Source organism: Rhinichthys klamathensis, unplaced genomic scaffold (assembly GCF_029890125.1).
Source record: "Rhinichthys klamathensis goyatoka isolate OS25496 unplaced genomic scaffold, OSU_Roscu_1.1 h1tg000330l_1, whole genome shotgun sequence".
Classification (NCBI taxonomy): Eukaryota; Metazoa; Chordata; class Actinopteri; order Cypriniformes; family Leuciscidae; genus Rhinichthys; species Rhinichthys klamathensis.
The window spans coordinates 698,765-815,000 of NW_026606845.1; the positions used below are offsets into that span (position 1 = coordinate 698,765).

The window sequence follows — 116,236 nt, forward strand, 5'->3', positions numbered from 1 at the left end:
CAGACTGTGTGAAAGACTCATTGATTATTATCTGACTTTTGAAAGCACTCTTTTGCACGTGTAGTTTTGATATTTCTCTTACCGTGAGTGTGTCGTAGAGGTCATGTGATCTAGTCCTGAGGCCAAGAGCTGCATATGAGACACTGGGATCATCGTTCTACAGGGAAACGGAGAGAAGGAATTTACAGCACAAAAAAAGAAGAGATTTTAAACGTTGTGAGTTCATGTCTCTAACAGAGTTTGTCAGTTTGTCACGAGATGTTTGAGCAGTCTGATCATTTCCCAACTTATGATATAATCTGACTTGATCACAAGTGAGACCAGCCATAAAAAACAACATCTCTAAATATTCAAAATAGCAAAATTTTTTCCTTTAATGATATTATTCTTAGATTCTTTGATTATCTCACCTCATTTATAGCAGATCTTCTGTTTATCCTTTTCTTCTGACTGTCAAAAACACAAACAAGTAATTTAATCGTTTCATATACAATTAATAATCAAAAATCTTTATGAATTAGTTTGAAAATATATTTATGTACTCTTTATTGATAGATTTTTATTTACATTACAAAAAATAATAATATGATGATGATGATGATGAAGAATAATCCTCCAGATGCCGCTGCGATCACAATCACATTCCTACCAGCAACATGATGAACTGAAAGAGGAAGATCATCATGATTAACTCTCCAAACTGATGAATGATGTGAAGATACAGGAGTGTGTTAATAAAAGCTTCACCTGTGACAGTTACAGCGTCTGATCTCTGAGATCCATGTTGATTGTGAGCCTGACAGTAGAAGCGTCCACTCTGTAGTGCACTGAAACTCTGTCCAGATCCCACAGCTGAGGTTTCATTCTCCTTAAACCAGCTGAAGTTCAGAGCAGGAGGGTTTGAGTCACTGATGCAGTTCAGAGTCACTGAATCTCCCTCCACTATTACACCAGATCCACTCATCAACACTGAGACGCTCCTGGGTGGGTCTAAAACAGACAAAAGAAAGTGTATATTCATGTTTTGTGAATGTTAATCCACTAATTTGTTTGTTACAACAGTTACTGAACCATCATTTACTCACACATGACGTTTAAAGTCACATTATCAGAGTATTTCTCTCCATGTTCATTGATGGACTTGCACTTGTATTCTCCACTGTCATCAGAGCTGATCTTTGAGATGCTGTAGATTCTTCCAGATCCTACAATCGTTCCTCCTTTAAACCAGCGGATTTCTGCAGGAGGGTTTGAGTCACTGATGCAGTTCAGAGTCACTGAATCTCCCTCCACTATTACACCAGATGGACTGATGGACACTGAGACGCTAAAAGGAGGGACTAAAACAGAGAAAAATGGAGATTCACTATAGATGTTAGAAAATTATGAATTTAGATGTGACCAGTGTGTTTTTTGGTCGTCGCCACCGCCGCTGCTTTCCCATGTACAAGTACATTCCTGCAATAAATATGTTGCATTAATCACTTACCCTCTTTAACCAGCAACAGAATCTCTGAATAGACATCAGTAATAATCTTCTCCACAACACACCAGTATCGGCCTTCATCCTCTGTTCTCAGATCAGTGATGGTGACGGTGAAAACTCTGGCCGTCGTGTCGTCAGTCAGAGAGAATCTCTCGTCTTTAGCAGGAGATCCTGATTTAACCATGATGTTTCTAGATCCATAGATACACTCCCCTTTACAAAAATACTTTGAATCTGATTCATATTCAGATTCATATGAGCATCTGATGTCAACTCTCTCTCCTCTGTATCCAGTAATTGTCTGTGAAGCTCCACCAACAACAGCTGAAAACACAAATATCATTATATAGAGCTGTTATGTGTGAGAAAGCGACATAAGCAGGCCAGAATAATAACTTACAAATATCCTCCATATGAGTCTGATGATCATGTGATAAAGAGGAAAAACAAGAGAAGAAGTCAAACTCTGTGTAAAAGAGCTGAGAGTCTGAAACTCACCTGTACAGATGCTGGAAAAGAGCAGCAGGACGTCCAACATCATGACATTTGACAAGCGTTTCGCTGAAATAAAAGAACAAATTCTGTGACAAACGTTACTGTCGTTCTCTTCCGTACTGAGAGAATAATGTGTGTCAGCAACTAATATTAACATTTCCTTCCCCTTTCTGTATCTCTAACCACATCAAGCTCTACAGGATCTTAAAAGAGCTCATATGTGATGTTTCATACAGTAGTTATAGGTCAGTCTCACTACAATCACCTCAAATATGGATTTAAAAATACATGCATTATTTTTCTCAACACTTGATAAAACTGCATGCACTAAATAAAATATTTGTAGATCTCTTTTGGTCGAATGTATCTTACATTCACTTACCTCTGCTCAGCCATGAACTGGTCGAAAGCTGATGACGTAATGCAGGTATGGCCCTCAAGTGATACTGATTGGTCGATTGATAAGCTTAAATCTGATTGGCTAAAGAGTACGACTGCTCTGTGTTATGAGTAAAGCGCTGCCAGGAAAGTCTCGAAAACACACACACACACACACACACACATGCAGGGCGATTCGTACGTGAATGACGATTTGCACATTCAAATTCAAGGACACACTCGTAGTGATGGGCAGATCGAGGCTTCGTGAAGCAATGAAACAGTTGAATCAAATGGTAGGGATGGCTGCCGCGAAACAGTCGTTCCGAAGCTTTGCGAGATCCCGAAGCGCAGATGTTTCGAAACACTGATTCGAAGCGTGATTCAAAACACCCATGTCACGTGACTATGGCCAAACGAAGCCTCGAAGTGTTTCACTAAGTGTTTCATCAGGTGTGATCCGCCGAATCAGCGTTTGATTGACACGGTCGGGAACAACAGACCACACAATCGCACATCTGTATAAAAGTGAAATCAACGCATATTGACCTCGTGGGTTTTTGTGAGAGGAGTTTGATTTTGAGATAGCGGATTTTTGGTGATAGTGACATTTATAGTGCGATTTGTTTAGTTATATTTAGGCTTAAATGTACACAACACATTGACTGATAGGCTAGAGACACAGAGTATAGTGACACATTAATAGATACATATAAATATATATAGACAGCTAGATTAATAGATAGATAGATACAGATAGATTAAAGATAGGCTACATAATATAAATACATTGATAGATTATAGATACATATTATACATATCTAATTACATAGATAGATTAGAGATACATATCTAGATAGATTTGGATAGATAGATAAAATGGAGGCTTCCCAGAAGAGATGCCGTACATCTGTGGTGTGGGAGCATTTCCATTTAGAAACCCCAAATAAAGTGAGATGTGTGTGATCGGCAGCTCGCCTGCAACAATACATCATCCAGTAGAAACACAGGACAGTTTATGGGAACTTTTTGATACTCGTATCATCAAACCCAGATGATACACAATGCTACAGCTGATGCCACAGTGGAAGTGAAAAAATACATCAACGATGCGTATTTGCCCACAACTCATGATCCACTAACTTACTGGAAAGAGAGAGCAGTAATCTTTCCTCGTTTGTATGTATTAGCTAAAAAATATCTTTGCATGCCAGCAACAAGTGTCCCTTGTGAGAGGATTTTTTCAAAGGCTGGAGAAATTATCTGTAAAAAAAGAAGTAGGCTAAGTAAATAAAAATATGTAAAAAAGTGAGACATTGTGGCTTGATTTATTTTATTAATATTCATTTTGCAGGACCAAAATAACATTATGCACAATGAGGAGCCTATAGGTTACAAGATTCACATATTAGAAAAGTAAAAAAAAAAAAAAAAAAAAAATCAAGGTTGTCATCAAACCAAACTATTATTTTCAATAAATCATCAACATCTTAACCTCTGTTAATTCCCAATAAGAACTTCTGTAGACGTCTACCATTATACCGATTCATATGCTGATTCTTGATGTCTGTGTGCGAGTAAAAATGGCAAAAGTACAACATGTGAAAATGATGTTTTAAAATTCATTTGATGTTCTGATAAAAATGTGTTGGATCTCTTGCTGTAGAATCACAAAAATAAAATGAATAACATATCACCCGTATAAAACTCACACACAATATTAGTGAGTTAAGCCACTACATGATGATTAGATTATTATCATCAATCAGCTTATAACATCTGATTGCATTTTCTCTTGCTGTTAACATAACAACATTTGTTCAGATGCTCAACATAACAATCAGATACAGCTGCCAGAGAAAAACTAATTTTAAAAAGTCAAGAGCCCGACTAAAGCAAACGCTGGTCACCATAATGGTGACATCAAACCAAACTATTATTTTCAATAAATCATCAACATCTTAACCTCTGTTAATTCCCAATAAGAAATTCTGTAGACGTCTACCAGAAATAAAGTCAACCTGGTTAGTAATAAGTGAAGCTGGTAATGCTGTTTGTGGAGTTGTTTAATCAGATCTTGAGAGATTTCGTGTATTTTATCTTCAGTTGATTTCATCTAAGGCTGTGGCTGGAAGTAGTTATTGTGTTTCTCTTTCCTTCAGTGATTCTGCTTGTTAACAATAATGCTCAATCATTATTTAATCAATTAATTATCTCATTAACTCCAACACTGATATGTGTTACATTTAACGGCCTGTAGTGTGCACACTGAGCAGTGTTCATTTCATCTGGGCAAACCCATGTGGGGCCTACATGGAAACCGTGGACAAAACTGTCTGGGTCCCAGTTAGATAGCCCAGGTCAAACCCATGTGGGCCCCACATGGCTGTGCTTGCTGGGGCTACACATCGCTACGCTTCAGCCGCCATTATGCGTCGATGCGTAGCCAAATGTGTCATCCTAGTTTTTGATACGCGACGCGCCGATGCACGCAATACTATGCGTTGTCGGTGGGGGCGACATTGCAAGTAATGTACATAAAAAGGTATATTATTATGTTTACAGAAGAAGAAGATTTGAATACAATGGCGGGCGAAGAGGAAAAGTTATGCGAGCTTGTTCGTATACATCCTTTGTTGCCGCCGATGTAAAATCAGCAATATGCACTAGGGCTGCAACAACTAATCGATAAAATCGATTATAATCGATTATGAAAATCGTTGTCAACGAATGTCATTATCGATTAGTTGGTCTGCTTACGTCACGGGGAGCGTTTACTGGTACGCACACACGCAAGGTCTCTCTCCCTCAGGCGCTCTACCGAGCGCGCGCGCTACACGGTTTGGAGCAGTCTCTTCTGTCTCGCATGCGCGCTCTTGCTTGCGCGCTCTAGATTTCGGGAGTTTGAACTAATTTGCGGGGATCAGGGAGCCGCAATCAATATGCGGGAGACTCCCGGGACTTCCGGGATCTTGGGATGTCTGTATTTTGTTTCGAGCATCAGGTTGCGCAATCAGTTCGCTCGCAACGTAAGTGATGGATTAAAATAGCGCTACCACAGAAATAGGTTAAATTAAAACGGTGTTTACAAAGTGAAGCACTAAATACAAAGGCAGTTAATAACAGCAGCAGTAAAAGATTGTTTTTTAGTCACTGTATTCAGTGGTTTTCAGCGAATGCTTGTGCACTAATGCATAATTTCTCCTGTCCTTTACTCAAGCCTGTTAGCTTGCTGGGTAACGTTACCTCCATTCCGTTCTCTTTTTATAGCATTTGTCTAAGTTTTAATTGTTTTTCAAACGCGATCTACTGCGGCTCTACGTTCACACAATTGTTTTCAGTCTTTCTATATTTATTTAATCAATTTATCCTTATATTATATTCTTTTATATATAATATATATTATATTCTTTATCCTTATATTCCTTATATATAATTAATTTTAAATAAAAAATAAATGAATTATATATTTTAGATGTTTTTAGTTTGTTTTTAGTTCAGATATTCACATCTGAACAACATGTCTGTGTAAATTTGTTTTAACAAAAATTGTGTTAAAACATAATATGTTGGATATCATTTTTTTAACAATAATCATGTTTGTCAACTTGCCATCAGCAATTATCATTTAAAACAATGCAAATATTGATATTAGTAAAACTCAATGTGTGGCTTTTGCACTTTTTATAGTACACTTTTACACATAAATACCCTGATTTACGGTTTTATTAAGTTATAATAAAAAAAATTCTAATTTAATTTCTATCCGATTAATCGATTAACCGAAAAAATAATCGTCCGATTAATCGATTATCAAAATAATCGTTAGTTGCAGCCCTAATATGCACTCCTCTTCAGTTGCCATTTTGATCTGAATATACGTGACCCGACTCTAGACTCTACTACCCCCTGCTGCGCGATCGGTGTATTGCATTTCACGCATCGCCGGTGACGCTTGTGTACTATGAAAAGGAGCGCGTAGCTCGCGTCGCTCGCGTTGCTTGCTCGCGTTGCTCGCGTTGACTATGTAACGGCCCTAAGTGAAGTTGAGTGTCTTTCCCTTTAATTGATGTGATGTCATGAGTCAATATAATTTCCTGTTCTGTCCCCTCCTCTTCCTCTTTGCATTGGTGATGCAGTGAGAGGTGAGGTTATTTTGGGCTCCCCATAATCATCTTTAATCCTAATTTTAATTGTTGCTTTTATGTCTATATTTTCACTCTAATTCCTGTGTATAATATTATTTTACCTATCTGTGTGGCGATTTTTGTAATTTCATCACGATTAAGCGATATTTTTGCTTATGGGCCTAAATGTGAAATGAGAGCACACGTGATAAGTGTACATCACATTTGTTTTATAGAGTTATTTCGAGGGCGACTCTCACACTGAGGCTGATTACATTTGTTTTATATCAGGTATGTTTTCTGTTATATGCATGTTATGTGATTTTATTCCTCTTTGCATTGGTGATGCAGTGAGAGAGTTATTTCGAGGGCGACTCTCACACTGAGGCTGATTACATTTGTTTTATATCAGGCATTAAAGATTTGTGAAGCTGCCGAATGCTGTCCTGTTCTTAAGTCAACAAAAACACAACGCAGACAACAGACCAGTTACACCTGCGTTAGTCCACTAATACTCTTCACTAAAGGAGTGAATGAAAACGAGTGAGCAAATTCGGACAGTCGTTGAGCGTTCCTAAACTGTACACACAAAACTAACATTTTGGCATAATTTGTGTGTGTTATGGTTTGTTCAAGCCCGAAAGTGAACTCGATTCTGACACGCGTCTTTTCTGTGGGGCGTGTGTGTGTGTGTGTGTGTGTGTGTGTAATAGCCAGGACTTAACGGATAGGCTACTGAGTAATTGCGTTAAATATTTAAATTCAGGGATGTCCCGATCAGGTTTTTTGATTTTTTTCGAGTCATTTGATTTTGAGTATCTACCGATACTGAGTCCCGATCCGATACTTATATAATACATAAAAAAAGAATAAAGAAGAGAGAAAAACAGATCCAGGATGTTCCTTATATTTTTATTTAATTCACCTTATTTTAACATTCAACAACTATGTTAACAAACAGAGCACTTCTGTGAGGTAGCTTGAACAATCAAGTAATAAATAACATAAAATCTTCACTTTTGGACTTTAGTGCAACAGTAAATATAGAAAAAGTATAATATAAAAACAAATAGCACCTCAACTTAAAATACAGGCATGTAAACAAAAAATAAAAATGTTTTCAAAGTGAATCAAAAAATAATGAGAATATATATATACATTAGGGGTGTAACAGTTCACAAAATTTGCGGTTTGATACGATACAGCAAAAAGAAAGAAACGCCAGAGAAATGGTCAGGGGGTCTCTGGATAATCCGTATTTGGTTTGTAATTATAAAACGAAAATACCGTTTTTCTGTTTTTTGTTTCAAAACGAAAAACCAAATAACCGTTTTTGGTGTCAGAATAAAAAAACCAATTAAAAACGGCCCATTTTTAGTTTTTGGCTATTATTTTATCGTTATTCCTTTTTGAACAAAGAATGAAGAGAGTCTTTGAACTTCAGTCAATTTGTTTTTCGTTTATAAACCAAAAACAGAAGTCACGTGGTCTATTCTTTTTTTGGAAGCGAAAGTAACCGGTAACACTTTCAAAATAAAAGTAGGCTAACTATAGTTAGCGAGGTGATTGTAGACTAAAACTGAACTAATATAACGTTTTTTAGTACAACTAAAGTAGCACTGGGTGTGAAAAAAACACTTTAGTTAACTGAAATAAAATTTTTAACTAATTAAATAATAACTTTGGCTGTTAGGGAGAATTAAACATTTGTAAGACCATTGGTGACCTGTAACTTCAGATTAAGACAAGTGAACTCATTTTATATGTAGCTTAGGATAGCAGGTAGCCTATTTATTTATACGTTTCTATTATTTAATTCACATTTTAGTTTTGTAACATATTTATAGCCCTTCTTGCTATGTGGAAGCTCAACCAGCAGAGGTCTTTCTACCCCCTTCTGTGCACCGACTCTTTCTGTGGGACAACAGGCAACAAGCGTTTGACCTTTTGACTTGTGTTTATATCAAAGAGAAGGCAAGCACCGCTACCAACAGAAGCTAATCACTGAGTTTGAAGGGTGTGCAGAACTTCACCTGCCTTCCAGCTCCTCTTTCTATGGCACTGTAGCTGCTAAACACTCTCAGCTTCCACCATCTACTGTTACCCCTTCTGTGTCAAAACAAAACTCTTCCAAAACAAATCTATAAAGTTGTATACTTTTTATTTTATTTTGCATTTTTCTCCAGTGTAATATAGCCTACTTATTGTGTTAGTTAAGTAGATGAAATATTTGTTATGCAGCTTGTAGTTCTCAGTTCATAAGTGCTATCTGGGTTGCTCCATCGTTGCCAGAGGTGCCCCAGTCCAGCCAGGGGTGCTATCTGGTGTTGGAGCAGACAGCGGGTTTTTAAACCACCAGTTGAGTCAGCTCTTGTTTCTTCAACAGACGATGACCGCGCTTGCAAACAATGTCATATTAACCCATTAACCCCTGCTGGTAGATATAATATTAACCCCATTAACCCCTACTGGTAGATATAATATTAACCCCATTAACCCCTGCTGGTAGATATAATATTAGCCCCATTAACCCCTGCTGGTAGATGTCATATTAACCCCATTAACCCCTGCTGGTAGATGTCATATTAACCCATTAACCCCTGCTGGTAGATGTCATATTAACCCCATTAACCCCTGCTGGTAGATGTCATATTAACCCATTAACCCCTGCTGGTAGATGTCATATTAACCCATTAACCCCTGCTGGTAGATGTCATATTAACCCCATTAACCCCTGCTGGTAGATGTCATATTAACACCATTAACCCCTGCTGGTAGATATAATATTAGCCCCATTAACCCCTGCTGGTAGATGTCATATTAACCCCATTAACCCCTGCTGGTAGATGTCATATTAACCCCATTAACCTCTGCTGGTAGATGTCATATTAACACCATTAACCCCTGCTGGTAGATGTCATATTAACCCATTAACCCCTGCTGGTAGATGTCATATTAACCCCATTAACCCCTGCTGGTAGATGTCATATTAACCCATTAACCCCTGCTGGTAGATGTCATATTAACCCCATTAACCCCTGCTGGTAGATGTCATATTAACATCATTAACCCCTGCTGGTAGATGTCATATTACATTTCACATTTCACATTTATTCATTTAGCTGACGCTTTTATCCAAAGCGACTTACAATTGCTTTATATGTCAGAGGTCACACGCCTCTGGAGCAACTAGGGGTTAAGTGTCTTGCTCAGGGACACATTGGTGTCTCACAGTGGATTCGAACCCGGGTCTCTCACACCAAAGGCATGTGTCTTATCCACTGCGCCATCATCACCCCGTTATATTAACCCCATTAAAGGAGAACTCTGGCGCAAAATGAACCTTTGGTCTAATTACACATTGTTACCTAGTCAACCGTTATCTGAGATTTGTTTTCATGATTATCGAATGTAAATAGTTTTATCTCTAAAAACAGTTTAGCCTATAAAGCTAGTATAACGCTAGTATATTGGGCATAGTGTAATGACAAATAAAAATCGCTTGTTAATACCACTAACAAGGCTGAAAATAGACCCACACTAACACGGTAGCATAATGAGGGTCCCTACCTTCAAACCGAAGCATTGAGAACTTTGTAAGTGTACAGACAGTTTAATAAGAAGATATTTTAAACATACAGTCAACTTCGCGTATACAGACAGGAGCCATCTTTGAAATACAGCCTTTACCAGTCGATCTACGAACGCCGATCCAAGCCTACTGTTCGCGCTCACCTTATCACAACTTATATAGCTCGTTCACATCTCACCAGCGCACTTGGATCGGCGTTCGTAGATCGACTGGTAAAGGCTGTATTTCAAAGATGGATTCTGCCTGTATACGCGAAGTTGACTGTATGTTTAAAATATCTTCTTATTAAACTGTCTGGACACTTACAAAGTTCTCAATGCTTCGGTTTGAAGGTAGGGACCCTAATTATGCTACCGTGTTAGTGTGGGTCTATTTTCAGCCATGTTAGTGGTATTAACAAGCGATTTTTATTTGTCATTACACTATGCCCAATATACTAGCGTTATACTAGCTTTATAGGCTAAACTGTTTTTAGAGATAAAACTATTTACATTCGATAATCATGAAAACAAATCTCAGATAACGGTTGACTAGGTAACAATGTGTAATTAGACCAAAGGTTCATTTCGCGCCGGAGTTCTCCTTTAACCCCTGCTGGTAGATGTCATATTAACCCATTAACCCCTGCTGGTAGATGTCATATTAACCCATTAACCTCTGCTGGTAGATGTCATATTAACCCATTAACCTCTGCTGGTAGATGTCATATTAACCCATTAACCCCTGCTGGTAGATGTCATATTAACACCATTAACCCCTGCTGGTAGATGTCATATTAACCCATAGGGGTGTAACGGTACATGTATTCGTATTGAACCGTTTCGGTTCGAGGCTTCCGGTTCGGTACGCATACAAACCGAACGATTCCTAGGACCATTTTTCCTGCCGACAAAATCCGCGCTGGCGCGATCACCACAACGTTGCGCAACATCAAATGGCAAGCGTAATGAAAGCGGAACGAAACTGCGCTATTGTGCTTCACGGATCGTTTATCAGTTCGGACCAGCAACATCTGTGCAGCGCGAGCCGAACTCGATCAAGCGACACTGTTACTACACAGCGCTAAGAGATCCAGTGAAGAAAACATTTGAATTCGCCACTGAAGTAATAACATCGCTGCGAGATCTAGTGAGAAGCATTCACATTTCTCCGTTATTAACCGTAGATCTCTATTAGATCAAACAGCGCTGACGTGGACACCAGGAGAAACATTGTGCCGTGAATGAACTAGTAATACTTTACGTCCACAGACCAGCAACATTCACCATGGATTTAATATAGTAACACTAATTGTAACCAGTTTGGCTGGAATAGTGAAATGCTTTCAAGTACTTCACACATCTTTTTTCAGCACTTCAAAACTCAAATATTATATAAATAAATAGCCTATATGAAGAGTTCAGATGCAAAAGCCTCTATAAGTGCCATTTGAAATTTTCTTCTAGAATGATCATTTTTATGAAGCTTGTACATTTAAGTTCAGTAATTTCACTCAAATGACAATTAATAGGCAATCTTCATTGCCATTTAAGTGAAATTACTGAACTTAAATATACAAGCTTGATAAAAATGATCATTCTAGAAAAAAATTTCAAATGGCTTTTGCATCTAAACTCTTCATATATTTAAATGTTATTTTTAATGTGATGATGACCAAAACATTATTTGTTCATCCTTCAAAGATGACACCCATTTATAAACCTGAAAGTTTCAAGATGAAGGAGAACTCACACTTATTTAAAAAATATTTTTTCTTTTAACAAATAGGAAATTTCTCTGGCATTTCTTACTTTTTGCTGTATCGAAAACGTACCGAACCGTGACTTTAAAACCGAGGTACGTACCGAACCGTGATTTTTGTGTACCGTTACACCCCTATTAACCCATTAACCCCTGCTGGTAGATGTCATATTAACACCATTAACCCCTGCTGGTAGATGTCAAATTAACCCCATTAACCCCTGCTGGTAGATGCCATATTAACACCATTAACCTCTGCTGGTAGATGCCATATTAACACCATTAACCCCTGCTGGTAGATGTCATATTAACACCATTAACCCCTGCTGGTAGATGTCATATTAACACCATTAACCCCTGCTGGTAGATGTCATATTAACACCATTAACCCCTGCTGGTAGATGTCATATTAACCCATTAACCTCTGCTGGTAGATGTCATATTAACCCATTAACCCCTGCTGGTAGATGTCATATTAACACCATTAACCCCTGCTGGTAGATGTCATATTAACCCATTAACCCCTGCTGGTAGATGTAATATTAACCCATTAACCTCTGCTGGTAGATGTCATATTAACACCATTAACCCCTGCTGGTAGATGTCATATTAACCCATTAACCTCTGCTGGTAGATGTCATATTAACACCATTAACCCCTGCTGGTAGATGTCATATTAACACCATTAACCCCCGCTGGTAGATGTCATATTAACCCATTAACCCCTGCTGGTAGATGTCATATTAACCCATTAACCCCTGCTGGTAGATGTCATATTAACACCATTAACCCCTGCTGGTATATGTCATATTAACCCCATTAACCCCTGCTGGTAGATGTCATATTAAAGGGTTAGTTCACCCAAAAATGAAAATTAAGTCATTAATTACTCACCCCCATGCTGTACCAACCCCGTAAGACCTTCGTTCATCTTCGGAACACAAATGAAGATATTTTTGATTAAATCTGAGAGCTGGATCACTGCTACATAGGGTTCTAAGGGACTGACACTTGACGGCCCAGAAAGTCATTAAAGAAAATGTTTAAATGTTTCATGTGCCTACAGTGGCTCCACTATAAGTTTATCAAGCGACGAGAATACTTTTTGTGCGGAAAAAAACTAAAATAACGACTTTATTCGACTATTCCATTGCTTCCTTGTGGGCCTGAGACGAGAGTTCAAGAGATTTCCAGGACGCATGCGCGAGAACTGACACTCTTCTTCTACTACTATGTACAGCACGCGCCTTCCTCTGCTTGTAAGACGCGCGCTCTGTAGTAGAAGAAGAGTGTCAGTTCTCGCGCATGCGTCCTGGACATCTCTTGAACTCTCGTCTCAGGCCCACGAGGAAGCAATGGAATAGTCGAATAAAGTCGTTATTTTTTTTTTTTTTTTCCGCACAAAAAGTATTCTCGTCGCTTGATAAACTTATAGTGGAGCCACTGTAGGCACATGAAACATTTAAACATTTTCTTTAATGACTTTCTGGGCCGTCAAGTGTCAGTCCCTTAGAACCCTATGTAGCAGTGATCCAGCTCTCAGATTTAATCAAAAATATCTTTATTTGTGTTCCGAAGATGAACGAAGGTCTTACGGGGTTGGTACAGCATGGGGGTGAGTAATTAATGACTTAATTTTCATTTTTGGGTGAACTAACCCTTTAACACCATTAACCCCTGCTGGTAGATGTCATATTAACACCATTAACCCCCGCTGGTAGATGTCATATTAACCCATTAACCCCTGCTGGTAGATGTCATATTAACCCCATTAACCCCTGCTGGTAGATGTCATATTAACCCATTAACCCCTGCTGGTAGATGTCATATTAACACCATTAACCCCTGCTGGTAGATGTCATATTAACCCATTAACCCCTGCTGGTAGATGTCATATTAACCCATTAACCCCTGCTGGTAGATGTCATATTAACACCATTAACCCCTGCTGGTAGATGTCATATTAACACCATTAACCCCTGCTGGTAGATGTCATATTAACCCATTAACCCCTGCTGGTAGATGTCATATTAACCCATTAACCCCTGCTGGTAGATGTCATATTAACACCATTAACCCCTGCTGGTAGATGTCATATTAACACCATTAACCCCTGCTGGTAGATGTCATATTAACACCATTAACCCCTGCTGGTAGATGTCATATTAACACCATTAACCCCTGCTGGTAGATGTCATATTAACCCCATTAACCCCTGCTTGTAGATGTCTATTAACCCATTAACCCCTGCTGGTAGATGTCATATTAACACCATTAACCCCTGCTGGTAGATGTCATATTAACACCATTAACCCCTGCTGGTAGATGTCATATTAACACCATTAACCCCTGCTGGTAGATGTCATATTAACACCATTAACCCCTACTGGTAGATGTCATATTAACCCCATTAACCCCTGCTGGTAGATGTCATATTAACACCATTAACCCCTGCTGGTAGATGTCATATTAACCCCATTAACCCCTGCTGGTAGATGTCATATTAACCCCATTAACCCCTGCTGGTAGATGTCATATTAACACCATTAACCCCTGCTGGTAGATGTCATATTAACACCATTAACCCCTGCTGGTAGATGTCATATTAACCCCATTAACCCCTGCTGGTAGATGTCATATTAACACCATTAACCCCTGCTGGTAGATGTCATATTAACACCATTAACCCCTGCTGGTAGATGTCATATTATCATATTAACACCATTAACCCCTGCTGGTAGATGTCATATTAACACCATTAACCCCTGCTGGTAGATGTCATATTAACCCCATTAACCCCTGCTGGTAGATGTCATATTAACACCATTAACCCCTGCTGGTAGATGTCATATTAACACCATTAACCCCTGCTGGTAGATGTCATATTATCATATTAACACCATTAACCCCTGCTGGTAGATGTCATATTAACACCATTAACCCCTGCTGGTAGATGTCATATTAACACCATTAACCCCTGCTGGTAGATGTCATATTATCATATTAACACCATTAACCCCTGCTGGTAGATGTCATATTAACACCATTAACCCCTGCTGGTAGATGTCATATTAACACCATTAACCCCTGCTGGTAGATGTCATATTAACACCATTAACCCCTGCTGGTAGATGTCATATTAACCCATTAACCCCTGCTGGTAGATGTCATATTAACACCATTAACCCTGTGAAGGATCTGCCATGTGCACAAGAAAAAAGGTGATCAAGCCTCAGTAGAGAGGAAAAAGGTGGAAACCATTGTAACAGTTAAAAACAAGAAGGTCCAAAAATTGTACTCCATTCAGATTGCATCACAGGAAACATCTAGTAGTCAAAAAGGACATAATCGGGCTTGAACCTCTCAAACTGACAGAGGACAAATTTCAACACCACCTTTCCCAGGGTACAATAGGAACCAACACTCTACACAAAACATACACTGAATTTATAAGAGATGGCCCATACCATGAAAACAAAGAAGAGGAAACATAACCATACACATTTTAACTACATACAGCATACAGTTTGGATTTGCGGTCTGGGCGAGAACTCCCTCCGCATCCATGCATGGATAAGAGCAGCAATAACACCCTTAGGGTAAACAGAACAGAACCAACATGAATGTATGCAGATATCATTAATTCAAGATTTTAAAGTACAACATAATTCGATAATTTATTCTGATTCAAGGGGAATCCGAACGTCATACTGACTGACGACATGAGGAGCTGGGGAGGGAGGAGGGTAATCAGCTCCTGAGAAACGCGACAGCTGCTGATAATACTGGAGGAGCTTAAATATGTATACAGTGATAGGCGTCGTCTCCTATAGGTAGATGTGTATCAGCTGAGAGTCACTGATGCAAGCTTAACTAACGTGACCTGACAGAACTAGCGTCTACAGTAGATGAGCAGAGGATAAACAGGCTAAAAGAAGGGAATTTACCTTTTATTCGCTTTAACTGTAGATGAGGTGTAATAATTACAAAAAAAAATATTATTCACAGAAAAATTCATTTTATTTTCTGTCGGTAGCAGCTTATCTTGTTAGTAAGATGAATGCTAACTTTATTTATACATTATACACTTTATAAACTGTGTTTTTTACAGAAAAGTGTGACAAAAGATTGAATAAATAAAGCAATGTAGATTTTACCAAATTTTGAGAGTCTTTTTCATTTATGGTTGATCACTGAATATATCGGACCCTCGTTTGTTGTGACGTTATGCGGATGCGTTGTGATGTTTTGTGGATGTGTTGCTGTTACGTAGATCAGTTCTGTCCCGCTGTCCTGTGTTGCTTCAGGAGACTTTATACTGGCATAATAATCACCGGCTGTCTCTGTCGTCTGATTGGTCGAGTGGGTGTGAGTGGGGTTTGAATCTGGCTGCTGATTGGTTACTGTGGCGTAAACAGTAGAGACTTCTGTACAGTTGTTGTGGTGTGATACAGGCGTCTGATTGGATGGAGATGCAGGCGTCTGATTGGATGAAGACGTTACCACGGTGACGACTGTGTTTGGAATCTCCTCATACGTGCGATCAGTCTGAAAAACAACACATACGTCAATAATCTACTAGTTAATATAAATAATACTCTCTGTTCATCAATAAACAATCATTTAACATGTATTTCTGATCTTCTACAGGTAAAGATTTGAACACACACCTCTGTATCGCGCTGCATGTTTTGTTGAAATAAAGCTGCATGGAAATAGAGAGTAAGTCAATCTACACACTAAAATAGAAATTAATAATAATAACAATAATAATCACAAACAAACTGTTACCTGTCCCATATTTCCTCTTCCTCTTCTTCAGGATGATGAAGGTTCCAGAACACAGAGTCAGAACCAGCAGAACCGAACCCAGACCGCCAGCAACAGAAGCCAGATCTGAACAACACAACAATACAATGCTGATTCTGATTACACCGTTGAGTGATTATTAATATTCTTGTAATTGATATTTAAATCATTTGTATTATAGTACAATAGAATATTGTAATAGTCTATATTATATTGTGTAACTGAAATGAAACTGCAATGGTAAACCTCAACTCTTCAGAAGGAAACGCTTCTATCTGTGGTCGATGTTAAAGCATGTTAACCACACGAGTACGAGCCTCCACAAATGTTCAAACCAATTTCCTTTCTCCAAAATGAGCTTATTCTATGTGATCAGAGAGTTGCATTATGGGTAGTGTAGTTTGTGTGCTTACTAGTGTTTGTCTGATGGAGTTGAACTGTAGTATTTCCTGTTATTGTTTCAGTTTCTGTGTGATGAGTCGCTGACAGAGAGAAACACCAGTGACTGTGAATGTGTCGCTCATGCAGTGAGAACATGAACATATAAACTCTAAAGCTCTACATTCACACACAAACCATTCACATCACGTGATTATGAACAGAAGATGTATATTCTTTTATTCATAACACTGATTACTCTCAACTGAAAATATTTTAATGTTCATTCTAAAGACTCTTATACAAAGCAACTTGTACAGTTTTAATAAGCGGGAGCAAACATCTGAGGACTGAACCTTCAGTCTTCAACTTTAACACATTTAATCTCAAAGGAATCATCTAACATATGAGTTCAAGTACATTTGGATGCACAATATTCCAGAATATATTCAGACAGAACAGAAGAACTGACCTGATTGTGGACTCAGTTCTGTTGTACTGAAAGATGACGGTGTTTTTGAAGAAGTGCTGATGGTTGAAACCTCAGTGGTCTCATTACCTGAAGGGTCACAGGAAAGATCAACTTAAAACACTGAATTTAATTTTAAATAGGCCTACATACAATCTTATATTTAATCTCTGTTTTAATCACTCTGTTTCTTGTTGTGCCAAAGTTGTCCATCACTGTAACACACAGCCACTATACACTTATTACTGTATTTTACACTCAACACACTGAAGTACAAGCAGACAATCAACCCAATACAACTATATGAGTCAGCTGACAACACCGAATCCAGAAAAGGAAATAAACGGCAATAAAATCAAGAATCTGTGTAACTGAAGGAGAAAGCTGTACATCAGTTCAATGCAGAGATGCCGGTGAGTTCTCGGAGCTCGAGCTCTTCTCAGATGATCTAAAACAGTGGATATGTGGTCAGATCAGTACATGTTTCAGTTTTTGGGAAAAACTGACTTTGCGTTCTCAGTCCCATCCAGACTTTCATCAGTAAAAGGGATTGTTCACCCAAAAATCACGAGTGAGTTCACGTAGTGTAACAGCGCAGCGCTTCTGTGTTGTACGTCACACGTAGGCTCACTATTGGCCGACGCTGGTCATGTGTGTGACACAGAAGCTCTGCACTGTTACACTATGTAAACTCACTCGAGGCCCACAGATTGTATTGCATTTTACAAAATGATCCAACTTTTCTGAATTTGGGGTTTGCACAAGATTAATGACTTGATCTCTCACTCTCAGCTTGTTCCCATGCAGTTCATTTCTGCTATTGACAAATATAATCACTTACCATCTTTAACCAGCAACACAATCTCTGAATAGTCGTCAAAAATAATCCCCTCCACACCACACCAGTATTGGCCTTCATCCTCTGTTCTCAGATCAGTGATGGTGACGGTGAAAACTCTGGCCGTCGTGTCGTCAGTCAGAGAGAATCTCTCGTCTTTAGCTGGAGATCCTGATTCAACCATGATGATTCTAGATCCATAGATACACTCCCCTTTACAAAAAAACTTTGAATTTGATTCATATCCAGATTCATATGAGCATCTGATGTCAACTCTCTCTCCTCTGTATCCAGTAATTGTCTGTGAAGCTCCACCAACAACAGCTGAAAACACAAATATCATTATATAGAGCTGTTATGTGTGAGAAAGAGACATAAGCAGGCCAGAATAATAACTTACAAATATCCTCCATATGAGTCTGATGATCATGTGATAAAGAGGAAAACAAGAGAAGAAGTCAAACTCTGTGTAAAAGAGCTGAGAGTCTGAAACTCACCTGTACAGATGCTGGAAAAGAGCAGCAGGACGTCCAACATCGACATTTGACAAGCGTTTCGCTGAAATAAAAGAACAAATTCTGTGACAAACGTTACTGTCGTTCTCTTCCGTACTGAGAGAAAAATGTGTGTCAGCAACTGAAATATATATATCCTTCCCCTTTCTGTGTCTCTAACCACATCTAGCTCTACACGACATCAGTGATGATTCACCAAACTTTATATATAAGCAGTGTTTTACTCAGTGAGGAAGGGATGATCCACTTCATTATAAGAGGGAAGGAGTACCTGTGACATTTACAGTGTGTAAATATGAGTGTTTTACACAGCAATCCAGTGAACAACTCTTCTAGGACATAATAAATATAAATGATGAGATCAAAATAAAATATTATTGTATTATGGTTGTTGACTGTTATGTGTTTAATGAAGGCGTATTCATGTAAAACACACTGAATTAATGCCATTATTTTAAACATGATTATCCTATTGTTCTTTAGTAACGGTACAACTTCTCAAGTATCAGTTCTCTTCCGGTGTTCATTGTCATAAGAAAGAAGAGTCTTACACTTGTAGTCCAGCCGGCCGTTCACATCACACTGAATCCCTCACAAAAACACAATAGCATTTTCCCCACAGGCTTTTGGATTATCGCAAAAAACAAAAACTCTGTGATCAACAATAGTTTATGATACATACAAGTTCTGTCCTGCAACATAATTATCACATATGAACAACTTGTATGAATCATGAAGCTTAAATGCAGTTGCTAGAACTACACCAGGGTCCCAGGACCAGAGGCAAAGCTAGGGGAGAGCGGGAACAACCTTCTCCGTTTGTGTGAGTCTACTTAGGGTTCAGAGTATTTCTTTTTCCCACATTAATTTCACGTGTCTAGTACAATTATGTGGTTTTGTTTTATTAATACAGTGTATACTTTTGTCTTGATATACCTCGAAAGAATGGAAGTGAAATTATAACATGACCATGTGACAGATTAAAATGTTATCTGATCAAATCAAAAATATATACAATACAAACTAAAATATTTTCTCAATAAAATACAAGTATTAACTTTTTCATATAAAATAATGGCATTTTTTAATAATTAAAAAAATTAAATATTTTTTGAGTTTGACAACAAACACCGGAAAACACAGCTATGCTAGACAACATAGTTAAAAAAATTGTAATAATTAATCATTTCTGAACATTGACTCAGTCTTTATTCACCGTTTTCTGAATAGAATTCATAAAAGTATAGAACAGAATATCATATTTCTAATAGGGGCTCATGCAGTGTGACCACATGCCCCACCTGCACAACTGGGGTTTAAACCCTGCTAGAAACCCTGTTAGCGAAGCATTTAAGAACCATATCAACTGTTAGGTTACGCCTTACATATAGGAGATTAAAATAGAGATGAAAAATTAACATAAGACATTTGTTTTTGCGATGGTTAAATAAATGTTCAGTGAAATCTTCCAAAGAATTTTAGCGCAATTTTTTATCTATATAGTGTTGATATGGCAACTAGTGCGTAAATACACTAAGTTTCGTCACGCTAGCATGTGGAAGTATTTAAGACACGCGTGTTACAACTAGCCCTGCGTTAAGATCGGGCCCCGGGCAACATAACCAAGGCCCTTCTAAAATATATATTTTCATTACCTAGATGTATAATTATACAACACATAAAAAGTTTTCAAAACACATTCAACAGAACATAAGTTGTTTATTTTTTACAACATCAAAGTGTTTTTTATTAACAAAACATCAATCTTTATAATAGAAAATACAATAAAATATTCAAGATACAATCTTCATATTTATAACGGATTGTTCCCTTAAAGACGGTGACAGGAACAAGCAATGCTCCTATAGAAAATTATGGATGGCATCTTGCATTTAATCTTTATTTTAATAGTTTATCAACTAATTATGTCAACTCAACTAACTTAATGCTGAAGAGCTGCATAAACTACTAATGAAATAAATGTCAACTAAGTAAATGTAAAAGAGTAGCAGATTAATCGTTAAACGATCTCGATTCAAACACCCACGCGATCTTATTCATAACTGACCATAATTATGCTGTCTTTTATTCCTGTTTTAAGGTGTTAAGGTTTAATTGACACAGCTTGATATTGGCAGTGATAAATCAGACTGGTTAACTTTCGAAAGTACAATCTTCACTCTGCAATATTTAAATAATCTGTGTTTGCGCTGTCATGTATGAAGCAGCTTCACAAACAAACGGTCTTTCAACCACATATTATCAGTATTTATGCGTTACAAACATTTAAAAAAAGGGATAAAAGTTTATAGTTTGGGTATAAACACGGTGTTGATCAAAATAAGAGTAAATCATCTTTAAAAAAAGTATTTTGACACTTGAATGTATTGTGGGAGAATCACAATTTCCGTTTTACACAAGAAAATCGACGGAGAATCGTGGAGCTTCAAGCGGATCCTCGTCTGGTGTGATGTTTTGTGGATGTGTTGCTGTTAGGTAGTTATAATCACCGGCTGTATCTGTCAGCTGATTGGTCGAGTGGGTGTGAGTGGGGTTTGAATCAAGCTGCTGATTGGTTACTGTGGCATAACCAGTAGATTCATATGTGCAGTTGTTGAGGTGTAATGCAGGCGTCTGATTGGATGAAGATGAAGGCGTCTGATTGGATGAAGACGTTACCATGTTAAAGTCTGTGTTTGGAATCTCCTCAGACATGTGGTCAGTCTGAAAAATAACACATACATCAATTATTTAATAGTTTACATAGATTAAACACTCTATTGTTCAATAAATAATTATTTAACATGTATTTCTGATCTTCTACAGGTAAAGATTTGAACACATACCTCTGTATTGCGCTGCATGTTTTGCTGAAATAAAGCTGCATGAAACCAGAGAAAAGTCAATTTACACACTAAAACAAGAATATAATAATAAAAATACTCAGAAACAAACTGTTACCTGTCCTAGATTTCCTCTTCCTCTTCTTCAGGATGATGAAGGTTCCACAACACAGAGTCAGAACCAGCAGAACCGAACCCAGACCGCCAGCAACAGAAGCCAGATCTGAAGGCGACGCTAAACACATGATATTTACATGATGAAACACACTGCAGATTCTGATTATACTGTTACATAAACAACAGATATTTAATGTACTATTAAAGATATTGTAATATTGTAAATATACAGGTGTTATATTGTGTAACTGAAGTGAAACTGCAATGGTAAACCTCAACTCTTCAGAAGGAAACACTTCTCTTTACGATTGATTTCAAACCAAATTAATCAGAAGCTGATATGTGCATCATTTTAAGTTTATACAGTAGCTAAAATGTGTCTCAAAAATACAAACCAATTTACTTTCAAAGAGTGCTTATGTGATCAATAATGCTGCAGTTGCATTATGGGTAGTGTAGTTTGTGTGTTAGGCTGATAGAGTTGAACTGCAGTATTTCCTGGTGGGTGTTCAACTCTTTACCTGTAGAAGAAAAAACACTGGCTGTAAAATGACGTGTCAAACATTCAGTTGTTGTACATTTAATTCAAGTGTTGAGGAACATCACAACCTCTAAATGTTGTAATTGTGGTTTATTTTTCACAGAAGTTGAAGCTTTGATGAAATTCAGTTTCCAAGATGGTGTAAGTTTGTGTAAGACATTAATTATCTTGTCAGAACGAGCTGGAAACACGTAATTACAGGAATTACATCATGATCATAAACGCAGCATTAGAATAGTGTATAGAGGCTTTGATATCTCTCTATTCAATGCAATCAGACTAACTATTAATATTTTGATGGAAGTTAAGTTCTGAAAAGTTATGTAAACACAATAACTTCACATTAACAATATTTCCATCAAGACATATGAGTACAGATGTCAGCGGGTGCAGTGTGTGTGTGTGTGTGTACCTGTGCTGGTGTGTTCAGTGCTGCTGTTTGTATATGGACTAATGCTGGTTGTTGAGATCTGGACACGTGTTGTTGTCTCTGGAGCTGAGAAATGAAGAAGAGCCGTCAAGCCGTAATACATTCATAAAACAATAACACAGGAGTGATGAAGCAGATTGTTGTTCAGTATTGAAAATCAGGCACCTCTGATCACAATAAGCTCCACTTGTTGGTAGTTTGCATATTCATGTCCAGCTTTACAGCCGTACGGTCCAGCATCGTCCATCTTCAGGTTACTGATGGTCACTGTAAATGATCTGGTCTGACGATTATCCTTCAGTGAGAATCTGCCATTCATCGCAAAAGTCTGTATTCCATCAGATTCTAATATAATGACACGGTCTCTGTAATGTCCTCTGTAGAAGTATTTGTAACTGTAAGCATATAAATATCCTTCTGGATAAGGGCAGGTAATGCTCACTCCTCGTCCCTCTGTTCCACTCACTGTAACGTTCACAGACAGTGAACTGCTCACTGCACACACACACACACACACTGATAACATACACCATAATATTAGATAATAAACACTTTTAGTAGAGATCTTCAGCTCTTACCCGTCAGCAGAAACACACAAACTATCAGTGGAAACTTCATTTCTTCATCAGTTCAGTTCAGAAAATCAGTCTGAAACTCTCAGTAGTTCCTCACACGACTCTCTGAAACTCAAACAGCAATAATACTGCTCTCATCTGTCGGTGGAGAGTAAAATAATACGCTTGTTGCTCATCTCACGTGTCAAACTCTACTGTTTCTTTTCAGTGACTGTAGTTGTGTCCCGATTCAGAGGCTTCATCTTGCTTTACTTTTCTTTCTTTCTTTGTTTTTGTTTGTTTGGACGCGCCCTTCGAAGGATTGCGTCAGCGCTGCGCGACGAAAGCTGTCCCGATGTGAAGCTCTTTCGAATGCGGCCCCTTTCTTCTTTATTTTCTCTTTCTTCCACTTTCTTCTTCGCCGGTCAGCGAAGGATAGAACAAATGAACCTTCTCAGCTTGGCCTGTCCGAATTGCGCGCTGGTGTTGTGAAATATTCGGCGTCTGAGATTTTCTGTGTCGCTGGGCGGAGCTTATATGAACATGCACGAGTTTCATGTGTTGTGTGTTAAATTACCCCCAACTCTCTGCCGTCACCCCTTTTTGATAATGGACGTGGAATGCACTATCCAAACCTAAATGGTTGTAAGTAATTCAAGAATGCTTTGGAACTAAGTTTTTTTTTTTTTTTTTTTTTTTTTTAAGAAGCATTTCCAATCTGTGTAGACAACATGTATTGTGCTATTATAGGTTTGCCAAATTGCACGCGTATAAAAACATGTTATTGAACTTAAATATAGGCAGAGCCAGATTAGTACCCCCAGGGACCCTTGGCACTGAAGCTCATGGGCCCCCCTCCCCTACCTGACAACCACACCCTCTAAACCTCAACCAAATACAGAAATGCTTGAAAATACTCGCAATGCAACCAAATACAGATTTGGTCTCGGCAGGCTATTACCGTCGTAGTTTTATCAAAAATATGGTTAAACGTTGTGCCTGGGGCATTTGTAACACAGATACGCGTGTCCCAGAGAGGTTGGAGGGGGGTGTCCGTTTTTTTCCCTTCCAAAACCGAAGTCAAATCCTGACAAGTGTCGTCTAGCACATGCTGCTAATAAATAACATACAACGTTATACTCGCGTAGTCCGTTTGCTTTGTAATAACGATTATAGAAGTGAATAGAGACCAGCTTTGCATGAACAGTGTTGCTCCGTGATATGGTTAGTCCCACCCTCCGTCTCGATTAGTATATGCGGAGGTTAATTTTTTGACTGTGACCGGTAAGTTATGCTTTTGCCTCTATTTGGATGCCTTGTTGTTCCTTGCGTTTCACCTGTATGTCGTGAATATAGCCTTCGAACGTATATTGCAGCCCCTTTTGCCTACTTCTATCGGACACTTTATTTGCTGCTTTATAAAAGTTTGATAAAATTTCAGCAGGAAGAGCTGTCACAGCATAAGCCATGTTGATACCAGAGCCCAGATGAAGTTTGTTTGTCGGACGTAGCAACAGTAACTAAGGGGGGCGGGGCTTAGCCAAAGGCGAATTTGACACACACTCCCTGATTCAAAACAGAAGGTTGAATGGCTTGTGTACCTTTTTATAATTTAATGTGTTATTTAAAAAGGAATAAAGATAATACCCTTTAATAAACTGCTATACTCGGACATGATTTACTCACACCAGTGCTTTTAAGTCCTTTAATAAAGCAACAGGTCACAGTGGAAACTCATTTATTAATGAACATAAACCATTACTTTCTACAAAAGCTATGAGAAACATCACTTCCCTGCAAAAAAAAAAAACTCGAAAGGTGTGTTCACAGTTTCACACATAAAGTCGCTTATTTTCATTGGTGATGTGGGTGTGTTCAATGAAGCGACACAAGTTGAGTAAAGTTTAACTTTTGTTTCACCATAGCGTGGCGTCTTAGCATGTATTGTTATTGTTAAGGAAGACACATTTACTCAGATCTGCAAACATTTTTTTTTTTTTTAACATGAATATAGACAACACTACTATGGTACAAATAATCTTTCTCACAGATTTATTAAAAATATGATGACTGTTGGTGAGATTGCTCATATAGTATAGATTGAAAAGACTGAATGTAAGGACTGTAAGTATCTGTTGAGTAGTGATGAGAGTTTCTTCTTGAGAAGACTTGAAGTGTTACTGAAGAGACAGATTCTCATATTCAGAAGAGCCCGACTGGTGAACAGCAGGACTGGGATGGACAGACTGTGTGAAAGACTCATTGATTATTATCTGACTTTTGAAAGCACTCTTTTGCACGTGTAGTTTTGATATTTCTCTTACCGTGAGTGTGTCGTAGAGGTCATGTGATCTAGTCCTGAGGCCAAGAGCTGCATATGAGCCTGCACTGGGATCATCGTTCTACAGGGAAACGGAGAGAAGGAATTTACAGCACAAAAAAATGAGAGATTTTAAACGTTGTGAGTTCATGTCTCTAACAGAGTTTGTCAGTTTGTCACGAGATGTTTGAGCAGTCTGATCATTTCCCAAATTATGATATAATCTGACTTGATCACAAGTGAGACCAGCCATAAAAAACAACATCTCTAAATATTCAAAATAGCAAATTTTATTCCTTTAATGATATTATTCTTAGATTATCTCACCTCATTTATAGCAGATCTTCTGTTTATCCTTTTCTTCTGACTGTCAAAAACACAAACAAGTAATTTAATCGTTTCATATACAATTAATAATCAAAAATGATTATGAATTAGTTTGAAAATATATTTATGTACTCTTTATTGATAGATGTTTATTTACATAAAAAAATAAAATAATAATAATATGATGATGATGATGATGATGAAGAATAATCCTCCACATGCCGCTGTGATCACAATCACATTCCTACCAGCAACATGATGAACTGAAAGAGGAAGATCATCATGATTAACTCTCTAAACTGATGAATGATGTGAAGATACAGGAGTGTGTTAATAAAAGCTTCACCTGTGACAGTTACAGCGTCTGATCTCTGAGATCCATGTTGATTGTGAGCCTGACAGTAGAAGCGTCCACTCTGTAGTGCACTGAAACTCTGTCCAGATCCAACAGCTGAGGTTTCATTCTCCTTAAACCAGCTGAAGTTCAGAGCAGGAGGGTTTGAGTCACTGATGCAGTTCATAGTCACTGAATCTCCCTCCACTATTACACCAGATCCACGCATCAACACTGAGACGCTCCTGGGTGGGTCTAAAACAGACAAAATAAACTCTATATTAATTTTTCGCGATTGTTAATCCACTAATTTGTTTGTTACAACAGTTACTGAACCATCATTAACTCACACATGACATTTAAAGTCACAGCATCAGAGTATTTCTCTCCATGTTCATTGATGGACTTGCACTTGTATTCTCCACTGTCATCAGAGCTGATCTTTGAGATGTTGAAGATTCTTCCAGATCCTACAAACGTTCCTCCTTTAAACCAGCGGATTTCTGCAGGAGGGTTTGAGTCACTGATGCAGTTCAGAGTCACTGAATCTCCCTCCACTATTACACCAGATGGACTGATGGACACTGAGATGCTAAAAGGAGGGACTAAAACAGAGAAAATGGAGATTCACTATAGATATTAGAAAATTATTAATTTAGATGTGAACCCCCCCCCCCCCCCCCCCCCTCCCCTCAGAGGTCTTGTCTCATTACTTGACGTTTGAAAGGAAAAATCGTCCTGAATTTGGTTATTATATTTATATATTAGCACACTCATCCGAAAACTGCAAATAACCATGAATTAAGCAGTACATTGATCTTTATATAATAATATGAAGCTGCTTTCCCATGTACATGTTCTGCAATAAATATGTTGCATGAATCACTTACCCAGTTTAACCAGCAACAGAATCTCTGAATAGACATCAGTAATACTCCTCTTCACAGCACACCAGTATTGGCCTTCATCCTCTGTTCTCAGATCAGTGATGGTGACGGTAAAAACTCTGGCCGTCGTGTCGTCAGTCAGAGAGAATCTCTCGTCTTTAGCTGGAGATCCTGATTTAACCATGATGTTTCTATTTTTATAGATACACTCCCCTTTACAAAAATACTTTGAATTTGATTCATATCCAGATTCATATGAGCATCTGATGTCAACTCTCTCTCCTCTGTATCCAGTAATTGTCTGTGAAGCTCCACCAACAACAGCTGAAAACACAAATATCATTATATAGGGCTGTTATGTGTGAGAAAGAGACATAAGCAGGCCAGAATAATAACTTACAAATATCCTCCATATGAGTCTGATGATCATGTGATAAAGAGGAAAAACAAGAGAAGAAGTCAAACTCTGTGTAAAAGAGCTGAGAGTCTGAAACTCACCTGTACAGATGCTGGAAAAGAGCAGCAGGACGTCCAACATCATGACATTTGACAAGCGTTTCGCTGAAATAAAAGAACAAATTCTGTGTGACAAACGTTACTGTCGTTCTCTTCCGTACTGAGAGAACAATGTGTGTCAGCAACTGAAATATATATATCCTTCCCCTTCTGTATCTCTAACCACATCTACCTCTACAGGATCTTAAAAGAGCTCATATGTGATGTTTCATACAGTAGTTATAGGTCAGTCTCACTTTAGTGCATGTATTTTTAAATCCATATTTGAGGTGATTGTATACAATCCCCAAAGTCAAATCTTATAGCATTTATGGATAAGTTTGACTTAGTTGACATCTGGAGAGAAATGTATCAGATATGTAATACAGTACACCTGGAGTAACAAAGATCGTTCAAGGCAGTCCAGAATTGATTATTGGTTGATTTCTAAAACATGAAGTAGCAATAATATCTCTATTAATATTAGTAAGAGCCCACTAACTGACCGTAATGCCATTTACATTTTAGTTAATTTATCGCAAAATATCGCAACTAATGCCTGCAAACCGTCGCTCTGGAAATTAAATAGCTCACTCCTGAAATATGAAAAGGCCAAACAACAGATTATTGAACTAATCCAAATTTACTGGGAAAGGGCTAAATCACAAAAAGCTTATGGACGTAACTGGGAGCTTTTAACCCATTAACCGCTGCTTATAGATGTCATATTAACCCCATTAACCCCTGCTGGTAGATGTCATATTAACCCATTAACCCCTTAATGATTTAAGGGTCAAGAGCCCAACTTAAGCAAACACTGATCTCCATAATGGTGACTTAAAAAATACGTTTTTCTCCTTCAGTGATTCTGCTTGTTAACATCAGGTGTCTTCAATATTGGTAATTAAAAAAAAGAGTTCTTAATTCATATTTGACGTCAGTCTGTTATTCCGATATTTTTGTTTAAAAAAATGTGTAAATTTTACTCATTTTAAATGGTTAACTTTTAAGGAATTAATTTGGTTAATTATTACTCAATCCTAATTTGTTAAATTTAATTAATAATATTGCTTGTAATCTGTTGCCTCATTTTAATTGATTAGATTTAACAAATTCATTCGTTTTAATTTTTACAGTGTGGTTACTGTCACCCACTGACTGACTATACAGTGTGGTTACTGTCATCCAGAGATGGGGGACTCGAGTCACATGACTTGACTCGAGTCAGACTCGAGTCGCAAATTTAAGGACTTGAGACTTGCTTGACTAAATTAAGAAAATGACTCGACTTGACTTTGACTTGAGATCCAATGACTTGAGACTTGACTTGACTTGAACTGTATGACTCGAGAATGACTTGATATACATTTTAATATAAATCATCGCAACATCCATTGATAAACAAAATGAAAGCAACGGAACCATTGACGTCAGTCATCAGATTCTGCGCGATTGCGTGACGCTGCACAAGCCCAGAAATAGCCTACATCGCGGTGAGCGCGCTAAATACAAAAACATCTCCCTGCATCATTTCTTTTTGGATATAAACACTAGAAAATGACCATATTCATGCAAGAAGATTTGTTGTACGCATAATAACTGGCAAGGGATATCGACGACCATCACAACCTCGAACAGTCGAACTTCATTCACTACGTCTAAAAGTAAGCTATGGCTTGTTTAACCTGTTTGTTATACTTAATTTGACTATCTTTAAATCTAGAGAGAATAATATTGGTCAAAACAGCATGCCTCTTTATACACAATTATGTTTTCAAATGTAGCTTAATGTTGTCAATATTCAAATGATAATTATGGTATATGTTTTGTATAACATTTGCCACATATCTTTTTAAATCATGCTTTAAAGCCAAAAATGTTGTTCTTTCCAATGACGAAAAACAATATAGAAAACTGTTAGTTTTGTCGTTTATGTTTCTCTTAATGTTATCAAGGGGTTGGTGGCAAAAAATGCCAGCAGAATTAATATTCACCCAAAATTCAAAATGTGGTGGAAAAATGGCCCTATGAGTTATTTTCATAATTATAACATATATAAAAAAATATTTCCAGATTATTGGCGCGATTGCAAATGTGATGATTTTATAAAACAGTTCAGTAAACAAAGAGTGAATATTGTGATGTGACATTTTAGACATAATATTCCAAATATTTTCTGTTTTTGCTCTATTTCTCCAATGACAATAGTTCCAAACAAGCCACAGAAAGAGTTATGCGTATTTGTGATTCAGTGACCTAGTTGCTTAGTTCCTGAACGAATCTGTCATTTTGAACAAATCAGTTGACTGCTTCTATGACTCGTACATTAAGACGGTGATTTGGCGCCACCTATTGGCGGTTTTAACTTCATAATAGGCTAAATGCCAACGGCTGTTATATAACTTATATAAAGGGGATGCCAGTTTGAAGAATGCCATTTGGTGGCATAGGAACCATTATACTTGAATTGTGAATTGTTTAATACCTTTTAATGGTCTTCTGCAATGTTTGAGGCATATTTTTTTTTTTCATGCTTTAATGTTGGCCTAATTTCAGTTACATTTACATTTTAGGCTATGTAGTTTAAAATTTTATTTTTTTATTATTTATTTTATTATTTTTATTGTAGTAACCACTCAGCTGTATGTGGAAATGCATATTTAAAAAAAATAAATATGTTGCAAATAAAACCATAGTCCACAACTTATGTAGTTTTAACTTATTTTAATATATAAATTCAGTGAAATCATCAAACGTTTGTATGACTTGCCAGTGACTTGTGACCCAAGCTACGACTTGACTTGACTTGCTTGACATAAGGCAGTGACTTGACTTGACTTGCTTGCTTTTATAAAAAATTGACTTGGACTTGCTTGAGACTCGAAGGTTAAGACTTGAGACTTGCTTGTGACTTGCACATGTGTGACTTACTCCCACCTCTGCTGTCACCCACTGACTGACTATACGGTATTAATATTCAAATATTCAAATATTTACACCAGTCATACATTTATTAGACAAGATTACTTAAGACTACTGTCCCATTTTTCAAATTATACAAAACATTAAACAAAAGTGTGAAGCAAAATAAGGGGTTTGGTTGTTTGTTGATGAGGTGTCTGTGTTCAGTCAGTCTGTTTCTTAACAATAGTGTGATATATCGACTCTTCTTTAGCAGATTCAGCTGTAAGACACTGATAAACGTGACTCTGTCTACTGGCGTTCATTTCTGTGTAGATCTGATCTGGACTCAGACTGTTAGTCGCTGCATCAGCAACATTTATATAGAAGAGGTTGGTGTCGGCTGGTTCTGTGTTCGCAGGTCTGTGAATCTCGTTTGCTGCCGAACTATTATCCCTTTGAGCTGTGTTTGAGTTTGGCAGGACAGTCGGGCCCCCTTTATCATATTCATTCTGTACATTGGAGGAAGGAAATGATTGCTTGGTCATTATTGGGCAAGAACATGAACCTTGACTTATACTTGAGAAGAACTATAGTTAATAATGATGGAAATGTTCAAGGAAGATGATTCTAACTCACCTCTTCTACTTTTCTTAATGGCAGATGAAGCCTTGCAGTGAAGAAGGCCAGACCTGTGATAGATGCATGTTATATAAGTTTCAAAACTCCCAGTATCTGAATTCAGTCCTTCATGTTTGCTTGAATCATGACAATGTGTCAATGTCTCATTTCTTTTGTTTAGACAGCAAACCCAAGTTAGACAGGTTTTTTTTTACAAACCCAATTGTTTTAATCTGAATGATTATGTCTGTTTTCATGTAGATTTTCCATCATTAGGGACTATAAGTGTCCACACTGTCTGAATTCACTGGTGTAATGCAAGTTTTATTTATTAATATATCGTTCAAAAATATTACCACAAGTCAGCTTTTTCTTTCGTACGGCCAACACAAACAATACTGCACATATCAGGAGCAAAAACAAAACTCCTGCAATGATGATGCCAATTGAACCTGAGAATAGAAAAACATATAAAATCGCTAAGCATCTGGTTCACAGAATGAAATGAAAGATGATTACATGAGAGAAATATCAGATGAGTTGTTGAGAGGCGTTTACCTGTGTCAGGTGAAGAAGTTTGGGGTAAAGGGGTTTGAGCCAATGCATCTGATGAAAGATGTGTGCTTGTAATTAAAAAACGGGCTGATAGTTAAAACTTCAGTCGTCTTCTTATTTAAAGGGGTAACAATGAAGATGGACTAGAATTCAGTGATTCTACTAATACATGAGCACACTCAATTGAATTCAAAACAGATACAAACATTAATTTAGACTATTGCTATAGTTCAATTAGTAGAAGTGTCATTAATTACTTACCCAGTTTAACCAGCAACAAAATCTCTGAATAGACATCAGTAATAATACTCCTCCCCACAGCACACCAGTATTGGCCTTGATCCTCTGTTCTCAGATCAGTGATGGTGACGGTGAAAACTCTGGCCGTCGTGTCGTCAGTCAGAGAGAATCTCTCGTCTTTAGCTGGAGATCCTGATTTAACCATGATGTTTTTATTTAACAATAAACACTCCCCTTTACAAAAATACTTTGAATTTGATTCATATCCAGATTCATATGAGCATCTGATGTCAACTCTCTCTCCTATGTATCCAGACATTATGCTGTAAGCACCAACAACAGCTGAAAACACAAATATCATTACAAGGATTAGCATGTTTACTGTATTAAGAAAGACTGACTGCTGCAGGAATACAAGACCAGTGAAAATTAGAGACGTTTAAAAGTCACACATTCAAATTTTGAACTCACAGATATGAATGCAGGCCCAGAGAATAAGAATACGGTTCCACATGGTGAAGCTTTACGGCACTTTTTTGACTAAATAAAATCCTTAAACATTGACAAATGTCTCTTTCTTCCGTACTAGCACACGTATGGTGTAAGGCTTAACTTCTCCTTCCCCTTATTTCCACATTTATCACTACACCGGGTCCTATAATATCTTTGTCACATGCCTGTCCTGTCTTGTGCTGCACATGGGTGTTTTGTTATTTTGGGCCATGTGCTCTTGTCGTTGTCTGATCCCTCCCCCTCCTTACCTGATTATTGTTTGAGTTCTTCCACCTGTCCCCTCTTGATTAGTTCCCTTCTTAAGTCTCCTCTTGTTTGCAGTCTTTGTCGGATCGTTGTCAAATGTTTCCTGTTCCCTGTGATACTCAGCACTTTCAGGTTCAGTTATTGTTTTATTTTTACTTCTTGTGTTTTTCCCCCCTCGTGGGTTTTTGCTTTGTGTTTGTTTATTTTTTGTAATAAAGTTAATTTCTCCTGCACTTGAGTACTCACACCGTTTTGCCGTGCACATCCCGTGACAATCTTGGCATTAAAAGCTTACTGTGCATTTCAAAACAGATTTAGTTTATAACAATCTGTTGTGTTATTATGTTGTTATGTGGCCTCAGAGAGTATTAAGACCTGTCACTCGCACTTAAAAATGTCAGAATGACATTGATAAATATCAAACAAACTGGATATTTTCTCCTCGCTAACTTAATTACTTTTGCCCAATTTCATTTAATCAGTTTCATGTTTTAAAAAAAGCCACTTGATTTGACATTTTATTATATAATGCAATGACAATCAATCATTTAAAATTGTGCCTTTTATTTATAATTTTATTATTTTAATTGTATGATCAAGGAACAAATGAGTCACTGGACTGACCTGCATTGATTTAGTTCTCAGGAGAGACTCTTCATTGATGAAGGTGTGCAACAACGTTCAAGTAAACACTTGTTTACTTAACACAGTACATGGAGTCTGTAAATAGTATATAGTGTTTACAACAATAGAAGAGACTTGTCAGATCGACCAAATTTACAGTTTGGATCAGTGATGTGTGATTGGTGTCGAGGTTGAACAGATGAATAAAGTGTTTCATTCAGTTGGGGTTTCTGCTCAACTCCACAGACTGTCTGATAGCGCAGTGACTTTCAGTGTGGTATAATTCAGAGAGTAGGGTTGATGAGGACAGAAATGAGCACACAAATGAAACATTTCCTTCTTTCCAATCTTATTTTCAAGCAGTGCTATATTATCCATTCACCAGACAGTGCTGATCCATACATGGTTTCTGCTGAGGTGTCTGCAGTCGACTGCCTCGTCACCGAGGTTCCCTTCTTCTCTAAAATATATGAATTAATTTTATGAGCCACTGTGGAGTTGTTTGACTATAGGTCTAAATGGTATCCTTGGTTATGGTAAATCTTTTTCTGCGAAACATTTCTCCAGACTGTGCCTCACTGACAAGGTGTTAGCACAGTAAGAATTTAGTGAGGATGATCTGCGGGTGATATTGCGTAACAGAAACCTAAATGATGAACATTATAAGTATCTTGCTGACAACCCTAATGAAAACTCCTGTTATGGTATTAAAAGAAATTCTGTACTCAATACCTTGACTTACTTTAATGTATCAGAGAACTTTGTGCTGGATATTATGCATATTAATATTAATGCAGGGAGTTGCACAGTATGAAGTGAAACTGCTTTTTGAATACATGAGTTGCAATCTAATTTCAGGCCGTTCCATTCCTCAAGGATTGTATGCCTTCAACTATGGCTATTTGGACAAAAATAACCGCCCAACCAGGGTCAACCTTCAACAAGCAGGAAACAGCATAGGACTCAACGCAAGTCAGACATTGTGTCTAATTAGGAACATTCCTCTCATATTTGGAGATGTAGTCCCAGAGGAGGATACACAGCAAAATTCCCAGTGTTAAATTAACACTGAGGGGGCTTTTACACTGGGCTCGTTTGCTGCGGTCCGAGCCCGAGCACGTTTGTTCCCGGCACCCCCCGCAGCGTTGGTCTGGTTTCACACTCAACTTGATTCTATCGAACCCTGGTGCGTTTGCGTGCGTATTACGTCATCGCAAATGTGCACGCCGCATGATAGAAAACAGAACTCAGGTCAATATTTCGTTTTTTATTAATTCGCTGCTATTATGCGTAGTTGAGTGAACAATACAGGTTTTCTCTGCGTGTGTCACATTAGGTGGCCTTCTGCTGCTTGCAAACGGACTCTTTTGAGGAGACAGTGGACTTCCAAATTTGTTGCCCTGATTCCACGCGCAATGCACGAATACACTGCAGGCTCACTCTCGCTCGTATCCAAGGTAAATCATCAACACTATATCATCTCTTACAAGTGTTTTATTTAACTGAATACATCACAATAAGCTAAAACGCATGCGCAGGTTACTTTAGTCCATGTTGATTTCACATTCACGCGAACCGCTGCACGGTTCGGGAACAACCGAACTCAGACCACCTCCTCCAGGTAGTCTCGGGTTCGGTACCCCAGTGCGCACCCGGGTCCGCATGACAGCGTTGATATTAGTGATTTTTCATGCGAACCGTGCCATTCCGAACTAAAATGCCAGTGAAAGCCCCCTAAGAATTATATAAAGTCTGAGCAGAGTGTTAAATGAACACTGAAGCTGTGTTTAAGTTAATGAGATAGTTAAGTGAAGAATTGAGTGATAATTGAGCAATTTAAGTCACCATTATGGCGATCAGTGTTTGTTTTAGTTGGGCTCTTGACCCTTAAATCATTAACTTTAGATTATGTGTGTCTGCTGTACCTGAGTTATAACAGACAGATGAACAAATAGAAAAGGTGATCTGATGCTGTTGGTTGTGTTTTAACATATTCATTATATGACCTGAATCACTGAACTCATTGAGAGCATAATTTCTGAGTTAAGTTTAACTTATGGATTATAGCAGCACTTTTATTGTAGAGCATAGCGTTTGGATCCTTTTCAATGAAATCCAAATGATCAAATCAATTACAAAAAAAAAAAAAAACGTAAAGAAATATTTTATGTAGGCACACACAGACATCAAGAATTGGCGTGTGAATCTCAGCAATGGTGACAAAAAGATAACCTCTGAACATAAGCTCATTATTTATTCATGCAGCAATGCATGATGGGAGCCATGAATTAGTTTTGATTGGTGGCACCCAGAATGCAATACAACATGCTTTATAATTGTCACCATTGTTGAGATTCACAGGCTGATTCTTGATGTCTGTGTACCTAAAAAAAACTGTTTTTGTTTGTATAAGCGAAACTTTTAAGAAATTATTTGGATTACATTGTAATAGTTAAAATCATTATGTTGTACAAGGACAGTGCAGCTATAATTAATAAAGTAAACCTAACTCAGAAATTGGTCTCCACATGAGTTCAGTAATTCAGGTCAAATGATTGTGAAATAATGATTATGTTAAAACACAATAACACCACCATGTAACTCCTCTTACATATTGTTAACATTATATTTTCCCCTTGCATCTCTCAAGGAATGACAATATTTTTTAAGCATCTGACAGTGGAGCATCATCGATTGTTCAATGAGTTGTATCCTTCTAGTAATCTGATTCCAAAGCACCACCTTATGATTCACTACCCTAAATGCACCAGGCAAATTGGCCCATTAATTCATGTATGGACTATGAGGTATGAAGCAAAACATAGGTTTTTTAAGAAAATTTTCAAAAACCTGATCAAATCACTTGCAAAAAAAAACACATCAGTTCGCCATTGACTATCACTGGGAGCACTGTACTATCAAAGGTATTGAGTCTGGCCCTGTTTCAAAAGAATTGTTGTCCGACCTTGAAAACGGTGATTTTATTTCTGAGCAGCTCCACATTGATCTCTCAAGTGAAGTAACGGTCCCACCGTGGGTTAAGTGTCTTCGTACGGAGTATCGTAGTGGTCTTGTTGTGTGTTTAGACTTGGTTAATGATGCACCTGTATTTGGAATTTTTTTTTAAATTTTAAGGACAGAATTTTTTTTGGCATCATGTATGGAATCAGAGTTTGTTGAACATCTTCATGCTTTCAGTGTTGTTGCACAAGAGAACAGCCTTGTACTCAAAAAGCCTGACGAATTGTTTTACCACAAGCCGTTTGATTTACAAATGTCCTATGGCAATGACAGTCTATTTTACGTCGTTTTGGACTGAATTCATGTCATTTTAAAGCACTGGTGTTCTGTGCTGGAATAAAGTTTTGAAAGAGTAATATTGATGTGTTTATTTCAAAGTGAATTTATTATTTTCAGATTAAATAATTGTCAGTTTATTTTACAGTTGATGTTTACAGTTTACAGGTGATGTAGAACCCTAATAAGAAAAAACAGGTAACTCCTTTAGTGTTGTTTTTATTTGTAAAAAGGTGTTCTATCAATTATGGTGTAATATTTGACTCCAATAAGGTTGAGAAGATTGTGATTTCCATTTTTTTTAAGTGTTAGGTCAACACCAGAACAGTGTAGAATTTTAACTCTGCCAGTGTTTGCTACAAATATGCACCCAGCTCTGTAACAGTGTTGTTGTTCTCTGCACTGGTGTTAATATTTTACTCTCTTAGTGTTCATATCGTAACACTGTGTCGGTGTTGCGAGAGGCAACACTTTTGAAAGTGTTGAACTAACACTTTTGTGGGTGGTTCCCATATATACACTTTTAAAGTGTTGAAATTAACTCTATTGGTGTAGATTTCCGGATTTCAAATTTTCTGTGTAAAAAATACACAAGCGTCGCGTTTCCACTATCCACCAGAATGCCATATGACACAAACAGTAAACACAGAAACTTATTAGAAAAGTTCAGCTGATATGAATCCAACAGCTTATAAAACTATTATTACATAACTTATAAATATATTACATATACATATATATATATATATATATATATATATATATATATATATATACAAATGCTGAAAAGACACTAACTTTACACTTTTATAGAAGTTTAAACCTGGGTGAAGTAGGCCTACAGTTTGCCTTCCTCCTTCGTGGTACGATAAAGTATTTACTTCTCTCAATCTGTCTCACCATCCTCGAGACATATGCTGTGATGCAATTGTGACGTATCGAGATTTTTAGTCACACACATTTCTATACAGACACTGAGACTTTTTCTATGGCGATTAGTATCTTCCCCTGGCTAGAAACAGTGGACATTAGATTTACAGTACATGTAATGCGTGAGAGCTCATGAGTCAAAATAATAATTTACAGTCTTACACTATTAGACATTAAAGTTTATTTATTCAATTATTTTTCTTTATATACACACTACCATTCACAAGTTTGGGGTAACATTTCTTACTGAAATTAATACTTTCACAGATTAAACTGATCAAAAGTGATAGTAAAAAAATACCTTTACATTGTTAGAAAAATAAAATCAGCTTTGATCACAGGAATTAATTACGGTTTACAATAGATTCACGTAGAAATATTGCTGTTTTGATTTAATTTTTCATCAAATAAACACAGCCTTTGTGAGAATAAGAGACTTATTGACCCCAACATATAAGAACATATTAAAATTATTAAGGGGAAAAAAGGACAGGCTGCATGTTGTCAGCCAGTAATCTGATCGATACTGTAATAAATCGACTCTTGAGCAAAACCAGGGTTCATTTCTGTGTAGATCTGATCCAGACTCTCTGCTGGAGCAGAATCAATGTAGTTGGCGTCTTTGCTGTGGGTCTGTTGTGTGTTTGTAAGTCTGTGAATATCCTCGACAAAAGAACCTTTCTCCCTTTGAGCCATGGATGAGTTTGAAAGTACGACTGGGCTCATTTTCAGATAATCATCCTGTAAAGAGGACGCTTCATATCAGCAATGAAATCAGTGCACTTTATCAGCATCGGTATGCATGCGGTAATACTCGTGAATGTGATATGATAGATTACTGACTTACAACAATGTGATCTGATGTTGTCCTGGTGTGATAAGACACAGAAACTGGAGAAAAAAAATACATGTATTAATTGCATGATAAATGTTAGTCCCCTTGTGGTGAAAATCAAGCTTTTAATGTTGTTTATATGTCTAGGTGGTGTTTTTAATGCTTTAAACGATGTGTAAATTCATAAGTCGACACCATTGCTGAGTATTTGCTTAAAACTGCAGTGAACCAAATACAGTCTCAAAAACACAGTCATTTTGGTGAACAAAGATGAGTTTTAGGGATAAAAATATTGACTACATGGGGATTTTAAAGAGTGAGTGAGTGAAGATGGTGTACATAAGAGGAAGTCTTCTCAAGCCGACTCACCTGACAGCTTGCAGGTGGCGGCCCATTTAAAAACCTTAAACAGAGCGAATGGACACACAACTAGAAGTGTGCCGACACACACCAGACTCAACGCGGTCACAAACCAGAGGTAAGGTTCTGTAGAAAGAGGAAACGATCTGACACACCTGATAAAAACACCATTCATTTGTGTGAAAGAAAGAAACAGAGAGAGGAAGAGAGAGAGAGAGAGAGAGAGAGAGAGAGAGAGAGAGAGAGAGAGAGAGAGAGAGAGAGAGAGAGAGAGAGAGGGAAACCCTCACAGATTTCTTCAGGACTGGTGATGATATTAGATCTGTTAATGAACACCAAGACACAAGCTGTGTGTTTGAGAGAAGTTGTTTGTGTAATTAAAAGATAAGGATCAGATAGAATGATAAGAATGAACAATAGAACAAACTATACAGATCAGAACACGTGAAATATGGATAGATATAGATAGATAGAACCAACCAGACGGTATGAAAGATAAACAAAACGAATGAGTGAAAGAGTGAACTGTGCAAAGGACAGACAGAATAATATGATACACAGATAGACAGATCACCCTGTTCTCCTGTCTCGGCCCAGTTCTGTGCTGTGATGTTTGCAGGACTGTTTGTGCTGCTGACAACCACTAAAACACAATCATTTGAAGGAAGTTCATTAAAATATTGTATGAATAGGTTTTTTTTGTGTGTAAACAATAAAAATTATTTTCCTGGTTTACTGTCGTACCTCTTGGTAATGATGTTGTGGGTCTCTGTGGTTCACCTGTGCAGAGAAGGAACGTGAACAGGAAAGATTCGCTCCTTCAGTATTCAGTCATCCAAGCTAACAGGGAATGTTCCCAGAACTTTACAGAACTTTCTGGCAAGGTATTCTCAAAGTTATGAACAAACATTCTTCCAGTAACATATAGAATGTCCGCTCAAAATGATATGGTTCTAAGTACTGTTTTTAATGTCAGCACACCGACCTAATCTTATTGAACAAGGTCTAACATTTAAAAATATTACTTGTTTTAGAATGTTCCTTGTTTTAGAATGTTCCTTGTTTTAGAATGTTCCTTGTTTTAGAATGTTCCTTGTTTTAGAATGTTCCTTGTTTTAGAATGTTCCTTGTTTTAGAATGTTCCTTGTTTTAGAATGTTACTTGTTTTAGAATGTTCAGAGAACATTCAAAAGTAACGTTGCTATAATGTTTGCCAAATGTTATGTTCCATTTATGATCACATTACCAAGACATTTTTTAAAAAACATTCTTAAGTGAACACTCAGATATAACGTTCAGCAAAATGTTCTTAGAATATATTTTTGTTACCTGGGATGTGCGTGAAAAATAGAGATTATAGATGTTAAAGGACTCTCACCTTTTCTTCTGACAGTTAGTTGTATTTCAGTATCGGGATCAGGCAGCATTTTAACATCTACGCCGAAGGTGTACACGTCAGAATCCTCTGAGATCAGTCCGAAGATGGTGGCGGTAAGAAAGTGCGCGGATGTGTTGTCAAGAAGAGCGAATCGTCCTTGTCTGGTCCACCTGTTGGATTCAGTGGTCTGAACCAGTTTCTTAAAGAATAATCCATCTGATCTGCCGAAGTACTTGCTTTTTCCCTCGTAGTGCGATGGGTATCCGACGTGAAACGTAAAGTCTTCTCCCTCATATCCAATCTCAGTGACAGTGCAACTAATGTCCAGCAGACAGACTGGAAATTAAATGAAATGACTAGAAATTAAATTGTGATTTCTGTAATACACCGACAGAAATAAGCAGCAGTCCATATGCATATTCCCTGTAGTCCATCAAGTGAAACGACAATTGGCAAGTTTAAGATAGCCGCTGACATTAGACTAGCAATTAGCAACTCATAGCAGTGACGTGAAGAGTATTGTGCTTTCCGAGCAAAAGCTCGTACAATTTTCACAAGTTGTGTCACTACATTAACTGTTTTTTTGTTTTACAACTTCGTACAGATTTACAATAAAGAAAACTATGAAAATCACTTGATTTCAAGCTTGATGTTAAATGAAGCTTCTCTCATTTGAAGCCGTTTGATTCTTTTAAGTGAATTTGTTCAGATTAGACCGTTCAAAACTAGAGCTATTCAACCAAAATGACTGACTGATTCATTTCAGTCGGTGTGCCATTTTACATTTTTTTTAATGAAATATACACGTAATTTTTTTAAATATTATTTAATAGGATTTAAGAGTTAATAATATAGTAGTTAAATACGTTTTATTGTGGTGTTTTACTTGTGGTAGTGATCTATTCAGATGATGTAACCCTTAAGATCCTAATTTTATGAACAAGCAATTATATTAAACAGAGTATTTTATTAGTAGATACAATATATTTTGATTGAACTATAGATTACCAAACTAGAGTTTCAAAGTAGTTTTCCCAATACTAATGCAGACAGAATTTATTCAGAAATTAAGATACTGCTGTTTTATTGTAAAGCGGTCGCTAAAACTCACATGTACAGATGCAGAAACCAAAGACTCTTGCTGTCCACATGCTGAATGGTTTAAACTGTTTTTGATGGTGTGCAGCGTATAAAACTGCATCTGTCTTTCTGTCTGTCTCTCACTTCCTTGTTTTTTATTTGGGTCCAAAACATATAAGACTTTAGTTGTACAAAGGCAGCTCAACTGAGATTTCTCAATATAATCAACTTCCCTAACTTTTCACCAGTATGCAGCCTTCTCTTTTCTGTATAATTGCTTGCACAGGAACAAACATTTAAACACAATTAACAATTATGAAAGTCAATTTTACGCATAATGATGCTCCAATTTTTTTTAAAAGTAGTAAAAATCTTCAGCAAAATTGTAATTTCCACAACGTAATTGTCAGTCTGCACCACTCTGTCTTCATCTGCACTACACTTCCCAGAATCCTTCTTGTCACCTGCACATCCTTCACCATTACCCGCACCTGCCAGCTATCACTCACCGTCTTCAGCTGTTGTCCTCATCATTCCTCTGTGTATTTTAGTTCCTCTCATGTCAGTGTTCAAAGTCGTTTTTATTTGTGTTAATGTGTATGTGTTACTCCCGTGTGTACTATTAAATTCCTTGATTATCTACAAGTCCTTCGTCTACAACCGTTTTCTACAACCCAGAAATGTTACAGAATAACCGACCTTGAAAATAGAACAAAGATGGCTGAAGACAGGCTCCTCACGATCCAGCAGAATGGATGATCTTTTGGAGAAGTAAATTGAAGTGTTCCTGAATGTTTCCCATCTGGTGAGCTGGGGTAATTCTACGATTAATGCCTACTTCCAGATGAGACTGGATGATGATAACTTATTCTGATTCCTCACTCTTGGTGATTTGTTATAGGTCCATACCGGACTTGATTAACTATGTCCTTGATTTACATGGTTCAGGTTTCTTTGTTGATATAGCAGAAGACAATCAAAATCATCATTCAGTCCCTATCCGGAAGCATGTAGACGCCCCAGTTCACCCCGAGCCAGCACCCTCTATACCTCTCCAAGGGTTCCATGTCCTCCTGTTCACCCAAGATGACCACGGAGGAAAAGCCAGCGAGCCCTGCCACCAGATTGGCTCCTAGACTTCCTAGGATGATGGCCAGCATGACCGATCCACCGCTGATATCAGTGCGATCGGCCAGAACGACCGCTGCCACGGCCAATCCAGGGTCTCGTTCTGGTGAGACCACCCTTCAAGAGGATCTTCACGTCACGTCATGTCTGCCGAGCCTGAGCTCCACGTCAGCCCTGCCGAGCCTGAGCTCCACGTCAGCCCTGTCGAGCCTGAGCTCCATGTCAGCCCTGCCGAGCCTGAGCTTCCCGTCAGCCCTGCCGAGCATGAGCCTGCACTTCATGTCAGCCTTGCTGAGCCCGAGCCTGCACTTCACGTCAGTTCCGTCAAACCAGCGCATCACGTCATGCCCACCGAGCCAGAGACTATACACGTCATCCCCACCGAACCAGAGCCTTCGACGCTGGTCCCGTCCAGCCCAGAGCCTTCGCTGCTGGTCCCGTCCAGCCCAGAGCCTTCGCCGCTGGTCCCGTCCAGCCCAGAGCTTTCGCCACTGATCCCGTCCAACTCAAGGATGGTTCCCGAGCCTGTCCCAGAGCCTGTTCCAGACCCTGTCCCAGAGCCTGTCCCAGAGGCTATTCCTGAGTCTGTCACTCCCCCCAAGAATTTTTTTTTTGAGGGGGGGGGGGGGCTATATGTCCTCACTGTCGCCGCCCAAAGGCCCACGCCCAAAGGTCCTCTCTGCTAGGACCGCTTGCACTGCCTGCTCCGCCCTGGCCGCCTGCACTGCCTGCTTCGCCCTGGGCGCCCGACGCTCCATCGCCATCCATCAGGGCTAGTTGATTCGGCAGGTGAGTTGTTACACACTCATTAGCGGATTCCGACTTCCATGTCCACCGTCCTGCTGTCTATATCAACCAACACCTTTTCTGGGGTCTGATGAGCGTTGGTATCGTGCGCCTTAACCCGGCGTTATGTTTAAAACGGCAAGCGTTGGGGTACCCGTCAAACGTCGTCACAGATGCTGACAATAAATCGTACATTCGTGAGTATTTTGAAAAAGAGGCGATATGTCTTGACCCCGAGAAGATTGAGCACAACCCTGCTCAGAGGGCTATCAACAAGTTATTGTTGAATAGCCTCTGGGGGCGGTTCTCAAAGCGAGATGATCATTATAACCATTATGGTGAATGACCCTGAAGAATTCACCAAAATAGTTTTCGGCAAAACCGACACATTGTCACGTTTCAGACAAATACAATGTAGATTGATTACTCAATCAAGATTCGTTGAAGTATTACACGTTTGCACACAATGAATACACAAAAATCTTTTTTCATTAAACCCATACGGACTTAATCTCTGCACAAAGAGCGATACCATTTTATCATTTTTAATATAATCATGACTATACAGGTTCATCACATCGATGAGGGGGGAGTTATCGAAACTGTCGAAAAATCAAACTAGTCCATATTGAGTCGAATAAATAGCGAGCCAGTGTTCACCCGGTAGGTGGGAAGGGTGTGTATTAATGATACACATCGACGGTAAGTTCCTTAAAGATTTTTTAGGTAGTTGATCGCTCAGGAGAACTCAGAGAAAATGAGTGTTGCATGTGATTTTATCCATGATTGCCGTGATTTCAATAGTAATCGACCAGGACATTTCTAGGGTAAGACACTTCAACGATACTGTCAAACACAGCGTAAATTATCAGGTTAATAGTATGCAGCAGCGGTTGTCTGAACCGGGCTTCGAGTCTAATATTCCCGGACTTTATGAGGGATATGTGCTGACCACAGTCTTTATCAGGCTTGGTCAAAGGCGTAAAGCGTGTACCCGTTCAGGAAATCACTCCTGTCAATAGAGAGTGCCTGGTTTTTTAAGATGTCTTCCGGTCATCATTGCAAGCTGATAAAATTCACAAACAGCCAACCCTGCTTCAAAATTCGGTTGTAGAGGTTTGGTAGGGAATTGTTGTCCGTCAACGTAGACCGCTAGGAACTCCAAATCATAATGTTTGAACGCAATGGGTTTTTATCGTAGGCCCCTGTGAAAGCATCGTTATCGACCATGGTCAGGACGATAGATTTTGGTAGCGTTCCTAAAAACAGATTTTCTTAATTTGAAACGCGAATCATACCCCATCTAGACAAACCCGATCTATGGGGTATTTGGCGTTAGTCTAAAGGAATGCCTGAGCATGCCCCAGTCTCACGGGGAGTGAAACAGAGACTTTCTTGATATGCTGACACAAAATTTAATTTGTAGTATTATTTTTTTCTTGAAAGAAAATATCACTGTGAATAGGTGCCAATAGCTCCACCTCCTTACTCTCGCTTGTGTAGCGCGATCGCTTCGTCTACCCCGCGTTACGGCCAACTGGGTCGTTCACATCCATGTAACTGGCTATGTCTTTGTAAAACAGACCTGCTGAGAAAAGTGATTCCAACGCATCTTTACTGTAGTTCATCAGACTCTCAATGATTCACCTGTAAGGATAGGCGCTCACACTCTGGGATATAAGTCGATCGCAGAGGCTCACATCAACTTGTGAAAATATAGTGGCTCCGGGGAAGTGTATTAGAGCTACCCTTGCAGGGTCTGCGATGTCAGCGCCGTTAGGTTTTGTGATTTTAAGTTGTAGATATAAGAACGTATTATTTAGATTGACATAATCTTCACCGTTCCAAGCTATGAAAGTAGAACAGTGGAACCGTAAATAAGTCCAGACTTAATACATTCTCCTGACATGCGGTGCAGTAATGCCATGTTAGAATATTTTTTATGGATCGCTTAACCGTCGCTTTTCGACTCGCAGACTTCTTACGCCTTCTACGTACGACTGAGCGCTTCTTTGGCCCACACTTTGTTTTCTTCTTTATCCGATGACCACGCCTCCTTACACCCGGCGGTTTAGACATTCTCTTATGGGCCATGACCATCAGACCGGATCCGTCTTGAGCTTTAGCATTATTCCTATACGATTTCGACAATGCGTTTGAGATGATGTCTGAGACTATATTTTGGCAGCAGATTTTAGGTGGGGTTTCGCGATGCTAAATCCTCTTTTTAGCAGCGGTATGGCCATCCTAAACAGCCCTCTGAAAATATCTCCTAGCCTGGCCATACATTGGCCATACATAACTCCTCCCCCTGAATATCCTGGTAGACTTCCACCTCCCTGATTTTGGTAATAGTTAACATATTCAGCAGCATTCGTTTTGCAAGGGTTATAATAATAACTAATTTTAAAGAATATAATGTTTTGATGGCTTAAAGTGTAGTTTTACGACGACTTTCCCGTAAGAAAACTTCAATTAAATAGATATTACTCAACCTTTTACTAGCCAAGTTAAAATTACTTATTTTCTTTGTTACTTTCACTTAACTTAGTTAAGTAGGTTACTTAATCCCATATTTGAAATTTACTTAAAAATATGTGTGCAAAAACTTTACTAATTTTTTTTTTTTTTTTTCAGTGTACATGTGCAAAAGAGTTGCATTCAAAAGTCAGATAATAATAAATCAACGTGTTTTCCCCATAGACTGTCCATCCCAGATCTGCTGTTCACCATTCGGGCTCTTCTGAATGAAAGAAAATGTCCTCAGTAGTCAATAGATACTAACCAGTCTTTTTTTTTCTGTTACAAGATGGATTATATAAGTCGTTTCACTGATTATTTGGACCATTTGTAGTGTTGATTTATGTAAATGTGTGTCTTATTTCTGTTGAAGCCACAGCAAGACGCCACAGTAAGATGAAGCACAAGCTAAACTTTACTCAACTTTTGTCCCATCGCTGGACACTTCCACATCACAACTACCAGTGAAAATGAAACGCATCTTAAGAGTTTCCATTTTGCAGAAAGTAATGGATTATATTCATGAGACATGAATAACAGTCCATGTGTAATTAATAAATGAGTTTAGAGTTGTTTCTGTAATATTTCATACATTTTAACTGTGTATTAAAGGGTCCATGTGACAGATTTTTCTCTTTATTCCTTTTCAAATAAAACCTTAAATGATAAAAAGGTATGAATATTCAACATTCTGTCGCGTCACTGCATTAACTGTTTTTGTTCTTCAACTTCGCTTTGCAGCAAAGCAAACTATGAAAATTGCTCGATTTCAAGCTTGATGTGAAATTAAGCTTCTCTCATATGAAGCCGTTTGATTCATTTAAGTGAATTTATTCCCTTCAAAACAAGAGCTTTTCAACCAAAATGACTGACTGATTTTGACTGACCGCCGTTGGCGCTTGCAACGCCAAGGTCATGGGTTTTATTTCAGTCGGTGTGGCATTTTATGTTTTCAATGTAATACATTAATGTTTTATTTTATTTAATAGGATTTAAGGGTTAACAATATAATAATAGTTAAATAAATGTTATTGCGGTGATTTACTAGTGGTGGTGTGAATTGATCTGTTCAGATGCTGTGATCCATTAGATCCTAATTTTATGTGCTATAAATAATATTAAAAAGAGTATTTTATTAGTAGATTAAAAAACTTGTTTAAGCGCTACTTGAACTATAGATTACCAAACTAGAGTTTCAGTGTAGTTTCCCCAAAACTGATGCAGATAGTTTTGAATTTTTTTTCTGAAATTAAGATACTGCTGTTTTATTGTAAAGCGGTCGCTAAAACTCACATGTACAGATGCAGAAACCAAAGACTCTTGCTGTCCACATGCTGAATGGTTTAAACTGCTTTTGATGGTGTGCAGCGTTTAAACCTCATCTGTCTTTCTGTCTGTCTCTCACTTCCTTGTTTCTATTTGGGTCCAAAACATATAAGACTTTAGTTGTACAAAGGCAGCTCAACTGAGATTTCTCAATATAATCAACTTCCCTAACTTTTCACCAGTATGCAGCCTTCTCTTTTCTTTATAATTGCTTGCACAGGAACAAACATTTAAACACAATTAACAATTATGAAAGTCAATTTTACACATAAGGATGCTCCAATTTTTAAAAAAAAGTAGTAAAAATCTTCAGCAAAATTGTAATTTCCATAACGTAATATTGTACTTGCATACGGTTGCATACAGTTTTCCTGTAGCTCAAACAGTAGAGCGTTGGCGCTTGCAACGCCAAGATCATGGGTTTGATTCCCAGGGAAAGCAAAAACTGATAAGAATGTAAATGTGTACCTTGAAATGCAATGTAAGTCGCTTTGGATAAAAGCATCTGCCAAATGTGTAAATGCACTTCTGTTACAGGTCTGCCAGGTTCCTGCACTACACTTCCCATCACTCTCCTCTGCTCCCACCTGCAAGTCATTCCTAATCTCACACACACCTCATCATCACCTTCACCACCACTATAAAGACTCACTCTTCACTTCTGTTCACGGTCTGGTCTCGTTCATTTGAAGAGGACGACTTACCCTGATATTACTAACCTTGATTCTCCAGCGTCTTCAGTGTTCTTCGTACCAGGCATCTGTCTCACCTACGATCTGTAAGAAGAACCATTCCATTCATCGCCTGCACACCGCTCTCCAAAGTATCAATGTCCATATCACTTACCTGCATTCTGGCACTGCTCATTGTTGTCAATAAACTCCTGTTAACTTAATTTACCATCTTTTGAGTCTGCTACCATAAAAACTTCATTGTAAGTCTTGATTATCTGGCTGGGTTTTTTACCGGTTTGATTAAGCACATTACTCTATAACTGTGCAGACTGACACTGCAAAACATTTTCTTCATCACTATGTCTTGTTTTCCAGTAGAATGTTTATTTGAAGCAAAATTGCATAGTCTAATCAAACTTGTTTTCAGAGAAACAATGTATATTTATTGGATGGCAAGACAAAAATAACAGTGCAAAGTGAAGATGATAAACAAAACAGAATATAATAGTACCTTATAATACTGAATTAAGCAGTTACTGCGTCTCAAAACTATACCTGAGACAAATGTGAATGAATTCTGTATTTACTAACATACCATCTCAAGATCCGTTTTTTTTGTGTGTGCATTCTAACGTTTTTCTGCTCCATATTGAAGTCCCCCTGTAGGCAATTTTATCCCCGTGATTTTTTTTACAAACTCATCATTTTAATTTTATAATTTTAGCAAACTCATCTTTAATCACAAAATGACATATTAAAGACACAAAAATAGACAAAACAACATTAAAAACTTGATTTTCACCACAGGGACTTTAACAAAAGACTGTCTCAATTGATTCAGTTAATTTAATATTTTTTATTTTATTTTGTGAAAACAACACAAAAACGTGTGATGTTGACAGAGGTTGTATTATCGCAGCTGTCAGAGGAATCTAGGGGTTTGATGCCGCTGTTGATGAGGATTCAGTGATCAATAGTGTGATAGATCGCCTCTTCTTGAGCAGAATCCGCTGTTAAACTCTGATACACGTGACTCCGTCTACTGGCGTTCAGTTCTGTGTAGATCTGATCTTGTGTTTGTGCTGAAACTACATCTATGTAGTAGGAGTCTGTGTCGACCGCTTCTGTGTTTGTATAATCCAGGTTTATGGGTCTGTAAATTTCCTCTTTATCACTTTGAGCTTTGTATGAGTCTGGAAGCCTTATTCTCTGGTAGGCATCCTATATAAAATACATAAATATAACTTATAAATTATAAGCAGATAACTGCTAATATAAAATATAAACTGCCTGGCCAAAAAAAAAAAGTTGCTGTTTGGATTTAAGTAGGCAAATGCTTAACACCGTGTCCTAGCCAGACACGATGCGATAAGATTCCAGCGCGACGCGACTGCGAGATGCGTCAAAATCATTCAAAACCCACAGCCAATCAGAACAGCGTGTGGGCGGAGTCTCGTGGCAAGTGCACAGCACCAGAGAGTAATCTTGACGGCAATCACAAGAAAATGGATAAGTAGACTACATAATCACATTCACAAATATTACACCATTTAAACATTATTCAAAAACATAGGCTATTGAGTAACTAAAACAATATTTTGTTTGTTCACAGTTGGAATTTTCTTGTTTCCATTTGTTTAATTTCAAGATCAGAGGTGAATAATCCATTGTTGCTTTTACGGCTACAAAGCTGGAGCACTAAATGATATTCAAAGTCACATTACACACTTTTAACATTAAATAAAGCACATAAACAGTGCCTGAGATTGTCATTGCCACACTTTGTGTTTGTTGTAGCAGTGGGATGTCGCAGAAAAATAGAAACCGTTTCTAAAATAGGTTCATCGCGTGTCGCCGTTGCGGCTGGTTAGGACAAAAACTCTGATATCGCGTGTTGCGGCGTCGCCCGCGTGTAGTTAGGACACGGTGTAAGAGTCAACGATTGGAACATTATTGCAGTGATTATTATGTTTCTGGCATGTTACATGTTTGGCAACAGTTCTTCTAACCTTAATTGATGGAGTGTGTGGTTTTCATTTCTTAAGCAATCATGTAGGAAGAACATCATGGCCATGTTCAAGGATTACAATGTCAAGATTCATCAGGCTCTAATTGTGAAAGACGAAGAATCATTTCCACACATGAATCGGCTTCTTTGATTCCAGACCTTAAAGGGGTGGTATAATGCCCTTTTCACAAGATGTAAAATAAGTCTCTGATGTCCCCAGAGTGTGTATGTGAAGTTTGAGCTCAAAATACCCCACAGATATTTTTATATATCATGTTAAAATTGTCTCTTTTTGAGGGTGAGCAAAAACACACCGTTTTTGTGTCTGTCCCTTAAAATGCAAATGAGCTGCTGCTCCCGACACAGGGGGCGGAGCTTCAACAGCTCGTGTCCTTTTACCTCACACACATGCACTGAACATTTCAAAAACGTTTAGCCTTTTATGTTCAAACCGGAGTCAGACAAAGATGGAGAGACTCAAGAAGAAGTGACACCATGTAAAAGCAACAGGACGTTTCTGAATGGTTAGTTGATGAATTTATGTAGCTTATGTATAGTTATCTTCTAGACATTGATTAGCATATTCTGTCATGATAATCTATAAATCGTGTTAAGGGGGCGGGGTTTATGTAAATTCTAGGGTTGGTGATGTCACTATTATTAGCTCGTGTAGTCCCTACCAGCCGTTTGTTGAAGTCCTTATAAAGCAATTTCTTTAAAAGCAAATATCTCCCTTTGCTTTGAACTTTGAGCGTTGTAACTTTGCAGATGTTGCTTATGCTCAAACAGCAACATTACACACTAACTAAAGTTAGAAAAGTGGAATCATAATCAACCACTCATTGAGAGTCTTTGGGATGTGCTGGCGGACACTTTACAGAGTGCTGGACTCTTGCATTGTCAATACAAGATCTTGCCCAAAAACTGATGCACCTCTTGATGGAAATAACATCACAACATTTATTTCCATAAATCTTGACATTGTCATCCTGGAATATGGCCATGATGTGCATAACAATAGTATCTCAATGATTCTAAAATAGCACTTATGTTAAAACAACATTATTAATTATGAATGAGATTTGCTGTCGTCACCTGCACTGGGTTTGATATTGTCCTTCGGTGAGGAGCAGAACCTGATAAGAGCATAACGATTTAATTATGGATTCATTAAACTCAGAACTTCAACGGAAGATGTTTTGAAGAAAAGACATGTTCTGTCAGTGCTGTGGTCTCACCTGAGTTACGGCGACTGCTGTGTTTCAGGACTTGAAACAGACCAAACAGAAACACGAAAAGCAGAGCGCAAACACACATCAAAGCCACCATCATCAACGTGAACCTGGAGTAAGACTCTGTTGATGCAAACCCACAATGAGTTGACTGAAAAAGGAGAACCGTGTGTGTGTGTGTGTGTTTTCGTAACCTCACCGCCAGATTCTTCTGGGAACAGGTCTGTGGTTTGTTCTTGTGGATCCCCTGCACAGAATTAAAAAGCGAAAGGACTAAAGTTCATCATCTATATCGAAACCTCAGCTGGCATTCATTCACCACACATGCCATTGAGATCAGTTCTCACACTGACTCATGATGAGACGTGTAAGAGGAAGACAACTCTGTATCACATCCCATCTGAAACCAATCTGAGTCTCAGTGGCACCTCAAACATCTCTGTGACTGTTGTACGGTCAGTGTTTCTCAGTGCAAATGATGCCGAGCAGATCGGGATCGCATAAATAATCGATCGTGACATGAGTTGTATGACAATTACACAATAAATGGACGTTTCAATTAGGTGTCACAGTATGTGTGACGAATCTGTATATCCCATGTCATCATTGCTCAATTTACATGAGCTCTTAAAAAACGCAGGCACAGTGTAAAAGAGCTTTTTAAAATAGTTGTACATGGAGCTTGAATGTATTTTTTTCCACAACAGTTAAACAATTGATGTTTAGACAAATGAGGATGTTTAAGTCAAGTCAAGTCAAGTTGTCACCTTCATTTATAGCGCTTTTAACAATACAGATTGTTTCAAAGCAGCTTTACAGTGATAATAGGGAATTAAAGTATAACTGAAATTGTTTTGGCCTTACAGCAGCGCTAGAGTAAAGTTATTGTCCAGCTAAAGTTAGTTTTGATTGATTCACTTCCATTGCAAAGATCATTAGTTATTAACACGACACCGTTCCAACAGAAAACCCCATCACATCAACCGCTCGTAAGTATATTCAGTAGGACAGTGAGTCTTCAGCTGTTGTGCATCTCACCTTTGCTGACCGTTATCCAGATCTCAGAGGTAAAATCCGGCAGGAGATCGATATCTACACCACACCAGTACTTCCCCGAGTCTTCTGAAGCCAGTCCAGAGACGAGAGCCGTGAGAACATGAGCGCTGGTGTCGTCCAGAAGAGCCAGTCTCCCTCGTTCAGACCTCGTGCCTCGATGGCTCGTGTGAACACACTGAGGATCTCTCGGAGAAAACCGGCCGCTCATCTGACAGAAGAACTTGCTGTTATTCTCGTATGTTTCAGGGTATCTACAGGAGACTGAGATGTTGCTTCCCACAGATCCAGTGACGGTGAGAGCCAGTGAGTTATTCATCAGCCACAGCGCTGACAGAACAAACACTGCTGACAGAGAACGATTCAGAGTTATTAGAAGAGAAAAAAGTGCAATTCTTACTGATTTAGTGTTATGACAGATATCATACCTGAGAAACTGATGGAGGAGACGGTTCTCATGACTGTCGACTTGAAGATTGACTCCCACTACCTGTTCTCATACTGCAAACTAGATAGAGATTGTGTGTGTGTGTGTGTGTGTGTGTGTGTTTATAGAGTTACACTTCCCTAATGCACATGGATAAACACAAACACAGTGTCAGAAGAATAAACCTCTCCCTCTTCAGGGCAGTGGAGGTAAAGTCTGGCCATCCTCAATGTTACACCAACCATCCATCATATTCTTTCTTTCTTTCATTCATTAATTCATTCATCCATTCAAAAATTCATCAATCCACACATCCATCCCTTCCTCCATCCATCTACACAATCATCCATCCATCCATCCATCCATCCATCCATCCATCCATCCATCCATCCATCCATCCATCCATCCATCCATCCATCCATCCATCCATCCATCCATCCATCCATCTATCCATCCATCCATCCATCCATCATCTTTTTGCCTGATTCTTCTATAAGGGAAGGCATTTGCATGTTCCTGCCTCAAGGAGCTGTAAAATATTACTGAACATGCATAAAAACATACACAGTTTGATCTTATTTTGTAAACCCTGTCTTTAAAAATGAAGAACTACTTGTCTTAAAGAAAGAAAAACACTCTTCAGGAAGCTGAAAAACACCATCTAATCATGGTGACAGGAAGTTTCCCTTCACACTGAAAGTTTCATTTGATATCTGTAAGATCTGTTGCCATGCATTTAGAGAGAGTGTTTTATTTTTTTTCTATTTGCAAGTGGTTTCATGTGGGTTGTTGCTGTCTCAGCGTTGGGCCGGTTGCTTAAAAAGTCTTTAAAAAGAGGAAGGGAAAAAAACTGTAAAATAGCAGAAGAAAGTTTTCAGCTTGCATTTGCAGTTCACTCTCCTGGAGTGTGTTTACAGCGGCTGAAACTACAAAACGGTAAGAGTTACACTTGTTAATATTGTCTAACTAATGAATCTCCACACAAGAAAATTAAAGTGAGAAACATTTTCTTTCATTATAACCTCTGAACATCCAGAGCCCATGTGTTCCTAACGCTGTCTTTAAATGAGTTTCAATCGTGGAAATCTATACGAACAGTAAAGATTTGAAAGTATTTTCAATCATTTTTGCACTGTTTATAATATAATACACTGCTGTTATAGTTTTTATGAAACAAAAGATGACATGGTGTACTGTTGTGTAAATTATTTAGTTTGCTGTGGTGATGTCACTGATCACTCTTGCTCTGGTGTTTCTGCTCCTGATTCCAGGTCAGTCTTTTCTGTAAATGTTAATTACTACCTAAGAGAATAAGGTTTTGGCTAGTTAACATGGATCAGTTAGCACTGCTGCTAGCCCCAGGAAAAATATCACTAGTCAAATATCTACTATAACGTAGGGAAATTTCTATGATTTATTTGTTGCTTCCAAACAAAATGGTATTATTCAGGTTTTTGCTGATATAATGCGAACTGCTGAAGCTGCTAACATTTACAGCATGACATTATTCATAGTTAGTGTTCAATGTTCTGCTTTCTGCATTTCATCACCTTCTGTCTGATGTCTGTAGGTTTTACACAGATCACATCATAAGTGTAATTCTTCATTTATAAATACAAGTTTTGTGAAGAAAAACAAGTTTTAATGAAAGTGTATGGTCCTCATAGATGGGCATTTGTTTCCTTCTACTGTTGTTTCCTAGTGAATGTTGTGTTTCAGGAGTTTGTAGCCAGTGGGGTGATTGGGGTGTGAGTTACAGTCCTTCACACATCTGTGCACTAAAGGACTCAACAGTGATAATGAGATGCACTTATACATACCCTACTGGACATCAGATCACGAAAGCGTTCTGGACCAAATCACTGGTAATAGATCATGGAGAGTTTCCAGATCTGTCTAAGGACCCTGAATACAGTCGGAGGCTTCAGTATCTGGGAGATAAACAGCAGAACTGCGCCGTCAGACTGAGTCATGTGACACTGAAGGATTCACACATGTACTATTTCAGATTCATCACTGATAAACCTGATGGAAAATGGACTGGTAAATCAGGAGTGAATCTTACTGTCACAGGTGACTTTGATGAGGTTTATCTCTTCTTCTTCTGTGCATTATGTTGAATAATAATCAGTGTATGACAGCAGCACTAGATATAATGTGTGTGTTGTGTTCAGATCTTCAGGTGGAGTCTCCTGAGAGAGTGACAGAGGGAGATTCAGTCAGTCTGACATGTAAAAGCAGCTGCGCTCTGACTGACAGAGCAACATTCATCTGGTACAGAAACTCACAGCCATTAACTGAGAGAAGAGACAGAAACAATGAACTCCTGCTGCAGTCAGTCAGAAGAGAGGATTCAGGCAGATATAGCTGTGCTGTAGACGGACACACTCACGTCTCTCCTGATGTTCAGCTCAATGTCATGTGTGAGTATGTTCTTTAAAGTTTTCTTTCCAAAGCCATTAGAGTTCACTCGTCCCTCCTTTTGTTTAAAAATGGAAGTAATTGGGGCTAATCTTTAAAACATTAAAATACTCACTGTTTTAATAGTACAGCCACAAGACATGACCAATACGTGTGTTTTTAACATTTTCTGTTATATTATAAGAATGATTCGTTCAAGAGCAGAACATCACTAGCGCTTTCAGTCACACCTAACAATTATGTTACTAACTACAATTTTTGTCATGTAATTTGGAATCACTAACTGACTATAGTTTGTAAGTAATCTATCCAGCACTGATTTACTGATTACCACAAACTAGGGCTGTATTCAACCAAAGAAAATCTTGGTCGACTGAAGTCCTGACATTTTCGACTAAAAATCGACTAAAATCGACTAAAAATGACGGTAGGAAAAAAAAAAACGTAAAATTAATTAGCTGCGCACAGTGCCAGTACTTGGTAGCCTTGCTGTCCGCCTAAATGAATTATAAATAAACATAAAAAAACTAGTAGGCTATTTGCAGTATATTAAATCGTTTTTGACCGAATTATTTTGCACTGAAATGAGTCTGACACACGAGTCTGTCGGCTCTGACAGCGTTGCATCACGTGCACCTGCGCAATATCATAGCCTATGATTTCCGAAGATAGTACTATGTTGTCAACTAGTAATATCATCACACGAACTGTTGAGGAATATGCAACATAATTTAGACAATTATTTTCGTCATATGTTATAACTGTCAGACACTATCATTTCAGCCGCTCTGTGCATGTCCTCGCACAGGCTGAACATAGGAGAGATCAGCTTCGCGGCTGAGACACGAATAGACTATAAACTTAAAGCTTTTACTCTTAATAAACACACTTTAATAAAAAAAATATATATTTATTAAACAAACCAGATCAAGAGCAGAAACGAAATAAAGTGCATAACTGAAAAATAATGCATCTTAGGCTCAAAACTAACACAAACAGTCGGCACAGCGCAATTGCGCATTAGGCTCCAAACAAAAAATAAAAAAGTTAGGTTATCACACTAAAACATTGAAATATGCAAATTCTGATTTGTTCATATAGCCTACTCAAAACAGACAGGGCAAGCTAACGCAGACAAGTGAGCTTACCACTTGATATATGTTTGTCGTCGAGGTGTGGTTGCTAGCACACTTTGCATTCGACCTTTTTCCGTTATCAATTTTAACAAAATGCTGCCACACTGTCGATTTCTTTGTTGTTGACATGTTAGAAGAGGACTGACTATAAACGCTCTCACAATTAAATAAATAATATTCAGCATCAAACCTTATAGCCTACTTATCGTTCTCTCTTGGGTTGGGCTAATCCAAAAAAGGTGAAAACAAAGGGGTGTTCTGAAGACAGACTGTTACCTGTGAAACAAGGGTACTCTGAAAACACCCCCATTAGCAGTTAGTGCTTTCCACCTGATGAAATGAGCGCGCCTCAGCGCGGCAAAACCATTTTTTACAGTCTATGGGCAAAACTGATTAAATGAACGCGGGGAAAAAATCGACCAATCAGAATTTTGGTCGAACCAGAACGTATCGACCAATTAATCGACTAATCGACTAGGACAATACAGCCCTACCACAAACACAGAAAAAAAAAATACAGTGTTTTTTATTTGGGATATTTCTTAATACTTGACATGATCTTTTGACACAAGGATCCATGGATTTATGTTGTTAATGCTAAATTCTGCACCTACCATCTGTGTGTAAGAACAGAAATAGAAGTGCTTTGTTGGGTTGACGGGTGATACTATATATTTCTCCTGTAGATCCTCCAGTGAATCCTGTGATCGCCATCAGTCCATCTGGTGTAATAGTGGAGGGAGATTCAGTGACTCTGAACTGCATCAGTGACTCAAACCCTCCTGCAGAAATCCGCTGGTTTAAAGGAAGAAAGATTGTAGGATCTGGAAGAATCTTCAGCATCTCAAAGATCAGCTCTGATGACAGTGGAGAATACAAGTGCAAGTCCATCAATGAACATGGAGAGAAATACTCTGATGCTGTGACTTTAAACGTCATGTGTGAGTTAATGATGGTTCAATAACTGTGACATTAAATCCTCTAAACGTCTATGATGTCAAGTTTAATATGATTGTTAATGATATATCACTATTTCTCTGTTTTAGATCCTCCCAGAAGCATCTCAGTGTCCATCAGTCCATCTGGTGTAATAGTGGAGGGAGATTCAGTGACTCTGAACTGCATCAGTGACTCAAACCCTCCTGCAGAAATCCGCTGGTTTAAAGCAGAAATGTTTGTAGGATCTGTAATAATCTACAGAATCTCAAAGATCAGCTCTGATGACAGTGGAGAATACAAGTGCAAGTCCATCAATGAACATGGAGAGAAATACGCCGCTGTGACTTTAAATGTCATGTGTGAGTTAATGATGGTTCAGTAACTGTTGTAACAAACTAATTAGTGGATTAACAATCGCGAAACATTAATATAGAGTTTATTTTGTCTGTTTTAGACCCTCCCAGGAGCGTCTCAGTGTCCATCATTCAGTCTGGTCAGATTTGGCTGGGAGATTCAGTGACTCTGAAGTGCATCAGTGACTCAAACCCTCCTGCTCTGAACTTCAGCTGGTTTAAGGAGAATGAAACCTCAGCTGTTGGATCTGGACAGAGTTTCAGTGCACTACAGAGTGGACGCTTCTACTGTCAGGCTCACAATCAACATGGATCTCAGAGATCAGACGCTGTAACTGGTCAGGCTTAGATTTTATAAAGGGTTCAAGTTGTGTAGCTTTGAGAGTTAATCTGAACTCAAATGCTTCATCTTTCAGTACATCGTGGTCATGGCTGGCTCTGGTTGGGGATCACAGTGTGTTTAGGATTCTTCATCGTCATCATCATCATTCTGTTTATAATGTAAGTTTGATTAAAATCATTCTCAAATACAGTGAGTGTATGGATGTAATTCAATTTAAAACTAGTGCAGGTGGAAATGCCTCATGTAATGTGATTAATAATTAATCTTTAAAATGCATTTACAAGTTTAATATCTGTTAAATCAGGAGAAAACGAAGAGGTGCTAAAGCTGAAGACCTCACCGAAAAACAGGTACATCTTCTAGACACAACATGTGAATAGTCTAGTTAGACGGGGCGATTCACACAAAACATGAGAGACAAGTCAGTGGAACGAGAGACAAAAAAAACCCAAAAGTTTAGATGTGTCTAGAAAAGTTTACCGCTTTTTAATTTCAGTGCCGTGTTTAACGGTGTCACGTGAGTGTGTTATAGAAAAACAATGGAAAAGTAGTGCACTGAAATGGAAAAATGTGTTCTGTGTGAACAGCCTTTAAATGTGAATGATAAATAATATTAAATTTTCTTCCGTTTCAGGACAATCTGTACTCTACCGTAGCAGGGAGAGACGCTCATGTTTCTGAATCAGCCGATTGTGATGACGCTCAGTACGAAAGTGTTACTCCCAGCAAACCCAGAAGAGACGGAAACGCTCCTGAATGCAGAGACGCTGAGGAGATCCAGTACGCAACTGTCCAACATCACAGAAAGACCGAGACGAAGAGAGCAGAGGAGGACGAAAGCCACTACGACAATATCAGGATTGGTCAGCCTGATGCTGCCGTGAGGTGAGAAGAACGAGTTTAAAGAGACAGTTCACACACAAATAAAACATTTGCCATCAACTCAGTCATGTTAGATTTTTTCTTAATAACTTTGTGTCCCACTGATGTTTCAGAAACAAGGTATCTGATTTTTTTAATGACTTTTATCATTATGTATTCTGATACATAACATGATTGTTTTATTTGATGTTTTTAGGCGATCAAATGTGCAGACTGTGGAAGAGGCTTCTGTGATCTACAGCCGTGTCAAATGAGTAAATGAGACCATCATGAAGACAAAGGCCAAAACAATGAAACATTAGCATGCTAATTCACTCAGTTATTCATTATTCGTTAAATCAGGTAAATTGATGGCAGGAACGCAGTGTCTGTGATCCTTTTCTCATTACAAGAGCAGAATACAAAGGAAAGAGCCAAGAACCAAAAACACGGTGTTTAGTGAGACTAAAAACATTTTGCGATGTCACTGGCTTGATAATTTGTTTCTTAATGTCATTTGAATTTTTGACTTAATCTATTTCTGTAAGCAAATAAAAAGGCTGTATCAGTTTTTACCAAATTCAAGCTTGTGTGTGGTCATTTCTGGGTCATTGTAGACCTATAGAATAACCTACTAAATGTGATAGCTGGGTTAAAGGGATAGTTCACTTTGAAATTAATTTTTGATGTGTTTTAGCTTACCTCAAGGGCATCCAAGATGTAGGTGTCTTTGTTTCCGCAGTATTTTCAATTTTGATATTTTTAGGTCAAACCATTCTTCTCTGTCAGTCATATAATGCAGGTCTATGGTCACCACCTCAAAGAGCATGCACAGAGAAGTCCAAATTAAACATGATTTAATGACTCGTAAATGTAAGTACACATTGATGGCCTAAGACACGAAACGAGCGGTTTGTGTGAGAAAACGACCAGTATTTATATCGGTTTTACCTCTTGCAAACACAGCCACATCCAAGTGATCTGAGGGCCCGGGCCTTCGGTCTGCGCAAGCGACGGAAGTGATCTCTTGCGCGTGTACGTCACTCATTGTTTACACAGAACATAGATTGTAGATAAGACGGCTAATTAAAATGGTACTAATTTGCGCTTATCCGGGATGTTTAAACCGTCGTAAAAGAAAACAATTACGTTACTTGCATTTCTATAACTACTACTTTTTTATATGGGCACCATATATTTGGTAAGCATGATTTTTTACATGAGAGATAATGTAGTCAAACCAATGTAAAACTATGTGTACTACTCATAAGGGTGCAGTCAATGATAATAATACTAATAATAATAATAATACACAGTGTGTGTATTATTATTGGTACTAATTTGCGCTTATCCGGGTACTAACTGTGTATTAATAATAATACACAGTGTGTATTATTATGTTCATGTAGCTCAACTTAGTATTGACTTTGTAATAACAAGCAATTTTTTTTTTAGGAAAGCGTACAGGAACCATACCAGCCAACAGAACACGAGTCAGGTGAAGGTCATGCAACAGAGTGCCTTGGTAAGCACCAAGTTAAGTACACTTAAATATACATGTTTTGGGAGACCCCATTACTCAATTAAATTGAGGGAACGAGTTTACTCAAATCAATTGAGTTCAATCAACTTATTAGGGTTTTCAGTGTACATACATCGGACTAAAAGATGTTCCACAATCAACACCTCAGAAGGCAATGAAAAGTGGTGCTGAAACATGCACTGGACAAGAAGATAAATCACACAAGCATTTGCTGTTACTACTAACAAGTCCACAGTCTTCTGAAAAACATACATATCCCTCCACATCTGGGACATATTATGCTATTCCTGCTGTAAGGAGCCAGCTTGTAAGTATTAGACTGGTTCTTAATTTTACATGTCAGCATAAAAATGGTTACATGTCCTGGTTAACTGTAACAACTGTAAATTGAATACAGTCGTTTGTAATGTTAAATTTTATGAATTGTTTTCAAACGTATCTACACAAACTGTTAAAAATAATTCCTTTTGTCTTGTAGGATGAACCAATTGCTGGTGACAGCGAGCCTGATGACCTAAATATCAGCATGCTTTCATTAGATCCACCTTCTGAAAAGAAGGATGTTAGTTTTGTTCCGCACAGTTCCACATCTGCCTCCAGTACAACCACTACGACAGAGGAAGAGGAGGAACAGATATGGCAAGAACGGAAATGGATTGTTAATGAATCTGCTTTGATGCAACAATTTAGAAGATGTCAAGACTGTGGTGCACTGATCTCTGGGAAAAATATCACATCTGTGGGGAGCCTAATCAGCGTTATTTGGCAATGTGAACAAGGACATAAGGGGCACTGGAAATCTTGTTCTGATGTGCGTGGAATGCCATCAAACAACCTTCTAGTTTCAGCAAGTACTTTGTTTACGGGGTCCACATATGCAGACATCTCTGAATGGGCTGCTGTGTTTAACCTTCAGGTACCACACAAAACTACTTTTAATGCAATACAGTCTTCATACCTCATACCTGCAATTGATGAGGTATTCAAAGAACAACAGAGTGCTGTACTGGATACTTTGAAAGCAGGAAACACAGAAAGAAAGGAAATTCATTTATCAGGAGATGGGAGATCAGACATGTTGTTTTAAATGTTCGTGATATTTTTTTATGTTATGTCATTTTTTTAGTTACAATTAACTTTGACAGTGGAATCTCTTTTATATCTCAACACAGTCCTGGATATTCAGCAAAGTACACCACATGCAGCTTGATGGATGACATCACAGACAAAGTGATACACTTTGAACTGGTGCAAGTATGTGTCCATGACAATACTGAAATATGTTTTGGTTATTTTATAATTACTTTATCAAGTATAAACCATTGTTTTTATTTTTATTACAGGTTACAGAATCATCAAGCTCTGTAGCAATGGAGTCAACTGGTTTCCGCAGAGCACTCAACAAAATCCTAGATGACAACATTGGAGTAAGTGTGTTGACAACTGACAGATCCCCATCAATTCGCAAGATAATGCGGGTAGACTACCAAAACATTCATCACGAGTTTGATGTATGGCATGTGGCAAAAGGTATGTTTTTGAAATCATTGTCTACCGCAATCTGGTATGTTAATTTTTAGACTGTTATTTAGTGATAGAAAAACGCAGCATTCAACTGTACTAAAAAGTCAGATACAGATAATGACTGTGATGTTGAATGAAACATTTTGGATGAGGATGAACAATGTTTTATTTTGTTATACACAGCAAAATTCCCAGTGTTAAATTAACACTCTCGGTGTACATATAGGTAGGGCTGGGTGATATATCGCACGATATTGTTATGCGCATCTCGTCAGTAAAGCCGGTTCCTTGATTAGTAGTAAATCGCCTTCACCTGCTTTCAGATGGAGCGGCATTTACTACAAAGAGCCGTAGTTCACTGACAAGCTGAGCCATATCGCACTAATATCGCGGACGTATCGCCAGCGATATTTAATGCGATATGGCTCAGCTTGTCAGTTAACTACGGCTCTTTGTACACAGCAAAAACTCCAGTGTTAAATGAACACACCTGGGAGTGTATATGAGTCCACACTCAAGAGTGTTAAAGTTAATGAGATATTTAAGTGATTAATTGAGTGATGATTGAGCATTATTGAAGAGACCTGAAGCAGAATCACTGAAGAAGAAAACCGGAATTTCAGGTCACCATTATGGAGATGAGTGTTTGCTTTAGTTGGGCTCTTGACCCTTTTATTATTAACTTTAGATTTTGTTCAGCTGTTGTATCCGAGTTATACCTGCAAGATGAACAAAGAAAAACAATGATCTAATGGTATTGATTATATTATGATATTCATCATTTGAGCTAATTGTTTGTGATTTATGCTGTTGGTTACAGTATAACTGAGACTCTGCATAAATATCCAGAATTTGTGATATAATATAAAGGATTTCTTAAAAGTTGTAAAAAAAAAAAAAAATCTTTCCTTTAGGCACACACAGATATCAAGATTCAGTCAATGCATCTCAACAATGGTGATGAGCAGAATATTCAATTAGGAAAAGTAAATTACATAGACAATTCAGATCATAATTTATTCATACCGCAATGCATGATGGGAGCCATTAATAAGTTGTGATTGGTGGCAGCCACTGCAACATTCATTATTAATGTCACCATTGTTGAGATTCACAGGCTGATTATTGATGTCTGTGTTTCTAAAAAAATTCATTTGAAACTATTTTTAATCAGAACAATGTTTGATAAATATTTTGGTTTATAAGAAAAATACTGATAATAATATGCCGTAGGATCACAAAGCTGTTGCTAATGATTTAAACCAAACTAGCTCAATAAGTTTCATTTTTCAGATCACAGCATGAGTATGCCCAAACATAACCAACACTATCAGATCACACTTTTCTGTGTTCATTTGACTGTTATAAATCAATAACAGCAGACAAACAAAATTTAAAGATGAAAGTATAAGGGTCAAGAGTCCAACAAAGCAAACACTGATCGCCATAACGGTGGCTCACAATTTGTGATTTTCTCCTTCAATGATTCTGCTTGTTAACATCAGGTGTCTTCAATAATGCTCAATCATCACTAAATTAATCACTTAATTATCTCATTAACTTTAACACTCTTGAGTGTTAATTTAACACTCATATCTGCATCATATCTTCCATCTGAAAGCAGGTGAAGGTGATTTACTGCTAATCAAGGAACCGGCTTTACTGAAGAGATGCGCATAACATATCGTGCGATATATCGCCCAGCCCTACATATAGGTCCAGCTACAGGGTGTTAAAAATGAACACTGAAGCAGTGTTGAAATTAATGAGATAATTAAGTGATTAATTAAGTGATGATTAGCCATTAGTGGTGACACCTAATGTTAATAAGAAGAAGAATTGAAGGAAAGAGAAACAACAAGAACGGAAAAAAAGAGAAACACAAGAACTACTTACTTAGAGCCTTTACACATTATTGCACTTATTATTACCAGTGTGACTTTATTTCTGTCATACATCTACAAAACTTATTGAGATTCAACAGAAGTTTAGACGGCAATGTTTTATAGAATTTTTCATTTCAAGTCACCATTATGGTGGTCAGTGTTTGCTTTAGTTGGGCTCTTGACCCTTTTCATTTTTTATTGTTAGTTTTTCTCTGGCTGCTCCAACATTGTGTTTATAAAGCACATTTGTTATTGTACGAGAAAACCTGCTAACAATATCTTGTGATGATGACATTATCATCACGTAGTGACCTGATTACCGATGTCATTCAGAGTCTAAAGCTTTGACTATATGATTGATGTTGTGTTTAGTATTGTTGATTGTAGCCCTGAGATTCTACTGTTTGAGATCCAACAGCAATATGAACCATTTTGGAAATTATTTGTGCACTGAAGCTCTTGTGTTTAGACACACAAACATCAACAATCAGCATATGAATCACAACAATGGTGACAATAAACAAACTAGTGACACACAGATCAACTCTGAACATCACAAAACAAGCTATTAAAGTCATAACAAAACAATAGCAAAATAAAAACAAAGGAAAAACAATGAAAATTACAGGACAATTAAGCTGCATAATTTATTCATACTGCAATGCATGATGGGAACCATGGATGCATTTTGATTGGTGGCTCCCATCATGCACTGCAACATAAATCTTTTGTGTGGTTGTCACCATTGTTGAGATTCATATGTAGATTCTTGATATCTGTGTGGGATTTTAAAACCTTCAGATTATTAAATTGCTGGAATTAGCTACTGTAATGAATATGAATAGAACGTTTGTATAATCAGTTTATAATGCTGGTTGAGTGAATCATAACACTACAGGATTGTAATTTCATCATTTAAACATAACCATCATGACCTGTGCTGTATTTCCCAAAAGCATTTTAAGCCTGACTTGATCATTGAACGATTGCAACAAAAGGTCTGTACAATCAAATTAGGCTTACGATTCTTTCGGGAAATACAGCCCATGTCATGGTTTCTCTTGCAGTAACACATGTGCTTTATAAACACAGAGTTGGAGCAGCCAGAGAAAAACTAATGTTAAAAAGCAAAGGGTCAAGAGCTCAACTAAAGCAAACACTGACCGCCATAATGGTGGCATGAAACGAAACATTCCATAAAACATTACCATCTAAACTTCTGTTCAATATAAATAAGAATGTGTGTAGATGTATGACAGAAATGCACTGGTAATAATAAGTACAATAATGTGTAAAGGCTCGAAGTCAGTAGTTCTTGTGTTTCTCTTTTTTTCTGTTCTTGTTGTTTCTCTTTCCTTCAATGATTCTTCTTATTAACATTAGGTGTCACCACTAATGACCAATCATCACTTAATTAATCACTTACTTATCTCATTACCTTTAAAACTGCTTCAGTGCTCATTTTTAACACCCTGTAGTTGGACCTATATGTACACCGAGAGTGTACATATGTACACTGTAAAAAATAAAATCGTAAAAAAACGGTCAATGACTGGCAGCTATGGCTGCCAAACAAAAACCGTAAAAATAAAGTAAAATATCCTAATTTAAATTGAGTGCAAAAATATTTTCCAAACTTTGTCCTTAAATGTTTTACAGAAAAACACTGTTATTTTACAGTTATTTCCTGAATTATTATGATCAAACACCTTCACTGTGAAAAAAAGGTAAAATGACTGTCAGCAATGGCTGCCATACAAAAACCATAAAATGAATGTAAAATATCCTAATTTAAATAAATACTATTGCAGAAATCTTCATTAAGCTTTTTAACGGAAACACAGTTATTTCATACATATATGTATATATATATATATATATATATATATACTGAATTTTTATTAAAAAACAATCACTGTAAAAAGTAAATATCTTGCTATAAACTACATGCATGATTTACTCTGATTATATGTCATCAGCAACTACACAGTTACTGTCTGTTAAATAAAGCAACATGCAGCATTTCATCTGTGTTTCTCTGCTCATCCTGGACTGAAGCACAGGCTCTCCTCTTCAACACAATGGTGACACACAAAACACACCATACAGAAACAGATCTCTCAAGATCTCAGCATCTTCACTTATTACAATCCAGACTTGTCTCTGATACATATTTGTTATTGTAGGAAACCGAGAGAAACTCAGATCAGATGATGTTGGTCACTTATTAGTGATAATAGCCTTCAAGCAGTTGTCTGCTTTATTGATACCACCTGGCTCGTATGACTTATTACTAACTGAATAAGTTGTAAAATATTATTTGTTAATTTAGAATGCCAGTATTGCTATAGAAAATCCTGCAATGCTGTGATATTAAGATTTTATGAAGTTATTATGCAGAAAATGTTTTGACAGGATCTTATAGACTCACTCAGACATCAAGAATTGGCGTATGAATCTCAACAATGGTGACAATGAAAAAAATTCTGACCTATTATAAAGTCACAAAAAGGCTTTGTTGATTGTCACCATTGTTGAGATTCATATGTTGATTCTTGATGTCTCTCTACTCCTAACAAAATAAACCAACTATATTTTTTTTATTTGGGATTGCTATAATACTGATGCCACAATATTTAAAAAAATCAAGTGAATAAAATATATTAATAATTGCCTTTGTATAACACTAAAGTCCATCTATATATAATTTATTCACAGCTAATAGAGATTTGACTGTCATATCAGTGAATCAGATCATCATATGATGACTATAAAATCATCAATAAATGACCAAGATCATCTTATATTTTCTCTTGCAATTATTGCCATATTAAATGTGCATCAAAACACAGTTAAAGGAGCCAGAGAAAAAGTAATATTAAAACTCAAGAGTCATGAGCCCAACTAAAGCAAACACTGATCTCAATCATGGTGACATCACATTTCTGTTAAAGTTTTTTACACTTTATTTAAATTAGGATATTTTACTTTAATTGTATGGTTTTTGTTTGGCAGCCGTAGCTGCCAGTCATTTGACCCTTTTTTTTACGATTTTTTTAAAATGAAGGTATATGATCATAATAATGCAGGAAATACCTGTGAAATAACAGTTTTTTTTTTTTTTTTTTTTTTTTGAATTAGAAGATTTTACTTTAATTTTATGGTTTTTGTTTGGCAGCCGTAGGCAGCGATTTTTTTTCACGGAAGGTATATGATTGTTATTTTACAGGTATATCCTGAATTATCACAGTGTTTTTCAGTTTATTTAATTTAGGATGTTTTACTTTAATGTTACAGTTTTTTGGGGGCTGCCAGTCATTTGACCATTTTATCATTTAACTGTTTTGTTACTGTTTAATTACAGATTATATTTGTAATTTTACATACATTTTTATGTAATTTAAGAAAACAGAAAAAATACTGTATGAAAAATACAATCAATTTCCTGTATAAAAAAATGTGAATTACTGCAATTTGTCATTAATGTCGCAATACCTAAAATAACAGCTGAATTTTTATTTTACAGATATTTTTTGTAATTTTACAGTGTTTTGAGTACAATTTAAAATGAAAGAAAATGATCGTCAAAAAATCACAGTTATTTTCTGTAAAATTAGGATTTTTTTTACAGTGTACACTGGGGATTTTGCTGTGTAGGAATGAGCAAGAAACTTCACTGTCCAGATACAAAGACAACAGAGCACTTCAGCCATGGATTAAGAGTATTGGCAATCATCTGTGGTTTACATGTTCATCTTGTGGGGGTGACCCGGATGTACATCTCCAGATTGTGTTTCTGTAACTTGTTTTAATACAATACACTGTAGAACAAATTTAAATATTTATATTCTATTTGTCAGGAGCTGATAAAAAGGTGGAAGTCAATTCTGCACCACATATGTGGTGTTCATTCCTGGATCGAAGACGGAGAACCAAAAAAATGTATGCATAGTGAGCTTAGCTTCATCACTCTCCTCTCCACCAGTAAGCTGGTGTGTGGTGGGCGTTCTGGCGCAATATGGCTGCCGTCGCATCATCCAGGTGGATGCTGCACATTGGTGGTGGTTGAGGAGATTCCCCCTTCTATGTGAAGTGCTTTGAGTGTCCAGAAAAGCGCTATATAAATGTGATGAATTATTATTATTATTATTAGCTCAGAGGAGCAAAGAAAAAAAAATGGATCGACCAAACTTCCAGGGCATTCATTACCTTAGAGAACCTTGTCTTAGACAAGGGTCTTCTGAAGGACCTCAGGCAGATGGCACTTTTCAATACTGGTAAGTTTACATATGTACAATGTATGTTCACGTATAGACCAACAATATTTATTTACCTTTTTTTTTAATAAAGGTAAGCTGGAAGTGTTCCATTGTGTTCCATTCACTGCTCCTGAAGTACTGCCCCAAAAGAATACACTTCCATTACACTTCAATGCTCGCACGTACCAAGTTGGCAGTGCTTGACCACAATGAGAATGTTCATAGACAGCAGGCCAGAACCAAAACTGGTAAGTTTGACTTACACTATTTATCTGACTATAATGTCATAATGCATTAAAAAAATATTTAGCATTCTTTTAATTAATTTATTCACTTTTAAGGTACATCCAGGTTCAATGTAGTGTTCCCAAAACACTCTAAACAGTGGGTGGCCAGAAAGCTTTATGAGTCCCCAACTCAAAATTTCAGAGAAGAACTTGTACATCGCGTACTTCAGAGGCGCATGGACAGCAGTATTATTTACAAGGACTCTTCTTCACATTTGGAAATACAACCTGTCCCAAAGAACATAGCGCAACAGAAAAAACCGTCTAAGGAAGACACGGTTTCAAAGCATTTGTCACAATTGTCAAATTAGTTTTTTACAGACTGACAATGGTGCAAGTTATCTTTACAAAGTAATGGTAATACATTCCATGGTGGTTTTCTTTAGTGGTGTGTGTGTGATCATTGATGTTGCCTTGCGTCAATTTGTCTGTTCAGTGACTGAATGAGGTGTATTTACCCAAAATTGTACAGGCCAAATTCTTTAATTTAGGAATTTTTTTGTAGGTTATATATTGAAAATTACACCCTTTTTTTGTTGTATTTATTAGGCTCTTTGATTTGCATCTATGGTTTTGTTTGATTCCCTTATTGCTGAAAAATAATGTTCATTTGTACATGTGCAGCTAAAGAAAATTAAACTAACAATTATGTAAAGTGTTACTCTTTATTCTCAATATCTATATATAAATATGAATCCATTATAAATACAGATTGTTTATTAATGCAAATTACAATGCAAATGTAGTAGCAATTTGTTTTTATTTTAGAAATTCAAAGAAAACTTAACGTTACACTATAATGACAACAGGCAGCACTTTCAGAAAGTCCTTGATTGCACTTATATCAATGATAAATGGTAATTCCTGTAAAAAAAACGAAAATGCTTATATTACAAGTAAAAATTATTAAAAAATATATAGAACGTTGTGACAAATTATAACAGTACAATACAAATTTCTACAACATTGCAAATGCATTGGCTGCCTCTGTGAAGCCCACATAATGTCCAGAGGGGGATGGATATTTATCGCGGATGGCTTTCACCACACAAGAGGGTAAAACTTTTCTATTTCTTCTGCCCAGATATTCCCCCTTCAGCATCCACTCGAAAACCACACGATACGCCACCAATCTGCACTGTCTGAAATATAATGCAGTAATTGTAATTAATTAATTGGTTTATAATGCACCCTATAATGGTTGCGATAATAATAAAAATACAACACATTATTCACTCTATTGACAGCGTGCCATTGGGTCCCTCTGGCCTCGGACGTCGCCTCCAGTTTATACGTGGCAAACTAAACACAACATGCAAAACGCTGCGGCTCAACAGCGGAGAAAATTCAGGATCTTCAGTCAGGCAGGTGTATGATGGGATACTGTCAATGTCGTCGTCTTGTAGTTGTGGCATTGCTATGTTCCATTCGTGACAACATATGCTCTCCACTTCTGTTGGCATCTCACAACACTTGCTACAAGAACACCACCAATTTTGAAGAGATCTCTGTCTCTCTGAGGCTTGAAGACGTGCTGCTGCAGCGGATGCTTCCTCCATCGCTCTGAGTTCTTGATCGGTGTATTCTGGTTCAAATAAATATGGTTGTGAAAAAAATTCAACGTTGTCTGTTGATATATCGAAATCGTCTTCCATTGCGATTTCCTGTATATCTGAATATGTTTAGATCTTCACAGTGAAAGGTAACACTTCTGAAATCTCTGTGTAAACAATGAGTGACGTACACGCGTGAGAGATCACTTCTGGCGCTTTCCGGCGCTTGGGCAGACCGAAGCGCCCGCGCCTCAGATCACTTGGATGTGGCTGTGTTTACAAGAGGTAAAAACGATATAAATACTGTTCGTTTTCTCACACAAACCGCTCGTTTCGTGTCTTAGGCCATCAATGTGTACTTACATTTACGAGTCATTAAATCATGTTCAATTTGGACTTCTCTGTGCATGCTCTTTGAGGTGGTGACCATAGACCTGCATTATATGACTGACAGACAAGAACGGTTTGACCTAAAAATATCAAAATTGAAAATACTGCGGAAACAAAGACACCTACATCTTGGATGCCCTTGAGGTAAGCTAAAACATATCAAAAATCACTTTTTTCCTTATCTGTGCAAAAGAGACACAAATTACTCTGTTAATTTTGATCTTACATATAAGTGTTGTACATCATTCGATCCTGTTAAGTTTGTATTTTTTTTGTGGAACCTCATAATAAAAACAAAGTGTTGTGCTTTTCGCCTAATAAAGAAAAATAAACATGATGCGCGTTCTGCGTTCTCTCTGTCAGTGAAGTCCATTCTGAAACGCGTCCGAAAAATGAACTGTAACTCTGCAAATACTCAGTCAAACAGGTATACAGGCACACAGGCATGAAGCCTGAATTATCTTCTTTTAAATGAAGTAATTTATATAAAAAAATTTTTTTCTCATTTTATGTAATCTGTACGAAAAGAGAGAGATGATAGTCGTTCTCGTCTCAGCTCATTAAAGTTAATTTGACCACGCCCACGGAGCGCGCGCTCTATTCAAACACAAACGCTCTGAGGCGATCCACGCCCACACATCAGCTGGATAACCCACCGAAAGAGACTCAGATTTACGACGCTGTGAGGAATAATACTATCTTAATAATAATCCTGGAAAAAATTACCTCAGAAGTAGGCTACAGGTAGTTACCTTACGAGAGGTTCTCTCGTATTGCGTAAGCTAGCTTACGCTACGGGAAAGATTCATCTTTTCTGAGAGATTGAAGCCAAAAATTATCCTATAATTTTGTATCTATTGTCAACGCAGTTCAGCTGCAGCAGAGCATGAGCAGGCTAGCTAGCAGCTCATTGGCTCGCTCACAGGGAACTGCTTAAGCCTATGAGGAGACACGAATGAACTCTCGGCCAATGAGAGTCTGACCTGCTCTCATTGCGTCAGAGCCCGCCGAAACGGGCGTGGTCAGAGAGTATAAATTCGCCTCTCAGGCTGTAAATTCTGATTTTCATCTCTTCAGCGAGGCTACACGCATCTGCTGATCCTGAGAGAAGCCGCCGTCGTAGAAAAGGCACCTTCTAGCGAGCATCTGGGAGACTGAGGAAGCCGGCCGTCTTCGCCACCTTCAGCCGTCCTGCAAGCTAGCGCCATCCGACGGATTCATATCCTTTAATCGAAAGCTTCTTGTTTTGTGTGTGTGTGTATCTAAAAGAGCCGAGCGTCTTTGTAAAGATGTCTCGTTTTTCCTCCTGCGGTTCTTGCCGCACTCCCCTCGAGACTGGAGACCGCCACGTCATCTGCGCTCTCTGCCTCGGATTGGAGCACGCTGAGCTCGCCCTCGCCGATGGCGGCTGCGATCTCTGCGAGGAGATGCCGTTATCGACCCTGCGGGCTCGACTTCAGGCCACAAAAGCTGCTTCCGCGCCGCCTTAGACTTCGCCGCGTAAGAAGAAACGCCGCTCGCAAAGGCCGCCGGAACCCCAGCCAGAAGCGTTCATCCCGCCGGAGCCTGTCGCCTCCCGCTCTCCTTCTCCGCCGCTTCCGGACATACAGTTGCCGCCGAGTGGCCGCTCTGTCGCCTCCGACGACAGCGCGGACATCAAGGAGACATGTTCGCTTCTCGCTTCAGACAGTGAGGATTGGTCCGGTTCTCACGCCTCTTCGGCCCGAGAATCCTCTAGGACCCGCGCTGGAATTGAGGAGGAATTAGTGCGCCTCCTCTCACAGGCCGTCGAACGCCTCGGGCTTGATTGGTCTCCTCCCCCCGAGCAGACCATCAACCGCATGGACGGCAGCTATTTCCGCCAGCGCTCGACTCCCGTCACTAAACGGGCCGCGCCCTTCTTGCCCGAACTGCACGCGGAACTCACAAAGTCCTGGAATGCCCCGCTCTCTGCCAGAACTCGCTCCGACTCTTCCGCCCCGCTTCGCGTTGTGGACGGAGCCGCAGAAAAGGGCTATCTTTCCATTCCCCCTGTAGAGGACCTGGTTGCCGCACATCTGTGCCCGCCCTCCACGAGATGGCGCTCATCACCTGTGCTTCCTTCTAAAGCCTGCAGAGCGACTTCAAGCTTTCACGCCCGCGCTTACTCAGCCGCCGGCCAAGCAGCCTCTGCACTTCACTCCATGACCGTCCTCCAGATTCTACAGGGTGATTTACTGCGTGAGTGGGACGAGAGCGGAAAAAATCCCCCATCAGTCGCGGATTTGAGGAGCGCTACGGACATTGCCCTTCGCGCTACAAAGTCTGCTGCTCAAGCCCTGGGGAAATGTATGGCCGCCATTTGTGTGTCTGAAAGACATTTGTGGCTCACGCTCGCCGACATGGGAGATTCCGAGCGCGCCGCTTTTCTCAACGCCCCGCTCTCTCCGTCCGGCCTCTTCGGATCTGCTGTCACGGGTATCGTTGACCGTTTCTACGAAGTGCAGAAAACCTCCCAGGCCATGAATCTTTTTCTGCCTCGTCGCGCTAGCTCCTCTGCAGGCCGCTCACGTGACCAGCCTCCTGCACGAGCCCCACCCCAGCGCCCAGCTCAGCACAGTCAGACTTCTCAGCGACGCCAGGGCGGCCGCCCTCGTTCTCGCTCCGACAGCCGCCACAGACCGCCGCCTCCCCGTGGGCCTCGGTCCAGGATCACGCTGAAACCCGATCACTCTAAGTCTGCCTAGCACAGCTGAGAAAAAGACGGCGCTCTCCCGCCGAGGCCGGACCGCCGTCAAAGTTTCGCCCTCTGTTAGTCCCCGCTCACGCGGCTACTACAGCAGTATACCCCGCCATTACCAAGCCGGTTCCCTTTCCCGCTTGCATGAGCACAAACGCCGTTTTCACGGCGACCCAGAGAAATCTCAAAAAGAGCATAAAAGCCTCACGTGTAGAAAATGTGCCCACAACACTGTGTTCACTCGTACACAAAAGCATTTCAGTTCCCGTGTGTCTCACAGAGCCCACTCTCATAAAGCGGTTCCTACCCGCTCGAGTGTCAGAGTACATAAGCGCGCCCACGAGCCCGTGTGCGCGTCCCACCTCTGCCCACTCTGTTACACGGCCCTTAAACTCATCTCTGAGTGTAAGTCCCGCTGTTATAAACACGATGAGCGCGCCCGCGCGGCCCGCTGTGTACAGCAACGGGGACCATGTAGCCATTCACCCCTTAGCGTTACGCTTCAAAGCGTGCGAAGCTATTCCGGGAATTTCCCGCTGGGTGCTAAACACAATAAGGCTAGGCTATCGCTTACAGTTTCACCGCCGCCCTCCACGTTTCCGAGCTCGGCTAGAGACTACTGTGAACCCAGAAGCAGTGACTCTGCTCCGTTCAGAGATAGCGAAACTATTGTGCAAAAGGGCTATAGAGAGAGTCCCTCTATCTATGAGCGAGTCGGGGTTTTACGGACGTTATTTTCTGGTTCCAAAGAAAGACGGCGGCCTCAGACCAATCTTAGACCTCAGATTTCTGAACAAAGTTCTCATGAAGAGACCGTTCAAAATGCTCACTATCAGAAAACTCCTCGCGCATGTGCGCCAGGGGGACTGGTTCATTTCACTAGATCTGAAAGATGCTTACTTTCAGATTCAGATAAATCCCCTTCACAGGCCATTCTTACGTTTCGCCTTCGAAGGCCAGGTTTATCAATACACCGTCCTCCCGTTCGGCCTATCCCTAGCACCCCGCACATTTACGAAGTGCATGGATGCGGCGCTCGCCCCCCTGTGGAGTCAGGGGCTGCGAATACTGAACTATTTGGACGACTGGCTGATTTTGGCACAATCACAGAGGGAGCTACTGTCTCATCGTACAGTCCTCATCGACCATCTGAAAAACCTGGGCCTCTCTGTCAACTGGACAAAGAGCCCACTTCAACCCAGTCAGACTATCTCCTTCTTGGGTATAGAGCTAGACTCGGTCTCGATGACGGCTCGCCTGTCTACACAGCGCGCGCGCCGTGTGCAGCGTCTCGCCGCATCCTTTCAGATGAACAGACTCACACCTCTGAAAACTTTTCAGAAGGCGCTGGGTTACATGGCCTCAGCCTCCGCAGTGCTCCAGCTGGGGTTACTGCGCATGCGCCCGCTTCAGTTCTGGTTGAAGAGCCGTGTGTCTCACCGCGCGTGGACCACGGGCCGCCAGCTGATAAAGGTAACGCAGACCTGTATCACAGCTCTGCAGCCATGGACCATGACAGAATGGTTTCAGCGGGGCGTTTCCATGGGGACCTTTTCTCGCCGAAAAGTCATTTCGACAGACGCATCCAACATGGGTTGGGGTGCGGTCTGCGAGGGCTCACCGGCCTTCGGCCCCTGGTCAGCTCAGGAGAGTCTCCTCCACATAAACTGTTTGGAGATGCTGGCGGGCGAGAACGCGCTCACGCGCTTTCTGCCGCGCATTCACGGTCACCATGTGCTGATCCGTTCGGACAATATGGCTGTGGTCTCCTATCTAAACCGTCAGGGCGGTGTCAGATCCAGAATTCTCTTCCGGCTGACAGAACGCATCCTAGTTTGGTCCCAGTGTCACCTGCTCTCGCTCAGAGCGACGCACGTGCCGGGCCATCTGAACGACGGTGAAGACAGTCTGTCCAGGAACCCCATTCCCCCTGGCGAATGGTCCCTGCACACTCTTACAGTCCAAAAGCTGTGGCGAATATTCGGCAGAGCAGAGGTGGACCTCTTCGCCTCAGAAGAAAACACCCACTGCCCAATATTTTTCTCAAAACGCGAGGACGCGCTAGCCCAGACCTGGCCCAGCCGCCCGCTTTATGCATTCCCTCCGGTGTCTCTGCTACCACAGGTGCTTCAGAGAATCAGGGAAACACGCCACTGACAGAACTCCTCATAGCCCCGCATTGGGAAGGTCAGACTTGGTTTCCGGAGCTCACTCAGCTGTCACAGACAGCCCCGTGGCCCATTCCAGTCAGAACAGATCTCCTCTCCCAAGCTCGCGGCACGATCTGGCATCCCCACCCAGAGCGCTGGGCGCTTCATGCGTGGGTGATCAACGACTACCCGTTGCTTTGCCAGAAGGAGTGTTAAACACGATCATGCAGGCTAGAGCGGCTTCTACTAGAAGGCTCTATGCGTCTAAATGGTCTGTGTTCTCTAAGTGGTGCACCGACAGAAACTTGGACCCACGGTCATGCGAGGTTCCTTCCTTGCTAGTTTTTCTCCAAGAGATGCTGGATAAGGGCAGGTCCCCTTCCACTCTCAAGGTGTATGTGGCAGCCGTCGCAGCGTTCGCTGAACCCCGGCGCGGCCAGTCACTGGGCAATGATGGCTTAGTCATCCGCTTCCTCAGGGGAGCTAGAAGGATGAACCCCTCACGCCCCCCGTCGGTGCCGATTTGGGACCTTTCCATAGTTCTCGAAGCTATGAAAGCCCCCCCATTCGAACCGTTAAACACCGTGGAGCTCAAATACCTTTCGCTCAAGACTATCTTCCTGCTCGCGCTCGCGTCAGTTAAGCGTGTGGGGGACCTTCACGCGCTGTCCAGCAGCGCTTCCTGTCTGGAGTTTGGGCCGAATGACTCCTTAGTCGTTCTCAAACCTAGACATGGTTATGTCCCAAAAGCGATTGGTACCCCATTCAGGGCACAAGTTATTTCTCTATCGGCTCTGCCTGCATCCGATAGCGAATCTGACTCTAATCTCCTGTGTCCGGTCAGGGCCCTGAGATTATACTTTACTCGCACTGCTCCGGTCAGACGAGCTGAGCAGCTTTTTGTTTCGTTCGGTGGGCGCACCAAAGGGTTGGCCGCCTCGAAACAGACTCTGACTCTGCAGATGGATAGTTGATGCCATTGCAGCCGCATACGCGTCAAAAGACCTGCCATGCCCTCTGGGCATCAGGGCTCATTCCACTAGAGGCATGGCCTCATCGTGGGCTTGGTCCAGCGGAATTTCCATTCATGATATTTGTGTGGCAGCGGGATGGGCTTCCCCCTCCACCTTTATCAGATTTTACAATCTGGAAGTTCCCGCCTTGCAGGCTAAACTACTAGCAGTCTAGTATGTTACAGCTCTACTGGTTGAGCTGCACTATAGGGAGTTATTCACGCAGACCGGTCTCGTTCTGTCCCTCCTTATCATGTGCTTATGTACTTCACAAATCCCCGGCCCGCTCCGCTGGCCTTTGTCTCATGTACATATTTTATTCCCACTCATAAGGGTTCCCCGGGGTCCCCCCTGGGACTCATAGTGGATGCTTAGCACGCACGGCGTTGACCAGGTGTTCCCGTAGCGTAAGCTAGCTTACGCAATACGAGAGAACCTCTCGTAAGAGAACGAATCGGTTACCTAACGTAACCTCGGTTCTCTCTAGATGAGGGAACGAGTATTGCGTTCCTGGCCGTGCTTGTGCTACTAGCGCTCTCGCTTCATTCTATGAAAACCAGAATTTACAGCCTGAGAGGCGAATTTATACTCTCTGACCACGCCCGTTTCGGCGGGCTCTGACGCAATGAGAGCAGGTCAGACTCTCATTGGCCAATGAATGAATGAACAGCTTTTACCTAACTATATTCCAATACTGAGATGAGTAAAAATCGACTGAAATATGTTGAAATAAAATATTTTTGTATAAGCAACGTATTAAACTGCAAATTAACATTTATATGTCCTAATCATAAAAACGATATGTTACATATGAAAGACAAGATGTCGTTTTTACTGTAAAATACTGCCACATCAAATAAGCTTGTTTGCTAAGATGTTATTATAGTGTTTGTTCGATTGTAAGCTATATTCAAACTAATTAATCCGCAACTGTGAAATATGTATGATAAAATGTATACTTTAGTATATAATACAAAGAAAGATTACATTTGAAATATAGTTAAAATTTTAATTGTTGCTGTAATTGTAACCTTTTTATTAAAATAGCAAAAATATATGTAGGCTACATATAAATAAATCTTAGGTAAATCTTAAAAGCTCAATATAAGCCTCCTCTTTAAATTATTTGTATTGTGTTTTATTAGTGACACATTTGGGATACATTCCCAAACTTTCTGTAAAAACAGTATGATAATTAACTGCACAATTACTAGAAATTTTTACATTTGATATTATACAATTTGCAAGCACAATTTGAAAAATAAATAAATAATTGGAACTGTGAACCAATTTTGTATTATATAGGCATATATATATATATATATATATATATATATATATATATATATATATATATATATATATATATATATATATTGTCATTGCATTCTTGTGGCTCAGTGACACACCTGAATGAAAGGGTCATTAGTATGCAGCCCCATTATGCGCTCATTATCCGGGCCCATTGTCTTCTCAGGTGTGAATCACAGCAGGTCACACCCCTGCGCATATTGCCTTTCCAAACAAAAAGTGTCATTTTTAAATTTAAACCAATCTATTGTTTTATGTGAATGATAGGGCAGGATGATTTTCAGATCATTTAGAAGAAAAAACTCTAGGCGACAACATCCATTAGTCAAAAGTCTTGTGGACAGATATTTAGTATGTGTTTTGTGGCCTTATTTCAGAAACTTTAAGTTTTAGTTTTTTCAATAACCATGCATAAACAATATTCTCTCAAAAATACAAACAGGTACATACATGTTGATAACACATTATGGTAGCCCTGTGTGTGCTAAATAGAGTGTAATTACACCTTTGCCAGTAATTTGTTTATAAGCAACTGAAAAAAGCACAAATGTCAGAGTATGTCAAAACATCTCAAGGACCCCAAAAACACCTTGGACCCCAGAGGGTTAATACTAATATTTGGGCTATTCTAACAAACTCTGAAAATGTGCAACAGTGGATAAAATTAAAGCTTGATGAACACTTTAGTCTATTAAAGTCACCAGTGATGATTATTTGAAGAGCAACTTCAGTGTTAGTGTGTTAAGACGAGGTCAATCATGTTGGTTTAATCAGTTTGACTAAAACAACATGTTACGGAGCCTCTAAAGTCACATGGTGGCGGAAATTATATTTCAATGCTCTTGTGTTTTCTTTCAAATCCGTTGCACTCCCCATGCATGAAACTTGTGTGAGCATTGAAATATAATTTCTCCCCCCATCTCATACTTTTGAATCTCCATGTCATTTTAAGGGGTTTTATATTAAGCAATATTAGCTGAGAATTAATTTTAATCGATGACATACATTGAGACACATTGGGCCGTGCAAGTGTTCTTCATCAAGGCTGGAGCTTATGTGTGGGTGGACTGATTTTGGATGAGGTCATTTCCTGTCTCACCACCTCTACTGCCCACCACTTCCTGTCACTAGCCAATAAACTGAGGGCAAAATATAACTTGTCTGTTCGTGGTCAAAGTGTCGACATCCAGTCCTACTCAAAATTAGTTCATATCTTGAGTGTCTTGCTCAATAATTCTTCAGAAAAATGTTTCCAGGAAGGTTATAAGAACTTGGTTTAAAAACGATTTTACACCTTATGAACATCTTAAAATATGGAAATGCAAGTGAAATTGTAAATATGTCCTATATGTTAATAAATCTTTGTTGAAGACCAATCAAAATGTGGACAAACTTCTTAATGACTATATGCCATTGGATCATGATGAAAAGTTGTCTAAAGTTGCTTGTGTAGGCATGAGTAAAGAAAGAGGAAGAAACATTTTAGAAACATACAATGTGTAACCATGAGCACTTCATCAGTTCAACGCCTGAGACTCGCCAGAACACGGTAAGAGTTACGCTGGTTACTGTGAATATAGTCAGAGTAATACTGTTGTAGAAACCACTGACCTATTCAAAAGAAAATATTCTCAATGAAAAGTAGCTTATGGAAATGTTTTATAAGCTAAAGATTGTTTTATAATGCTCATTGTGTGTGATAGTGTATTATTGTTCTTGTAGAGATGTCACTGATAATGGCTGCTCCTCTTCCTCTGGTGTTTCTGCTCATGATTCACGGTGAGTCGCTCCTCATGGAGAATAGTTTAATGATCTTTAGTCTCTTATCAAAGTCTTTCTTTCAAATCATGAGTCCGGCAGCGCCCTGTTAAAACCCCTTTCAGAAACAAAAATTGTAAATAAAAATTCTTCAAAAATTAAGTAAAAAATAAAGGCAGTCTGAGCTAAAATTAAAAAGAATAATAACTTCTGATTAATGTTTGAATTATTCTGATTGGAGTTAACCATATAAATATGTGCATCAATAATGATTATATTAATGTGTTTAATGTGTAAAAAAATTAATGTAATGAACAAAAGGGGTCAGTAATTATTAAACAATCGTTTTTGTGTGAACTATCCCTTTAATGTGTGTTTCAGGAGTTTGTAGCCAGTGGGGTGGTTGGGGTGTGAGTTACAGTCCTTCACACATCTGTGCACTAAAGGACTCAACAGTGATAATGAGATGCACTTATACATACCCTACTGGATATCAGATCAAGAAAGTGTTCTGGACCAAATCACTGGTAATAGATCACGAAGAGCCTCCAGATCTGTCTAATGTCCCTGAATACAGTCAGAGGCTTCAGTATCTGGGAGATCAACAGCAGAACTGCACCTTCAGACTGAGTCATGTGACACTGAAGGATTTACACATGTACTATTTCAGATTCATCACTGATAAACCTGGTGGAAAATGGACTGGTGTTCCAGGAGTGACTCTTAATGTCACAGGTGACTTTGATGAGGTTTATCTCTTCTTCTGTGCATTATGTTGAATAATAATCAGTGTATGACAGCAGCACTAGATATAATGTGTGTGTTGTGTTCAGATCTTCAGGTGGAGTCTCCTGAGAGAGTGACAGAGGGAGATTCAGTCAGTCTGACATGTAAAAGCAGCTGCGCTCTGACTGACAGAGCAACATTCATCTGGTACAGAAACTCACAGCCATTAACTGAGAGAAGAAGAGACAGAAACAATGAACTCCTGCTGCAGTCAGTCAGAAGAGAGGATTCAGGCAGATATAGCTGTGCTGTAGACGGACACACTCACGTCTCTCCTGATGTTCAGCTCAATGTCATGTGTGAGTATGTTCTTTAAAGTTTTCTTTCCAAAGCCAGTAGAGTTCACTCGTCCCTCCTTTTCTTTAAAAATGGAAGTAATTGGGGCTAATCTTTAAAACATTAAAACACTCACTGTTTTAATAGTACAGCCACAAGACATGAACAATACGTGTGTTTTTAACATTTTCTGTTATATTATAAGAATGATTCGTTCAAGAGCAGAACATCACTAGCGCTTTCAGTCACACCTAACAATTACGTTACTAACTACAATTTTTGTCATGTAATTTGTAATCACTAACCGACTATAGTTTGTAAGTAATCTATCCAGCACTGATTTACTGATTACCACAAACACAGAAAAAAAATACAGTGTTTTTCGTTTTGGATATTTCTTAAAACTTGACATGATCTTTTGACACAAGGATCCATGGATTTATGTTGTTAATGCTAAATTCTGCACCTACCATCTGTTTAAGAACAGAAATAGAAGTGCTTTGTTGGGTTGACGGGTGATACTATACATTTCTCCTGTAGATCCTCCAGTGAATCCTGTGATCTCCATCAGTCCATCTGGTGTAATAGTGGAGGGAGATTCAGTGACTCTGAACTGCATCAGTGACTCAAACCCTCCTGCAGAAATCCGCTGGTTTAAAGGAGGAACGATTGTAGGATCTGGAAGAATCTTCAGCATCTCAAAGATCAGCTCTGATGACAGTGGAGAATACAAGTGCAAGTCCATCAATGAACATGGAGAGAAATACTCTGATGCTGTGACTTTAAACGTCATGTGTGAGTTAATGATGGTTCAGTAACTGTTGTAACAAACAAATTAGTGGATTAGCATTCGCAAAACATTACTATAGAGTTTATTTTGTCTGTTTTAGACCCTCCCAGGAGCGTCTCAGTGTCCATCATTCAGTCTGGTCAGATTTGGCTGGGAGATTCAGTGACTCTGAAGTGCATCAGTGACTCAAACCCTCCTGCTCTGAACTTCAGCTGGTTTAAGGAGAATGAAACCTCAGCTGTTGGATCTGGACAGAGTTTCAGTGCACTACAGAGTGGACGCTTCTACTGTCAGGCTCACAATCAACATGGATCTCAGAGATCAGACGCTGTAACTGGTCAGGCTTAGATTTTATAAAGGGTTCAAGTTGTGTAGCTTTGAGAGTTAATCTGAACTCAAATCTTTCAGTACATCGTGGTCATGGCTGGCTCTGGTTGGGGATCACAGTGTGTTTAGGATTCTTCATCGTCATCATCATCATTCTGTTTATAATGTAAGTTTGATTAAAATCATTCTCAAATACAGTGAGTGTATGGATGTAATTCAATTTAAAACTAGTGCAGGTGGAAATGCCTCATGTAATGTGATTAATAATTAATCTTTAAAATGCATTTACAAGTTTAATGTCTGTTAAATCAGGAGAAAACGAAGAGGTGCTAAAGCTGAAGACCTCACCGAAAAACAGGTACATCTTCTAGACACAACATGTGAATAGTCTAGTTAGACGGGGCGATTCACACAAAACATGAGAGACAAGTCAGTGGAACGAGAGAGAAAAAAACCCCAAAAGTTTAGAGATGTGTCTAGAAAAGTTTACCGCTTTTTAATTTCAGTGCCGTGTTTAACGGTGTCACGTGAGTGTGTTATAGAAAAACAATGGAAAAGTAGTGCACTGAAATGGAAAAATGTGTTCTGTGTGAACAGCCTTTAAATGTGAATGATAAATAATATTAAATTTTCTTCCGTTTCAGGACAATCTGTACTCTACCGTAGCAGGGAGAGACGCTCATGTTTCTGAATCAGCCGATTGTGATGACGCTCAGTACGAAAGTGTTACTCCCAGCAAACCCAGAAGAGACGGAAACACTCCTGAATGCAGAGACGCTGAGGAGATCCAGTACGCAACTGTCCAACATCACAGAAAGACCGAGACGAAGAGAGCAGAGGAGGACGAAAGCCACTACGACAATATCAGGATTGGTCAGCCTGATGCTGCCGTGAGGTGAGAAGAACGAGCTTAAAGAGACAGTTGATTTGCCATCAACTCAGTCATGTTACATTTTTTCTTAATAACTTTGTGTCCCACTGATGTTTCAGAAACAAGGTATCTGATTTTTTTAATGACTTTTATCATCATGTATTCTGATACATAGCATGATTGTTTTTAGGCGATCAAATGTGCAGACTGTGGAAGAGGATTCTGTGATCTACAGCCGTGTCAAATGAGTAAATGAGACCATCATGAAGACAAAGGCCAAAACAATGAAACAATATTCTGAGATTAGGGCTGTCACATTAGCATGTTAATTCACTCAGTTATTTATTATTCGTTAAATCAGGTAAATAGATGTCAGGAATGCAGTGTCTGTGATCCTTTTCTCATTACAAGAGCAGAATACAAAGGAAAGAGCCAAGAACCAAAAACACGGTGTTTAGTGAGACTAAAATGATGATTTGTTTCTTAATGTCATTTGAATTTTTGACTTAATGTGTTTCTGTAAGCAAATAAAAAGGCTGTATCAGTTTTACCAAATTCAAGCTTGTGTGTGGTCATTTCTGGGTCATTGTAGACCTAAACTCAGAATAACCTACTAAATGTGATAGCTGGGTTAATACTAATATTTGGCCTATTCTAACAAACTCTGAAAAGGTGCAACAGTGGATAAAATTAAAGCTTGATGAACACTTCAGTCTATTAAAGTCACCAGTGATGATTATTTGAAGAGCAACTTCTGTGTAAGTGTGTTAAGACGAGGTCAATCATGTTGGTTTAATCAGTTTGATTAAAATAACATGTTACGGAGCCTCTAAAGTCACATGGTGGTGGAAATTATATTTCAATGCTTTTGTGTTTTCTCTCAAATGAAACTTTTGTGAGCATTGAAATATAATTTCTCCCCCCATCTCATACTTTTGAATCTCCATGTCCTTTTAAGGGGTTTTATATTAAGCAATATTAGCTGAGAATTAATTTTAATCGATGACGTACATTGAGACACATTGGGATGCAAGTGTTCTTCATCAAGACTGGCGCTTATGTGTGGGTGGACTGATTCTGGATGAGGTCATTTCCTGTCCCACCCACCTCTACTGCCCACCACTTCCTGTCACTATTCTTTTCGCCAATAAACTGAGGGCAAAAATTTTCACGAGGATGTCAAAATATAACTGGTCTGTCTGCGGTCAAAGTGTCGACATCCAGTCTTACTCAATATAAGTTCATATCTTGTGTGTCTTGCTCAATAATTCTTCAGAAAATGTTTCCAGGAAGAACTTGGTTTTAAAACTATTTTTATTCTATTTCTTTATGAACATCCCTTCAATCTTAAAATATGGAAATGCAAGTGAAACCGTAAATACGTCCTATATGCTAATACATCTTTGTACAAGACCAATCAAAGTGGTGGACAAAATTCTTAATATTGTTAAACATTTTGGGTTTAATGACTTTTTAGATATCAATAAATGCCATTGGATCATGATGAAAAGTTGTCTAAAGTTGCTTATGTGGGCATGAGTAAAGAAAGAGGAAGAAACATTTCTGTCTGTGTAACCATGAGCACTTCATCAGTTCAACATCCGCGGGAGAGACTCGCCAGAACACGGTAAGAGTTACGCTGGTTACTGTGAATATAGTCAGAGTAATACTGTTGTAGAAACCACTAACCTAATCAAAAGGAAATATTCTCAATGAAAAGTAGCTTATAGAAATGTTTTTAAAGCTGAAGATTGTTTTATAATGCTTATTGTGTGTGATAGTGTATTATTGTTCTTGTAGAGATGTCACTGATAATGGCTGCTCCTCTTCCTCTAGTGTTTCTGCTCATGATTCACGGTGAGTCGCTCCTCATGGAGAATATTTTAATGTTCTTTAGTCTCTTATCAAAGTCTTTCTTTCAAATTATGAGTCTGGCAGCGCCCTGTTAAAACCCCTTTCAGAAACAAAAATATGTGACTTGTGAAAAATATGTGAAATTTAGTCAAAATAAAGAATAAAATAAAGGCAGTCAGAGCTAAAATTAAAAAGAATAATAACTTCTGATAAATGTTTAAATTATTCTGATTGGAATTAACAATATAAATATGTGAATCAATGATGAATGTGTTTAAAAAAAATTAATGTAATGAACAAAAGGGGTCAGTAATTATGAAACAATAATTTGTGTGTCAACTATCCCTTTAATGTGTGTTTCAGGAGTTTGTAGCCAATGGGGTGGTTGGGGTGTGAGTTACAGTCCTTCACACATCTGTGCACTAAAGGACTCAACAGTGATAATGAGATGCACTTATACATACCCTACTGGATATCAGATCATGAAAGTGTTCTGGACCAAAACACTGGTAATAGATCATGGAGAGTTTCCAGATCTGTCTAATGACCCTGAATACAGTCAGAGGCTTCAGTATCTGGGAGATAAACAGCAGAACTGCACCGTCAGACTGAGTCATGTGACACTGAAGGATTCACACATGTACTATTTCAGATTCATCACTGATAAAGACAAATGGACTGGTTATCCAGGAGTGACTCTTAATGTCACAGGTGACTTTGATGAGGTTTATCTCTTCTTCTGTGCATTATGTTGAATAATAATCAGTGTATGACAGCAGCACTAGATATAATGTGTGTGTTGTGTTCAGATCTTCAGGTGGAGTCTCCTGAGAGAGTGACAGAGGGAGATTCAGTCAGTCTGACATGTAAAAGCAGCTGCGCTCTGACTGACAGAGCAACATTCATCTGGTACAGAAACTCACAGCCATTAACTGAGAGAAGAGACAGAAACAATGAACTCCTGCTGCAGTCAGTCAGAAGAGAGGATTCAGGCAGATATAGCTGTGCTGTAGACGGACACACTCACGTCTCTCCTGATGTCCAGCTCAATGTCATGTGTAAGATCATTTGATTTAATGTATGCACTTTTTTCTTTGAAGTTTCTTTCCAAATTAAGGAGATTCCAGTGATGGACAAAAAGTATGTGCAGTTCTTGTAATTAATGGGTTTTATGATCAAACATCTAATTGAAAGCTTTTGCACAAGAGTGAAAGCAGTCTTTTGAAATTAAATATCCAACATGCACATGTAGTTAAAAGTGTTACAGAGTCAGTGTGAGAGAACTAATCTTGATCAGGCGGCCCATCACCATCTTCACACTTTTAGTATTCATGTAAAAGCTTCAAATGTTATTGACAGCGGGAGTTTTTTTAGGGAAATACTAGTGATTGAAAATAATATTTGAAATATTTCAACTGTAGATCCCCCAGAGAGATTGCAGGTGGCATGAGAGATGATTGGCCTAATAACACTTGCGTGTGATTGGCTGAATGTTAGTTCACTCAATCCCAAGTAACAAACACCAGTGAACATGGATGGGAATGGTAGGAAAACGTGGGGGCCAGAATCACATCTATGTAGAAGACATGTAAATATCTGTGATTGCAAATTTACTGTGATTGTTAATGATATCAATGTTTCTCTGTTTTAGATTCTCCCAGGAGCGTCTCAGTGTCCATCAGTCCATCTGGTGTAATAGTGGAGGGAGATTCAGTGACTCTGAACTGCATCAGTGACTCAAACCCTCCTGCAGAAATCCGCTGGTTTAAAGGAGGAACGATTGTAGGATCTGGAAGAATCTTCAACATCTCAAAGATCAGCTCTGAAGACAGTGGAGAATACAAGTGCAAGTCCATCAATAAACATGGAGAGAAATACTCTGATGCTGTGACTTTAAACGTCATGTGTGAGTTAATGATGGTTCAGTAACTGTTGTAACAAACAAATTAGTGGATTAACATTTGCAAAACATTACTATTGAGTTTATTTTGTCTGTTTTAGACCCTCCCAGGAGCGTCTCAGTGTCCATCATTCAGTCTGGTCAGATTTGGCTGGGAGATTCAGTGACTCTGAACTGCACCAGTGACTCAAACCCTCCTGCTCTGAACTTCAGCTGGTTTAAGGAGAATGAAACCTCAGCTGTTGGATCTGGACAGAGTTTCAGTGCACTACAGAGTGGACGCTTCTACTGTCAGGCTCACAATCAACATGGATCTCAGAGATCAGACGCTGTAACTGTCACAGGTGAAGCTTTTAATAACACACTTCATTCTCAGTTTTTAGATTTAATTATGATAGTCTCCCTCTTTCAGTTGGTCGTACTGCTGGTTGGCTCGTCTGGTTGGGGATCACAGTAGCATGTGTAGGAATATTCATCATCATCATCATCGTATTGTATAAAATGTAAATACAAAATGATTAACAAAGAGTAATAAGTGCATTTGATTATTAAATGAAACAATGAAATGGCATGTTTCCATTTGTTTTTTAACAGTCAGAAGAAAAGGATAAACTGTAGATCTGCAATACACGAGTATGAGGTGAGATGGCCAAATAACCACAGAATGATTCTAATAAATCAATTACAGCTTCTTTGTACATGTAGAATATATATATATTACCATACTCGAGATTTTACAGGATTTTATGTGAGAAGAAACACTGTGAAGTGATTACACTTTTGATTGTCATGTTAACAATTTATAATCTTTTACATTAATTTTTTTTCTAAATTTATTATGGTGATAGTCCTTTTCTCGGTTTCCCTGTAGAACGATCCTAGAACTGATCCCAGTGAAGGCACATATACATCTCTTGAGCTCAACACCAGATCATCTGACCTGTACAACACACTCACAGTAAGAGAAAAATCTAAAACTACACGTGCAAAAGAGTTGCATTCAAAAGTCAGATAATTAATAATCAATGTGTTTTTTGCCATGGACTGTTCATCCCGCACCTGCTGTTCACCAGTCGGGCTCTTCTGGATATGAGAATCTGTCAGTTTCTCAAGTCTTCTCAATTTCATAAAAAAATAAATAAAATGTCCTCAGTAGTCAATTAACCAGTCAATAGATACTAAACAGTCTTTTCTCAGATTATTTGTAGCATTTTTAGTGTTGATTTATGTAAATGTGTGTCTTAATTCTGTTGAAGCCACAGCAAGACGCCACAGTAAGATGAAGCACAAGCTAAACTTTACTCAACTTTTGTCCCATCGCTGGACACTTCCACATCACAACTACCAGTGAAAATGAAACACATCTTCAGGGTTTACATTCTGCAGAAAGTAATGGATTATATTCATGTGACTTGAAGAACAGTCAATTTGTAATTAATAAACTAGTTTAGAGTTGTGTCTTTAATATGTTATACATTTTATCTGTGTATTAAAGGGTCCATGTTACAGATTTTTCTCTTTATTTCTTTTCAAATAAAATATTAAATGATAAAAAAAAAATGTATGAATATTCAACATTTTGTTTTGAATCTGTGCTTTAAAGTGCATATCAATACTGGCCAAGTCACGTGATTCCAGCAAATGAGGCTTCGTTAGGTCATACAAGGTCAAACGAAATTCTGATAATTTGATGATAAAACGGTTCTCATTTTTTTTTGGTCTTGCCCCCTTTAAACCTTTAAAAAAAATATTGTGCCTCCACTTATATAATTTACTATATAATTTCACAAAAAATTATGAAAATTTAAAGATTTGCAACTGAAAAACCTGTAATGAGTAACACCTGCAATAGTTTAAATGTCACCGGTTCTACACCAGACGCGAGCAGCGAAACACAACTAAAGACAATAGAAACACCAGCAATATTATAAATGTCACCTTGTTTGAACAGAACAATGAGAAACACAAGAACTACTGACTTCGAGCCACTACACATTAGTACCATTTTTCAAGTCACCATTATGGTGGTCAGTGTTTGCTTTAGTTGAGCTTTTGACCTTTTTATTTTGTATTGTTAGATTTTCTCTGTCTATTCAAACATTGTGATTATAAAGCACATTTGTTACTGCAAGAGAAAACTCTCCCTTATTTAACACACCTGATTCAGATCCTCAGCTCGTTAGGATAGACTCTATCCTGAGGAGCTGAGGATCTGAATCAGGTGTGTTAAATAAGGGAGACATACACAATATGCAGAGCAGTGGGTCGCGAGGACTGGAGTTGAGAACCACTGCTCTATATTAAACGGGACATATTATGCAAAATTCACTTTTATAAGATTGATCAACTTTATTAATCCCCAGGGGGAAATTTACATGTCACAGCAGCACAACAATAAAATTACTAAATAGAACACTTAAAGGAATGAGTCCTTACCCCAAGGAGCCGTAAGGCAAAGCTCTCGATCTACTGGTCAATTTTCGTTCCTACCCTCACCTATGGTCATGAAGGCTGGGTCATGACCGAAAGAACGAGATCGTGGGTACAAGCGGCCGAAATGGGTTTCCTCAGGCGGGTGGCTGGTGTCTCCCTTAGAGATAGGGTGAGAAGCTCAGCCATCCGCGAGGAGCTCAGAGTAGAGCCACTGCTCCTTTGCATCGAAAGGAGCCAGCTGAGGTGGTTTGGGCATCTGGTAAGGATGCCTCCTGGACGCCTCCCTAGAGAGGTGTTTCAGGCACAGCCAGCTGGGAGGAGACCTCGGAGGACTAGGTGGAGAGATTATATCTCCACACTGGCCTGGGAACGCCTCGGGATCCCTCAGTCAGAGAGCTGGCAAATGTGGCTCGGGAAAGAGAAGTTTGGGGTCCCCTGCAGGAACTGCTGCCCCCGCGACCCGACCTCGGATAAGCGGATGAAGATGGATGAATGGAAAAAACTTAAACAACATTCACAACAGCAAAATGACTTATTCTCCAGTATCAGTTTTGCAAAGCATTATGTCAATGTCAATGTCAATGTCACCTTTATTCATATAGCACTATTCAAACAACACAAGTTGACCAATGTGCTTTACATTCTCACTGAAAAATAGAAAGAGAAACATACTACAATAGTAATAGAAAAAAAGAAAAAAACAGAAAAAAAAACATTTAAGACGAATAAGCCATGGCAAACAGATATGTCTTAAGTTGTACTTTAAAAACATGTACAGAGTCAGCATCCCTAACATATGATGGCAAACTATTCCAAAGTCTTGGCGCTACTACTGCAAAAGCCCGATCCCCTTTCTGGCTTAACTTAGTCCGTGGAATTTTCAGCAACTTTTGAGTTGATGATCTCAAGGCTCTTCCTGATTGATACTCTATTAACAGAGCTGATAAATAAGTCGGTGTAAGGTCATGGAGTGATTTATACACCAATAAAAGAAGTTTAAAATCAATTCTATATTGTACAGGAAGCCAATGTAGAGCGATCAAAGATGGACTGATGTGTTCTCGTTTTTTAATATTCAATAATAATCTCGCTGCCGCATTTTGGACCTTTTGCAGCCGTAAAATAGAAGCTTGACTAATTCCCTTATATAAAGAGTTACAATAATCAAGTCTTGACGATATAAGTGCATGAATAGCAATTTCCAGGCTCTTATACGTCAAACACGATTTCATCTTAGCCAAGTTTCTCAACTTGTCTTCACCACATGGTTTATCTGTGCATTTAGCTTTAGAGAGCTATCGATGTAAACACCCAAGTTTTTAACACGTTCTTTAACATGTATTGAGAGTGGGCCGAAATTTAACTCCGCTGAGCTCCTTGTTCTTCTAGACCCGCATACTACTATCTCCGTCTTATTTTCATTAAGATATAGAAAGTTAGAGGCCAACCATGATTTAAGTTCAGACAGGCAGGACATTAGAGGCTCCAGGCTACTTCCGTTTATTAATGGCGAGTATATTTGCAAGTCGTCTGCATAGCAATGAAATGCAATATCATACCTCCTTAAAATATCTCCCAACGGCAGCATGTAAAGTGAAAAAAGCGTTGGGGCCAGAATAGAGCCTTGTGGCACACCGCATATCAGTGGTGTAGAACTTGATGTATACTGGCCGAATTTCACTGCCATGCTTCTTTCAGTCAGGTATGACCTAAACCAATTTAGGGCCTTCCCCTGAATCCCTACATATTCCTCTAGCCGCGACAGCAACACTGCGTGATCTATTGTATCAAAGCCTGCGGTTAAATCTAATAAAACTACACAGCAAAATCCCCAGTGTTAAATTAACACTCTGAGTGTGGACTCATATAAACACTGAAGCAGTGTTAAAGTTAACACTGAAGCAGTGTTAAAGTTAATGAGATAATTAAGTGAATAATTGAGTGATGATTGAGCATCATTGAAGACACCTGATGATAACAAGCAGAATCACTGTAGGAGAAAACCGTAATTTTAAGTCACCATTATGGTGATTAGTATTTGCTTTAGTTGGGCTCTTGACCCTTTAATCATTAACTTCAGATTTTGTTTGGCTGCTGTATGTGAGTTATAACAGCCAGATGAACATATAGAAAAGGTGATCTGATGGTGTTGGTTGTGTTTCAACATAATCATTATTTCACAATCATTTGACCTGAATCACTGAACTCATGTATAGGCCAATTTCTGAGTTAGGTTTACTTTATTAATTATAGCAGCACTGTCCATGTATGGCATCATATTTTTAGCCTTTTCAATGAAACCAAATGATCAACAAAAAAAAAAACGTCAAAAATTATTTATGTTGGTACACACAGACATCAAGAATTAGCATATGAATCTCAGCAATGGTGACAAACAGATCACTTCTGAACATAAGCTCATTATTTATTCATGCAGCAATGCATGATTGGAGCCATGAATGAGTTTTTATTGGTGGCACCCAGAATGCACAACAACATGCTTTAATAATTGTCACCATTGTTGAGATTCACAGGCTGATTCTTGATGTCTTTGTGTCTAAAAACTATATCAAATAAACGATTGAAAAAAAAAAAAAAATTATATGAGACGTGTATAAAATAAAATTCTGTGGATTACTTTGTAAAAGTTTAAAACACTATGCTGTGCAAGAATAGTGCTGCTATAATTGATAAAGTAAACCCAATTTGGGCTCTATATGAGTTCAGTAATTCAGGTCAAATGATTGTGAAATAATGATTATGTTAAAACACAACCAACACCATCAGATCACCTTTTCTATATGTTCATCTGGCTGTTATAACTCACGTACAGCAGCCAAACAAAATTTAAAGTTAATGATTAAAGGGTCAAGAGCCCAACTAAAACACACACTGATCATCACAATGGTGATAACGGTTTTCTCCTTCAGTGATTCTGCTTGTTATCATCAGGTGTCTTCAATGATGCTCAATCATCCCTCACTTATTCACTTAATTATCTCATTAACTTTAACACTGCTTCAGTGTTAACTTTAACACTGCTTCAGTGTTTATATGAGTCCACACTCAGAGTGTTAATTTAACACTGGGGATTTTGCTGTGTAACACTGCTGAATGACCAGAATCCACTGTCATCAATAAATCATTGTGCACATTTTTACAAGGGTAGTCTCTGTAGAATTAAGCCTCTTAAAACCAGACTGGTAAACTTCACCAATCTTATTCTGTTCTAAATAAAACTGTAATTGATTGAGCACCACTTTTCTAAAATTTTTGACATAAATGAGAGATGCGAGACCGGTCTAAAATGATTCAGGTCAGTTGGATCTAAATTTGGGTTTTTTTAGCACGGGTTGCACAAAAGCCTGTTTCAGCATGTTAGGAAAAATACCTGTATCTAAACTTTTATTCACAATCGGAAGAATACTAGGTCCAACAGTCTCAATATTTTCTGTCAGGAACCAAGGAGGAACCATGTCTATAGCTGACCCGGTAGGTTTCAGGTTACTTACAATTTCCCGTAGCCGCTGAAAAGTAACGAGTTCAAATTGATTAAAAACTGTAGTCTGTGTAAAAAAGGTTTAAAAAGTCATTGTTCATTTGTGGGATAATTCCTCTAAGATTCTCAATCTTTGTTTTAAATGAACTAAGAAAATTCTCACATATCAATGGGATCGGATTGAGATTTAATATGGGAGGGTTTAAAACTGTATTTATAATATTAAATAATGTCCTCGGATCTTTACCATTTTTTTCTATTATCTCAACAAAATATTTTGATTTGGCTAATTTTACAGTCCTCTGAAAATTGTTTAGCGCTTCTTTAAAGATATCATAGTAAATTTGTAACTTATTTTTCTTCCATTTTCTCTCTGCTTGCCTACAATTTTGTCTAAGGCCTCTTATTTCATCGTTTAACCACGGATCGGACCTAACTTTATGCTGTTTAATCCCAGCCGGCACACGACCGACCTTCAACGTTGAAATATGGTTGAAATAATGTCAGTTGTTGTTTCAACGTTGAAACAACGTTGATATAACGTTTAATGCTAAATGGTTGAAAACCAACCGGTACATGACCAACCTTCAACGTTGAAATATGGTTGAAATAATGACAGTTGTTGTTTCAACGTTGAAACAACGTTGAAATAACGTTTAATGCTTAATGGTTGAAAAAGGTTAACAAAAACACTTATAAATCAACGTTGAAATTTTTACAAGATCTGTACGTTGAAACAACGTAATGTTTTCAACAACATACAACAGAAATATCTGCCTTTTAACGTATCATTATGATAATTAATTAGCATTTAATGATTTTTTTTATCATAACAGCTCTTCAGTGTATTATGTTAAAATATAATTATTATCATTATTAACAATACTAGTTTCACTTTCAAGAGAGCAGTGCAGCAGAAACATTTTGCTTTATGTGAATTTGTGTGAATTTACAATTTTGTCTGCATTCCTAACATTACATTATGACATTTGTATTCATACACTGTCATGTCATTTGACCAATTAATTAAATAATAATACAGACTGCAAATAAAACTCAATACACCGCAATGTTAACTCGCGCAAACTGTTATTGGATGTTTCGCATTTTTACTTTGAGCATGATTGGTTGATATGTCTGTCTTCCAGGAAACCGTCCAATGAGAATTTGCGTGGCTCTGCGCGCCTATTTTAAGTTTGAAAATACGTCCGTTACTCTCGGTCGGTAAACAGCTGCTGCTTGCGTTGATTACTCGGTCAGACCTGGATTATTTTATATCTGCCTGTTGAATTCTTACATTTTGGGCGAATTTGAGTTGATATGTCAATGAAGAACAAAAGCTGGAATGTGAACAGAGGGATACTGGTGATATCAGGTAAGAAAACATTTTCAGTCTTACGTTAACGTTTAGGGACACGGGTAACGGTAACTTAATGGTCATAGGCTTACTGCAACCTCATAAATAAGTTATCTCTGTGTGTGTTTTTGTACTGCTTCACCGTTAGCGTAGCGATATTAGCACGTATTTCAATGTAACATTAGTAAGTTACCATCTGACATTGCTGTGTTTTGTTGTTGGTAACGTTGTATTTAATGTTGTCAGCTAAAGAATGAGTAATGTGATCAAACCGTCATTTATTCGTTAGAAGTATGTTTACATAACCTATTCAAACACTGATAACGATATTGAAAATAATTTTGTTTACATTTTGTTTTCTAGATCAAGCATTGGAATACGATTTTTATCGGGGGAGAACACCCAACAGAAAGACCCATTCACAACTAAAGTAAGTCAATTTTACCCACTGTTAGAAAACCTACACTGGGATTAATATATAGTATTAAGTATGATTTTCATCTTTAAAGTAAGACATTTAACGTTACAGATAGAAAGTCTGAGTAACTTTTTGTCCTTTTGTCTTTCTTCTGCTGAAGTGGGGCACTGAAAGGGGATTCATGTCACCTTCATCAGTTCTTTCTTTAATTACTGGAAACCATTAAGAGGAAGACCCTCAGATGTGTCATAATAGGATAAATGCGGCTGCAGGTAAAATTATTTGATGGTTTGATTTTGGTGTACCAAACAGCTTTTTTTTTGTGTGCTTCCCTTGCTATGATACACATTTCTGATGTGATTGCCATGCTTTAAGTGTATGTTTACATTTTTAATCATGTAATAACTAACAGTCTCAAAGATGACATTACTCCGTTCATGTTGTGTGAATGTTATAATGGCAAACGTTTTTACAATTTAAATCAATTTTAAAATTGTTTAAAGGAAACAATTATATATATATATAATTACTATATTACTATATATATATTAATATATATATATATACTGCTTTAAGGACTTTTTATTGAAAAATTTCTTCTTTCCCCCCTTCAGATTTGCCAAGGATCCCGCTGATTACTGGTAATTTGGCCTTCATTGACCTTTCATTGACCTTTTGTGTTATTTTTTTATTTTACTTAATTTAATAAATGACTTTTAATTAGTGCAATGTATGGTTAGGATTCTGAATTAAAACAGTGTAATGTTTCTCCACAAATATTATCAGAAATATACGGAAATTGTTGTAACAATATAAACCTGCATTGAAAGATATAAGTCAAAGAGCAACAGACCACAACCCTCTCAGCTCAACACCAAAATTTGTTGATTTCTTCATCTGTTTTAAGGATGAAATCATGACCTTATGATTATAGTTACCGTAACTGACACATGAGTAATATAAAATTTTTTACAATTCCACCTTGGGGCTCTGAAGAATTGCTTGTGTAAATTTTCATCTGAATACATCAAATATGTGTTTAGCATGGATAGTGTTGTATTTGTTTTCTAACTCTAATTGAACTGTAAAGTGAAAATCTTGTACATGTCTTATTTTTTATTAATTTAAAATGCTTTTATTTATACAGGATAGTACAGACAGTGGGCAAGAAGTGAAGAGGGAGAGATGGCATCGGAATGGACCTCGAGCTGGGACCCTGTCGGAGCACTGCACTCACATTTTATTGAGAATTTAAAAACTTTTGTACTGTACATTTTAAATATTAAATGTTTAATTTAAGGGTTACTGTAATTGAACAAAAACTATCTTTAAATATCCCATTTAGATGTCTACTTCTACAGGTTTTTAACATTACTTCGCTGCAAACGAAAACGCTGCAATTTAAAGTTTGAGATGTTTTTCATCTGTTTTAGAAAGTATTTTTAGACTTGTTTTTTTCAGAATAAAACTTGTTTTACAATTTGAGCATTTGTTATTTCTTTATTAAATGTGTTTAATTAAGCTGCTGCAAGTAATTTGAAAGTTAAATTTTTTTTAGTGTAGGCCTACAGTTAATCACAAATTCAGTCAGCATTGTCATGACTATGTTCCAACTGCAAACTAGGTTGTAATTGAATGTACAATTGTATTATCCCATGATGAAAGGTAAGACTGTTGATTCAGTTTGCAAAACCGAAGCATAATTCTAAATTGGTTCAATGTCGACATACAACCTTTATTCACCCATATTGAAAGAAGAGACGGTGAAACAACGTCACGATTTCAGCGTTGATTCGTTTTGCAAAATCGAAAGGTGATTCAACGTCGACAGAAGACCATAACCCGAAAGGTAAAAGTGAAACGACGTCGCGATTTCAACGGTGAATCAACGTTGTTTCTTCCGCTGTGAAACGACGTCACAATATCAACGTTGATCCGTTTTGCAAAACCGACAGGTAATTCACCGTTGATTCAACCATGGTACCTGACGTTGTTTCAACGGTGAATCAACGTTGAAATGCCGGCTGGGATATTTTGAGGAGCCACTGCATCTAACACATCTTTACAGGTAGAATGCAGCCAATACAGGTGTTCATCGACACCCATATCCTGAAAACCAGAGTCAGACACCTTGCAAACCTCATTGAATTTAGTGATAAATTCTGTACCAGTCTTTGATGAAAACCTGCGAAAACATTGCAGAGATTCCACAGGATTGACAAAACAGCATGAGATAGGAATATTAAACAAAATAGGTTTGTGATCCGAAATAGCATGTTCATTTAATTCTAAGCCTTCAGTAGAGAGACCATGTGTTAATACCAGATCTAGAGTATGGCCGTACATATGAGTCGGACCATTAACTATTTGGGTTAGATCAAAAGAATCAATCAAGTTTAAAAAGTCCTTTGTCATCACATTTTCTGTGCAGCAGACATGTATATTAAAATCACCTAAAATAAGTAATCTATCAAATTTTGAAAACAAACCACCAAGGAAGTCCCCAAATTCATTAATAAAATCTGTCTGTGCTTTTGGAGGCCTATAAATAATAGCAATGGCAACTGGATTACCAATGTCCAGTATCAGCAGTTGTCGTTCAAATGATCCGCATTCTTCCGTTGCTATTAATCTGCAATTAAATTTCTCTTTTAATATAGAGACCAGTCCTCCTCCTCGACCCGATGAACGAGGGGTGTTGAAAAACGTACAGTCCCGTGGTATTAGTTCAGAGAAAGGACTCATGTCCCCGCTTGCAATCCACGTCTCCGTAATAAACATAAAATCTAGGCCATGAGCAATAAGAAAGTCATTTAAAATAAATGTCTTATTCATCACTGACCTCGCATTGATCAAGCCGATTTTCAGTTGTATGTTCTCCTCATCTGGTTGCGTTTTCCGACGTAGTGCCCAGATAGCAAACTGACTCCGGAACGGATCTGCCGCGGAGGTATCACAAGCGGTCCGGAACGGAGTCCACTTGCACAGCGCAACGGATCCGGAACAGATAAGGATTGCGGATCCAGACAAGATCCGCGGCAGACCCTATCCGTATCCGCTGATAAAGCAGCTCACCCGCTGCGGATCCAATCTGGACCCGTTCATTTCGGTCTGAAAACCTTTCAGATCACTCATTCAAAACTAGTAATCTGGCCAAAACTACAAAAATATTTCAAATCTATTGGTGGACCAACATTAGATAGACTGCCCACTAAACAACATGATGTCCAAAAGACGTCTTTTCAACGTCTTTGTCACAAAAGTCGGACGTTGAAAAGACGTCCACTGAGGAGCCAGAATTAAAGTTTTTATGACGTCTTTTTTTGACATGTTCTGCAAGACGTTCATCGAACCTTCGTACAAGTTTAAAAACTGGTTCAAATGTGGCCATCGTGGACATATTTTCAACATCATTTATGGTCTCATTTAGACAATTTATACTGTTTCTGGACCAAATAAACACTCAGGATGCATTAAATTAAAACTCATGTTTATATCAATGTAATTTCCTTACATTGTTTAGATGTTGATATGTTTCATTTTAAGTAACCATTGTGGTGATCAGTGTTTGCTTTAGTTGGGCTCTTGGTCCCAATTCCTCTTACTTTAACTCTTCTTTGGCAGTTATAACTGTGTGTTTGTATAACACCATTGTTGTGGCAGAGAAAGCCTAGAAAAAGTAAGATCGGCTGTCATTAGCTCCTTGTTGATGATGACAAAATCACAAAGTGAGCATTTAATGTTGTGTTTAGACTTTTGTCTTTATATCTGGCATTTATAACCTCCAATCTTGTGGAACTGCTTTATTTGGACCAGTACCATTAAAATGATCACTTATTTGAAGGTGAATAAAAAGCATGTGTACACAATATTTTGAGCAAATGTATCATGTAGTCACACACAGACATCAAGATTCTGCATATGATTCACAACAATGGTGACAACTAAAACAAAAGATCTTGGGAATCAATGATGTTTTGTACTTTGAAAGGTACCCATCATGCATTGCAGCATGAAGCTTTTTTTATTGTCACCGTTGTTGTGAATCATATGCGAAATCTTGATGTCTGTGTGCATTCATATTGTACATTTTCCAATAACATTGTTTAAACATGCTTTTTTTGTATCCACCTTCAAATAAGTGATCATTTTAATGGTACTGGTCCAAATAACGCAGTTCCACAGGACAGGTGGTTATAAATGCCAGATATAAAGACAAAAGTCTAAACACAACATTAAATGCTCACTTTGTGATTTTGTCATCATCAACAAGGAGCTAATGACAGCCGATTTAACTTTTTCTTGGCTTTCTCTGCCACAACAATGGTGTTATACAAATACACAGTTACAACAGCCAAAGAAGAGTTGAAATAAGAAGAACTGGGACCAAGAGCCCAACTAAAGCAAACACTGATCACCACAATGGTTACTTAAAATGAAACATGTCAACATCTAAACCTCATCTAAACAATGTAAGGACATTACATTGATATAAACATGACTTTTAATTTAATGCATCCTGAGTGTTTATTTGGTCCAGAAACAGTATAAATTGTCTAAATGAGACCATAAATGATGTTGAAAATATGTCCACGATGGCCACATTCGAACCAGTTTTTAAACTTGTACGAAGGTTCGATGAACGTCTTGCAGAACATGTCAAAAAAAGACGTCATAAAAACTTTAATTCTGGCTCCTCAGTGGACGTCTTTTCAACGTCCGACTTTTGTGACAAAGACGTTGAAAAGACGTCTTTTGGACATCATGTTGTTTAGTGGGCAGTCTATCTAATGTTGGTCCACCAATAGATTTGAAATATTTTTGTAGTTTTGGCCAGATTACTAGTTTTGAATGAGTGATCTGAAAGGTTTTCAGACCGAAATGAACGGGTCCAGATCGGATCCGCAGCGGGTGAGCTGCTTTATCAGCGGATACGGATAGGGTCTGCCGCGGATCTAGTCTGGATCCGCAATCCTTATCTGTTCCGGATCCGTTGCGCTGTGCAAGTGGACTCCGTTCCGGACCGCTTGTGATACCTCCGCGGCAGATCCGTTCCGGAGTCAGTTTGCTATCTGGGTGGTTTAATATTACACAATCTCACCCCGCCAAGTCGTAAATGCGGAGGATAACACCGTTGAAGCACTCCGTAAGAAGTAGGGAGAATCGGGACAATCCAGTTGTATAGTGGTTCCAGGGAGCGCCATCTCACAAAACGAGAACAATGTATTCCGTCAACAACCAGATCACGATGAACACATCTCCTCTGCTTTCTTCCAAGGGCAAGTTTGAGCTTAACCGTGAAACCACTTCTCTTCCCTCTGCGTTTTCGTCGTTTCTTTCCCGGCGGCAAACATTGTCCCCGACGGAGATACGGTGGTACAGATGCCAACAGTGGCGGGGGAATTCGATAGGGAGCCAACAAAGACTGGACTGTTTGTTAATCTGCCAGAAGGCCAAAATTCAGCAAAGTTTGCCGATCATAAACTAACACAGGTAATGCACTTTGACTTAAGACAACACTTGAATAAAAAATGCCATGATTTAAAAGGCTATTAAAAAGCCACAATATAACCAAACCTAAAGCTCGTAGAGAGTGACGGCATGCCATAAACACCGGTGCCATCTTTCGCCATTATGATTATATGCAACCCAGTAATCCTAGAATATAGTCTATCATCTTGTATAATGCTGGTTGTACAATCTAATTGCTTTTGGGAAAAAAGACTTCCTAAAACGCTCCTTGTAACAGCGGGGATGAATTAATCCGGAGCTGTCAGTACTCACAAGAGCTCAAACTGTTTCATTAAGGGGATGACAATCATGATTCATCATAAACAAACTATTTCACAATCATTCTATCCTGCACTATCTCCTCTAAGGTGGGTAACACAATCCACACAACAGAACCTGCCTTCTTTATACGTTTATTTAACTTATTCTTCTCCTTTTCCAACAGTCCACGTGTGGGCGGTCATGAGATGCCCCTTTCAGCCGATTGGTCAAGCAAATCTGAGCCTGTGACGTCATCAGTAATTCCCCAAGTCTTTTCAACGAAATAATAGTCCTATGGCTTTGCGTACCGCTTCTTAAACTGTACAGGGCAGGTCCTAGATTGGCCTTTCTTCTGTGCAACTTAACGCATTTCACAGAAATATTTATTTCAGAAATATTAAATACTAATCTGCACCCAGCTGCTTTTATTTAGCTATGCAGAGATAATCTGTGTAGTGCTGCACTAGACCGCGCAGAGCGGGTGAAGCACAGACCAATGTTCTGTCAAGTGTAAATACGCAGCAGTCATAACTCTTCTTTTAGACAATACGCTCAGTTTTGGACAAGGGGTGGTCATTGCAAATGCTGTAATTCAAAACTGTAGTGAGCAGGAGTAGGGAAGGCAAAAGTAACCTATCTTGCGATGGAATGCAATATAAACTATAAGAAGGGCCTTCTCTCCATTTTGCCTTTTGTCTGATAACCACCCTGACAACTGTCAAAGCCTGAACGGTCACCGTGATTTTACCAAGTAAGGGACCGTTCGGAATTTATGGAAAGGGCCACCGGAGGAAAATAGGGGAGGGTCATGTCTTTTTATTCTTTGTTGAGGGGAGGGTCATCCAACTTTTTTTAGTCTATAGGGGAGGGTCACCCAACTTTTGTATTCATCAAAACAGCTAAATTTCAAAGTGGCTTGTTTGGTGCATATTTCTTTCCATGTAGCTACAGTTCTCTCGCTCTCGGCCCCCCATCGCTATCAGATTGGTCTGACCCAATAAAAATCCAGTTTGGCGCTGTCTGACAGTGCGCGCGCGCTTCAGTAGGCTACGCGCTCAGAAAAAAGTGCATTAGAACAGAACGCAAAAATTATGAAAAAAGTCATTAAACCCCAAATGCCTTAACAATAGGAAATGAGAATTCCTATTATTAAAGAATTTGGGGTTTAATTACTTTTTAGATTACAATAAATGCCATTGGATCATGATGAAATGTTGTGTGAAGTTTCTTACACAAGGGCAGGACCCAAGAAAGAGGAAGGAACATTTTCTGTCTGCAAACAGTTTAACCCGAGATCAGACTCCCCAGAACACGGTAAGAGTTACAATGGTTAATATCTGAATATAGTCAGATTAATACTTTTGCGGAAACCACTGGCCTAGAAGATATTCTCTTTGAAATCTAATATATGGAAATGTTTTGGAAGCTAAATACTTTTTCTAATGATGTGTGTGTTATAGTGATGTCAATCAGAATGGCTCCTCGTCTTCCTCTGGTGATTCTGCTCATGATTCACGGTGAGTAATTGGAGAATTAACATAATTAACGTTACATAGTCACTTAATAAATAAACCTGTTTTTTGTGACTTTCTTTTGCTGGGATCTGCCAATTATTGGACTCCCTGCTGAACCCCCTTTACTTTTTTGCATTTATCAGATATACAATGTCATTTATATACCATGGTCTTTCTGAATACTTCATTCTTATTGGCTGAAAGGTGTCCAATAAAACCGTTTAATGGTAGTTCCATGTCAGTTTAATTACTGTTCTATATTAATGCGCTGCTTTATTAAACTCTAAACTTCATTGATTCTGCACAGACGTCTCTCTCTCACGTCTCAGCAGTGTGAACACAGTCTGAGCTCTCTCTCTCTCTCTCTCTCTCTCTCTCTCTCTCTCTCTCTCTCTCTCTCTCTCTCTCTCTCTCGATAGGCCAATTCATTCACATAAATGTTATAACTCAATCAAATAAGGTAACCTTACCGCACTACTTTATCACTGTGTCTGATATCTAACTAGCCGTAACTCAAGAAAATAACCGGCATTTTCATCCTTCCAGTCAAATATAGTGCTGCAAGCATCAATAACAGCTTAACCTAAATAACTTGTCAATGTTGGCAAAGGACCCCGGTATAAACGGGATCATCCATGGCTAGCTGTGCATTAAACAAATTGATTGCGCTCGGTAAAGGCAACAAAATGTGCATCTGTTGTGCATCAAAATGCGCTTAATGTCAGGGCATGTCAAAACATCTCAAGGACCCCAAAAACGCCTTAGACCCCAGAGGGTTTCCCTGCCGGAACACTTTTATAATGGATATATGCACTCAAAACAGAAACAGCCATTCACTGCCATTATAAAGTTGGAAGAGCCAGGACATTTTTTTTAATATAACTCAGATTGTATTCATCTAAAAAAAGGATGTCATATACACCGGATGGCTTGAGGGTGAATCATGAGGGTAAATCATGGGCTAATTTTAATTTTTGGGTGAACTATACCTTGCTAAATTAAAATTAAAATGTATGTACAAGTTTATGACAGCAGAAAGGTTTGGGACAACATTAGGAAATTATTAGAGAATAATTTGGGGTGAACTATCTCTTTAATGTGTGTTTCAGGAGTTTATGGCCAGTATGTTTATTCGCATGTGAGTTACAGTCCTTTAGACATCTGTGCACTAAAGGACTCAACAGTGAAAATGACATGCATTTTTACATACCCTGGATATATTACCAAAGTGTTCTGGACCAAAGGTGCTGTAATAAAGGGTGAAGAGATTCCAGATCTGTCTGAGGACCCTGAATACAGTCAGAGGCTTCAGTATCTGGGAGATAAACAGCAGAACTGCACCGTCAGACTGAGTCATGTGACACTGAAGGATGAAGACAAGTACTACTGCAGATTCATCACTGATCAATACAAATGGATTGGTGATCCAGGAGTGACTCTTACTGTCACAGGTGACTTTGATGAGGTGTATCTCTTCTTCTGTGCATTATGTTGAATAATAATCAGTGTATGACAGCAGCACTAGATATAATGTGTGTGTTGTGTTCAGATCTTCAGGTGGAGTCTCCTGAGAGAGTGACAGAGGGAGATTCAGTCAGTCTGACATGTAAAAGCAGCTGCGCTCTGACTGACAGAGCAACATTCATCTGGTACAGAAACTCACAGAAGATATTAACAACGAGTAAATTCAGTAACAAACTCTCCTTCAATCCAGTCAGAAGAGAGGATTCAGGCAGATATAGCTGTGCTGTAGACAGACAAAAACACATCTCTCCTGAGGTTTATCTCAATGTCATGTGTGAGTATCTTATTATTAGTATTTTATTTAGCGTACAAGAAAATTACACACACCTATAACCCTTGCTGTAAAAAAAAGACCAAATTCTGACTGTATCATACCATTTTCCATTAAAACAGTAATATACCGTAGAAAACAATGCCTTCTTGGTAATATTTGTCTATTTTCGAGAGAATAGCCTAAATCAGTGTTTCCCAATCCTGCTCCTGAAGGACCGCCAACACTGCACGTTCCCTTTCGAGGGAACTCGCTATGCGTCGATGACGCTTCGGGAATGCTCCAGCATGAATGCGTCTGAAGCATCTATGTCAACTAGTCCAATGGAAAGAATGAGCGTCACGGGCGGGTGACGTCATGACCAGGAAGAGATAAAGCGCATCCGGTGCAAACCGGCATTAGCTTCTGTTGCCTCAGCAAGCGATCTGTGTCAATCTGTCTGTTATATTTACTGTTGTCTGTCTGATATATATATCTAAACACTATGGCGAAACAATTGCACAATCTCTGTGTTTCTCCCTGCTCGCGTTATTTAATGAGTGGACACACACACAAGCTTTGTGCGATGTGTTTGGGAGTGGAGCATGCGGTATCAGCCTTCGAGGGGGCTGATTGCCAACATTGTGAGAAGCTTTCGATTTGCATGCATTCGAGGAAAGTGGCCAGGCTCGCGGTTCTCAGGGTGCAGGACCCGTGTCTGCCGAGGCAGCGCGGAGAATGCATTCCTGGGGATCGCAAATGGATCTCTTTACAGGTTTGGAGACGGGTCCGAGGATCTTTTCTCCTCCCTTTCCCGAGGGATCCATTGCTCTCTCTCCGTTCGGAGGCCCACCCGCGGGTTCTTCCGCCCGGGGAAAGAGACCAATGCGTCAGTGCTTAGATGTGCTGGGCATTGAAAGTGACACAATCATGGAGGAAGAGGATTCGCCATCTCTTTCCCCAGCATATGAGGAGCTGGTGAAGGTGATTACTAGGGCTGTAGATAAATTAAATATTGATTGGCCAGCAGAGAAAAGCGCTTCCTTACCTCTATTGTTTCACCACCATCACGGCGCCTTCCATTTTTTCCTGATCTGCACAGCGAGCTGTCTAGATCCTGGGAAAACCCTTACTCATCTTGTAACAGCCCCCAAGTTCTTGTATTCAGATATTAGGGGGTTATGAGAATATGGATATGGGGCGATTCCTCGGGTAGAACAGACGCTTGTGAGCTATCTGACTCCCGGTTCAGCATCATCCCTGAAGGCGTCGGCTTCTCTCACTAAACCATTAAAGAAATCTATTTCTAATCTAGTGGGAAAAGCATATACGGGAGTGGGTCAAGCCGAAGCCTGCTTGCACACTATGGCAGTACTACAAGCATATCAGGCTGACCTGCTGGGGGATTTGGACAGAAGTGAGGAAGTGAGGCCCGATGGAGTTTGAGAACTTCGTCGGGTCACAGATTTATCTCTCTGGGCTATTAAGGAGACCACCAGAGCAATCGGGTGGTCTATGGCAGCCCTTGTGGCCACTGAGAGACACCTCTGGCTCAATTTGACGGAGATCAAGGAGAAAGATACAGCTTTTTTTCTTGATGCTCCCATCAATCCTTCTGGTCTCTTTGGCGACGCGGTTATTTCGGTCGTCAAGAGTCTCCAGGAGGCCAACTTACAGTCAGAGGCGGTTAAAATATCTCTCCCTCGCTATGTCCAACCCCCTGGGGCTGCTGGGCGTGAGCAGCTCCAGCCGTCTAGTTTCTCATACGCACCACAGCAGCCAAAGCCTTCGAAGCAGAAGCCGGTTCACACTGAGAAGGCTTCGGCTCAAAAGAAATGGCGCCACCGACGTCAGACCAGTGAGGGCAGCCCCAAACGGGTTGGAACGGTGTACACCTCATTATACGGTGCCCGTTCCATCTCGGTGTCCTCACGGGACCGTTCTGCCAACCCCGCCACCCTTGGTGCTTCGGGGGGCAGCGGTCTTCAGCGAGCCTTTGGCGCAGTGTCAACTCGACATTGCGTCAGACTCGCTCCCTCTGAGGGGGGTTTTAAAACAGTCAGTTCTTGTAGTTCCTGCCAGTATGCTTCAGGTCCCCGAACTGGCTGTCTCAACTACACCAGAGGCCAGCCTTGAGGGGCTGGTTTCCTTGGTAGATTTTCTGGCAGCGCGGAAGCTACTGCCATATATATCTCTATGGGTCCTGCAGTATTAAGTGGCAGATTCCAGTTTGGTTCTCGTCCTCCAGGCTACAACGGGGTGTTGCTCATGTTAGTGCATCCCGAGCAGGCAAAAGGTAAAGGCCCTGTTAGCAAAGAAAGCTATGGAGCAGGTGTACTCACCCGACATTGCGTCGGATCTTTACAGCCGTTATCTCATTTTTCCAAAAAAGGATGGAGAGCTGCGTCATTTTCTAAATTTTCTTCTGTTGGAGTGTTCGGTGCTGGAACTCAAGTCCATGTTGCTGACACTCAAACAGATCGTGACTCAAACCAGATCCGAGGACTGGTTTGTCACGATAGATCTGATAGACGCATACTTCCATATCTCCATCCTCCCTCAGCACAAGAGGTTCCTGAGGTTTTCTTTTGGGGGCAAAGAACACCATTATCAGGCACTTCCATTATCACCCCGCACATTCACAAAGTGTGTAGATGCAGCTCTGGCCCCGTCCAGGCTGCAGTGCATTCGTATTCTGAATTGCATAGACAACTGGCTGATTAGGGGACTAATCGGCTTCTGTATTTATACCCGCGCTGCGGGGCGGGGCACAAGATGCAAATCTTGCACGCTAATATGCATTGGCTCGTTCTGTATACACTCGAAGATGATAGGGCTCCCTGAAGTGATCCGAATTATGTCGGCATGTTGACGTAACGTCTCCCTTTCCCTCCTTCAGGGAACGAGGGTTATCATACGTAAACGAGACGTTAATTGTTTTCTTTTTGACAGTCAGAGGAAAATGATGAAGAGAAGATCTGCAATACATGAGTATGAGGTGAGATGATCAAATAATCACAGAATAAAATCAATAAAAGAAGGAAATTAGCCTCTTCCTTCATGCAGAGATTGTGTGTGTGTGTGCATGTGTGTGTGATATATATATATATGTGTGTGTGTATGTGTGTGTGTGTAGAATGATGATCCCAGTGCAGCCTCATATGCAGCTCTTGACCTCAGGACCAGATCTTCTGACCAGTACAACACACTCACAGTAAGTGAAATGTCCAAAAATACATGAGCAAAAAAGTTGCATTAAAAATTCAGGTAATAAATAATCGATGCGTTTTTCACATAGACTGTACAACCCAGACCTGCTGTTCACCAGTCGGGCTCTTCTGAATATGAGAATGTGTCAGTAAGTGTTAGATCCTCAGGTCTTCTCAATATAATCAATAAACAAAGTGTCCTCGTACTCGTCAATAGATAATAACCATCACTTTATTTTTCATCACTTTTAATCACTTAAATTATCTTGTCTCATTTCTGTTGTAGCCACACAGCAATACGCCACGGTAAAATGAAGCACATTTAAAACTTTACTCAACTTTTGTGGCATCGCTGGACACGCCCACATCACAACTACCAATAAAAATGAGCAACTTTATCTGTGAACGCCACTAGAGTTTCTGTTCTGTAGTGAAGTAATGTTTATAGGTTTTGTAAAATAAAGTAATGGATTATGTTCATGTGTGACCTCAGTGTGTGATGAATGAACAGTATTATAATCAATAAACATGTTTTCCACTATGAGCTATTGCTGAAAGGACCTTACACATATTATAGTGTGACTGAATCATGTGCAAGAATTTAAAATATTAAAATATTATCTGTTTATTAAAGGAACTGTGTGACTGATATTTTATCTTTATTCTTTTTAAATATAAATTAAATTTTCAAAAATAAAAAAAAACAATTGCACCGTTTTGAACTTGAACGTGCCCCACGACTGAAAATGTTGCGTTTTTACATGTCAGTTGTGTAGAAGCTACAACAAATGAATATACAGATGTTTCTTATAATGTTTTTATTATTATTATTATTATTATTTTGTAGTCTTTTGAGTTTTGTGACCATTCCAGTAAACTTTAAATAATAAAAATAATGAGGACATAATTTCTATTTTATTTGTGTGTCTCTGTGCAGATATTGCTGTTCATATCCTAATAAGAGTCTGGGAAAACTGTTCATGATTGTTTTAAAATAGTATATTGAGTTTTATGTTTGAGTGATGTCATTTCCAATTACTGAATTGCCCAATCGCATTTCAGACCAGCACAACCATGTGGGGCCAAGATGATAATACATAGCAGTTTATTAAAGGGTTTTATCTTAATTCCTTTTTAAATAACAGATTAAATTATAGAAAGGTACACAAGCCATTCAACATTCTGTTTTGAATGAGTGCTTTAGAGTGTGTATCAAACTGGCTTATATTGTTTTGAAATTCTGATGCTTTGACGCTAGAGGGCGATGAGCAAACTCCTGATCTGAAAATGTTGTGAGTTTTTACACGTCATGTTTAAAAAAAAATTAAAACACCCAATATACAGATGTTTTATAGATACTATAAGATTTAAACAATAAATACAATTACACAAATAAAACATAAATACTGGATAGCCAGTTAAGATTAATTTAAAATTAAAACACATTTAAAACAATAATATTAATAATGAAAGACTTGACTTGTATATTAAGTTCTATAGTCTGCAAAATATCCATGTGTATTGAAGGATTTTACAGATGTTATTAAGAAATTGTGTTGTATTATTCAGCTTGTTCCTGGGTCTAATTTTTAGCATGTACACGCATTTGACCAGCAGATGTCCTCAGAGAAACACTGAGGGCCAATTCCAATCCGAAGTGAGCATCCCTATCCCCTACTCACTCTGAAGGGCCCCCTATAAGTGGGGGCTTTGGAGAGACTCTGCCCTACAGAGTTGGTGTTTCTCAATACTCTAATTGCACCGCGAGGAACGAGGAAGCAGTCTTGTGTGAGGATACATTAGTGTATCCTTCACTAGCATCCTAAGGGGTGGAGCTAAGCCACGAGGAAATGTGGATGCACCAATAAGACACGAGACATCCTTGAGATATTCATAGTTTAACAATATTAAGTAAAACTACAGATGTTTGAGCAACATGTCTGTGACATCAGCACTCGTCTGTCCATCTCTCACGAGGGTCACATGATCACACATTCAGATGCTACTGTGAAGTTTGACACGTCTAATGTTGCATCAGTGATGATGTCCTTTTGTCTTTGTTTAAACTCTGCTTCTGCTGTATGCATTGACTTCAAACCAAGAACAGCGTCCAAAGGCGCCATTTTTAAATTGATCGAGGATCATTGCGGTCATGGCGGAAAGAAAATAATGAGTTGAAATGGCCTATGGAGGTGAGTCTGGATTTTCTAAAGGCTTTATATTAAATAATTCAAATAGACAGAGAGGGACTCCTAGTGGATGTGATACATTTATTGGACAGCCATAAATTTGCATTGACTTTGAATAACTTCCACCAGTGTCTTGCTGCTTTATATGCTTTATTTTTCTATAAGCTACACAAAGCAAACATCCAATGTGAGGAACAATTGTCACATGTCAGTAGTGTTTGTTTCTTTTTAACAAAAATAACCCTGTCGTTATATATTGAGAGAAAAACTTAAGAATGTGTGCTTCAGGGAGCAAGAGAGTTGGTACAGAGCTTTAAAAACATTATTTTATTGACACAAATACATGTAAATATTACAGATGCAGATTAATTGAATCATAGGTAAATAATGTTTAAAATGTTGCAGTGATCTTTAATGAGCTGAAGTATTCAACATGACATCAGCTATAGATATTAAACCTTTGGAGTCAGAGTCATATCTTAGCAGAAAAAAATATGAATTTATTGAGGTAAAAATGCATTTAAAAAAGAACACAAAATATCAAAGATCTTAGTGCAAATGTCATTTAAACTGGAGCAGATAGTCAAGTATTTACATAACTTCAGTTAACATATCGAATATTAAAATGTTACAGTACACAATGATGTAAACAGAAGTGTCTGTAGTCAGTCCTGGTCTCATTTTCCTACATTCTTATAGAGGATCATGGAAACGACCATCGCTGCAATCTGTGAAGAAGCAAATTAGGTGCAATATTGTTTTAAATCGTTTTTTTTTTACAGTAAAAAGAATCTGGATGAGTTGGTTACATGGCTTTTTTTAATGATTTTTTACTCTGTTGGTATTGTAAAACTACCAGTTCTTATGTTTTTATTTTAGTTGTGACGACTTTGTGGCAAATTTTGGTTATACAGATGTTTACATAAACCTCAATATCTTGTCCAAAGATGGTCTGTGGAACAAAAACTTTTTGAATTTTGAATTTTATGAAAAACTTTACAAATAATGTATTGATTAATCAGGATCATGACCATCGGTGTTAATGCACACAGACTTATCTGACTAAAGCTTTGCCAAGTATTCAGACCATCAATTCTATTGCATCACATACTGAGATTGATCATAATGATGTTTGACGTTTGTCTTTCGGTGCAAACGGCATATTAGTCTACATAGAGTGTGTAACGTGTAAGACTGAAGTAAATACCTCTAAAGCTGCGATTCCCAGAGCCACGCCAGCCAGCAGAACTGCGTTATCCTTGAAGAACTGCTCTAATGCCTTTAAACAGCCCACGACAGGCTACACAAAACACACACATCAATGCAATACCTACATAGACAATTATTCTTTCAATAGTTGATTCAGATACTGTGTTAATGTTTTTTCTCTTTTCAAAAGTTTTAGTGTTTTTTTTTGTTTTTGTTTTGCACATCATGTGCATCTTTATGCCCATGCAACATTTCTTCTTTTACCGTACCACAGCTTTGTTTCACTTTGCTGGCCTTAATGCACAATTACATGGTTGGTTGCATTTTATTACAGGCATTTACTGTTTGTAACCCACTGAGCCAAACCAATGTGTCTTTCATGCAAAAATGATATTGTCGTCTTGCTCATTAACTGGCTGAGTGAGTGACAAATGAATAGTCTGTGTTGAGGCTATACATGCATTACATTAATTTAATAAATTTCTGCTTTGAGAGTAAGTTTAGCTCAAAGCGTTCTGTAACATACTTCTCTTTCTGCTGCATTTTCATTACAGATTGGACTGTTTGTGCAACACGTGTCAGGATATGATGATGTTGTAGATACGAACGGAGAGTCCGTGAAGTCGGTGTAGTTGTTATATCCACAGCATTTCAGCTAGAAAAAACACATGCGCACGTTTGCATTATTTGGGATTGTAATGTCAGGAAACATAGCCAGAAATGGCAGCTATCATTAAACGCATGATGGCTGGTGTCGTACCTCATTCATAGTGCTATTCCAGACTGAAGTGAAACCGTCATCCTTTCCATAGTTGTCCTCAATGCTTGTAGCAACTTTCTGTCCAATCTCATCCAGAAATTTCTCAAACTGGAATGCAGTTAAAATCACATTCAGCCTCTGATTTCACAGTCACGTTCCATAATACTTATAAACACAGATTCATATAAGCCATACATGATTATGGAATCATAAGGAGACCATATAATGAGATGTATGTGGGTGTTAAATTTATTTTTGTACAGACTTAATAAGTCATTGTGGTTCTTAATGTGCTGTATTTTGTATTGCCAATATGAGCTTGGTCATGGAAAATGCGTTTATTCAAATTAATTTAAAGCTCACATCTTTTAAGGCTTAACTAATATTTTAAGCCCCTTCTATAAAACATCAGTACTCAGTATTTGTGACTACATAGGCTTTTTGAGTTTTGCATTTGTGTTTTTCAACTATTTCTGATGGCTCCCACGGTTGTGAAATATTTTGAAATACGGACATTTCTATAATGACTTTTCTATAAATTTGTCTAGATGTGTTAGAACTTGTTCTTTGTGGGTGCAATCTCAAATAAAAATGATTCTCAAAAATCCATATCCAATAATAATAATAATAATCTTGAAAAACCATCCAATTGGAGATGCATTGGTCAGAAGGTGTGTGAAGCCTGCTAGCAGTGGTAATAAATAAATAAATAATATAAAAGATGTATTAAGTAAAAAGATCATGTTTTACAAGAAAATTCTATTTCAGTCTTTCTACTTCAAAATATCCTGTAATTTCTAGCAATTTTTGAGTGAAAATTGTAAATCCTTCACCAGACTTTGTCAGTGTATATGTGCTTTTGTTGTGTTGAATCAGCTCTCTCACCAAAGGCTCGAAGACGATGAGCACGACCCCCGCCGCCACCTCCACGAGGAAGATGATGAGCACGATGATGAAGAACTAGGGAGACAGTCGAGAAATTTACTTAAACATCAATTTTGGGAGTGGAACCATTCAGGGGTGTTTCCCGAAAGTATCGTTAGCCAACTATGGTCGCAAGTTCTGTCGTTATCAGTATTCAACGAGTCGGTGCTTCCCGAAACCATCGTTCCAACGAACATTCACAAAAAGCATCACAAAGTTGTGTGTTTGAGCGACAGATCTCGAGCTGTGGTTAGAAGCAGAGTTTCTTGTTTGCCTGATATGTGGGCTCAATAAATCAGTATCTTGAGAAAGATAATCAAGCTGACATTCAGTACAACCTTTATCTTTTATTTATAATACATACAAATGTCATTTACGTGTTTTAGTTTGTCAAGAGATTTAAAGCGCCGTTTTTGAAGAGTGCGCATGTGCAAACGAGCTCTAGTGTGTAAGAACGAGCCTAATTGAATCTGGAAATAAAGCAAAATAACTGAGAAAAATGTAATTGAGTCCTCAGGTGCCATGTCTGTGATTTGTAGCAAAAATGCTGGTATTAATTAGATCTCAAATGATTAAATAAAATAAGTTATTACTCCTCCACGTGCGTGACATCATTAACCAATGTAGTTGAACGACCAATTTGCAACAATTAGGTTTCGGGAAACAGTCGTGACTAGCTAGTTGATTTCTTCAACGATGCATCGTACTAGGGAGATACATCTCTGTCCGGGAAACACACCCCAGAATGGCTTTATTTCTGTCAGACATCTACATTAGCTCCTAGTGAGAATTAAGAGAAGTTTAAAATGTTGAGGTTTTATTTTGGAAAAATAAATTTTAGTTTGAAGTCACAATTATGGTGATCAGTGTTCTAATATTTCAATGTCAACATTGCTGTGATTGTGTACGGGAAACGGGAAACACACCCCAGATCAGCTGTAGCTGACCCCATCTGAAGACTCACCGAGAGCAACATGCATTTGCTTTCCTTCATGGCTCCACAGCATCCCAGAAAACCCATGAGCGTCAGGAACGCTCCCACTCCGATCAGCAGGTATCCGATGTTTGCCAGCTGCGCCAGTTCGGCCGGCGCGTCTTCAATGTGGTCTAGAAACCCCAGAAGAGAGACTCTGTCCACCGCCACCCAGATGCCCACCGCCAGTATGGCCGCCCCTGCCAGCTGCAATGAGGAAGACGAGGACATGTGTCGTTTACAGCCTCAATAAAGGTGTGTGTGGAAACATGGGTGAAGGTGCTTTATCCTTGTCCTAGTTTGATAAGAGTTATGGTAAATCACTTTTAGATAGTCATCCAGTGAGGTCAGAGCTTTACGAATTAGTGGTTAAGATACAAGAGTGATTTGAGCTCTGAAGTCTTTTTGTAATTATATTAAAATAGATGTGTTAGTCACTGTCAAAGGAAGTCCTAAAAAATTGTTAGACGATGAAAATTTGGAAAAGTCAGTGCTCAAAAAAGTTGTTTTACTCACAAAGATGATGCCATTGAAGACAAACATCATGATTTTGAGAAAACCCTTACAGCACATTTTGGCAGATTTCCGTTAATCCTAAAAATAAAGAGGAAGAAGTTGTTTTAAGATTATTACATCACATATCCAATACTGTATCATAATGACGCTGTGAGAAAAAATGAGTTATTTTTGTTGGCTGGTTTAATAAAGAGCATTGTATTACAGTCATTACAAGTCGATTATATATATAGATTTACACACACACCCACACACTTTAATTCAGCAAGGAAACATTAAATTGATCAAGAGTGACTGTAAAGACATTTATAATGTTGCAAAATTATTCTATTTCAAATATATGCTGTTCTTTTGAACTTTCTATTCATAAAAGAACCCTGAAAAACAAAAAAAATTCACGTTTCCGCAAAAATATGAAGCAGCAGAACTGTAAAAGTTACAGTAAATACATTTATAAGGTTACAAAAGATTATATTTCAAATACAAACTGTTTTCAACATTGATAATAATGAAGGTTTTTTGAGCATCAAATCATCATATCAGTGATTTCTGAAGGATCATGTGACACTGAAGACTGGAGTAATGATGCTGAAAATACATCATAAAATTTGATCACAGGAATAAATTACAGTTTAACTTCTAGCCAGATAGGAAAAAAACTATTTTAGATTGTAATATTTTACAATATTACTGTATTTTTGATCAAATAAATAGCCTTGGTGAGAGTTCTTACAAATATCTCACCAACGCCAAACTTGTATATATTGTGACATGGACAGTAATGTAATTGGCACTTGTGCTTCAGTGTTCAGATCAGTAGCAGTGTGTGTTATCAGCAGCTTCTCTCAAATGATGTCAGAGCTGTAAAGAAGTCAACCATTAAAACACTAAGAATCTATAAAAACAAGGCTAGGCACATGAGATAATAGAAACCTGTGTCAGAAGAGACACAAACACCAGGAGGATATACAACTGTATCTGGTTCTGGGAAATGTTTGACTAATGCAATGATTCTGAAGAAGACTGTGTGTGTTCCTCTAAATGTGGTGAAGATTGCAGTGGGAGGAGGTTCTTTACCACAACTTTGATGGTATTCTCTATAACCCAGCGGTTTCTGACTCATTATGTGTGTGTGTGTGTGTGTGTGTGTGAGAGAGAGAGAGAGAGAGAGAGAGAGAGAGAGAGAGAGAGAGAGAGAGAGAGAGAGAGAGAGAGAGAGAGAGAGAGAGTGTGTGTGTGTGTGTGTGTGTGTGAATAGAGAAGCATTCAGAGTTTTTGAGATTTTACACTAACAGATCAATTAATCTTTCTCACTTTCTATTAGTTCGTTGCACAAACACAAATGTTTCCCTCTTCTTGCAAATCTACAACTAAATAACCTATAAATTCATTAGAAAAGATGAAATATTTAGAGTTTTAACCCTGAGAACCTCGTCACTGTTCACTCTATGCATGTCTCATTATATCTGCATTGTCTCCAGTGAAAGGGATGAAAGAACAGATCTTACCTGTCCACAGGTGGATGATGCTCTCAGGTGTGTGAGACGAGTGTGAATATTATTGCACGTCTCCAAGGTCGTGTATCTGCTGGGGGCGGGGCTTAAACACACACGCCTCATGATTCTCCAGAAAGACTTCCTTATGGATGAAGCTTTTATGGCATGAGCTGGAAGTCAGCTGATGATACAGTCATGGAAAAGTTACTTTTATATACTTGCGTGTTGAGTAGACCTTTGTGCGGTGTGAAGTGCAAGAAAATGTAGGCCACTGGCAGCAAACACAAAAACTTGTTTTATCAGCACCATCTGTTTACTTTACCAGATCATATTGCTTATGAGATCAAGGCCAATTAGCTTTACTAGAACTGAAAATATTATTGTCAATAATCTGCCTTATGTTGTCTATCTATCTATCTATCTATCTATCTATCTATCTATCTATCTATCTATCTATCTATCTATCTATCTATCTATCTATCTATCTATCTATCTATCTATCTATCTATCTATCTATCTATCTATCTATCTATCTATCTATCTGTCTATCTATCTGACTGTCTGTATGTCTGTCTGTCTGTCTATCTATCTGTCTATCTATCTATCTATCTATCTATCTATCTATCTATCTATCTATCTATCTATCTATCTATCTATCTATCTATCTATCTCTATCTATCTACCCAGATAGCAACATTGTTTCGGCCCAGATCCGGCCCACATCTGGCACTTGTGGGATGCGGATCTGGCCCACATGCAGCGTTGAATGACGGCCCTTGGGTGGCCCACTCCTGTTTGCCAGATCTGGGCCACAAGTAGGCCATAGCAATGCCACATGTCAGCCAAGAGCAAAGAAATAAACCAGAACTGGACCTTATCTGAGCCACAAAATCTGTGTATATTAAATATTAAGTAATTGCAGCCTTAATAAGCCTGTTAACAAGCAGAATCACTGAAGGAACGAAGAGAACAGAAAAGAGACTAGCAGAAAAACAAGAACTGACTTCAGACACAGTCTTAGATGAAATCACTTGAAGATAAAAGAAGACATTAAATCTCTGAAGATCTCAGCAGAGGAGGAATAAACAACTCCACAAACAGCATTACCAGCTTCACTTATTACTAAACAGACTGACTTTATTTCTTTCAGACTTCTACAGAAGTTTTTATTGAGAATTAACAGAGGTTTAACTCTGTGTTTCATTTGAAGTCACCATAACAGTGATTAGTGTTTCCATTAGTTGGGCTCTTAACTCTCAAAATATCTTTTGTCTTTTTTTGGCTGCTGTGACAGTGTGTCTAGTCAAACACATTTGCAGCAGCAAAGAAAGCTAAAGTGAAATGAGATCTGATTAAAATGGTTACCTGTTGATGGTTTTATAATCATCAAGAATTAACTTGATTCACTGATGTCTTTGGAATCTAACAATTGTGTTGATCTATTAATACACAGCATAATCCCAGTTTTAAATTAACTCTGCTCAGTGTTTATATGAGTCCACACTCAGAGAGTGTTAAATGAACACTGAAGCAGTGCTAAAGTCAATGAGATCGTTAAGTGATTAATTGAGTGATAATTGAGCATTATTGAAGACACCTGATGTTAATGCAGAATCACTGAAGGAGAAAATCGTAATTGGTATGTTACCATTATGGAGATCAGTGTTTGCTTAAGTTGGGCTGTTGACCCTTAATTCATGAACTTTAGATTTTGTTTGGCTGCTGTACCTGCCAGATGAACAAAGAGAAAAGGTGATATGATGGTGTTGGTTGTGTTTTAACATAATCAATAGTTGGCCTGAATCACTGAACTCATTGGGAGCATAATTTCAGAGTTAAATTTACCTTATGGATTATAACAGCACTGTCCTTGTAGAGTATGAATTTTTTTTAGCCTTTTCAATTAAGTCCAAATGATCAAATCAATTACAAAAAAAAAAAAAAAAACCTTCTAGAAAATATTTCAGGTAGGCACATACAGACATCCAAGAATTAGCGTATGAATCTCAACAGTGGTGACAAACAGATCACCTCTGAACATAAGCTCATTATTTATTCATGCAGCAATGCATGATGGGAGCCATGAATGAGATTCGATTGGTGGAATCTAGAATACACAGCAAAATGCTTTATAATTGTCACCATTGTTGAGATTCACAGGCTGATTCTTGATGTCTGTGTAAAAAAAAAAAGAAAAAAAGGTTTTGTATGAGATTAAGTTTTAAGAAATTATTTGGATTACATTGTAAAAGCTACAAATATGCTTTTCAAGGATAGTGCTGCTATAATCAAGTAAATGTAACTCAGTAATTGGGCTCTATATGAGTTCAGTGATTCAGGTCAAATGATTGTGAAATAATAATAATGTTCAAACACAACCAACACCATCATTTCACCTTTTCTCTTTGTTCATCTGGCTGTTATAACTCAGGTACAGCAGCCAAACAAAATCTAGATTTAATAGCTTAAAGGGTCAACAGCCCAACTAAAGCAAATACTGATCTCCACAATGGTAACATAACAATTACGATTTT

At 38.6% G+C, this 116,236-nt stretch overlaps 7 protein-coding genes and 1 long non-coding RNA gene across 9 annotated transcripts; 2 read left to right on the forward strand and 6 right to left on the reverse strand.

Annotated features, from left to right (window-relative positions):
- Nucleotides 1-21,219: 21,219 nt before the first annotated feature.
- Nucleotides 21,220-23,538, reverse strand: LOC130105854 (CMRF35-like molecule 8). Its single transcript, XM_056272055.1, has 6 exons — nt 23,337-23,538; nt 22,924-23,253; nt 22,741-22,824; nt 21,789-21,905; nt 21,674-21,708; nt 21,220-21,551 (listed from the first exon to the last, which is right to left on the reverse strand). The coding sequence occupies exons 1-6, from the start codon at nt 23,374-23,376 to the stop codon at nt 21,240-21,242; spliced, it is 918 nt and encodes a 305-aa protein (XP_056128030.1). The 5' UTR covers nt 23,377-23,538; the 3' UTR covers nt 21,220-21,239.
- Nucleotides 23,539-25,419: 1,881 nt separating this feature from the next.
- On the reverse strand, nt 25,420-26,009 carry LOC130105887 (uncharacterized). Its single transcript, XR_008809674.1, has 3 exons — nt 25,960-26,009; nt 25,637-25,714; nt 25,420-25,558 (listed from the first exon to the last, which is right to left on the reverse strand). It is a non-coding gene; the product is annotated as an uncharacterized LOC130105887 (long non-coding RNA).
- Nucleotides 26,010-26,620: 611 nt separating this feature from the next.
- On the reverse strand, nt 26,621-27,830 carry LOC130105922 (B-cell receptor CD22-like). Its single transcript, XM_056272109.1, has 3 exons — nt 27,679-27,830; nt 27,184-27,504; nt 26,621-26,898 (listed from the first exon to the last, which is right to left on the reverse strand). Exons 1-3 carry the CDS (start codon nt 27,719-27,721, stop codon nt 26,621-26,623), a joined length of 642 nt encoding a protein of 213 aa, XP_056128084.1. The 5' UTR covers nt 27,722-27,830.
- Nucleotides 27,831-30,749: 2,919 nt separating this feature from the next.
- LOC130105858 (CMRF35-like molecule 2) lies at nt 30,750-32,608 on the reverse strand. The gene is made up of 6 exons (XM_056272059.1): nt 32,464-32,608; nt 32,014-32,334; nt 31,756-31,803; nt 31,554-31,649; nt 31,216-31,268; nt 30,750-31,088 (listed from the first exon to the last, which is right to left on the reverse strand). Exons 1-6 carry the CDS (start codon nt 32,504-32,506, stop codon nt 30,801-30,803), a joined length of 849 nt encoding a protein of 282 aa, XP_056128034.1. The 5' UTR covers nt 32,507-32,608; the 3' UTR covers nt 30,750-30,800.
- A 5,186-nt stretch (nt 32,609-37,794) lies between these two features.
- Nucleotides 37,795-41,381, reverse strand: LOC130105856 (uncharacterized). The gene is made up of 7 exons (XM_056272057.1): nt 41,287-41,381; nt 40,176-40,511; nt 39,542-39,577; nt 39,372-39,440; nt 38,807-38,923; nt 38,450-38,493; nt 37,795-38,343 (listed from the first exon to the last, which is right to left on the reverse strand). The coding sequence occupies exons 1-7, from the start codon at nt 41,324-41,326 to the stop codon at nt 38,107-38,109; spliced, it is 879 nt and encodes a 292-aa protein (XP_056128032.1). The 5' UTR covers nt 41,327-41,381; the 3' UTR covers nt 37,795-38,106.
- An 11,870-nt stretch (nt 41,382-53,251) lies between these two features.
- On the forward strand, nt 53,252-82,368 carry LOC130105843 (B-cell receptor CD22-like). 2 transcript variants are annotated; one of them, XM_056272045.1, is made up of 11 exons: nt 53,252-53,345; nt 53,623-53,680; nt 54,129-54,482; nt 54,584-54,832; nt 56,653-56,907; nt 57,013-57,264; nt 57,360-57,596; nt 57,675-57,759; nt 57,906-57,951; nt 58,236-58,486; nt 58,680-58,778. In XM_056272045.1, exons 2-11 carry the CDS (start codon nt 53,635-53,637, stop codon nt 58,735-58,737), a joined length of 1,833 nt encoding a protein of 610 aa, XP_056128020.1. In that variant the 5' UTR covers nt 53,252-53,345; nt 53,623-53,634; the 3' UTR covers nt 58,738-58,778. The 2 variants fall into 2 exon arrangements, with proteins under 2 accessions (XP_056128020.1, XP_056128019.1); XM_056272044.1 differs by lacking the exons at nt 54,129-54,482; nt 54,584-54,832; nt 56,653-56,907; ... (4 more) ...; nt 58,236-58,486; nt 58,680-58,778 and adding exons at nt 79,237-79,590; nt 79,689-79,940; nt 80,458-80,712; ... (3 more) ...; nt 81,679-81,929; nt 82,096-82,368.
- Nucleotides 82,369-83,719: 1,351 nt separating this feature from the next.
- LOC130105923 (B-cell receptor CD22-like) lies at nt 83,720-106,176 on the forward strand. The gene is made up of 10 exons (XM_056272111.1): nt 83,720-83,762; nt 84,123-84,470; nt 84,569-84,817; nt 85,411-85,665; nt 85,761-86,003; nt 86,072-86,162; nt 86,254-86,299; nt 86,531-86,617; nt 105,725-105,784; nt 105,922-106,176. Exons 1-10 carry the CDS (start codon nt 83,720-83,722, stop codon nt 105,943-105,945), a joined length of 1,446 nt encoding a protein of 481 aa, XP_056128086.1. The 3' UTR covers nt 105,946-106,176.
- Nucleotides 106,177-108,334: 2,158 nt separating this feature from the next.
- tspan34a (tetraspanin 34a) lies at nt 108,335-113,816 on the reverse strand. Its single transcript, XM_056272063.1, has 8 exons — nt 113,715-113,816; nt 112,207-112,284; nt 111,682-111,897; nt 110,679-110,753; nt 109,794-109,901; nt 109,560-109,688; nt 109,032-109,124; nt 108,335-108,552 (listed from the first exon to the last, which is right to left on the reverse strand). The coding sequence occupies exons 2-8, from the start codon at nt 112,261-112,263 to the stop codon at nt 108,502-108,504; spliced, it is 729 nt and encodes a 242-aa protein (XP_056128038.1). The 5' UTR covers nt 112,264-112,284; nt 113,715-113,816; the 3' UTR covers nt 108,335-108,501.
- Nucleotides 113,817-116,236: the final 2,420 nt, after the last annotated feature.

Excerpts from the sequence above, each read along its gene's own strand:
- LOC130105843 (XM_056272045.1), top strand. The coding sequence starts at position 53,635 with ATGTCACTGATCACTCTTGCTCTGGTGTTTCTGCTCCTGATTCCAG. Across the intron at positions 54,833-56,652 it reads TGTTCAGCTCAATGTCATGT|ATCCTCCAGTGAATCCTGTG; the intron begins GTGAGTATGTTC and ends TTTCTCCTGTAG. Across the intron at positions 57,597-57,674 it reads GAGATCAGACGCTGTAACTG|TACATCGTGGTCATGGCTGG; the intron begins GTCAGGCTTAGA and ends TTCATCTTTCAG.
- LOC130105923 (XM_056272111.1), top strand. The coding sequence starts at position 83,720 with ATGGCTGCTCCTCTTCCTCTAGTGTTTCTGCTCATGATTCACG. Across the intron at positions 86,004-86,071 it reads AGACGCTGTAACTGTCACAG|TTGGTCGTACTGCTGGTTGG; the intron begins GTGAAGCTTTTA and ends TCCCTCTTTCAG. Across the intron at positions 86,300-86,530 it reads CTGCAATACACGAGTATGAG|AACGATCCTAGAACTGATCC; the intron begins GTGAGATGGCCA and ends GTTTCCCTGTAG.
- LOC130105858 (XM_056272059.1), bottom strand. The coding sequence starts at position 32,506 with ATGTGGAACCGTATTCTTATTCTCTGGGCCTGCATTCATATCT. Across the intron at positions 31,269-31,553 it reads AAAGAAAAAGCTGACTTGTG|GTCTGGCCTTCTTCACTGCA; the intron begins GTAATATTTTTG and ends CATCTATCACAG. Across the intron at positions 31,089-31,215 it reads CATTAAGAAAAGTAGAAGAG|AATGAATATGATAAAGGGGG; the intron begins GTGAGTTAGAAT and ends TCCAATGTACAG.
- LOC130105854 (XM_056272055.1), bottom strand. The coding sequence starts at position 23,376 with ATGAAGTTTCCACTGATAGTTTGTGTGTTTCTGCTGACGG. Across the intron at positions 22,825-22,923 it reads GGAGCTTATTGTGATCAGAG|CTCCAGAGACAACAACACGT; the intron begins GTGCCTGATTTT and ends TTCATTTCTCAG. Across the intron at positions 21,552-21,673 it reads ACATGCAGCGCAATACAGAG|ACTGACCACATGTCTGAGGA; the intron begins GTATGTGTTCAA and ends GTTATTTTTCAG.
- LOC130105856 (XM_056272057.1), bottom strand. The coding sequence starts at position 41,326 with ATGTGGACAGCAAGAGTCTTTGGTTTCTGCATCTGTACAT. Across the intron at positions 39,578-40,175 it reads ACTAACTGTCAGAAGAAAAG|GTGAACCACAGAGACCCACA; the intron begins GTGAGAGTCCTT and ends TTCTCTGCACAG. Across the intron at positions 38,494-38,806 it reads CGCCACCTGCAAGCTGTCAG|TTTCTGTGTCTTATCACACC; the intron begins GTGAGTCGGCTT and ends TTTTTTCTCCAG.
- tspan34a (XM_056272063.1), bottom strand. The coding sequence starts at position 112,263 with ATGTGCTGTAAGGGTTTTCTCAAAATCATGATGTTTGTCTTCAATGGC. Across the intron at positions 109,902-110,678 it reads TCATCGTCTTCGAGCCTTTG|TTTGAGAAATTTCTGGATGA; the intron begins GTGAGAGAGCTG and ends ACTGCATTCCAG. Across the intron at positions 108,553-109,031 it reads TGGGAATCGCAGCTTTAGAG|ATTGCAGCGATGGTCGTTTC; the intron begins GTATTTACTTCA and ends GCTTCTTCACAG.
- LOC130105922 (XM_056272109.1), bottom strand. The coding sequence starts at position 27,721 with ATGATGTTGGACGTCCTGCTGCTCTTTTCCAGCATCTGTACAG. Across the intron at positions 27,505-27,678 it reads CTTTTCCAGCATCTGTACAG|CTGTTGTTGGTGGAGCTTCA; the intron begins GTGAGTTTCAGA and ends TTGTGTTTTCAG. Across the intron at positions 26,899-27,183 it reads TCTGTTGCTGGTTAAACTGG|TCCCTCCTTTTAGCATCTCA; the intron begins GTAAGTGATTCA and ends TCTCTGTTTTAG.